Source organism: Balaenoptera ricei, chromosome 10, assembly GCF_028023285.1.
Source record: "Balaenoptera ricei isolate mBalRic1 chromosome 10, mBalRic1.hap2, whole genome shotgun sequence".
Lineage (NCBI taxonomy): Eukaryota > Metazoa > Chordata > Mammalia > Artiodactyla > Balaenopteridae > Balaenoptera > Balaenoptera ricei.
In genome coordinates this window covers 106,354,189-106,490,532 of record NC_082648.1, presented here as the reverse complement: position 1 = coordinate 106,490,532, position 136,344 = coordinate 106,354,189, and the positions used below count along the sequence as shown (strand labels likewise).

General features: G+C 55.9%; 4 protein-coding genes across 15 annotated transcripts in view; 2 read left to right on the top strand and 2 right to left on the bottom strand.

The window, feature by feature from the left end:
- Positions 1–29,356: 29,356 nt before the first annotated feature.
- CRELD2 (cysteine rich with EGF like domains 2) lies at positions 29,357–37,623 on the bottom strand. 3 transcript variants are annotated; one of them, XM_059937210.1, is made up of 10 exons: positions 37,358–37,623; positions 36,955–37,037; positions 36,303–36,413; positions 35,904–35,995; positions 35,089–35,265; positions 33,649–33,744; positions 32,602–32,685; positions 31,474–31,569; positions 30,898–31,044; positions 29,357–29,636 (listed from the first exon to the last, which is right to left on the bottom strand). In XM_059937210.1, the coding sequence occupies exons 1-10, from the start codon at positions 37,478–37,480 to the stop codon at positions 29,587–29,589; spliced, it is 1,059 nt and encodes a 352-aa protein (XP_059793193.1). In that variant the 5' UTR covers positions 37,481–37,623; the 3' UTR covers positions 29,357–29,586. The 3 variants fall into 3 exon arrangements, 2 of the variants coding, with proteins under 2 accessions (XP_059793193.1, XP_059793194.1); XM_059937211.1 differs by having other exon boundaries at positions 29,357–29,633; XR_009505478.1 differs by lacking the exons at positions 29,357–29,636; positions 30,898–31,044 and having other exon boundaries at positions 31,492–31,569; positions 31,915–32,685.
- Positions 37,624–37,914: 291 nt separating this feature from the next.
- Positions 37,915–46,743, top strand: ALG12 (ALG12 alpha-1,6-mannosyltransferase). Of its 2 annotated transcripts, none has more exons than XM_059937208.1 (12): positions 37,915–38,004; positions 38,544–38,618; positions 39,357–39,532; positions 40,550–40,881; positions 40,955–41,087; positions 42,783–42,956; positions 43,588–43,782; positions 44,264–44,367; positions 44,936–45,159; positions 45,657–45,826; positions 45,915–45,990; positions 46,067–46,743. In XM_059937208.1, the coding sequence occupies exons 4-12, from the start codon at positions 40,714–40,716 to the stop codon at positions 46,296–46,298; spliced, it is 1,476 nt and encodes a 491-aa protein (XP_059793191.1). In that variant the 5' UTR covers positions 37,915–38,004; positions 38,544–38,618; positions 39,357–39,532; positions 40,550–40,713; the 3' UTR covers positions 46,299–46,743. The 2 variants fall into 2 exon arrangements, with proteins under 2 accessions (XP_059793191.1, XP_059793192.1); XM_059937209.1 differs by having other exon boundaries at positions 45,915–45,953; positions 46,067–46,308.
- Positions 46,744–61,470: 14,727 nt separating this feature from the next.
- ZBED4 (zinc finger BED-type containing 4) lies at positions 61,471–89,949 on the bottom strand. Of its 4 annotated transcripts, XM_059937204.1 has the most exons (5): positions 89,860–89,949; positions 87,822–87,900; positions 79,316–79,447; positions 78,807–78,950; positions 61,471–66,621 (listed from the first exon to the last, which is right to left on the bottom strand). In XM_059937204.1, the coding sequence occupies exon 5, from the start codon at positions 66,279–66,281 to the stop codon at positions 62,757–62,759; it is 3,525 nt and encodes a 1,174-aa protein (XP_059793187.1). In that variant the 5' UTR covers positions 66,282–66,621; positions 78,807–78,950; positions 79,316–79,447; positions 87,822–87,900; positions 89,860–89,949; the 3' UTR covers positions 61,471–62,756. The 4 variants fall into 4 exon arrangements, with proteins under 4 accessions (XP_059793187.1, XP_059793186.1, XP_059793188.1 ...); XM_059937203.1 differs by lacking the exon at positions 79,316–79,447; XM_059937205.1 differs by lacking the exons at positions 78,807–78,950; positions 79,316–79,447.
- Positions 89,950–113,919: 23,970 nt separating this feature from the next.
- BRD1 (bromodomain containing 1) overlaps positions 113,920–136,344 on the top strand; it is a 35,017-nt gene continuing 12,592 nt past the window's right edge. For 4 of the 6 annotated variants that reach the window (XR_009505477.1, XM_059937202.1, XM_059937201.1 and 1 more), the window contains exons 1-7: positions 113,920–113,966; positions 116,972–118,349; positions 126,086–126,242; positions 131,034–131,165; positions 131,522–131,650; positions 131,997–132,309; positions 133,746–134,006. Coding sequence is in view for 5 of the 6 variants with exons in the window: in XM_059937202.1 (XP_059793185.1) it covers positions 116,986–118,349; positions 126,086–126,242; positions 131,034–131,165; positions 131,522–131,650; positions 131,997–132,309; positions 133,746–134,006 (2,356 nt within the window). In the remaining variant the exon portion in view is untranslated. Of the gene's footprint in view, positions 113,967–114,882; positions 115,582–116,797; positions 116,810–116,971; positions 118,350–126,085; positions 126,243–131,033; positions 131,166–131,521; positions 131,651–131,996; positions 132,310–133,745; positions 134,007–136,344 lie in introns of those variants that run through there. The other 2 variants (XM_059937199.1, XM_059937200.1) reach the window with 2 other exon arrangements.

The window sequence follows — 136,344 nt, the reverse complement described above, 5'->3', positions numbered from 1 at the left end:
ACGGCGCGGCGTGGCACGTCACCTCTCCGCGTTCACACAAGCCCCCGCGCACGCGCAGCTCCCGCGCGGGCGGAGGCCCAGGAGTGCGGGGCGGGGCCGCGGGAGCCAATGGGAGCCGGTGTTTGCAAAGGGCACAGGGCCTAGCCAATGGCGTCGCGCGTGCGGGGCGGGGCCAAGGCCCCGCCCCAGGCCGCGCCGGGAAGGTCACCGGCTACACCGGCCCGGCGCGGGGGGCTGAGCCAGGAATGCGGCGGCTGGGTCCCGAGGAGCGGCGGGGTCCGGGAGGCGACCCCGATACCCCAGGCTGTGCTCGTATCTCCCCGGCAGTCCGCGCACCCCGGCGCGCCCGTGGCCTGGCGCGGCTGGCACCTCCGCCCCCTGGGGGACCCCGCCGGGCGACAGCGCCCCGGGACTCGCAGCCCCCCGGGTGGGCTGAGGCTCCACTCTTCGTTCTTACCCGGGCTTGACCTCAAAGCCCGCAGCCCGAGGTCCCTCCCTAACTCCACCTCCCTCTCAGGAACTTTGCCCTGCTGACCCCGTGCCTGGAGAGCCCTCCCCGGCTCTCCACCCACCTGGTTGCCCTCCAGGCCCAGCTGCTGTCCACCTCTACCAGGGAGGCCACCTTGACTGCCTCTGTCAGGGCCGGAGCCAGCCTGGGTCTTCAGGGCCCTCTTCTGGACCGGAGCCTGTCCTCTGCCTTTTGTATAGCACAGACCCATCCAACCCCACGGGTTGCCAACCTCAGCCCAAGTCACCGGCCTGAGCAGCTCAGGTATGAGCAGCCGTCTGCCAGCCCCAGTGGCTGAGCCCAGGACGTCCACTGCTTCCCACAGCCATCCCAGAGAGGGTTGAGGGTTGGGGGAGCCAAGAGGTCAAGGTACTGGTCCTTCTGGCATCGCAGGTACTCCCCGTGGCCCCTGGGGACCAGGCTGGGATCTAATCATGGCATCCACATCCCTGGGCCCATCAGAGGTTGCCTTCAGGTGTGACCTCCAAGCATGTGCACTCACCTGCCTCAGGGGCCCTGGCCAGCCTGCTGGCTCCCTCAGCACACCCAGCCTACCCCAAGTGACATCCCTTAGCTGCCACGGTCACTCTCCCAGTGTAGAGAGTGGACCCTCCACTGGTACAGCTCTTAGGTTTTTATCTTTCTGGCGCTCTGTCCACCGCCCTCCTGCGATGTGGACCCATAAAGGCAGGGCCAGGGCCGGCCGGTCAACCACAGTCCCCAGGCCGGTACAGGGGTCCTCATGGGGTCAGATCCAAGGCAGGATGCCTGCCCCTGAAGTGGAATCCAGGGACTCTTGTCTTCTTGTGGGTTTTTCCAGAGGACCGCTGGATGGTCCGCAGAGCCTTCCTCCTCAGGTCAGGCTGCTACAGGTTCCTGGACCCACAGCCTGGCCTGGGCTAGGGAGGGTGGCAGTGCTGGAGAGCATCCGGGGTCTAGGTGTCAGGATGTGGCTCTGAGGGCAGTTCCAACGCAGCCGACAGGGGCCGAGGTTCCCTGTGGCCTCCCCTGTGGGCCTCCAGACCCCCATGTGAACCTGCAGTCCAGTCCTCCTTGGGTGTCCTGGCCCGTGCGCCCAGCTGGTCCCTGGCCTTGAGACTCAGCCTTGGGAGGCCAGCATCCTGGGGCTGAGGGCCACCCCCTGCACCCCACCAGCTGCAGAGTCTTGATCTGAAGACCCTGAGTCTCCCCAAACTCAGAGCAGGATTCACTCTCCTTCAGAAAGGGGCAGTGTGTGTCCCCCCTCCCCCAGCCCTGAAGCTGGGCTGAGCCACCTGTGGAAGCCGCTGGGGACTCTGGGAGTGGCGAGGGGTCCCCTGCTTAGTCTGGGAGTGGAGGACAGAGCAGGAGGCAGCCTCTTTCCTGAGATGGAGGTTTACTCAGAGCCTTCATCTCGTCCAGACTCCCGTGCGTTCTGGACATGCTATTGTGTGTGTGTGTGTGTGTGTGTGTGTGTGTCCTGCACGGATTGTGAATCGCTGAGGGTCAGAATGGACTTGGACACCCCTCCCTACCAAGGGCTGTCCTGCAGGGGGGCGTCTTTCAGGCCCAGTGTGGCCCAAGGAATAGGCTGGGCAGGGGGCTGGCACCTCTGCCTGTGCAGCCACCCAGGGCCCATTTTTCCTCAGGCACTGGGGGCCCCCAGTACCAAAAATGACCCTGCCTAATGGGCAGGACTCAGGCAAGGTGCTGCCCACCTCCCCCTGCCCTTACCCTGCAGGCAGGCATGACCCACCCGTTTCTCAGCTTGGCACATCGAGGCTCTGAGGTGTTCCCCCAGGTGTTCCTCCTTGTACAGGGAGGCAAGGCCAAATCTGAGCCCCAAGGGCCTCTTGCCCTTCTGCCCTGGCCTGGGCATGGCCCTTGGTCAGTAACCCCAGGCCACCCCTTCCCTGCAGGTCTGATCCACACTCCACTTCCAGCTACACCCCCAGCAGTGCAGGATGTCAAGCCCTGCCTGTTTTTTCCTGGTTCCTGGAAGGCCCATCCGGTGAGCCTTAAAAATAGCTCTGGGCCCCACAAGCAGGCCTGGTCCAGGTCAGCAACTTCATGGGCCGCAGAGCTGGGGCCACTCCTGCAGACGGCGGGGAGAGGCCCTCAGGAGGAGGGCTCAGCTGAGGTTGAGGCTCCAGGCCACCTCACTGACCGCAGAGGTCAGGCCCCGTCCCTTGGCCTCCCACCATCCCTTGGCGTGCCCGAGGCTCAGGCCAGCATGGTGTGAGCGCCTCCCTCCATGGGGCCATCCTGCTGAGAGGGGCAGCGTCACAGCGGGGCCAGGTGCCTCTTCAAGTTCCCAGTGGCCTCTCAAGGGAGGTGTTTCCTTAGTGGGGGGAGCAGCTTGGATCTTCCCAGGGGGCTGCACCCCGCCCCACCCTGGAAGCAGCCTACCCCAACCCTGCACTGCCAGCCCCACAAGGTAACCCTGTCCTGCTGGCGGGAGGGGCGGCTGTTGCCATGGTGACTGGAGCCGGGCTATCCTCCCCAGACTGGGAAGGAAGAGGAGGCTGGGGAGCAGATAGCCTTGGCCACCACCCTGCCTTCCATCCTCACACATCCACACTCATGGACACAGCAGACCTTCACACGCTTACAGACACGCCCACAGAGCTGGGCGTCACAGCAGGGAGCACGGGGGGGGGGGGCGGCCCTCACCCCCCTTGTCCCCCCATGTCAACAACCAAGGCCTCCTCAACTGGCCCCTTTCCAGCTGCCCCTGGACATCCCACAGGTTTGCTCGGCCCAGCCCTGGGCCTCTCCATGCCCCTCAACCCAGGCCATGCCTGAAGGACGCCCCCTTGCTTCTCAACCCTGTCTGTGCTCCCGTAGTCCCCAGGTCTCCCCAGCGCCCGCCATCAGCACGCCATCATCCTGCCTCCAAACCTCCAGGGCCGCTCCAGCCGTCAGGGTCCGTCCCGGTGACTTGGCCCAGAGTCACAGCTATCCCCCTGAGCCCCGTCCAGCCTCCACTCCCACTGCAGGAACCCCTGGCCCGCCGGGCCTGACCCCTCCCCAGCCCACGGGGCCTGGCTCGACAGCACCCAGCTTCACACCAGCTCCACCCCTGCCCCGACCCCAGACTGGGCTCTGGGAGCCCTGGGGCCTGGCCCTGCCTGCGTGCCGCATGGAAAACCCCCCGCACAGGGCCACAGCCTGGCTGAGGCGGGAGGGGCCTTCCCTCTGGCCTGCTCTTGCCTCCATCCTGGCCTCTCACCCACCGGGGAGGGAAGCCAGCAGAGCCAAGCCAGGGTTTTGCAATGTTCCCCAAAGGCAACTGGGGTAGGGCCTGGGCTGGGGCTGGGGTGTCCATCAGTGGGAGCTGGTGGGTGGTGGCCTGTGGGAACTCTGGTCACCCCGCCCAGGAGACCCCAGCCTGGCCTGACTCAAGGCCAAGGCTGGCCCAAGTTCAAGAGCTGCCATTCCCTCTGGGCACACCCCCTGCTGCCACCATAGAGCATTCACCCCTTGAGAGCCGCCCACGGCCTGGCAATGGTCACCTGGACTCTTGGCCAAGGGGACCCCGAAAAACCAACGAGGGAGCACCCAGGCCCAACCCAGGGAAAGGCTGGGGTCCCAGGGGACCTGACCCCAAATGCAGCTGGACTGGAGCGCCCAACACCGGCCTTGGGGGTGGTGGCGATGGGAGCAGTGACAGCCCAGCAGGGACCTGCGTGGGCTGCAGGGGGCCTCTCCTCACCCGGCTTCCGGCTCGGCACCGGGGCCAGGCCCCCCCAGGCCGTGAGCACAGCCTTGGCGCTGGGCCAGATCCCTGGCCACTTTGCTGGGGCTTCACACCTCTCACCACCCCCCTGCCTGGGGCTCTGACCACCCCCGTGCAGGGCTGGGAGCAGGAGCCAGTGAGATGTCTGTGACGTGCTTCTGGGGCGCACAGTAAACGCGTGATACACGTGGCTGTGCCGGCTCTAGCTGTTGTCCTGTGCAGAGGCCCCAGATCTCAACGGGAGAGCCTAGGGGCTCCCTGGGATGGGGATGCCTGGGGCGGGGCCCAGCCGACTCTGGCAGCTCCACCATCTCTGTGCTGAGACCCCAAGGTCAAGGAGCCCAGCCTGGATGGGACTGGGGGAGGGCCGTCCCATCTCACGCCCCCTGCTCACCCCAGAGGCCCAGTGCACGGGGGGCTGGGGCCGGCAGGGCTGCCCTCTGCAGGAGCCCCGTGCCCCGGCCCCAGAAGCAGGTGCAGCCTCTGAGACCCGGGCGGCCTCTGTAGATGGTGCCCAGGCGGCCTGGGCTCCTCAGTCCCTTCTGCTCCGGCCCCGGCATGGAGATGAGGATGAGACACAGAAGGGGCCTCGGAGGGGCATCTCCAAGGAGCCGGAAGCTGGGCCGACCTGCCTGTGTCTGCGTCTGATTTGCACGCGGCTGTCCTGCTCTGGGCCCCAGGAGCCATGCAGGCAGTGGGTCCCACGTCGGGGCTTCCTGGAGGAGGCCCAGTTCAGCTGAGTCTCCAAGGCTGAACCAGAATGGGGAGGGTGTGGGGGGCATTCAGCCAGGTGGGAGCCACAGAGGGTCAAGGGTTGGGGGTCAGAGCGGTGCAGCTTGCCTTGGAGACCTTGGGGCCCAGGGCCTGCGGCAGGAATGACCTTGTCTTGGGAGAGTTTCACTCAGTCCCAGGGCTGGCCTGGGCCACGCTCAGACCACGCTCAGGCCATGGAGAAACTGCCTCCTACAAATGGACCCGGGGTCTCCAGAGCACGGACCCGGGAGGGCCTGGTCACAGTAAACATGGGATCAGGACGAATAAGAGCCTTGGAGACACGCATTTAGTGAATATTTGTCTGCATAACTGCCCACGCTCAGCACACTCACGTACCCCCAGTTCAGCTCTCGGTGGGCCTTGCTTTCACAGAGAGAGAGAGCAGTGGCCTGTGGGGCTGTTGTGGTAGGGAGACAGGGGCCTCAGGGCAAGGATGAGCCCGTGGGTGGTAACTGGCCCCGAGAGGAAGGTAGGAGAGTGTCACTGCCAGGGCATGAACCTTGCCCAAGAATGGATCAGGCTTGGAAAGAAGCAGAGCAAGACGGATGACGGTTTCAGACCAGGCTTGATCTGGCCCCTCCCTGCCAGCCCCAGGCAGCACCCACACAGCTCAGAGCCCAAAAGCCTGGGCGCCCCCTTTAATGTACCCCTCTGGGTCCCCTCCTTTAATGGTTCAGAAATAGAGAGCTAGGGGGACTTCCCTGGTGGCACAGTGGTTAAGGATCCGCCTGCCAATGCAGGGGACACGGGTTCGAGCCCTGGTCTGGGAAGATCCCACATGCCGTGGAGCAACGAAGCCCGCGAGTCACAACTACTGAGCCCGCGAGCCACAACTACTGAAGTCCACGCACCTAGAGCCCGTGCTCCACAACAAGAGAAGCCACCGCAATGAGAAGCCTGCGCACCGCAACGAAGAGTAGCCCCCGCTCCCTGAGACTAGGGAAAGCCCGCGCGCAGCAGCGAAGACCCAACGCAGCCAAAAATAAATAAATTTATTAAAAAAAAAAAAAGAAATAGAGAGCTAGGGAAGAGCCCCCCACACCTGGGCCTCGGTGGCGGGGGTCGGGGGGGCGGTTAGTGGTTCCAAGGAAGATACAGGGCGGCTCAGCTGCTGGCGGGGAGGGGTAGGAACTGCGCTGGCGACGGCTGTCTTCATGGCGCTCAGCATCCTGCCAGCACACATCGGCGCACGTGGCTCCCGGGACCCAAGCCTCAGGCGACCCTCTCCTTCCATGCCTGCTGAGGGCAGACCCCGGCCTGTGGGCAGCGGCCAGACCCCGGTGGCCATAGCCTGGATGTGGAGCCAGGCCAGGGCAGGGGGCAAGACCGCCAGACAGGCCCCAGGAGACCTGTGTGGTCTTCCAGACTCTCCCTACTGCAGCACTGGCTGTAGGGACCCAGGTTGGCACCCCCAGCGCCAGCCCGTGCAGGGAAGCAAGAGGCCCCGGGGCATTAGGATCCAGGACGCAGCAGGGGCAGAGTGTTGCCCACTGGGGAATGTCAATGTTCAGGAGTTGCTGCCCAGGCCCGTGGGGGATGATGGGGAGAGTCTGGTGACCCTGAACCCTGAACCCTGAACCCAGGCTGGAGGCCCTTCCTGGCTCATCGTGAAGTCCTGGGGTGGGGGGGGATTAAGAGCAGCTAAAGGAGGGGGGTTCAGGGCTGCTGGAGCTCGGGAGCAGCCCCCTGAGTTTAGGCTCCAACACGGACTGGGGAAGTCCGAGGGCCCACTGAAGCCCTGGGGGTGGCCTGTCCCCGTCTCTGTTCAGGGTTCCCTGGCATCCTGATCCCAGGGCCCCGAGGTGGCCTGGGCACAGCATCCCGTTCAGAAGAAGTGGCCAGGCTGGTTTCCAACCTCAGGCCGCTTGCCGATTCCCAGGAAGTGACAGCTGGTGGGGGAGCTCGAAAGCTGCATGGGCCTCTGGACGCCCCCAACTCTTGCCCGGCTCAGCCCTAAATGCCCCATATTCACTCCCACCAGCTTCCTGGGGGAGGTGGTGGTGCCATGGGTGCTCCAGAGCCCAGGAGCCAGGAGGAGCTCCCCGTGGCTGATCAGCGGGGTCAGGGCCCAGGTAGCAGCCCACCCGTGCGGACACGCAGCGGGCCCCTCAGTGCATGTGTCCCTCTGGTATCTCCTTCCGTCTTCCCGAGCCCCGTCCCAGCCCGGTCGGGCAACAGGGCCCTGCGGCCTCTTGGCTTGCAGCACTGGCCCCCTCCTCCCCCCCGGGGCCACCCCCTCCGGAGGAAGGAGACCAGCGGGCTGCGGCAGGGTGTGGCCAAGGGCTGGGGACTCCGGACCCACTGTCCGGACAGGAGCCCAAAACCCAGGAGAGGCCTCAAAGACCCCTGCAGACCTGCCCATTGCAGGCACGGGTGCTCCACCCCAGGGCCCAGGGCCATCTCCCCTGGGGCAGCGGGCGCCCAGCTCCCTAGAAGACCTGGCGGAGGAGGCGGGGTGGGGCAGGAGACAGCAGTGGGAGCGCCCTGCGGGTGACAGGTGGGGCCGGGACACTCACTCCCCCGCCCCGGGGTGGGCACGTTCCTGGGCCGCCAGTGGGCCTCGCCTGCCGCAGGGCTGTGCAGCCAGTGGGCAGAGCTGCTGAGTCATCACAGAGAAACGGGAAGAATGGAAAGAATTCTGCACTTTTACTCTCTGGCTAGACTCCCCACCCCCACGAAATTCCCCATCCCAGGCCACCAGCCCCTCCCGCTTCCCGCTGCCCTGGGCGGGCCTGGCTCCCGCCTGACCCTGACCTCGGGCGGTGTTGGCGTCCTGCCAGCTGGGGCCCTGCTGGGCTGGGGTATTTGGTGGACAGGACGCCCACCTGGCCCAGAGAGGACCCCATACCAGCACCCTCCGCCTCCTTTTGGGGGCCTGGCCTCCCACGGTCTGACTGGGCTCAGGACGGGGGTCCTGGGTCAGGCGGCCCCCTGGGGAGGGTGCTGGGACCCGGGGCGGGGGTTCCAGGCAGAGCCCAGCTTAGTATCTGCAAAATGGGGCCTTTGGTCACTCCCCAGCACTGCTGGAGGGGGATGTGATGGGGGGGCTGCAGGTGCCTCCACCCGAGCTGGGCCGGGGAGCCTCCGCCCTTGCCCTTCCTGAAGCTGTGCCAGACTGGCTCCCTCTTACCTCCCAGCTGGGGCCCTGTGGGGACCCAAGCGACGCCCCATTCTAGCCCTCTGCCCCTCACCACCGTCTCTGTCTCCGCCACCCCCATCTTGGCGGTCCCGCGTGGCTCTCTGGCAGCCTGGCAACCAGGGCGCCGCTGACTCGCGGTTTCGGGGACACGCCTGTGCGGGGTTTCGACCCCGCCCTGGGGCCACACCCAGGTGGGCAGTCAGCTGCTCCGGCGCCCTGGGGTGAGGCCGCCCCACGGGCAGCAGGAGAGCGAGCGGACCCAGGGCCCCGCCGCTGCCCTGACCCTGGTATCCATCCTGCCCCACCTGGCCCCCACCCCAGCCCCCAGGCCCGGCCACTTTTCCAGTCCCTCCGAAGCAGCATCTGGAGGCTGCTTCTGCGAACACACCACTCCCCACTCAAAACCCTTCCAGGGCTCCCTCTTGCCTGTGGAGGGGAGGCAGAGCCGCTGGGCCTCAGTTCTCTCAGCTGCAGGATGGGTATTCGGGGAGCAGGTAGGACTGCGGGGGCGAGGTGCGGGGAGGCACCTGTGCCATGGGCAGGTGGTGGCACCTCGAAGTCCCGTGCGACCTGCTCCTGCCTCTCCCACCTTTGGTGGCATGGAACCCCTCTGCCAGCCGCCCTTCACTTCCGGGCGTGGACGCGCACTGGTCCCGTGCTGCCCTGAGCCCCCTGGCCGGGTCAGGCTGGGCAAGCAACAAAGTGCCCGCCGTACTGACCGCAACTCAGGCCTGGGGGGCTTCGGTCCAGCTCCTGGATCCCAGGTACTGGCATCCCTCCTAAAGCAGAGGCCTGTCATGCGGGGCAGCAGGGGCCGGACAGGGAGGGGGTGGCGGGGGGAGCCTGTCCCCCCCAGGACTTGCCCACACGGGCTCTGGGGGCAGAGCCGGGGCATGTGGTCGTCCTCTTGGTCCTCATTTACAGGTGGGGAAACCGAGGTTCGGGGACGCAAATGGCTGGCCGGGCCCCAAGTGCCAGCTGAGGCTGGGCAATGCTGCCCTGCTCACAGGCTAGAAAACCGAGGCTAGGGTTCACCAGGACAGGGGCTGGGGGACAGGCAGGGGAGCGGGGTGGGTGAGCCAGAGCCTACGGCCGGGCCTGGGCTCACCTGGGGCCAGAGGCCAGGCAGGAGGGGCTGGGGCATCCTCATAGGCTGGCCCCGTGCCAGTCCTTGTGTAAGAACTTGGGGTCAAGGAGGCAGGGAGGGGTGGCCAGGGCAGAGAGATGGCACCGGCCAGGGCAAGAGTGTCTGGAGTTGTCGAGTCTTGGAGTCGGCGAGGACTGCTGGGCACAGTGCCCGCGGGAAGGAACCCACGGTGGGGGCAGGAGAGCAGGCTGGGCTGAGCAGTGGCCAGGGGGCCTCAGTGGAGGGTCAGCCCTCCTGAAGTCCCACCTGCCAGGACACTGGGGACCCCAGCAGAGGTGACCCTCCTGCCTGCCTGGGCCCAGAGCCCCTCGGTGAGGCAGCGTTGGGGCCAGCACCAGCTGGCCTGGCCGCTGGGGCCCTGGCATGTGGAGCAGGGCCGCCCATCTGAGCAGCACATGGAGACCGGCCCTGCCCTCAGTGTGAGTTCAAGGGCTCTGGAGGGCACTGGCCAGACTGCCCTTGGGCTGAGGGGCGGTGGGCAGAGCTGGGGCGGGGCCCTAGAGCTGGGTCTGGGCCCCGCCCGGTAGCCAGGCCCCAGGCCAAATCTGGCCTCCCTGCATCTCTGAGTAGTGAACAGGAGAGGAGTGGACGCTGCCTGCCCATCCCCCCCGCTGGCCTGGTGCCCTGAGGTGCCCATGACGCAGGCTGTGGCCTCTGTTCCACCTGCCTCCTGGCTGGGCTCCAGTCCACACACACACGTGTACACACACACACACACACCTGGAAAGACCAGTTCCACAGGGCCGGCTCTTGGCCTGTGTAGGCCAGGCCTGCCCAGACACTGCCCTCCCCCGCCCGCCCCAGCCTCGGTTTCCCCACCTGTGAGCTGGGCAGTCCTGCCCACCTGAGGTCCTTGCTAGGCTGGGCGCACAGAGGGGCCTCACGGCCGGGGGTGGGTGTGGGGAGCGGGAAGAGGCCCGCCCCACCTTCCTCCGCCCCCCAGGGCCCTTCCAGCCGGTGGTACGCACCAGCTGTGCCCTGGAGCAGGTGCCCTGGAGCTCTCCACTGCCTGAGCACTCAGCCAGCGGGGCCGGGATGGGGCTTCTGCAGGGCCGGGATGGGGCTTCTGCAGGGCTGGGGCGCCTGAAGGTGATTCCTCAGTTCCTCGGCGGAGGACTCATCAACAACACAACTCAGACCGGCCCGCACCCCACTCTGTGCCCCATGCTCCCCTGCGGTTGATGGCGACACCCACCCCTCCCTGTCGCTGGAGCCATCTGGGTCATCCCCGCCCGTGGGTGCCCCTCTCGACCTCTTACGACTTCCTGCGCTGCGGCTTGGGCTTGTCCGAGGGGCGCCCAGGAGAGCGCTCTGCGTGAGCCCCTAAGCCAGTCTGTGGGGCTGGAGAGGTGCGGTGGGGCGCGTGGCCAAGCGGGGTGGGGGGAGAGGGGGCGCCAGAAGTGTGCGCAAGCGCCGCTGAGATATCGGTGAGCCCGTGTGCCCGCGAGCAGGATGGCAAGGGCAAAAATGCCTGTGGTCCCCTGTGTCCTGACCTGGGTGGGCCCACGTGGGTGCTGAGTCAGGATCTGGAAGGGCCCACGTGGACCAGTGTGGACCCTTGTGCCCTGACCAGTGGTCATGTCCTTCATGACCTGCAGCCCCGAGGGCCCTCTCCACTGGAAAGTCCAGCAGCCCGGCCGCCCAGGAAGTCAGGACCGTCACCCACAGGCTTCATGTCCAGGCCACACCATGGCACCGGGCAGAAGTGTGGCCCATGGAACAGAGGGCCCCGGCGCCAGCCCTGGCAGCCAGCGCCCAGGGCCTGCACCCGCCCCCAAGATGCAGACCCAACCCAAAGCATCCTTCGACCCATCCTGCCTCCAGGCCATCCTCCTGGCCCCTCTCAGCAGGAAGCCAACCCCCTGCAGCCCGAGGGGCTCTGCTCTCCGTACCTTCTCCCAGGCCTGGGGTGGTTGGTGGGGAGGGTCTCCTGCCCCGGGGAACGTCCGGTCCGGGTGGGGGGAGGGGAGGAGGGGGGAGCAGGGCCAGGAATCCTGATCTGTGAGGCCCAGGAGTCCCAGGCCTGGAGGACTCCAGGGAGACCTGCAGGGCGGTGCGGTGGAAGGGCAGTTGGGGGGCGCGCGTCAAGGGGTATAAAGGTCGGTGGGCAGTGCGGGCGTTAGGGGGCGGCTGGGGCCCGGGTCCAGCAGGGGACAGGGCTGGAGGCGGGGCGGGATGCACGGGGCGGAGCAAGGGGGGCTGGGGCGGGGTCGAGGGGGGCCGGGGTGGGGGGGAAAGGCCAGAGGGAGGCGAGGGGGCCCTGGGGGGCGGGGGGAGTTGGGTTGCGGGGTGGGGCCGGAGCAGCGGGAAGTGGGGGTCGCGGCGGGGGCGCCCGGGAACACAATGGGCGCTTGTGTGCCGATGCGGCAGCCGGCGCCCTGAGCAGACACCGCCCTGTTCCGGCCGCACACCGTGTCCTGGGCCGGGCGGCCGCGGCGCCGGGCCAGCGGGGAGGGCGCAGCAGGGCTGGGCACGCGCGGAGGCTGGAGCGTCCCGCCCGCCGGGCTCCCCGCGGCTCCACTGTGGCCGCCCCACCAGGCCCCCCGGCTCCTCTCTCAGGGGGTGGCCGTGGCCTGTGTCCCTCAGCCCGTGTCCCAGGGCCTGGCCATCCTGGCTCCGTGTGGCAACTGGACTCAGAGGCCAGCCGACCCCGGCACAGGGCCCAGCCCAGGTCCGGCGGGCTCGCCCGGGCGCTGGGGTCTGCACCCCGGACTGGCGGGCGGGAGTGGGGGGCGGGGCTTACATGCCCTGCGGGGAGACGGCCCTGCAGGCTCGGCCGGGAGGGCAGGCGGGCTGCATCCTGGCCCTGCAGGGGGGCGGGGGTAGGCACAGAGCTGAGCGCCCTCGCTCTTGCTTCACAGCCCCAGAGGCAGCTGAGAAAAGTGAAGAGGCCTGGCCCCCCCAGGCCTCCAGCCATGTTCCAGGAAGCCAGGAGGGAGCGTGTTTGCGCTAGGGTGGAGCCGGCATTGGGTAGAGGGGGTCAGATCTCAGGCCAGTCTGGGTCTGCAGCTGAGGCCCCTCTGCCACGCCCCAACTCCCACCCACTGCAGGGGAGGGGCTGCAGGACCCAGCAGGGCCCAGCGGGGGTCCTGTCGTGATCTCAGGCCCCACCCTAGACGGGCAACAGCTCTCTGGCTCCCCTGGGGAGGCCCCAGGAGAGGGCATTTGCATGACAAATGGGTTCCCTGGAAGGCTGCTGGGCCCTGGAAGCTGGCGCTCCTGTGCGTGTGTGTCTGCGTGTGTGTCTGCAGACGGCAGGCCTGACCGCGCTCGGCGTGGGCTCACAGCGTCCTCCTGCATCAGGCTGCACGGCTCGGCCGTCCTCGCAGGCCTCCTGCTCACAGAGGCAGCCCCATCTGGGCCACAGAGCCGGGGCCGAGCCCCAGTGGGCTCAGAAGTTTCCTCATCAGTTAGGAAGACCTCACCCAGGCCCCGTGTCCCTATACCCTGGTGGTGGTCCTGCAGCTTGGCAGGACAGGCCACGTCTGCTGTCGGGCCTGCAGGGCTGTGAGGCCGGTGAGGGGGATTCTGAGCAGATGCCCAGGGCTTCCTCCCAGATTCTTGGTCCCCAGCTTCTGGGATGGGCTCGAGGTGGCCAGACCTGGCCAGGTTGGGTAAGGGGAGGTTGGAATGTGGGGGGAGCATGGGCAGGGGGCTGGCAGGGCTTGCGGAGACCAAGGTGGGGATGAACTGAGGAACCGGTGATGGTGCCAAGGAGCAGGCGAAGGTCAGCCTGGGTCAGACTGGACTGGGGGGTGTCTGGCTGCGGGGGGCGTGGTTAAATGGGGCTCCCCAGGACCCTCGGGGAGGGGAGGCCTGGCTGCGTTCTGGGGAGGGTGGGCTTGCACTTAGGGTCCAGTCTCCTGCTCTCTAAACTCTGCTATTCTGCAGGCCGTTCAAAAAAGGAAAAGAAGGACTTCCCTTGTGGCGCAGTGGTTAAGAATCCGCCTGCCAATGCAGGGCACACGGGTTCGAGCCCTAGTCCAGGAAGATCCCACATGCCGTGGAGCAACTAAGCCCGTGTGCCACAACTACAGAGCCTGCGCTCTAGAGCCCGTGAGCCACAACTACCGAGCCCACGAGCCACAACTACTGAGCCCGCGTGCCTAGAGCCCGTGCTCCACAACAAGAGAAGCCACCGCAATGAGAAGCCCACGCACCACAACAAAGAGTAGCCCCCGCTCGCCCCAACTAGAGAAAAGCCCATGCGCAGCAACGAAGACCCAATGCAGCCAAAAATAAATAAATAAAATAAATAAATTTAAAAAAAAAAAAAAAAAAAGGAAAAGAAGGACTTCCCTGGCTGTCCAGTGGTTAAGAGTCTGCGCTGCTTCCACTGCAGGGGGCGTGGGTTCGATCCCTGGTTGGGGAAATTCCGCGTGCTGCGAAGTGAGGCCAAAAAAAAAAAAAAAAAAAGGGGAAAAGAAGATCTGGTCTTGATTCAGAGGAGAGGAGCCCTCAAGACCAGCTCCACCCAATAAAAAGTGAATTCACATGGGTAAGTGAGAGTAGCAAGAAACAGGTGAAGTTAAGTTTAATGTTGATCTTATTTAGCCCTGTATCTCCGAAATATTATCATTTCAACATGCAGTTAGTATAAACAGGCATTAATGAGACAGTTTACATCTTTTCTCCTATTGAAGCCTAAACCGCCTGTGCCTCCCATATTGCAGTGGCTCAGTTCTCACCAGCGAGGAGGGGCCCCACGGATGGTGCCGCTCTGGACCCTCGCTGGGGTTCGGGAGCCTGTTAGAAACGCAGAACGCCAACCAAAGACTCACTGGCCGCCCTGGTGATCCCAGGGCACCTTTGAGTTCCCAAGCCTGGGGCTGGGGGTCTCGAGATGGTGGGGAGATATGCCCAGGAAATGTCTTTTTTTAAAAAAAAAATACATATTTTAATATTTTAATTGTTAAATGTAACATACATGCAGAAAGAGCACAGACTTGTCATGGTCTTTTTTTTATTCGTTTATTTAATGTTCTAAATAAAGAAAGATTAAATTTAAAAATCACTGAAAAGAAATCACTATCATGAACGTTACCCTTTATTATAATATTGTGCAGGGCAAGTTTTAAAGCAGATATAAGGGCGGTGACCTCACTGCAGACGCTGAAGTCACACAGTATTTCGTAGCTCGTGGGGGTGTATTTTGTTCCTACCTGAGTGGTGAAACGCTGCACCAAACTAACTCAGTTGTTTTTATTTTTCGTTGTGGTAAAATATACGTAACATAAAATTTGCCGTTTAACCACTGAGTATACAGCTCAGGGGCATTAAGCACACCCACCTTGGGGCTTCCCTGGTGGCACAGTGGTTAAGAATCCGCCTGCCAATGCAGGGGATATGGGTTTGAACCCTGGTCCGGGAAGATCCCACATACTGCAGAGCAACTAAGCCTGTGCACCACAACTACTGAGCCTGTGCTCTAGAGCCCGCGAGCCACAACTACTGAGCCCGCGAGCCACAACTACTGAAGCCTGTGCACCTAGAGCCCGTGTTCCGCAGCAAGAGAAGCCACCGCAATGAGAAGCCTGCGCACCGCAACAAAGAGTAGCCCCTGCTTGCCGCAACTAGTGAAAGCCCTCGCAAAGCAACAGAGACCCAACGCAGCCAAATAAATAAATAAATAAGCTAGGAAATATTACTAAAAAAAAAAAATTCCTTTCCTTTTAAAGGCTGAGTAATATTCCACTGTATGTAGAGACCACATTTTTTTTTATCCCTCCATCCATTGATGGACACATGGGCTGCTCCCATCTTTGTCTGCTGTGAAAGATGCTGCCATGAACACGGATGTGCACGGGCTTGTCAGACACCCTGCTTTCAGATCTCTTAGTCACACACCCGAGAACGGAATCCTGGGTCGTGTGGGACTCAAGCCCATCCTGAGGAACGTCCGTCGCTTTTCCACGTGGCTGCACCATTCTACGTTCCCGTCAGCAGTGTGCACGAGGGTACAATTTTACTACAAGCTGCCAACACTTGGTATTTTCCGTTTCTTTGGTGACAGCCATCCTGGTGGGCGTGATGTGGCATCTCAGGGGGGTCTTGATCTGCGGTCGCCCCAGGTTGTCACTGCCCGACACCCTCTCCCTGTCCTCCTCGCCCAGCTCAGATCCCTGGCCCCCCCTGACCGCCCCCTTTCCCCCTCGGCCCCTCTCATGGCCACTCCCCCCCACTCGGGGCAGCTGGATGTGGCTGGAGAAACACCCTCCCCGCTGCCCACCCCTTCTGCTCCATCTCCCTCCCTCCCAAACCCTGACCCCTCTTGTCCATTGCACCCCTCCCGCCCGCCCTTCGAGCCCCTCACAGGCCCCTCCCTCCCCCACCATCAGTCCCCCCCACAGTGTCTGACAGAGACGTGTGTGGCTTCCGCCTCATCCGACAGCCTCTCTGGACCTCCCTCCTGCTGCGTGGGGTGGGCACTGCCCCCTCGCCTGGACGCCCTGGTGTCTCCTCTCACCCCCGCAGTTGGCTCCACCTTCAACATCATCTTTTGTTGTGTCTCGAGTTACCCCAAACCCTACTGGCCTACAACAACACAGGTTTATTGTCTTATGGCTCCTGTGGGTCTGGAATCCAGGCGTGGCCGTTTCCTCATGCTGAGCAGGGCTGCGGTCTCATGGGGAGGCTCGACCATGAAGGCATTGGTGTGGCCGGACCAGGTCCTCGCTGGCGGGGCCTCCCTCAGCTCCACACATGTGGGCCTCTCCACAGAGCGACTACCACAGCCTTAGGAGCCAGCCGCCGGGTCCACGCTGGATGGGAGGGGACGGCACAGGGCAGGAGACCGGGAGGCTGGGATCCAGAATCTGCCTGGCGCTCACCACCCACCCCTGGTCCTTGTCACCATCCCGTGTCGCCTGGATGAGCCCAGTGGACCTCCTCGCTGGCCTCCCCCTCTCCACCCCAGCAGGACAGCCAGGGTGCCTGCGGTGACCTGAGTCACTGCCCTGCCACTGCTCTGCCCCCGGTCCCCCCAGGGGCCTCTCGCCACCCCAGCTCCACCTCCGGCTGAAGCCCCTGGCAGCTCCGAAGAAGTGGCCGGTGCTGGGGGGAGGACGGTGCAGCCCCGCGGGATTCCAGCGGGTATCTTGCGGGGAGGACACAGGGTGTGCATTGACGGTGGTGCCTGGAAACCTGAAGAGCGTCGCGGCCCATTAGAGCAGGGGCGCATGGGGTCCTAGTTAGGGCAGGAGACCCACGGACCACAGTGGCCGTTACTCCAGCCCCTGAACGTATAACCGGGTGGACATCCGTCCAGCTGGGGCGACCCCTGAACTAGATTCTCAGCCTGTGAGGGAAGAGCTCTCGTGGCGGGGACAGCCAGGTGGAAACTTCACCCCAGCCAAGACGGTAAACAGTGCCACATTCCGGGGAGGTGATGTGGCAGAGCCCAGTGCCACCCTGCAGCCCTGAGGTGCAGGTGGTCCCCACCCCAGCCCCATCCGGTCACCACGCTGGCCCTAACCCTAACTCCCGGCAGACACTGGACGGCTGCAGACTGCCAAGGAGCTGCTGAGCAGTGCGGCGGGGAGGCCGGGGCAGCCAGTAGCCTCTGCTGGAGGTGCATCGCCCCTGATTTGGTGAACGCGTTCTTTCCCGTCCCCATGCAGAAGGAGGGCCAGGCACAGCTGCCACGCAGGACAGGCCGTGTGTACGCCCCAGGCCTGTTCCAGGGCTGCGTCAAGCCTCCTGCGTTGGTATAATAAGGTCCTGGGACGGGGAACCCTCAGAAAGTCACACTGTCCCCACGGTGGGAGAGTCCAGCACGGCCCTAGGTTCTGGAGCACAGCCTGCCACCCACAATGGGACCTGGGCGGTGCTGTGCCAGGGTCCAGGAGCGGGGGCAGGAGTGGCCACTCCCGGTGTCGTCCCCCCCCCTCCCCCGGCGTCTATGCTCCTGTCCCCGCAGCTCTGGGCTCTGCAGGTCAGAGATCCTGGTGCCCAAGGAGGCCCAGTCTCTCCAGGGCGCTCAGCGAGGGACACAGCCAAGCTGCCCAAGAGCAGCAGGTGAGCGGGGCGGCCACCTTGCTGGAGGTGGCAGGCCCTGACCGGCAGGAGGTGGGGCTGCTTTCACCCCCGCCCCAGTGTGACCACCAAGGCCAGACCCCTCAGGGACGGAGGCTTGGGTCAGGGAGGAGTCACCGGCCGGAGTGTCCCAAAGGAGGGATCCTCGTTAATGGAGAAAACCTTCCGTCCCTGACACGCCTGTGGGCGCTTCCCCGAAGACCTGGGGCAGGAAGGGGGCAGGGGCTGAGGGCTGCAGGCGGGGAGGCCCTGGAAGGTCAGGGTGGCCGTGGGCTCTGTGCCCCTCCAGCCACACTGCCCCTACCCACTCACCAGCCCCCAGGTGGCTGCCGCTCCAGGGGCTCTGCTCTGGGTGTGGGGCTTCGGGGCAGGTACCTGAGGGTGATGTTTAGGGAAAGTGATTTTCTGGGAAAGCATTCAAAACTGCCAAGGTTGCTCACAGGGGTCGCTGCATCCACGTCTCCCTGGGCCCCCAGGGCCTGAGCCTGGTGCCCGCGGATGCCCGGGTCCCACGCAGGGCCAGCCCCCTCCCCGCCTCCCCTCCCACTGCGACAGCCGGCCAGACTCTGGTGAGGCCGACTCCAGGTCTGGGGGCTCTGGTGGGTGATGATGGGCCCTCCCATCACCCATCCCTCGGCCCAGGGCGGAGGAGCCTCCAGGGGGCTGCCCCATGCCCCTCGGAGCCCAGCCTGGGTCCAGCTGCCCCGGGCAGGACTCAAGCCTGATGGCCGCCCAGCACAAGGCCCGCTGCGTCCTCAGAAGCTCCAGGAGCGGCAATGGGGCCGCGTCTCCTCTGCCGCTTGGGAGTGTGACCTGGGGCTCGGACAGGGGTCAGCAGCGAGCAGCTTCGGGGGCTGGATGGCCAACCCATCACTCTCACTCACTCAGTCATTCAATAAGTAGCTCTTTCCCGAGAGCCCAGTTCAGGACCACGGTCAGGTCGCGGACGGGTCGGGGCAGTGGCTGGACAGACAGGTGGGTTTATTCATTTATTCACCATTAAACGAAAGTTTCTGGAGCACCTATGGGTCTGCAGAACTGCAGATGGCTGGACGGATGGAGAGATGGGCATATGGACATGTGGATATAACGGACGCACGGACATATAAGTGGACGGACAGACAGACACACGGACACATAAATTCCCTGGCTTGGGGTTCCAGCCGAGGCATCCCTGAAGCAGTCACCTGAAGCCAGTCCCCTGGTGCCCGCTTTTCCCCACGTGGCATCAGCTGGCTAAGGCGTCACCTCCGGGGGGCCTCAGCACGCCCACGGAGGACATGGCCACGGCAGCATGCAGAGGTCTGGGCGCAGGGACCACGACGCTGGACCCAGGCCACGGGCAACAGGTCCAAACTGAAGCCTCCACCTTGAACCTGGCCCTCTGACCCAAACCGTGGAGCCCTCATTCCAGGCGGGGTTTTCGCAGTAGCGCCCCCGCCCAGCCCCGCACTATGCAGCGGAAGGACCCCCTGAACCTCGGTCAGATCACGGCCCCTCTGCGCTCCCACCCCACAGGGGAGAAGCCAAGTCCTCCCAGATCCGCCCCCATCGGACCCTCCTCCCGCCAGCTCCTCCCAATGCTCTGCTCTCGCCATCCTGGCCTCTAACGCACAGGCCACGTTGCAGGGGTCTATTTCGTCCCCTCCTCCCACCCAGTGTCCCATATTCGTGTGCCCCCCACCTCTGCCAGGTCTCCTGGCACCCAGCACCCCCCGGAGACCAAGGTGGGCAGCAGAGGGATGGTGAGTGAGGGGCAGGAGTCTCCAGGAGGGACCCTCGGCCCCTGGACGCCCAGCTGTCTTCTGTGCCCAAACTGTCCCTCAGCCCTGACCGTGCCAAGGCCAGAGCTGAGCCGAGGGCCACATGGACAGTGGTGTCGGGGGAGCTCTTACCCGTCTGCTTACCCCTGCGAGCTTTCGGGCCGCCCCTCCGAGCCCCTGCAGGCGCTGTTCCCGAGGGGGCAGACCCAGGCATCGGGACCAGGGATGTCGCTGGTGTCCAGCTGCCTGTGAGCCTGGGTCACTCTCCAGGCCTCAGTCCCCACCCCGCCGGTACAGGGCCTGGCATGAACTGGCTCAGCACCCTTCTTTCAATGGTTGAACAAAAGGAAGAACGATGGAAAACGCCAGAACGGCTTGGGTGGGGGTCCAAACACCGTCCCACCAGCAGCCTGAGGCCGCGGCGGCATCAGGACGAGGGCGGGGCAGGGGCTGACCGCCAGGCCCGGACAGATCCCGGCTTGGGGCTGCCCCCTGGTCCAGGACCCGCCCCCTCTGGACAGCATCGCCTCTTGCCCACCCTCAGGGACACAGGTGGGCATGTGGACGGCGGGAGGGACAGACGGGCAGGGGATGGCACGAGGGCTGTCAGGCACCTGCGTGAAGGCCAGGATCCCGGGGCCCGCCCAGCCTCCCACGGACTCGGCGTCCCTTCTCCCTGACTCCCCTGGCACCCACCCCACAGGACTGCGGTCACAGACAGGGCACGAAGCAGGCAGACGAGCCCTGGGCCAGGGAGGCCTGGTGCCATGCTGGGTCGGGCGTGGGGAACGCTCACCCTGCGGCGGTGCTGGCCCAGCTCCCGCCCTGCGCCAGGCACCCTGTGGCACTTCACAGCTGCGCCGGGCTGGGACTCACCCAGGCCAGCTCGGGCCAGTGCCCGAGGGGTGGGCTGCGGGGTGAGCCAGCTGCACCTCCCCCGCCCCTCCAGCAGATGTGCATCAGAGGTGGGGGGAGGGGGTGGGTGCAGCTGCGGTGTCCTGCTCATGGGGACGCGGTGACTATGCTGATGATTGGTGCCGGTGTGTCTACGCCTGTGCGTGTGTATGTGAGAACGTGTGGATGCATGTGACCGCATGTGCGTGGGTGTGCTTGTGTGAGTGCACACTTGCCCGTGCTATGGGGGGGTCCAGCTAGTGAGCAGTGTGTGAAGCATGGGCTGGACGTTGGCCTGGGTAGCAGCGACATGGTGACCTTTGACCCCAAGACCCACAGGGCCCCTGGGCAGGGAGGGGCAGTGCGTGGGGACAGGAGGAGACCTTAGGCTGACTCGTCCTCCCCCTCAGCCCCCTCCTCCCCGACCCTCCTTCCCCACGTCCTGCTGGCACTGTCCTTCTCTGTGCCCCTTGGGTCTGAGGTCCAAGGATGCCCTCGGGGGCGCCCCTGGTGGCTGTGACCTAACAGAGGCCCCACTCCCACGTGTCTTTCCTGGCTTGTGGCGGCTTGCAGCGTGGGGCTGACCTCTCTGAGGGTTTCCGCATGGGTCTCTGGCTCCAGGGTGGCAGCACTCAGAGGGCCTGGCTGGGCCTGCTGTGCTCCCAGCTCTGCTGGAAGCCGGGCACCCAGGGGTGTTTCTTGGGTGTCCGTCCCTGTGTGACCAGGGTGCACCGTGCAGGAGACAGGTGACCTCCCCGACTACGGGCTGAGATGACAGCAGATTTGCCCCAAAGCTGGAAGCCTGGGCCTCCAGCTCAGAGGGACATATAGACAAGTAGATGGACAGACAGGCAGCTGGTGACGGGCAGAAGCTGCTGAGAATTGGCGGAAGCCGGGCGGGTGGCCGGCGGGTGGCCCGACGGGTCCTGGAAATCCTTGCTTCCTGTTTTTCCAACAAAGGGCCTCTGTCCCGCGGGGAGGCTGCTGGCCGGCAGCAGCGGACGTGCCTTTTCCGTAAACAGGGTTGTTTCCTTTCTCCTCGTGGCACAAGAACGGCGGTCTCCAAGCCCCCCATGCCAGCCATGGCCACGACCAGCCACAGGATCCTGTAGGGGAGACGGTCCTGGGACAGGGGCCACCCTGCCACCGTGCGAATGCGGGTCGTGGCTTGACCGGCTTCGATGAGGCCCCCAGAACAAGCAGGGGACAGGAATTCAGTGGTGCCTGTTCCCTGGGACAGGTGGGAGGCCAGAGCAGCCTGGGATCCATGAGAGCCAGAGTCAGGGTGGGCAGGGGCTGTGCTGAGCCTAGGCCCCCTTGGGGTTTGGCAGGGCCCTGTGACCCCCAGGGCCTGACCCAGCAGCCCTGGGAGCAGAAAGGCAGGGCTAAGTCCCCACGGGAGCTGGGTCTCCCGAGAGGGAGCAGCAGAGGCCCGGACTGGCCTGCAGGTGGCTCTCCCTCCAGGCTGGCTGGGAGAGCTGCCCCTGGGTGCCCAGCCCGGTGGACACCACCACGGTGCCCGCTCCCCAAATGAGAAAGCTCGAGGGTCAGAGAGGGCCTCTGACATGCCCAAGCCCCTGCGTATGGCTCTCGGGAGCAGACCGGGTGTGCTTGCCTCCCCGAGAAGGAAGGCCAGGCCAGGCCCTGCAGGGGAAGGGCCAGAACACCAGCTGCAGGCCCCTCGGCCGGGTGGCGTCAGGGGGTCACCGACATGGGGACAGAAACAACACCCCCTGGCTGGCCCTGGCTTGGGGAGGACCCCTGAGGGGTGCAGGGCAGCCTCAGCCAGGCGGCGTGAGCGGCCTCCGTGTCCTGGCCGTGCAGCCGGCCAGGAGGCAGCGCCCGGGCATGCGGCTGAGGGGGCCCGTGTGCAGGCGTGTGTGGGTGATTGTGTGCACCCAGGCGGCAGGCGCCTGGACTGGCTTGTGTGAGGGGCTGGTGGGGGCTATTTATAGTGGCTCCGCTGACGAGAGGCGCTATTAATAGTGAGGGTGGAGGGTGAATGGACAATATGCCTCCGGGTGGGGTGCGGGGCGGGTGCCATTCTCTGCCCGAGACACCCGGGGCTGGTACCCCGGCGGCTGGACAAGGGCCACTGTTATCCAGTCAGCAGCTGAGCCGGGGCCTGCGATTCACCTGGGGCAGCAGGCTGGGGGGCGCCCAGGCTGGTGCCCCCCGCCCTGCTCTCCCACGGGGCCATTGGCCAGCCACCCTTCACCCCAAGGAGAGACATGCCGATGCTGGGGTGTGTGAGATGGGAGGGGCAGGGCTAGGAGGGACCCCAGACGGAGCAGGGGTGCTCAGATGGGCCCCCGCACCTGGCGTCAGGTGGCAACACGGGAGGGGGTGGAGGAGGGGTCGCAGGGGGCTGGAGCCCTCAGCCCCAGCCCTGTGCTGTCATCTCATTTCTAGTCCACGACCGGAAGTAGCTTTGACACAGGGTCCCCGCCGACCTCGCAGGTCGACCCCGCCTCCAGCAGGGAGCAGTACATGGGGCCGGGGCAGCAGACCACACCAAGGGATGGGGGGCCGCTGGTCACCCCGGGGTCTGCCCGACTGAGCTTCATTCTCTTTGACTGTTTTCTGAAACCACAAAGGGATACTCAGCTCCTGGTAAAAAGGTCAGACCTGACCCCAGAGAGGGTGCAGCATGGAGTGGGGCTGCCCGCGGGCCTTCACTTGGATCCCCACTCTCCAGCCTCACGGGGCGGGGGCTGCTCCCCTCCTCTCCCGGAGCCCAGTCGGAGGTCCCCCGAGGCGCTCATCGGGAGGGTAGGCTGTGGTCCAGGGGCCCAGGGGCCCAGGGGCCGGCCGTAGCTCCCCGGGGAGGGAAAGCTGTGCGGGCGCAGGCCCTGCTGAGACCAGCCCTGGCGCGGCCCCCTCCCTCCCCGAGGCAGGGCCTGACCTGAGGTCCTGCAGGACACGGGGGACGGCAGGGGAATAGACCCTCAGTGTCTGGGACGGGATCTCTACGCCCCGAGAGCCAGTGCGGGTCCGCGGCGCTCATCAGGCCCGAGCCCCTGGGCCCCGCCGGATCTTTCAGGGGCTGAGACCCCGCGCCGCCGCCCCCACCGGCGGACGCGGGGACGGATCTGCCGGGCCGCTCACCCGCGACCTCACATCTCATTCACCCGCCTGCTTCCGCCCGGCCTGTTTCTTTCGGGAACCCCCCACCCGCGATGACGTCAAGAGGGGCACGAGCATCCCGCCCGCGGCCACCTGGCGCCAAGCGCTTTCCAAGAAGGTCGCGGCCCACCGCGCACGCGCCGTGCCTATGTCCCCGAAACCTCGGGCTTTACCGTCGGCGTCATCACCCCCGCATCACTACAGATCCGGGAAGGGGGAAGGGGGCTCCCAGGGCCCGGACGCGCGGGCGGGGCGCGGGCGGATCCCCCCCTTTCCGGCCGCCCCATCCCGGACGCGACGCGCGGGACGACCGCGCCCCTCCCCCGACCTCTCCGGCCCCGCCACCCCTCCCCCCGCCCCGCGGCCCCTCCCGCGGCCGAAGCCTGGCGGACGCTTCCGGCGCCGCCCCCTTCCCGGCACGGCCGCGCCCCGCTTCCCGCCCGCGGGCCGAGCCCTTCCCCGCCCCGCCGCTGCTCCTGCTCTGCGAGGGCGGACACAGGGGCGGCCGCCAGCCCTCCCCTTCTCCGGGGGGTTAGGGGGACAAGGCATCGACGGGTCGGGCCTGGAGGGAGGCGGGGAGGGGTCTGGGGGAGGGGTGCCCCTGTCCGCGCCCTCTTAGGTGCGGGGTCTCCCGAAGGGCTGAGCTGCCCAGAGGGTCCCCTGCCCCCTCGCGCCCAGGTCCGGAGCCGGGACACTGAAGCCCACGGGCCGCCCCTCTCTAAGAAGGTGGGCGCCCCGCACTGCACACGCCCCGTCAGGCCAGTGGTGTGGAGCCAGCCAGCCTGGCGTCTGGGATGATCCCAGCCACAATGAGGGCTTTGAGGACCCTGAACTGGGAGGGGGCGTGTGGCCTGAACAGCAGCCTGTCCCCAAAGAGGCCCAAGGCTGGTCCCACCCAGCCCCGGAACGGAGCCGTCTGCCCCCATGGCTGCCCCCAGGACCAAGGCCTTCTGTGCTACCCGCCCTCCACCCCTGCCCAGGATTCCAGTGCCCCCTCCGCATAGTCCCTGATGTGCCCCCATCCCAGGGCCCATCGGGCTGGCTGTGGATCTACCGAGAGTGACAGCGCCACCAGGCCCTGACCCCGGTCATCCCACTTCACAGCCGTCCTATCCCAAGTGGTGGGCTGGAGCCCCTCCCCACCCCTAGGCCTGCCTGTCTGCGAGACCCTGGCACCGCCGGGAGGGGATGAAGGGCAGAGGCAGGAGGGCCCAGCAGTACCTGGGGGGCTGGAGGGCAGAGCCAGCGGGGTCTGGGAAGGCAGCTGGGGTGAACATCTGTGAGCCGGAGCCGTGGCTGACGAGGCCCCAGGAGCCAGCCCTATTCCGGGCCCCCGACAGGTGGGCAGTGAGCAGCCCAGGAAGGGTCACCCACAGAGGCTGGCCCTGGGCCGGGGCACCTCAGGGAGCCGGTGTAGTGGAGTTGGGGAGGGGCAGCCCCCCATTTCCACTGTGAGCCGCACACAGGGGCACAGGCGGGAGAAGGGGAGCAGGCTCTAGGCTGGTGCCAGGGTTCGGGGCCTGGCGATGGGGCGGGGGAAAGGTAAGGCCTGTGCCCAGCTGCTGGGACCTCGCCCTCGGGCGCAGGACGGGTGTGAGGCCCGGCGGACGCAGCCATCCGGAGCGGGGAGAGGCAGCCTGCCCGGGCTCCCGCGGGCCCTGCTGCCAGCGGGAGAGGCTGTCACAGGATGGAGGGTGACGGGGGTGGTGGCGCCTGGTCGTTGGGGGCAGGTGCGTGCAGCTCCCGTGAGCAGCAGGGCTGGAGCTGGGCCAAGGGCCCGAGGCGCCTGAGGTTGTGGTTGACAGAACACTGTGTTCCCGGGGCCTGGACGGGCGGCCGAGGAGGAGAAGCCACGGAGGCGTGACCGGGAGGCCCCCGTGAAAGGTCGTGACCCCTTGCCCCGTTTCCAGGCCCGAGGCAGGCCTCAGACCCAGAACCCCCACCGAAAGGCAGGCTGGGTCCCCAGTAGGCGGAGTCTGCCACAGCGTGACACCTACCCCAGCCCTTCCCTGGACCCCATAACTGAGCACAGGGAGGAGAGATGCCGAGCATTTGAGGACTGCTAGACACGGGTGATGCTGGTACCGGGAGGCCCAAAGCGTCCTCATGGCCCCCCAGGCTACGGGGACCCTCCAGCCCACAGTCACCTGGACCGGCTGCCCATCCTCCCTATCAACAGACCCGTGCTAATCAGGCCAGGTGACCAGGAAGTGGCGAACACACTGGGGCCTTTGTAGGACACGTGCGCTCTAGGGAGAGGTGGGCCCTGCGCAGGTGCAGAGGCCTGGGGCCCCCCAAAGCAAGGTGCGTGCCACCGTGAAGGAGGACGTACAGGTCTGGAGGCTTCGGGTTCTGGGGCAGTACTTCCGGGCTCGGGCTCTGCTCCGATACCCGGCCCCTAACGGCCCCCAGCTGGACGGGGCACAGAGCAGGAGGGCTGCAGCACAGTGTCCCTGCCGCTGCATTTAATCCCACCCCGGGGCAGAGGTGTGGGTGGGTGAAGGGGAGGCCCGCCATGCGACCCCGGGGGCCAGAGCGGCAGGCAGTCTGCGGGCCGTGGCTCCCCCCGGGGAGAGGGGGCGCCTGGCCACGGGCTGCGGCCGTCGTCTCCCCTGAGGCCGACACTGGGCGCTGGGCGTCCTGGGCTCTGGAGGGTCTTGAGCAGCGTCCCTGGTCTCCACCCACTTGAGCCAGAAACCCCCTCACGCCCTTGAGACAAGTGTCCCCAAACATTGCCTGTGTCCCTGGCGCCACCCATTGAGAACCGCTGGCTTCCAAAGCGTTTGATCCTGTGACACAGGATCCCACGTCAGACCAAGGGACCCACTTTACAGCAAAGCCAGGACAGGGCTGGGCTGGGACCACGGGCACTCAGGCACCACACTTCCAGAAGCTTCTAACCCACGGGGTGCACAGCAGCCTGCTGAAGGCCAGGTGGCCGGCCATCCTCTGTGGGGAGGGAAGCCACCCCAGGCCCTGCGTATGGTGCACACCTGGGCCCAGGTGCCGAGGGCGAGTGGGAGCAGCCCCAGGAGTCTGGGCCTCCGGGGCCCGCAGAGCCGAGGTCCTGGCTCCCCCAAGGGATGTGGCCGAGTGCCCCCGCTGGGCTGCCAGCAACCTTGTGCAGGGCCCAGTGGGCGAGCAGAGGTGCCACCGGGGCAGGGTCCTTGACCCTGACTGCAGGAGGGCAGGCCGTCCGGCTTGGAGGACGGCACTGCGCGCCGCGACCCTGAGGAGGTGTGCGGAGGGGTCCCTGCGGTGTGGGACCGTGGAGGGCGCTGTGACTCACGGCCCCGGCAGCCCTGTTCCTTCCCGTCCCGGGGCAGCACCCGAGGTGGGATGAGGGAGCAGAGGCGCGGCCCTTGCTGGAACCGGGTCACTCCAGGGGTCCGGGCTCCCGGGGCGGGGAGGGGGGGTGCCTCTGAGGCCCCAGTGTGATGTTCCGGCCCTGTCCCAGCCCCGCCCCAGCCCCGCCCCAGCCCCGCTTCCTTCTACTCCCAGGACCTCCTGGCCCAGGGCTAGCACCCCACCCCACGGCGGTCCAGGCCGAGGGGCCCGGCGTGGTCCCACAGCGCCACCTGCTGGCCGCACCCGCCCCTCCGGCCCTGGGCCCACTGGCTGATCCACCGAGGGGGCCGGACCTGTCCATCTCCTTGGCCAGAGGGGAGGCCGCAGGGCTCGGGCAGGGGTCACCGTCAAGTCACCCCTCCCTGCCCCAGGCGGAGCCAGAGCCTCTGAAAGGACAGCATCATTCAAGCCCCCAGCGCCCACATCCCCACACCCTTGCACGTGGACCCCCAGCCACGGTAGTCCCAGGGACCCTGCCTGCATCCTGAGCCCCTAGCCCGGCCTGGTGCGGTCCTGCTGGGGCGAGTCCCCCTCCCTGCCCGATCCGCACCACCCACCTCCACTTTGTCTGGCCCAGCTTCCTGGGCTGGGAATATCCTCCCGTTTACAGATGAGAAAGCTGAGACTGGGGGTGTTCCACCATTGACTCCAGACCTCAGGCTCAGAGGGGGCCAGGATCCCGTGCTGGGTGCAGAGACACGGCCCTGGGGAGGGGTGGGGGCTCACAGAGGGGTGCAACGTGGGCAAGGGGCTAGGGCCGACCTCTGAGGGTGACCGCTGAGCAGAGACCCCCATGGAGGAAGGGAGCAAGAGGAGAGGGCCTTCCCACGTGTTCCCAGCAGGAGGGACAGCGGTGCAGAGGCCCTGGGGGGGGACCGTGCACGGCACTTTCAAGGACCCAGGTCACCCTGACTTGCGCTGCCCTAGTGGGGCAGGTGCAGCGAAGGGGCAGGGTGGGGGGCCTGAGCGGGGGTCCCAGAGCAGAACGACGTGAGGGCCAAGGGATCCCCCTGGGCTGTGGCCGCAGCTGCCGTCAGCACAGAGGTGCCCAGTGGCCTCATCCCTCTCCAGGCCACCCAGGGCCAATAGTGCCCAGGAAGGTGGTCTACCAGCAGGAAGGCAGCGTAGGGGCCGGGTAGGGGACCCCTCGGGCCCCATGGGCCAGCGTAGTGGTCACAGGGGAGCCAGCTGCAGGGCTCAGGCCGGGGTCCAGCTTTCGAGCATCCAAAGCAGCGGGGCCCACCCCCTCCCCACTGCCAAGTGACTGTCTGGCCCCCTCAGGACACCTACTGATGCCACCTGTAGGGGAGAGGGGGCAATGGCACCCACAGAGCTCCGGTGGGGGGAGGGCAGCCACCCAGGTGACCCCACCGTGTGTGGGGAGACAGTGCCACCCAGGGAGCGTGAGCTCGGTCCCAGGGCCCGCAGTGAGGACGGGGGCCATCTGGTTCCAGCTGGAAAGGGGGCCAGTTCCCCAGTGCAGTCACGAGGCCCCACCGCGGGATGGCTTTGGCACCTGAGCCTGGGCCCCGCGCCCACGTGCAGGACCTGAGCTGGGCAGGGACCACCCACCCTGGCCTGGAGCTGCCCCTGCCCCACAGCCCCGCAGCTGACAGGGAAGGCTTCCCCTCCCCCCCTCTCCTGGGAGCCTTCTAGCCGCGCCTCCCCGAGGCACCCCAGGCCAGGGGCCTCCCTCTCCTCGTCCACCCACGGGTCAGCTCCTCCCCCGGCACCCGGCCACACCCACCCGACATCCATCCGCAGGGCCCCAGCCCACACGGCTTCCTGGAAGCCCCCAAACTGCAGGCTCCCTCCTCCTCCTCCTCCTCCAGGCTCCCCAGGGACCCCCATCCCCTCACCTCCGCCTGGCCCCGCGCTGCCCTCCACACGCAGCCGTCTCCCCCATCACCCCCTGCTGGTGGCCGCGCCCTCCCATGGGCCCTGCCCCTCGGCCTGCTCCGCTGTGTCCGTCTCCGAGAGGACTGTGTGTCAGCTTGACGACTGGCCATCCCCCAGTGTGGACGCCCCCCAGGCCTGGACCAGACGAGAGCAGCCCCCAACCTGTGCTGCTCATTGGCCTTGCTGAACCCACTGGACCCCACGCCCCTCTAGGGATTCGGGGCCCCCCGCAGGCCTGGGACTGGACGCTCCACCTCCCCCGCGGCAGAGACGAGAGGTCGGGGAGAGCCCGAGGTGCGCTGGGGCGTGGCCAGCGCCTGCGGCCCTTGGGTGCTGTGGTCGTCCCTTCCCCACAGGCACCCCCGCGGCAGAGTCCCACCTGCAGGTGCCCTGTCCCAGTGCCCAGGTGAGAGGGCCCAGCTCGGGCTCCGAGAGCACAGGTGCAGCAAGGGGACAGGTGGATGGTTATGTGCGCCAGGACAGCGGGAGACGTTTACAGGGATGGCGTGAGGCCTGGGGGGTCGGGAGGGGGAAACAGGAGGCCAGAGGGGCTGGGGGAGCGTGAGCGAGGGGAGTGGGTGGGGTGGTGGACACCGGGCACTCACCGGGGGCAGCCCTGGGGGGCTGGAGCGGAAGCCGTGGTCTGACCGCCACACGGACCGGTGGGAACGGGCTGGGCTGGGCTGCGGGGTGGTGCGGGGGCTCCATGCCGCCTTCTTCCCACGGGACCACCCGGCCCTGGGGTTCACGACTGACGTTTTCTCCAGCTTAGCCCCCAGGGTCCCTGGCGACACTCACTCTAGGGGCCCACAGGTGGGGCCCTGAAACTCACCCGGTTAAGGTTCTGATGGTGCTTGCAAGCCGGGGGTGGTGGGGGGGCGGGAGCCCCTCGGGGCAGCCCAGCTGTGCTGCCTTGAAAACCCCCGCAGGCCCGGGGGCTCCAGCAGGACGGGGCCGACTCCGTTCTACGGGTCCACACGCTTCCAACGAGACAAACCCACACCTGTTCTCTGCCCACTACAGTCAGTGGCCAATTTTATTATAAAGAACGGTATCAAAATATACAAATCTGTTTAAGAACAACCGAGAAATGCAGCTTTTTTAAGGGTCAAATAAGCATCAGCCGTTTCAACAAAAGCAGCTTCCCCTGGAGCGACGGCGTGACATGAAGGGCCACGTCCAGGACGACGGTCTGAATAATTTAAAGGGCGGGTGTGACTTCTGACGGGCTGCACATCATAAATCTTCATGGGGCGGCGGCTGTGTCGGGCTTGCTTCTGCGACTTCTGTCAGAAAACAAACAGATCGGTCCGTAAAATCCTAGCACGAAAGGTCCTGAGGCCGCGGCCATGAGGCCGGCGCTGGGGCCGCGGTAACGCGAGGACAGGCTGCCCATGGCCGTGGGGCGGCGCCAGGCGCCCTCTGGATGCAGCAGCCCCAAGCACCCCACGGCCGGGGTGTCCCGACAGCACCCCAGAGCCGCCATACGGCTGTGGGAGAGACGGGCGATGGGAGCCGGTGAGGTGCCCCCAGAACCAGCCGGGACGAGACGAGAGCCTGCGTGACGTGTGGGGACAGAGGGTGCGTGGCCGCGGCCCCTCCGCGGCCCTCGCTGACCGTCAGGCCCCTCGGTTCCTACAGGGCGTCTACATGTGGATTAGCCTCTCTTTATCCCGCCGGGACCCGGGGAGCTTCTGGAGCCTGAGCCAAGTCTTACTCCTTCGGGAAAACTCTCAGCCATTGTCTTTTTTAACGTGGCTTCTTTCACGTTCTCCGTGTTCTAGAACTTGTACGAGATGACTGTGGGAAGAACCGTGTCCCCCCCAAAAGATAGGTTGGCATTCTAATCCCCAGTGCCTGTGAACGTGACCTTACTTGGAAATAGGGTCCCTGCAGGGGAGTAGGTTAAGAGGAGCTCACTGGGGTGGGCCCTGACCCAATGGCTGGTGTCCCTATAAGTAGAGGGAACTTCGGACACAGGCTCCAGGGAGAAGGCCATGTGACAAACAGAGGCAGAGGCTGGAGGGACGCAGCTGCCAGCCCAGGAACGCCAAGAGCGACAGCCACCAGAGCCCGAAGAGGCAGGAAGGCTGCTCCCCGACAGGCTTCAGGGGGAGGCAGCCCTGCCGACACCTTGATCTCAGACATCCAGCCCCCAGGACTGGGAGACAAGGGGCCTCTGGGGTTGACGCCGCCGGGCCTGTGGCGCTTTGTCGCGGCTCCCAGGAGCCCCCGTGGAGCCGCTGCCCCTCCCGCCGCCTCCCTGCACGTCTGTCTCGGCCGGACCCGGGGGCTGCTCGGCTGGCGGCCCGTCTGCTGACCTTCCTTTGCATCTCCCTCCCTCCATGCGAGAGGGAGCCCCCAGGGGCTTCGTCCCCGCAGAGGACTTTACGCTCTTGTCTTCCAGGAACCCCGGCTCCCATCATCCCAGGGCCACCTTTTGTGTAAATTTCTTAACTTGGGAACAGGTGGCAGCGCACCCAGGCCCCGCGGCCGAGGGCAGAGGGCAGAGGGCAGAGGGCGGCCGTGGGGCGAGCGGTCACTCACCGGCCCCCGCCGGCCCCGTCTGCACACAGACGCCCTCGGCCTCCTCGAAGCCCTCAGGGCACACGCAGACGAAGCTCCCGGGCGTGTTGTAGCAGTTTTCGTTCCTCCTCAGACACGGCTTTTCCGCCAGCGAGCACTCGTCAATGTCTAAATGAAAACATTCCGCTGACCAGGTGACCTCGTTCGGCAAACGTGCACATGGGGATCGAAGGATCGAGGCATTCACGCGTCATGATTCACTCCCACGCAGAAAGCGCAGAGATGGAACCAGCCCATTAGAGAAAGGAGACAGAGGGGAGCATTTAACAGGAGCCCCAGAGCCAGGCCGTCGGGGGCGGGAAGAAGAGACGGTCCACGCAAACGTGAGGGCGGAGCCCGGTGGTTCTCCAGCCGGGTTCCAGCCAGGCTTGACTGTCGAGGGGGACGTCCAGCCGGAGCCCGCAGGCCCTCGCTCGGCCCCCACGCCCCTGGGCACATGAGAATCGGCGTCTGCAGCCTAGGGTCCCGTCCCCACCAGCGCACGTGGTCTCTGGGAAGGTTCCCGCCCCCGAGTTGAACGCAGATGCGCCCGCTGACCTGCGCACTGGCCGCTCTCTTTCGAGTAGCCGGGGATGCACTCTTTACACTGTCCAGGACCCTTCCCTGTGCATCCCACGCAGGTAGAATCACATTCTGGAAACGAGAGGGGAGGGAGATGACGACACGAGACCCCCGTCCTGTGAGCAAAGCGCGACCTGAAACCACACACGAGATGGCGGAGGCCCTGCAGCCGGGAGAGGCCAGTGTCCCCATCCTGGGGGCGGTGGGGAGCAGACAGAGTGCGCTCGAGGCAAAGTGCGGACTTGCTGCGATTGACCGATCGACCGTTGGCACTGTGTTGCTAAGGGACCTCGGTGCAGGCCGGGCTGCGGAAGCAGTGCTGACGGGGCCCCTCCACGACCTCTGCCACGTGAAGGATGGGGGGCAGCATCTTTTCTCAAACAAAACCCGCCTCCAGCTGTGACACTGCTGACTCACCAGCTAGGAGCTTGGTGCCAACGACAGCAGAGAACGTGTGATGCTTTGGGGGCGTCTCATTGAAGCTGTGTGTCCACAAACATGGAGACAGGACGGCATGGTCGCGGACACGGTGGGGGGGGGCGGGGGGGGGGGAAGGCGAGGAATCGGCACCACCTTTCAACCTTTCGGGGGGGGTGGGTGGCCCTAAAATCCACATTCCCTTGAACTGAGCAACTCGGAAACTCATCCAAAGAAAATAATGAAGAATGTAAGAAGCTTTACCTACGGGGGTCTTCAAAGTTTGTAACTGTGGGAAACGGTGTATGACAAATATTCAATGATACAGATTGTTGAAGAAAACCGTGAAATAACAACATGCTCCAAAGTAATTAACACGATGTACAAAAATGTGACATGCAAAGGCGGTCACGATACTGTTGAATGAAAAACAAACAGGTAACAAGGGGCCGCTCAGATCAGCACTGCCTCGACCGGCCTGCCAGGGGCCCCTCCCCAGGGAGTGGATGGTTGCCCCCTTTTTTCAACTTATCTGAATTCCTGATTCTTCTTTAGGAAACATCTATCACTTGTGTTGCCACCGTAAACGTTTTAAGGTGGCAGAGCACACAGGGGTCACGCTGACAAGCCGCAAGCCTCTGGAGGGGAAGGAGGGGCTGGAGCCGGAGGGCCGGGAGGCACGCTCACCCTGGCACACGAAGGAGCCGTTGACGTTCTCGCAGTACTGCTGGTCCTCGCAGGGGGGCGGCTCCACCGCGCATTCGTCCACATCTGCAGAGGACGGCACAGCTGTGGCGGCAGCCGCGCCCCGACCGCCGGCCAGAGGGACCGCCGTGGGGAGACACACAGTCAGTCATCCTCGGGGGCCTCCGTGTGCAGGTGGGACCAGCGGCTGACCCGTGAGCGCTCCCACGGGGCTGCGGTGAAGCTCCTAGGCGGGGCTGGGGGGGGGCACCACCCTCCCCACTCAGTTTGGGACGTGAGGCCCCCGACTTGCCTGCGGCTGAGCAGCTGTGAGGATGAGACCAAAACCGAGGCCCTGGCGGGAGGACGGCAGCCCGGTGGCCGCCTGCCCCCCGCCCCGCCGCCCCCGCCAGCACCTGGGCCTGCGCGGACTCGGGCAGGGCCGAGATGCTGGCGGCCGGGCTGTAAGGCAGCGCTCGCGGGCTGCGGCTCGAGGACAAGACACCCCAGGAGCAGGCGGGGCCCCAGCTGGCCGGGCACGGCGGACGGGGAGAGCCGCGCGCCACGGCTAGGGCCTCCAGACCGAGGGGCCGGGCGGAGTCCACCACAGTCAGAGGCCGCCCGTGGCCTGCAGTGTCCACCTGCCGGCCACAGCCCCCCACCCCACGTCTGTCTCTCTTATGAAACCAGGGCCCGAGGACACACGATTGGGCCCGAGTCCCAGGCTTCCCTCCCGGGCCCTGAGCCAACAGGACCACCGGGGCCACCTGATGGCAAGGACGGGGGGCAGGGGCCACCTTCCCAGCCCAGAGTCCAGGCCACAGAGGGTTCACGTGCAGCAACCGGCCCACAGGCAAGATCGCACGCGGGCAAACCCAGCCTCCACGCTGTGAGCCGTTAAAACACGGCCTGGAACGTCAGAGGCTGCTTCCCCGCGAGTCAGAAGGGGGCGGAGAGCGGGAGTGGGGTGTCCTGCGGGTAGCTGGGGCTGCGCAGACGCCACGAGAGAGTGGGGGGAAGGGGCGGGGGAGGGCAGCCCACCAGCCTCACCCACGCAGGCGTCGCCCTCCCGTGCCCAGCCCGCTTCGCACTGGCCGCAGTCTCTGTTGGTGGGGCCCGTGCACGTCTTGCAGGACTCGTCACAGGCTGGAAGGCAGAGGTGGCACGGCCGTCAGTACGTGGGGATCCCGTCTCAGGAGTGAACTCGACGCAAAGGGCGTTTCGGAAATTAGGAGCTGACGTTCATAGGGTGAAAACAAAAACCGCAAACCAGCAAAAAATCCCAGAGGAACAAGATACGCTCAACAGCAGAGAAACCTACTCGTGGGACTCACAACGTCCCCGGATGGAACGAGAGAAGAGAGCACACGGGGGTTCCCACGCCCGGTGAGACAGAATGCTCAGCGAACGCGGACTCCAGAGGAACTGCCCGTCACCTGCCAGAGGCAGCCTCCCGCATGCTGGAGCCCACACCCAGCTGCGTGTGCGCACGCCGCCCGCCAACACGCGCGGACGTCTGGGCCTGGGAAAGGCCTGGGGTAGGAATCGGAGGGGCCGGCCTCCCAGACACCCAGCACACTCTCCACGGGGATGCCCAGGGGGGTGCAGCCTCACCGCCAGCCCTGACGGGAGAATTCAGCATGACTGCTGACGCCCAAAAGGTCTTCCTGTACACAGTGACCACCAACGAGAAAACACATCGAGACAGGGTGCCACTCGTGGCTTCCTCCCTGGATTTACACATCTACGCCCCGTCAGAGGACGCCATCCCGGGCTGACGCAGCCTCACGAGCAGGGCATGGGCCTCCCCAACCAGAAGGCAGAAGCGTGCCCATCACAGCTGAGGAGGCTCTACCTGTGCAACCCCACAGGCCCATCTCAGAACTCACGGGGGGGCCCAGAACCCAGGTGGGAGAGCCCACCTTACCTGACACCAGGGTGACCAAGACGGCGTGTCCTCTACACGGGGACCTGGGGCCAGGAGGTCACACTGCGTGGCCTCCGCTGTCCCGGTTCTCACCTGGGCCACCTCCCCACCCTGCTGGTGCCCTGACGTGGCCAGACTCAGCCCTGCCTCTGCTCACTCCGAGACCCTAAGCCTGAGTGACAGCGGGGACACCAGCCTCTGATCCCCGAGTTGCACCCAAGGACACCCGAGCCTCCTGCTGGGACAGCCGCGGGGAGAGCAAGCTCGGGCCAGACACTCCGGGTGCAGGTCCGGGGCCCCGGGACCAGCGTGGACGTCACGGAGCTGGAGGTGCCACACTGTCCAGCCTCCGAGCCCTTCTCCAGAAGGATGTCGGGGGTAAGCAACTCACACTTCCCTCCTGGGGCTTCTTTGGGGACAGGAAGCGAGACCATTCCGGCTGCTGGTCCTGTCATGTCCCTTCTTACATCGTACAAGGGCCCGCGTCTTCGCCCTCAGCTCCCAGAAGCCTGGGTCGGTGGTCACCGGGTCCCCCTCCCGTCTACACAGCCAGCTCCGGGTACCTGAGCAGGTGCTGTGCGTCTCGTTCCTCAGCGAGCTGAAGTAGCCGTCCATGCAGTCGGCGCACAGCGGTCCCCGGTACCCCGGGTGGCACTGGCACGACCCGTCGCCCTGTCTGCTGCCGTCTCCGCTGCAGTGGCCGTTCCCGCTGCAGGGCCGCTCGGACCCGCCCTGGCACGCTGCGGGGACGCCGAGCCGCTCAGAGCACACCCCGCGACACTTCATAAACCCAGCTCTCTGTGTCTTGCTGAAACCCCAGCCCTGCTTCACCCCTTCTGTCTGGGGACATAGGAGCCCCACACTGGCGAGGTGTCTGGAGGACGCGTTGGCTTGCGTCACCCGGGACACGGGGCCGAGGACGGGACAGTGAGGACCCCCGCTGTGGCGCCACACCAGCGGGACAAGCAAGGCAGGGGCAGCCTCGGCCGGGGTGGGGCCTGAGCGCCAGGATCGTGCCCTTTGCCCAGTTGATCCACGTGAACGTTTCGGTGACGCCTGGGCGGCAGCCATGGCTTCACTCAGTCTCTTCACCCCCGGAGGCTGGATGCCCCTGGCCCTGGCCTCTCACACGGGCTTCGCTGCGTATGGGCCACCTCCCCGCACCCAGAGGGCAGCACCCAGGTGGGCGACCAGGGGGTCTGTGGAGCCCTGAACTAGGAGCATACTTGGGACCAGATACCCAGAGGCGAAGATCCTGACAGCTAGCAGGAGGCTGCACAGGGCCCACGTTCCCACCCGAGCTCCCGCCCAGCCGGGAATCACGACAGGGTTAACCGGAACCACACAGGACGCTCGCGAGTCCCCGCAGGAAACTCACCCAGGCAGTCTGGCCCGTAAGTTCCTGGAGCACAGCAAACTTTCAGTGTTTTCACACAAAACCATTCAAATAAGTCAGGATACTTCTTCTTCCTGAGAATTTTAAAAAGTGTTCAATAAATCTCACGCGGCAGACTTCCTCAAAACAAAAACACAGCTGAACGTGTAACGTGCTTCTGAGTATCATGGGATCTGGGAGACGAGGGTCTGGGTGCCAAAAGACTCTTCCAGCTGATACCCTCGTCTGGATTGTCGCACTTTGGTAATAAAGGATGGGAACACGGGTAAGGAAGAAAACAGGTGTGTGGAAACCCCTACTATTTTTGTAGCTTTTTAAACCTGACATCATTTCAAAAGCCAGGAGTCGCTGGCGCTGGTCCCCGGGGACGCGGGCACTCACAGCCGCAGCCACCAGGTCTCCAGGAGCCCCTCGTGCTCCTCCAGCAGCTGGTTGCACTCGAAGTCGCTGGTCCCACACAGGCCCTCCATGATCTCCAGCAGGCGGACCTCACTGAAACACAAGGCCGTCAGCTCGGCGAGGCCGGGGCAAAGGGCACCTCAGTGGTCAGCGTCCATTCCCCAGGGATGTCCCGAGGCCCCACCTGCTGCCAGGCCACAACTACAGTGGCACTTCAGTGAAAAAAGACCCTCAGCAAACACCCAAGTGGGGCCGGGGGTAGTCAGTGCCAGGCAGAGAACTGAACACGGAGGGTGGGGCTGGGCAGGGAGGCCTGTCCGTCCTCATGGTGGGACATCGGGTGTGGGGTGTGCCAGGGGAAGCCCTGCAATGGGGCCAGAGGAGGCCGGAGGCTCGGGGTGGGGGGCAGGAGGGATTTAGCCCCACCTATGTTTTTAAGAAACCACCGTGTCTGCCGAGTGGAGGGCGAGTGGGACAAGTGTGCAAGCCAACAGGCCAGCCAGGAGCCAGTGCGCCAGCCCCAGGCGAGGACAGGTGACAAGCCCCAAGAGACGCTGTGTCTGTCAGTCAGCGCTCCCAGGAACACGTCAGGCACCAAAGGCAGGCGCTGGGCCAGTAAGAGCAGGGCGCCCACCTGAATTCATACTTGGACAGCGTCTTTTCCTCCCAAGCCGTGTTTCCACCACCAAAGTTCTTCTTTGCTGTGTCCACCATTCCCTGCGGGGAGACGGCCGCACAGGGCTCAGCACTGCTGCCTCACCCCGTTCACGGTGAGGTGAGCGGTCTATGGTGGGGTGACCACAGTTCATGGTGGGGTGACCACAGTTCATGGTGGAATGACCCCAGATCCATGGTGGGATGACCCAGTCCATGGTGGGGCAACCCTGGGTCCCTGGTGTGGTGACCACAGTTCACGGAGGGGGTAACCCCAGTAGACGGCGGGACAACCCTAGTCCATGGTGGGGTGACCCTGGTCCACGGCGAGGCGACCCCGGCCAGACCCCTGGCTTCGTGTCCCCGCGGGGTGACCGGCCCACCTGGTTGAACTTGTCCACCAGCTCCCGGCATCGCTTGCAGGGCGTCGGCTTCTTGGTGGCCTCGCCGGGCGACAGCAGCATCAGAAGCAGCAGCCCCAGCACGGCCGGGGCCGGCGGGCGCATGGCGGGCCGACGTGGACAGCGCTGCGGGAACGCGGCCGCGCGGGCACTGGCCGAGGTCCAGCGGGAACCGGCCGAGCGCCCCAGCCTCCAGCCGCCCACCGGCTCCGAAACGCCGGCCGTTCCCGGGGCTACTTGACGGCGCCGGCCGGGGCCCCGCCCCGCGCCAGCCCTCGCATCGCTATTGGTCGGCTGGGCCCGCCCCGTCCCCATGTGGCCCAATCCGAGCTCGCCACGAGAGGCGACCAATAGGAAGGCCCCGGGTCAGCGTCCCGCCGGGAAGGTTGGGCACAGGGGGCGTGGAGATCCGAGCCCGCCCCTCGCGCCGGCCTCTCGCCTGCACCGCCCGCTGCGGCCATCTTTACTCCGGGCAGAGAGGGCGCCCGCCGCGACGGCAGCCGGGGTTTAGTGGCCATGTTAGGTTCGGGCAAGGGCGTCGCCTCTATTCTCGGTTTCCGCCGCTCGACTTCCGGCTGAGGGTAGCCCAGGCGGACGCGCTTCGAGGGACTGCGCCGTGGGCTGGAGAGGTCAGCGCGCGCGGCTGGGGCTCTCGGGACGGGCTGCGGGGACCCCGGGCCGGCGCTGTCGCGGTGCTCCTTGGGCCTCACCGTGCGTGTCCACGCAGGACGACCGCTGGGCTCCTCACCTGAGGGCCAAGCTCCTCACCCGGCGGTGGGCTCCTCACCTGGGGGCAGTCTCCTAACCTAGGGTTGGGGCTCCTCACCTGGGGCCTGATGAGTGTTTATGGGCTTCCAGACATCTGCATTTCCCCACGTGCCCGAGGCCATTGGCACTGGAACCCGTGGCTTAAGTTAGGAAGAACGAAGGTGGGCATTACCTGGCTTCTAGTAGGACAGAACTGCCAGAAGGAAGCAGTACAAATGATACAGAGTTTTCTCTGGCCGAATTAGTACCAGTTCCTTTGTGTTTCCAGCCAGGGATTAATAACATGAACATCTGACTTGACCAGTTTCAGTAGAGACCTTAGAATCCGAATAGGCGGGGACAAGAAGGCCTTTGCACCTAATCTGAGGGGTCACCATCCTATAAACGACATGTTTTACAGTCGTGGCCTGTTTTAGCCTGTGGGTGCGTCAGATTAACAACCCGAACAGCTGCAAGGAGGTGTGGACCAGTGCAGGTGCGTCTGCTCACCGTCTCGGGCCCGGTGGGGGGTTGACCGTGGTTTCTGTACTTGCTTATGTCCTGTTTGTCTCCTCGTGGTCCGGCTGGGCATGCAGGGTGCCGCCAGCGCCTCCGAAATAAGCTGCTTGGCCAGTTGGTTTCTGCCCTTGGTCGTCAGCACAGAGCACACTCTTATCTGGATGAGAAGCTCCTGGGGCCCGGAGCGGGGTTTGGCAGGTGCCTTTTCACCCCACAGCTTGTGAAATAACAGAGTCTAGATCTTCCCGCAGGGGAACCTTCTCTGGGCAGAGGTGTGGAGTGGGGTGTGCAGGGACTGGCCTGGGACAGCTGTGAGCCCGAGTCAGGTTCCTGCCACGGAGCACCTGCGCAGCTGCTCCGACCGCCTGGCCTTAGAGATGCTTCCTAGTTCTGTAGACCCTTTTTCCCCTCGAACAGTAAGAGGAACAGAGAGTAGTATATGAACGTTCCGTGGTCTCTTCGGCTTCACTGGAAATTAAAGCGTTAACGTTTCTTTAATGAAAATGTAAACTGGTGTGATGAGATCCACGCTTAGTTTTGTTTTGTTTTTTTTTAATTTTTTTTTTTTTTTTTGGCTGCGTTGGGTCTTTGCAGCATGTGGGATCTTCCCGGACCAGGGCTCAAACCCATGTCTCCTGCATTGGCAGGCAGATTCTTAACCACTGAGCTACCAGGGAAGCCCCCCACGCTTAGTTTTTATGAATTTCTTCTTCAGGTAGTTTGTTGAGCACCTGCTATGCACCAGGCTGTGCTGATACAGCAGTGAGTCAGCCCTGCCCTCAGGCTGTGAGCCCAGCAGGGGAGACAGATGCCCCCTGTGATGACCGGAGTCCATCCTTGCTGAGGTTACAGTGGGGAGCGGGGGACAGAAGGATCCCGCCCTTACATTTGGTAAGGGAAAAGTTCTGTTACTTTCCTGGGAACTGCATGTTATTTTGGTAATTCTTAATTATTAGAGCCCTTTTGACCCCCTTACTTCCCTCACGTCACCACCACCACCATATCAAACAGGATTCCTGTTCCCCCTCAGTTGTTGATTCCCCACTTGCTATCCTAGGAGAGTACAGACTTCATACCTCTCCCTCGAACCAAAAAGTAGTTTTAACAAACAGTAAGCACCGTCGTTCTCTTCTTTCACTTCTTGCTCTTCTGGTTTTGATCAAATAAAAGCAAACCTGTTTTCAGACAAGCCAGAAACAGGAAGAACTTGCCATCTTCCTTCCCTCGCCAGATTGAAAGATAGAGGTCTTCCACGAGTAGGAACTGCCTCCGACACTTCCATGGTTTTCCCAGGAAGCTTCGTGCCATGGGGTGCCCCCCAAAGTCCTGTTGGTGTTTGGGTGGTCCGTTGCAGGCACATCTGTTTGCATCCCACCCCCCAGGAACACACTCTTGCTTTCTGCCGCCCACGTGTTTGTGCTCACGACCAGCGTGGTGCTCCCCGGGGCTCCAAGAGGCTCAGACACAGCGGGTGGGTGTCTGCGGCCCTGTCTCACCATCCTTGGGGTGCAGGGCTTCGCTGGCGCCCCGAGCCCTGCGCCTCACCTCCTGTCCTCTCGTGGCTGTCCCTCTGCAGTTCTCCAGGCGCACCCCTCCCGCCCTCCTACTTCACAGCCTCCCGGCCCATCTCCCTCGGCCAGTACCGTGGGGGCCGAGCCCAGCTTGTTCCTAACTCTCCAGCCAGACTTCAGCTTCTCGAGCACGGGGGTCGTCCTGCTGCCCTCCAGTGCCGGGCTGGCCCAGGTCCCGGCTGCACAGTGGACTAAACTCGGGTTCTGCAACTCAGGTCTTTCTTCCTGGAAAAGTATTCGCACAGCTTAAAGTGTAAGAAGGCTGGTTAAAGTACGAAAGCTTCTCTAGCATGATTTTTCTTTCAACGTTCTATTTTGATGTGTTTTCGGATTACAGAAGCTGCAGCAGTTCAGAGGATTCCCATTACCCTTCAAACACATTTCCCAGGTGTTAACGCGAGCGTGAGTTTTGAAGCTCAGGGACCTGCATCTCCATTCTCTCAAAACGATTCGAGTGGCGGTGCCGGCGGTGGATGAAGGTCCGTGAGGCTGACGTGCAGAATGGCCGGGAAGAGGCCGTCGGGCCTGGGCAAGCAGCGCCGGCTCCTGGGGCTGCTGGTGGTGGTAGCCGCCGTCCACCTGGTCGCCTGCCCCTACACCAAAGTGGAGGAGAGCTTCAACCTGCAGGCCGTGCACGACCTGCTCTACCACCGGCTGGATGTGGAGAAGGTGAGCTCCTGCCCGAGCCGTGCATCGACCCCCGCTTCCTGGGGCCTCTGCTGACCTGCCCTTCTCCCTACAGTTTGACCATCTCGAGTTCCCTGGCGTGGTCCCCAGGACGTTCCTCGGGCCGCTGGTGATCGCGGCGCTCTCCAGCCCCGCCGTTTATGTGCTTTCGCTCTTGGAAGCGTCCAAGTTCTATTCTCAGCTAGTAGGTAAGGGGGTCTTCAAACGGGGACGGGGTGGAGAACTGCAGTGTGGTCAGAGGGTCTCAGTCACCCAGGTGGAGGGTCCCTCGTGCAGGAGGGTCCACCTGTTGGAATCTCGGCCACTCAGCAGAGGGACTCAGAGCGGGGACAGCGTCAGCCCCGCCGGGCTGTGCCCTCGTGACTGCAGTGGGGGCCGAGCCCCATCCCCCGGGCAGAAGCAGTACGTTTCCCAGCTCAGCCAAACCCATCTCACGGCTGGTTGCTCCGGCCTGTATGGAGAGCTTTAAAAATCGCACACTCCTGGGGAAGAAGCAGTTCCGCTTCTTGAAAGGGCAGATGAGGAAACGGAAATCCACCCTCGCTCCAGGCTGTTGTGGTCACGTGGGGGGGCCAGGAAGCCTTGGACGGGAGAGTTGGGGGCCACGTCTGCGCATCAGGTCCTTGGTAAACGCGGCCCTGGAGGTATCGGCCAGGTGGCGGGGCCGCTGGGGTCAGTGCCGGGCTGCCGTCCTGATGCTCCTGCCCTGCCCAGCGGCTGCGTGCCGCAGGCCCCTGCCTCGGGGCCACCAGGCACGGTGCAGCTTCAGGGTGGGGCGGCCAGGGTCTAGGCTGTCCGTCTTCCATGGCCCGCCCATTTTTTTGACAGTTTCAAAAGTATTTAATAAGCGATGTGACAGGACACGAAATGTGGCCCACCACACTCAAAATTAAAAGAATTCAGTTAATAGCGAGTGAAGCACAAAATGAACAAATTCACCTAACGCTAGTTTCAGTAAAAAATATACTGTCATTTTAAATTAATGTATTTTAGTTCCATTTGTTTTACGTGTCTATTTTTTTTTAAAATAAATTTATTTATTTATTTTTGGCTGTGTTGGGTCTTCGTTTCTGTGCGAGGGCTTTCTCTAGTTGTGGCAAGCGGGGACCGCTCTTCATCGCGGTGCGCGGGCCTCTCACTGTCGCGGCCTCTCTTGTTGCGGAGCACAGGCTCCAGACGCGCAGGGTCAGTAGTTGTGGCTCACGGGCCCAGTTGCTCCGCGGCATGTGGGATCTTCCCAGACCAGGGCTCGAACCCGTGTCCCCTGCATTGGCAGGCGGATTCTCAACCACTGCACCACCAGGGAAGCCCCCTATTTTTTTTAATTGAAGTATAGTTGGTTCACAATATGGCATTGTATCAGATGTACAGCAAAGTGATTCAGTTATATGTATATTTTTCAGATTCTTTTTGTTATAGGTTATTATAAGATACTGAAGATAGTTCCCTGTGTTATACAGTGTATCTTTGTTAATTATCTATCTTATATACAGTAGCGTGTATCTGTCGATCCCAAACTCCTAATTTATCCCTCTCCTCCTTCCCCTTTGGTAACCATAAGTTTATTCTCTGTGTCTGTGGGTCTGTTTCTGTTTTGTATGTAGGTTCATTTGTGTCATATTTTGGATTCCACACATAAGTGATAACATATGACACTTGTCCTCCTCTGTCTGACTTCACTTAGTGTGATCACCCCTGGGTTCCTGCATGTTGCTGCCGTGGCGTGGCTTCCTCCGCTGTGGCCGAGTACTGTTCTGCCGTGTACACCCAGCCCGTTCTTAGCACCGAAGGCAGCTCCCCTCCCTCAGGGCCCTTTCGAGACCCCGTGGTCGCTAAGGGCCCCGCCCCGCCACTGTCGCACACATGGCACCCTCTCTGTTCAGTCAGGGCCGTCCTTGGACTCAGCGTGATCTTTGGACTCTGGACTTTACAAAAAGAAGTGAGGCGGCAGTTTGGGGCCACGGTGGCCACTCTGTTCTGCTGCGTGACGGCCTCGCAGTTCCACCTGATGTTCTACTGCACGCGGACGCTCCCCAACGTGCTGGCCCTGCCTGTGGGTATGTATCTGCCCGGCCGGCCTGCCTGGGGGGTTCCCTCCGACGTGTCTGCCCGTCGAAGGCTGCTCCCCACCGGGCGTCTCAGAAACCCTGCGAGGGGAGCAGGGCCCTGTCCTCGGTGCTGGACTGAGGCCCGGCTTCCAGGGCTCGGCTTCTCTTGAGCAGGACCGGAGCTGGAGCTGGTCCGCGGAGCTGGGAGGAGAGGAAGCCGCGTGCGGGGCCGGTGGGGACGCTCCGGGAGCCTCGGGGGGCCGAGTGCGGGGAGCAGGGACCTCGGAGGGACCGGGCGGGAGAGGCGGCCGGCGGGAGAGGGGGAGGGGGCGGCCGAGGTTGGCGCTGGACGTGCGAGTGCGAAGCTGCGGAGGAGGCGGGAAGCCGCGCGGGCGCCGGCGTCCAGCACCGTCCAGCACCGTCCAGCGCCGTCCGGGGCCGTCCGGGGCCGCCTGGCCTGCGGAAGTGGCTCGGGCTGCGCCATGGCGCAGGACGCGGGCCGGGCGGGGGGCTGTCGCGGTGCGGCCCCGGGCCGCGTTGGCGGGTCTGGCTCTGAGAGGCGCCGGCTGGCTGCTGGAGGGCTCTGGGCGGCTCCCCGAGCAGCGCGCAAGCGGCCCGCCTCCCGGCCTGTGCCTTGCAGTCTTGGCAGCCCTCGCGGCCTGGCTGCGGCGGAGGTGGGCGCGCTTCATCCGGCTCTCGGCCTTCGCCGTCCTGGTCTTCAGAGCCGAGCTGAGCCTGCTCCTGGGCCTGGCGCTGCTGCCGCCGCTCTGCCTGCGGAAGGTCTCGGCGGCCAGGGCCCTGCGCTGCGCCGCGCCGGCCGGGATCCTCTGCTTAGGTGAGTCGGCTCAGCGCGGCCGCGCGGTCTGGGGTCTGTGCTTTCCTTGTCTTGTTTCTGCAGACGAAACTCGGGAGGTTTCTTGTTTTTGTTTTTCGTTAAATGGAATTACCTTCACCTTCAGCGGTGGTAAAACGTCTCGGTGCAGGTCCCTGGCTGCTCTGCCCAAGGGTCCCCCACGAGGGCCCCCACCCCCCGCTGCCCGGGGCCTCCATCAGGGGCTCTTCTCCTCGTGTGTCTCAGCCAGGCCGGGCGGCCACGAGGGAGGGACCTGCGTGAAGAGGCTCGTTCGGGGGGTAGGTCCCGACGCCTCAGCTCCTTTATGTGAAGCTGCTGGTGGCTCCTGGTTTCTGTGCTGACGGGGCTGCGTCTCGGGAACATCCACCTGTGACCAGGACTCCGCAGCTGCCGTTCAGCCAGCTGCGTCGAGATCCGAGCTTCCCAGGTGGCCGTGTTCTTTCCTGAGGTCTTCTTTTCTTAGGACTGACGGTGGCCGTGGACTCCTATTTTTGGCGCTACCTCGTGTGGCCAGAAGGAAAGGTGCTCTGGTACAACACCGTCCTGAACAAAAGTTCCAACTGGGGCGTATCCTTCCAGTGTCTGCACAGTGGCCCACGGGGCGGGGCTGTGCGATGAGCCACTCTCCTCCTGTGTCCGCACCTGATGGAGCATGGCGGCTGCTGCAGCGCCAGCACTGGCGCCTTCTTCCCCGCAGTCTGGGCCTCCCCTGGTCCAGTGGCCGCCACCCGGTGTCTGTAGCCGAAGCGTCTCCTTTGTCCTCGTGATGATCTGCTTTCCTTTCACATTTTATCCTGGAGTAGTTAAACACACGCAAATAGATTACTGAGTCCCCAGTGGGCCCATCACCCTGGGACAGTCTGTTTTTACAGTGAAAAACGGAGGGAAAAGTTAAAGAACTCGGCGCAGCCCCACTTGCCATCCGCGGCCTGGCTCTGGCACCGGCACCCGAGTCCCAGCCTCTGTCCGCGTGTGAACGGGTCACGCCGTGGCCCGAGGCGCGGGGGTCCCGGGTGCTGCAGGCAGGGGCGCCGTCAGCGCTGTGTCTCCCGCACGCTCCTGGATCCCGCCTGAGCCCGGCCCGGGGACGGGCAGCTGTGGCTGGCGCGTGGCCTCCTTAACCCCCCTGCCACAGACCTCGCCGCTGCTCTGGTACTTCTACTCGGCCCTGCCTCGCGGCCTGGGCTGCAGCCTGCTCTTTGTGCCTCTGGGCGCCGCGGACAGAAGGGCCCTGGCGCTGCTCCTGCCGGCGCTGGGCTTCGTGGCTCTGTACTCGCTTCTCCCGCACAAGGAGCTGCGCTTCATCATCTACGCCTTCCCCCTGCTCAACGTCGTGGCCGCCAGGGGCTGTGCCCGTGTGTGAGTGCCGCCGCCGAGACGCTGCTGCCTGGGCTCTCCGGGGCGGCTTAGCGGTTCACAAGGGGACGGCGCTTCGGGGAAACCGACGCGTTTAGCTGGGCGCCTGGCCAGGCTTTGGTCACGGGTCCAGCCTGAGTGTACAGGGCCAGCAACTGGCCTGTAAAGGACAGACGGTGCGGGCCTCGCTCCGTGGGCTTCGCGGTCCTGCCCGCGCACTGCGACAGCGGCCTTATCCCGTCCGCTTCACTTACACACAGGCGGCGCGGTATTTGGCCCGGAGGCCACGCTCTGACCCAAGTAATGACGCGGGATGCTTGAAAATGTAATACAAGTTTTAAATTGGCATCTGGGTGGAATTTCAGAGAGACAGTGTCACGTCTGCCTGCTTGGTGCTAACTCTCGCTCAGCGACAGCGGGCAGTGGGTTTCTGCTCCCAACGATAGGTTCTGCTCTGCTGCTGCCGTTGCCTTTCCGCAAGGTGCACTGCTCTTTTACAGGCTGAATAATTATAAGAAGTCCTGGCTGTATAAAGTGGGGTCCCTCCTCGTGATAGGACACCTCGTGGTGAACGCCGCATACTCGGCCACAGGCTCGTACGTGTCCCACTTCAACTACCCTGGCGGCGTGGCGATGCAGAGGCTGCACGAGCTGGTGCCCCCCCGCACAGGTAGGCGCTCAGCCCCCCGCTGCCGGCTGCGGCTCTGGCCAGGGGTGCCGGGTTCGTGGCGCTAACCGAGCAGACGCGGTTTCCGCAGATGTCGTGGTGCACATCGACGTGGCCGCTGCCCAGACAGGTGCGTCCCGGTTTTTGGAAGTCAACAGCGCCTGGAGGTACGTCCTCGTCTCGTGCACGGGCTCCCGGGGCCGCCACGGACCCCGGGGCACACAGCCTTGCTCTCGTTCGCAGGTACGAGAAGAGGGAGGACGTGCGGCCCGGCTCCGAGCGCATGCTGGCCTACACGCACCTCCTGGTGGAGGCTGTCCCCGGGCAGCTGGCCCCCTACCGGGACACGCACCGGGTGCTGGCCAGCGTCCCCGGCACCGCCGGCCTGAGCCTGAACCTCACCAGGCTGCCCCCCTTTGACGTGAACCTGCAGACCAAGCTGGTGCTTCTGGAGAGGCTTCTCGGGCCTTCCTGAGGAGGAGCCAGAGGCCCTCCGGGAACGTCGGCGTTCCGACCGACAGGACGAGACGGGAAACGCGCAGAGGACCAGGGGTGCGCCCTCACGGGGGCGCGTCCGCAGCCGGGACAGCCACGTCCACGCCGCCCACCGCTTGTGAGGACGAGGGGCCCGGCACCCCTGCCGGGGTGACGGTGGGTGGGATGCTGTTTGCCGTCCAGACCGAGTGCTGTCCACGGCAGCAGGACGTGGGTCTTGCCCGCGGAGCTGCTTTTGGGCAGCAGGCTGTGGCCTCTCGGCCCCTGAAAGGGCGTCCCCCTGGGGCAGCGTAGCCGCAGAAACTCGGCACGTGCTGGACTCGTCCCCACCAGCACCCGGCCCTCGGGGCGGGGCCTTCTTTGTGGTCACAGGCGGCCGTTTCCATTTCAGATGAGGCTTTAGGAGATAAACGCATTCAAAAAGAGTGAGAATCAAATTGTAAATGTCTTCGTACTGTCGATCTCGGGTGATGCTGCCAGAGACTGCCTCCACCTGGGTTTTGTTTAAGTGATTTGGGCACTTTCCCACTTTGCTGAACAGTGTTTACTGAGTTCCTGACATGTGTCTGACTTCACCAGGCACTGAAGACGATGCAGGGAACTGAGTGTGCTTTGCCCGCGTGCACACACACCGTGCACGTGCACACGTGCACACACGCTACACACGTGTGCGTAGAGACAGGCAGTCTTTCCTGAGCCATTCCAGAGGCAGTTGCCTACGCCTGGCCTCCAGCCCGAGTGCCTCGGTGCCTCGGAAGGAGGTGGCGCTTCCTGACCTGTAGTTACTGTTTTTTCCACCGAAGCAGACAAGCAGTCTGTGCGGGCCCCTCCCCAAACCTCGCCGACACGGTGCCCCCTGGTGATTCCTGCTGCGGCCGCCCGCCGCTCAGCGGGCGCCCAGCTTCCCCCGTTGCCTGTTTCTCGTGAGCGTTTGTTACTTACCTGTCATCGGCAGTTCTCAGTGTTTAGATGTGGCCCCCGGTCGTCAGCCTGCACGCGTGGACTGCTGCTGGACCTCTGTGGGCCGTGAGCTGCCCTGTCGGTTGCCTTGGTGTTCAAACTGCAGATTCCCCCGGGGGGCCTGTCAAGCCGTGTGGTCCCGGCTGTGTGCCCCGTCGTTAAGGCTTTGAGCACTTCCCTGCGTGCTGGCCCAAGGAGTCCCACCCAGGCTCCTCGGGCCTCTCTGTCTCCACCCTGGAGTCGGCCGTTTGGAGGGCCAGGCTCCTTTGGGCAGGGACTGGTTTCAGAGACCGAGGTCTGGGTGCAAAGCATGCTCGTTGCTATCAGGATGCCCGTGTTTCCAGGCCCTTTCTGCGGAGAGAGGCAGGACAGGCGCGCGTGCACGTGGGCACACGCTTGTGCGCGTGCACAGGTGTGGGAGGTCACAGCAGCATGCCGACACCTCCAGCTCCGCCCCACCTCTGTGGCGTCCGTTTGCCTCCCTCGTTCCACGTCTGCATGTCCTGTCCCCGCAGTGAGAATCCGACCCCGACAACATCAACGTACGTTTGACCTGTGTCAAGGGACACCGACCCCCACGCAGTCGGAAATCTGCACATAACCTTTGACCCCCCCCCAAGGCTTAATTACTAATAGCTCCTGTTGAGTGGAAGACTTACCCATAACATGAACGGTCCATGACACATGTATGTTACATGTCAGATACTGTATTCTTTCAATTATGTAAGCTACAGAAAAGAAAATGTTAATTAAGAAAATCATAGTGGGGCTTCCCTGGGGGTCCAGTGGTTAAGACTTTGCCTTCCAATGCAGGGGGTGCGGGTTCGATCCCTGGTCGGGGAGCTGAGATCCCACATGCCTCGCAGCCAAAAAACCAAAAACAAAACAATCGACATTGTAACAAATTCAGTAAAAAACTTAAAAAAATCATAGGGAATTCCCTGGCGGTCCAGTGGTTAGGACTCTGTGCTTCCACTGCTGGGGGCCCGGGTTTGATCCCTGATCGGGTAGCTAAGATCCTGCAAGCTGCACAGTGGGCCAAAAAAAAAAAAAAAGTCATAAAAAAAATACTTATAGTACTGTATTTATCAACATCATGAGTTTTCGTCATCTGTTTCCAAGATGAATAGTCTGTCAGTACCTACATCATTATTGTCTTAGACCATACAAAAGGCTGTAGATGTTACACATATAACTAATACTAGACATCAATAATGAAAAGATAATGTGAAAAAGAAATTCACATTTATTTACAGGTACAATGATATATGCACTGATAATGAAGCAGCAGCAACATGATTGCTTTATGGTTGCCTAGTGTGATCGATACGATCACGTCCAGGTAGCCCAGCCTATACACTAATGGGTGGGTCGTCATACAATTTTTATGGCATATAGTATTGCAGTCATATTCATCATACAGTATTGGGAACATTGTTACATTAAAAACAAAAAACCTATGATGATAGACTGTTACACGGTTTCTCCAATTACAAGTCAGGGAGGGAGGGAGACTGTACCTGATTCTTTGAAAGCAAAGTTATAAAACAAAACCACATTGTTAATTTTATACTTAGTATCACTCAGCTTATGCCTATGTGAGGATGGACTGTCCAATATAAGTCTTTTACAGGGTGTACAACTGTTAGTTTTTCACATCGAGACACACAGCAGAGAGGTCTCTTAACCGCAGCATGATGATTGTTTACTGTTCGTTAGGTGGACGTGGGTCGTCACAAAGGTCTCCATCCTCCTCATCCTCACGCTGAGGAGACTGAGGAGGAGGAGGAAGAGGAGGGGTAGGTCTTGCTGTCTCAGGCGGCAGAGGTGGGGCGGGGGTGGAAGCAGGGGAGGCCGGTGCACTCAGTGAACTTGGCAGAAATACATCATAATCTCTGCCCGGCTTTTTTGCTTTCTCATTTCTCTGAAGTGTTTCTATATACAACCAATCCTTCCACCGTTTGCTTTAGCTTCAGTGCCCGTATCATGGAAGGATCCATATTGTAAAACAAGTCAAAAGTCGTGTTGACTCACTGGAACCATTCTGCCAGGCTGTCTGATGTCAGTTTGTTTCCCGGCGCTGCTTCTTCTGCGCCTGTCTCGTCGTCTGCCTCTGGCTCAGGAGCCCTCATCTATCTCCATCAGGTCGTCGTCTGTGGGTTCCTCTGGTGTGCTGTCTAGTAGCCCTGGAATTTTTTTTTTTTTCAGACTGCGCTGCGTGGCTTGTGGAATCTTAGCTCCCCAACCAGGCATCGAACCCAGGCCCCTTGTAGTGGAAGCTCGGAGTCCTAACCACTGGACCACCAGGGAAGTCCCAGTCCTTGAGTTTCTTGAAGACCCATATCTCAGAACTGTTCACCACCACCCCCCACTTTATTTGCCAAACCCACAGTCTCTTTCATGATTTCCTTGATTTATTTTTATTTATTTATTTATTTTTGGCTGCGTTGGGTCTTTGTTGCTGTGCGCGGGGTTTCTCTAGTTGCGGTGCGTGGGCTTCTCATTGCAGCGGCTTCTCGTTGCTGAGCACGGGCTCTAGGCGTGTGGGCTTCAGTAGTTGTGGCACGTGGGCTCAGTAGTTGTGGCTTGCGGGCTCTAGAGCACAGGCTCAGTAGTTGTGGCACACAGGCTTAGGTGCTCCGCGGCATGTGGGATCTTCCCGGACCAGGGCTCGAACCCATGTCCCCTGCATTGGCAGGCGGATTCTTAACCACTGTGCCACCAGGGAAGTCCCCCATGATTTCCTTGACTGAGTCTCTCGTAAATCCTGTGAAGTCATGCACAGCATCTGGACAGTTTTCTCCAGCAGGAATGTATTGTTTTGGACTTGACGGCTCTCACGGCTTTTTTTTTTTTTTTTAATAACAACGATGGCATCCTTAATGGTATGATCCTCCCAGACTCTCAGACTTTCACGATGTTCTCCGTATCAGGGTTCTCTTCCATAGCGTTGATGATCCTTTCCATATAGTGTCGTGTGTAATGAACCTTAAAGGTCCTGTGGCCCCCTGGCCTAGAGACTGAATAGAGACATTGTGTCTGGGGGCAGGCAGGCCACTTCAGCACCTCAGCACCTTCGGTGTTGAACTCTTGGGGTTCTTGGCAGGCAGGCGCATTGCCCAGTATCAAAAGAACTGTAAAAGGCAGTCCGTTCCTGACAAGGTGCTTCCTGAATTCAGGGACAAGGCATCGATGGAACCAATCCAGAAAAAGTGTTCTGGTTGCTCAGGCCCTTTTGATGTCCAGTCAAAAGACTGGCAGCTGCTGCTGTTCATCTTCTCCCTGCAAGGCTGGGGGTCAGCAGCTTTACAGATGAGGGCAGTCCTGGCCAGAAACCCGACTGCATTTGTACAGGATAATAGAGACGGCCCGTTCCTTCCTGCCTGAAATGCTGCTGCTCGCTTCTCCTTACTGAGGAATGTCCTTTGTGGCATTTTCCCCCAGAACAGGGCAGTTTCATCTGTATTAAAAACTTGTTCAGGCAGATGTCCTTTCTCCCCAGTGATTTTCTTAACAGCGTCTGAGAACTTGTCTGCGCTGCCTCTCCCGTTATCCTGACATTTTAAAAGCAAAACCTCTTTCTAAAATCATCAAACTATCCTTTGCTGGCATTCAATTCTCCAGCTTTACAACCTTCCCCTCCCTTTCGCTTTAAGTTGTCGTGTGATGACTTTGCTTTTTCTCGAATCATTATTAGAGTCTATATAGGTGCACCTTTCTTACGGCAATCCTGCGCCCGCATAAAAGCTGCTTTTTCAAATAAAAATAAAAAGGTATTTCACAAGAAGTGCAAGGTTTTCTGCCTGCTGGTGTAGCTGCAGTGCCAGCTTCATGGATTTCCTTTTCTTTTTTACATTCATCTTGAAGTGGCGGCAGCCGCAGCTGCAGACCTCACTCCGCGAGGCACAAAAAGCCATTCAGCTTTTTCTCTTCACGTCTTGCCTTTTCTCTGCGTCTTGGGAGCACTTGCAGCACTGCCAGGGCACTTCGTGGGTCCTGTGGTGGTGGTCAAGGTTCATGGTGTTGCACTAAATACAATGAAAAAATCCGCAAGAACCACAAGAGATTGCGGTTTACTGGAGAGACCACCTGCTCTGGAGGGGGTGAGCGCACACGGCGTTGTACGCGGATGCGGGGAACACGCGCTCCAGAAGCAGCAGCAGGGGTGGCTGCAGCATTATTACTGTAGGTGCTACAGTTAATTCATGCAGTGAGGACTTCATACGGCATCTTTACGTTTGCTTCCTTTCTCTGCACTTCAGATGGAGCCGTGTGTTGTGTGCCTCAGGTTTTTTTTTTTTTTAAATAAATTTATTTATTTTTGGCTGCATTGGGTCTTCATTGCTGCACACGGGCTTTCTCTAGTTGCAGCGAGCAGGGGCTACTCTTCGTTGCAGTGCGTGGGCTTCTCATTGCAGTGGCTTGTCTTGTTGCAGAGCACAGGCTCTAGGCGCACGGGCTTCAGTAGTTGTGGCACAAGGGCTCAGTAGTTGTGGTGCATGGGCTTAGTTGCTCTGCGGCATATGGGATCTTCCTCGACCAGGGATCGAACCCGTGTCCCCTGCATTGGCAGGCGGATTCTTAATCACTGCACCACCAGGGAAGTCCTGTGCCTCAGGTTTGATACATTTTAGCTTTATATCATAAATTCATGTATGTTTTATGGTAGTAAATGATAAAATAGACTAACATGTACATATGTTTTATGCATTCATGACACACCTAACTTTTTAATTTTTTCAATATTTGTAGGCTACATGGTTCATCTGTGAGTTTTTTGAAGCTGTCGAAAGTCTCCAAAAACTTTTCCAGTATATTGAAAAAAATCCACGTATGAGTGGACCATGCAGTTCGAACCTGTGTTGTTCAAGGGTCAACTGTGATTGCTCAAGATGATAAATAGTTTTGGGATCCCTTTGCCATACAAACAAGACGTCTGGATTCATGCACTTTGCTCCCTTGCCCACGACTGTCAATACTGCATTTATAAATTCCTTGGATTACCCACCTCAGTGTGTTACGTTTTTCTTTTGATTCACTTTTCATTTGCTTTAAGTCCTAGGATCCGATTCCCCCTCCTGTTTAATTGGTAGAACGTGACCACGCACTCTTCTAGACGTCCGAACTCTTCCTGAAGGCATGCTCAGGGAAGTTGCTCCCTCCCTCCTATAACTCCTCCCTGTTTTTTGTAGCGAATGTCATTGTTTTCTGGTTTATCCTTCATGTGTTTCTTTTTGTAAAGACCAGCAAATACACATATTCTTTATTCCCCTTCGTTCTTCCCCAAAGGCAGTGGCATTCCATACGCTCTTTGTTTTTTTCACATCTGGAGATCTAGAAATCACTCCATCTATTCACAGGAATTTCTCTCATCTTTTGGAACCACAGTACTTCATTATATGGATGTGCACTAATGTATTCAGTCAATCTCCTGCATGTGGGCATTTAGGTGGTTGCCCATATTTTGCAACTTCAAATAATGCTACAAAGAATAACCTTATGCATTTGTATTTTCAAATTGTTTGAGGTATATCTTTAGGGCAAATTCCTGGAAGTGGGAATGCTAGGCCAAGGGTAAATGCGTGTTAGTTTTGCTAGGTATTGCCCAATTCCCCTCCACAAGGGTGGTACCATTTCCCATTTCCACAGGGCCCACAGAATATGTTAACCTTTTTCAATCTGCCAGTCTGATGGGTAAGCAGTAGCATCTCAGTATGGTTTTAATCTTCATTTCCTATGAGTGGAGCTGAATGTCTTCATAGGTTTAAGGGCCATCTGTCTTTGTAAATTGTTTGTAGCTTTTGTCCATTTTCCATTGTATTTTTGGTCATCTCCCCCTCACTTTATAAAAATTCAATTAATAGGGGTACTTGCCCTTTATATCCAATATATATTGCAAATAATTTCTCCCCGTTTGTCATTTGTCTTTTGAATCTGCTTCTGAAGTCCTTTTCCCATGCAGAATTTTTGTCAATTGTATGTTTTCATGTTTATCAGTCTTTTCTTTACCTGCTCCTAGTTGGGAAGCTTCCCCACACTCAGGAGCTCAGCTCTGCCTCCTTTCAGTACTTGTATATTTTCATTTTTGCATGTAGACCTGCTGATCCAGTTGGAGTTTACTTTAAAAAAAGAAAAAAGAATATTTATTTATTTGTTTATTTGGCTGCGTCCGGTCTTAGTTATGGCACACGGGATCTTTAGTTGCGGCATGCGGGATCTTTAGCTGTGGCATGCAGGATCTTTAGTTGTGGCATGTGAACTGTTAGTTGCGGCATGTGGGATCTAGCTCCCTGACCAGGGATTGAACCTGGGCCCCCTGCATTGGGAGCCTGGAGTCTTAGCCACTGGACCACCAGGGAAGTCCCTGGAGTTTACTTTTGCGTGCAGTGTAAGGGGTAGGCCTAATTGTGTCTTTTTCCAAACGTACCTTATTAAAGGTACATCTTGGCCTCTGAGATTTGAAGTCACAAACTGAACTTCCACATTTTAAGTTTTGGCAATTATGAATAAAGCTGCTGTAAACATGTGTGCAGGTTTTTGTGTGAATGTAAGTTTCCAACTCCTTTGGGTAAATACTGAGGAGCATGATTGCTGGATCGTATGGTAAGAGTATGCCTAGTTTTGTAAGAATCCACCAAAGTGTCGTCCCAAGTGGCTGCACCGTGTTGCATTCTCAGCAGCAACGGTGAGAGTTCCTGTTGCTCCACATCCTTGTCAGCATTTGGTGTTGTCAGTATTCCGGATTTTGGCCATTCTCATAGGTGTGTAGTGGAGTCTTGCTTTAATTTGCATTTTGCTGATGACGTATGATGAGGAGCATCTTTTCATATTATTACTTGGCATCTATATGTCTTCTTTGGTGAAGAGTCTTCTTTGGTGAAGCAGTCTCCCTGCTTTTTTAAGCCCTTTGTTTAGTCAGGTTGCTTGTTTTCTTATTGTTGAGTTTTAAGAGTTCTTCGTATATTTTGAATGATAGTCCTTTATCAGATGTGTCTTTTGCAAATGTTTTCTCCCAGTCTGTGGCTTGTCTTCTCATCCTCTTGACATTGTCAACAGAAGTTTCTAATTTTAACGAAGTCTAGCTATTGATTCTTTCATGGATCGTGCCTTTGATGTTGTATCTAAAAAGTCATCACCACACCCAAGGTCATCTAAGTTTTCTCCTATGTTATCTTCAAGGAGTTTTATAGTTTCTTTAAGGGATATGGGCCTGCGGTTTTCTTTTCTTGTAATGTTTTTGTCTGGTTTTGATATTAGGGTAATACTGGCCTCATAGAAAGAGTTAGGAAGTATTCCCTTTGCTTCTATCCTCTGAAAGAGGTTGTGGAGAATTCGTATAATTTCTCCTTAAATGTTTGATAGAATTCACCAGTGAACTCATCTGGCCCTGGTGCTTTCTGTTTTTAATTAATTATTAATTAATTATTAATTCTTGATTCAGTTTCTTTAATTGATATAGACCTATTCAGATAGTCTACTTCTTGTGTGACTTTTGGCTGTGTCTTTCAGGAAATTGGCCCATTTTATCAAGGTTATCAAATTTGTGTTCACAGAGTTGTTCACAGTATTCTTTTATTATATTTTTAATGTCCATGGGATGTCATGATGACTCCTTTCATTTCTGTTATTAGTAATTAGCATAATTTCTTTTTTTCTTAGTCTGACTATAAGCTTATCAATTTTATTAATCTTTTCAAAGAACCAGCTTTTGGTTTCATTGATAGTCTCTATTCATTTCCTGTTTTCAAATTAATTGATTTCCACTCCGATTCTTATTATTTCTTTTCTTCTGCTTATGTTGGACTTCTTCTAGTTCCTTAAGGTGGAAACTTAGATTACTGATTTTACATCTTTCTTCTTTTGTAATATATGCATTGAACGCTGTAATGTAATATACGCATTAAATTCTCCTCTAAGCATGGCTTTCACTGCCTCCCACAAGTTTTGGTAAGTTGTGTTTTTCGTTTAGTTATAATTATTTTAAAATTTCTCTTGAAATCTCTTCTTTGACCCATGTGTTATTTAGAAGTGTGATGTTTTTAATCTCCATGTATTTTCCAGTTATCTTTCTGTTACTGATTTCTAGTTTAATTCCATTGTGGTCTGAGAGCTGACATTGTATGAATTTTATTCTTTTAGATCTGTTAAGGTATGCTTTATGGCAAGAATGTGATGTATCTTGGTGAATGTTCCGTATAAGCTGGAGATTATGTGTATTCTATTGCTGTTGGACAAAGTAGTCTGTAGATGTCCAATTGACTGATGGTGTTGTTGAGTTCAACTATGTCCTTACTGATTTTCTGTCTGTTGGATCTGACCATTTCTGAGAGAGGGTTGTTGAAGTCTCCAATTATGATAGTGATTCATCTATTTCTCTTTGTAACTCTATTAGTTTTTGCCTCATATAGTTTGACACACTGTTAAGGCACATACACATTAAGGATCATTATGTCTTCTTGGAGAACTGACCCCTTTATAATTATATAATACCCTTATTTATCTCTGATAACTTTCCTTGTTTGGAAGTCTGCTGTCTGAAATATGGCTACTCCTGCTTTCTTTTGACTAGTGTTGTCATGGTATACTTTCCTCCATCCGTTTACTTTTAATCTCTATGGGTCTTTGTATTTGAAGTGGATTTCTTGTAGACAACATATAGTTGGGTAATGCTTTTTTAGTCTACTCTGACAATCTTTTAATTGAGCATTTTATATGATTCCATTTTCTCTTCTTTTTAGCATATGGGTTATACTTCTTCTGTACTTTTTTTTCTTAGTGGTTGCCCTAGAGTTTGCAATGTATTATATATTTACAGCTAATCCAAGTCAATTTTCAAATTATTGGGTTGGCCAAAAATATGTACGGAAAAACCTGAATGAACTTTTTGGCCAGGCCAATACTATGCCACTTCCTGTGTAATGTGCAGACTTACATTTCCTCCCTCTGATCACTTGTATCACTGTTGGCAGTCATTTCACTTATATAGAAGCTACACACACACACACACACACACACACACACACATATATATATACATATATATATAATATACACTCATATATATTCATACATGTATAAGCATACAGAATTGAATACATTGTTGGTATTATTATTTTGAACAAACTGTTAATTCCTAGATCAATTAAGAATTTTAAAATTAATGTATTGCTTCTTTGAGCTCTTCCTTATTTTATGTAGATCCAAGTTTCTGACCTGTATCATTTTCCTTCTCTCTAAAGAACTTCCTTTAACATTTCCTGCCAGGCAGTCTACTGGCCACAAATTCCCTCGACTTTTGTTTTTCTGAGAAGGTCTTTATTTCTCTTTCATTTTAAAGAATAATTTCAAAGGGTATAGAATTCTAAGTTGGTGGGGTTTTTCTCTCAACACTTTAAATATTTCAGTCCACCTTCTTCTTGCTTGCACGATTTCTGAGAAGTCAGTTGTAATTCTTATCTTTGTTATTTTGTAGGTAAGGTATTCCCCCCCTCAACCCTGCCGGTTTCTTTGAGGTTTTTGATTTGTCTTTGATCTTCTTTAGTTTAAAAATGATATGTAAAGGTGTAGATTTTTTGTTTTATTTATTTATTGGCATTTATCCTGCTTGATGTTCTCTGAGCTTCCTGTTTTGGCGTCTGACATTTCAGGTGGGGAACTTGTCAGTCATTATTTTAAATCTTCTGTTTCTTCCTCTTTCGTTCCAATATTCCTATCATACGAGTTCAACCTTATGTAATTGTCCCATAGATCTTGGACATTGTTTTTTCCAGTCTTTGTCCTCCCTGCTTTTTGCCTTTCGAGGATTCTATTTAGACATCCTCTAGCTCAGAGGTTCTTTCCTCAGCCATGTGCAGTCTACTAATAAGCCCATCAAAGGCTTCATTTCTGTAACAGTGTTTTTTTTTATCTCAAGCTTTTCTTTTCAGCTCTTTCCTGGGAGTTCCAACCCTCTGCTTGCATTGCCCATCTGTTCTTACCTGTCATCTACTTTATCCATGAGAGCCCTTAGCATATTAATCATAGTTGCTTAAACTCCCAGTCTGACAATTCCAACATCTCTGCCATATCTGGTTCTGAACCTTGCTCTATCTCTTCAAATTGTGTTTTTTTTTTGCCTTTTAATTGTGTAATTTGCCTTGTAATTTTTTCCTGATAGCCAGACATGATGTACTGGGTGAAGGGAACTGCTATAAGTAGGCCTTAATAACGTGGAGGTGAGGTGTGGGAGAGGGGAAGCCTTCTATGGCCCTGTGATCGGGCCTCAGTTCTTTTACTGAGCCTGTGCCTCTGGACTGTGACCTTCACGAGTGTTTCTCAGTCCTTTCTCTCCCCTTGGTCGGGGCAGGCTGCCCACAGGAGGCTGGAGCTGGGCACCTCCCTTCCCCTGGGCAGTCGGGCTCTGATGACAGCCCAGCAGGTCCGGCTCTGGTTAACGAGTCTGCCTCGAGAGCAGCCTTGTTAAGGAGACCAGGGTGCTCTGTCACATTAGGAAATGGCTCCTTCCCTCCCCCTGCAGAAAGCTTGAGGGGACGTGGCTCTGATATTTACTTGGGAAGCCGCTCATGCTCCAGGGGTAACTCGCACAGTATGGTGTGGGCTCCCTTATGACTGGGTCCCCCAGAGTTTTTGACTCTCACAGTTGCTGATGACTTTGAGTCTCCAGAAATCCATCAACTGCAGTTTAAGTTTTTCTGCCCCAGAACTGGTTTCCCAGGCCAGGTTGCACTCCTGACTCTCTACTCTGGTAAACCATGATTCACTGTATTTGCCTGTCTCCCCAGTCTTGGGGGCAACAGTTTGACTTGTGTCCGCCAAGAAGAGTTTTTGATTTTTCAGATTGTTCTGCTTTTTACTTGTTAGGCTGGAGTTGCAATTTCCAAGCTCCTTACATGCAGAACTCAAAACTGGAAGTATATATATATGTGTGTGTGTGTGAATGTATATATATATATTTTTTTTTTTTCTTTTTTAATGTATTAGTCTCTTAAACATGGGGAAAAAAAAACCAAAAGTGGAGTTACAACGCATCTTCACAATAATACTAGGTTTTGTAGCTGCGTATATATTTACCTCTCTGAACACTTTATTTCTTCACATGGCTTTGAGTCACTGTCTGATGTCCCTTCATCTCCCCTGCAGGGCTCCCTTGAGCATTTCTTGCAGGGCAGGTCTAGTGGTCACTAACTCCCTCAGGTTTTGTGTATCTGGGATTGTCTTAATTTCTCCCTCGTTTTTTTTTTTGGCTGCGTCACGTGGAATACAGGATCTTAGTTCCCAGACCAGGGGTCAAACCCATGCCCCCTGCAGTGGAAGTGTGGAGTCTTAACCACTGGACTGCCAGGGAAATCCCTCTCCCTCATTTTTGAAGGATAGTTTAGCCAGATATAAAATTCCTGATCTACAATTTTTTTTCATTTAGCACTTTGAATATATCAGCCCATTGTCTTCTGGGCTCCAAGGTTTCTGGTGAGAAATCTGCTAATATCTTATTGATGATCCTTGTGTGTGGTGAGTCACTTCTCTTGATGGTTTCAAGATTCTCTGCCTTCAACAGTTTGATTATATAACGTGTCTCAGTGTGGGTCTCTTTTGAGTTCATCTTACTTGAAGTTCATGAGCTTCTTGGATGTTTATATTTGTGTCTTTCATCAAATTTGGGAAGTTATCGGCCATTATATCTTCACATATTATGCCCCCACCCATAACTTCTTCCTCTGGGACTCCCACAGTATGTATGTTGGCTTGCTTAGTGGTGCCCACATATCCCTTAGCTCTGTTCACTTTTCTTCAATCTTTTTTCTGTTTCTCAAACTTGATGATTTCCATTGCACTATATTCATAGTTGCTGATTCTTTATTCATTCTGCTTAAATCTGCCTTTGAATCTTCCTAGTGAAATTTCCATCTCAGTTGTACTTTTCAGCTCCAAATTTCATTTTGGTTTTTTAGGTTTTCTATGCCTTTATTGATATTTCCACTTTTCTCATACATTATTTTCTTGACTTTCTCCATGTCCTATTTAGTTCTTTGAGCATCTTTAAGACTGCTGTTTTAAAGTCTCTGTCCAGTATATCCACCATCAGGTCTTTTTTCAGGGAGAGACTGTTGAATTATTTTTTTTCCTTTGGGTAAAAGGTATTTTGACCATACCTTCCTGTTTCTTTGTATGCCTTGTGATTTTTTTGTTGTGCATTGGACGTTTTCATCTAACAATTTGGTGACTCTGGAAATCAGATTCTTCCTCTTCCCTAGGCTTTGTGCTCTCCCTAGGTTTTGTTTTTGATTGTCTTTGTGCCAAGGGTCAGCCTGAGGTGTAAAGTTAATGTCTTCTTAAGTGTTTTCTGAGCTGTTCCCTGGGTACAAGTAGTCACATTCTAATTCTCCCCATATATGCAGTTATTTTTATATGTCCTTAGTCTTTAATGTCTGGCTCCTGAAAGGGGAAAAGCAAAAAATACAGGGGATTAAAAAAGGGCTCTGGGGACTTCCCTGGTGGTGCAGTGGTTGGGAATCCACCTGCCAATGCAGGGGACACGGGTTCGATCCCTGGTCCGGGAAGATCCCACATGCCACAGAACAATTAAACCCGTGCACCGCAACTACTGAGCCTGTGCTCTAGAGCCCGTGAGCCACAACTACTGAGCCCATGTGCCATAACTACTGAATCCTGTGTGCCTAGAGCCCGTGCTCCACAAAAAGAGAAGCCACCGCGATAAGAAGCCCACGCACTGCAACGAAGGGTAGCCCCCACTTGCTGCAACTAGAGAAAGCCTGTGCGCAACAATGAAGACCCAACGCAGCCAAAAGTAAATAAATAAAAAAATAATTTTTAAAAAAAAGGGCTCTGGCCCTTTAAATCCCCTGGAAGACACTAGAGGCAGAGGGTCTTGCAACAATGCGGGGGGGCGGGGGGGGGGGAGGTACAACAACAATGGCGCCTGCCTCTTTCTCTGCACCTGTGAGATCAGAAGCAGTGATGAGCTATCAGAGCACAGATCCCCAATATCTGGAGGACAGGGTCCTTCCTTTCTTTCCCTGCTCTGGCTCCTGCAAGCTGTGTGCAAGCTGCTCCAGGACCCACGCACAGCTGCCTGCCAGGTGGCTGGGGCTGGGGGGTGGGGCACTGCTACCCTGCAAGTCTCCCCTGGGGCTTACAAGCCGTCTGTATTCTCCAGAGTTCCCGACAGTTAGGGCAGACCGATTCCGGCAGGGGACGGGGACTTGCGGTGCTCCTACTCTGCCATCTTCCCGGACCCTTTCTCATTCTGACACTGATTTTCTTAATTGAACTATAACTGACCTATGATGTAGGTATACCACAGTGATTCGATATTTTTATACATTATAAAAATGATCACAATACGTCTAGTTACCATCTGTCACCACACAAAGCTTTTACAATATTACTGATTATATGCCCTATGCTGTACGTTACAACCTGGTGACTCGTTTTGTCAGTGGAAGTTTGTGCCTCTTCCTCTCCCTCACCTGTTTCACTCATCCCTCATCCTCTCCCTTCTGGAAACTACAAGTTTATTCTCTGTATCTATGAGTGTGTCCCTGTTTCATTTTGTTTTTAGATTCCACATTTGCGTGAAATCATGTGGTATTTGTCTTTCTCTGTCCGACTTATTTCACTTAGCGTAACACTCTCCAGATCTATCCATTTTGTTGCAAATGGCAAGATTTTTTTTTATGGCTAAGTAATATTCCATTGTATATATATACACCGTATCTTCTCTATCCATTCATCTGTTGATGGACACTTTGGTTGCTTCCATATCTTGCTATCATAAATAATGTTGCTATGAACATGGGGGTACATATATCTTTTCAAATTAGTGTTTTTGCCTTCTTCGGAAAAATATCCAGGAGTGGGATTGCTGGGTCATATGGTAGCATATGATTTTTTGAGGAGCCTCCATACGATTTTCCACAGTGGCTGCTCTTCCCCTCCAGCACCACAGGCCGCACAGCACGCGCTCTGAACACAAGACCTGGAAAGTTCTCATACGTTACTGCCACTATCAGAAATGCTGTTGCAAGAATTACTCCTCCACTTCCCCTGGGTCCCACCTGGGGCTAAGGTGAAAATCCAAAGGCTGCATGAATGTGGTTTCTGTGTATGTTGGCCCCCAAGAGTAGCACTGTTTTATTATCCTAAGAATAAAAAGCCAGTGTCCTCCAGCAGTAGAAAATTGCAAATAAAAAGTTTAATTTCAGAAACTGAGTTCACCATTTATAAATACACTAAAACATAGTCAATGCAAATTCAGATTAATAATAGGTACAGTATTTTAACAAAACGACAACTTTTCTAAAAGGTCACAGGCAAATCAGTGACTTGTTTCACCCAGAATATTTACCTGGTTTGAAATAAGAAAATGAACCCTTTTCTAGACACTGAGGCAAAAACTTTGAAGACGTTATTATTGTTAAAAAAACCTGATGACTGATACTCCATTTTGATGTCATTGGGATTCTAAAACACCCCATTGATGGCTGCATCTTCCCTATTATCAAAAAGAAAATCTAAACACCTAAGGCTATTCTTACAACTGTATTATAGCAATCTTCTTCCCTGTAAATAAGCCACCTCTTCTAAAAAGAACTGTACACATAATTTGATCAAATTGGGGGGTCAGTGCACAAATTTCAAGATAGCTTCATGGTGTAGAGCCACTGAGTCAGAGGCTCGGAGATTCCACCAACAGGATGCTGTAAACGTGTCACGCTGTGCACCAGCTACGCAGCAGGCACCACCGGCGCTCACTGTGAACGGCGGGGATGTGTCCGAGCTAACAGCCCACGTGGCGCTGAGGGCCAACCCCTGAAGCGGTAGTGCTCTCTCCCCTGAACCCCACACGACCGACATTCCGTGATACATGTGAGTGCAGGCTTGTCTTCGAACGCCACGTCTCTGTTGTGTAAACAGTCACCTCCCAGAATACTCGCCGTCCCCTGAACGTGCTTTAGAGCCCGCAACCAGGAACTGCTCAGTCAGGATGGCTTGAACTCCACCTCCTATATACAGATTTTATCTGACAGCCACAAAAGCTATTTTGTTGCAATTAAAGCAATTTTAAACTAAAATACAGTACCTGATTTGTGGTTTTTACATAATCGAATAAAAAGCCTACAGAATAAAACTGCTTATATCTCCTCTGCCATTCTAGTAAAACAAACTCCTAACCCCCAACTTTTAAAAAATTTTACAGTTACGAATGAAAACCTAATCACTGTTATTTCGTAATTGACAAGACAGGCTGTTTCTACTGGACTTCTTGAAAAACACACCGTGGTACCTGGCCTGAAGGACTGGGTAAGGCACATGTGGACATGACGGCGAGGGCCGGGCCGGGAACCTCCCGTGGCTGCGGACCTGAGCGCCCGGCCTGCTGCCCCGCGGGGCCCCGACTGCGGCGAGCCGCCAGCCGGGGACAGATGCTGTTTCTCGTCTGGCGGCTCCACCGTGAGCTTCAATACTGGAAGCATATTAAGGGAAGATTCACTTTCAGAAAAATAAGTTTCTCGAAATGTTCCATCATGAGCCTGGACTGGCCAAAGCTGCCGTTCTCAGTGGGTGTGCTGAACAGCCTCTCGGAGGGCACGATGCTCGGGGGGCAGCCCAGAAACCGCACGGCCAAGGCGGAGAGGCCCGGCCAGGCCGCCCTCTTCAGGTTCCAGTAGGCGAGCGGGTCGCAGCCGTGCTCCAGCACCTCCTCCTCCAGGTAGGCGAGCACCATGTCCTCCGGGACCTTCGTCCTCCCTCGGGGCTCGGTCTTCATCTTGGCCATGAGTGACCACAGGCTCTCCTCCCCGGCACAGTCTCTCGGTGGGGAGCCCGGGGCGCATCCGTTGGGGACGGGCGTAGGCTCTGAGGTAGAATTCAGCGTTTCTAGTTCCCTGATCAAGTCCTGCTTGTACTGCGCGGCCTCCTCCTCGGAGAAGAGGGAGGCTTTGTAGCGCGGGTCCAGCAGGGTGGCCAGCACGTACCTGGGGTCGTGGAGGGTGGCGGACAGGCGGCTCACCATGGCCTCCCTGAGGGACTTGAGCATGGTGTCGATGCCCATGGTCTCCTCGAACAGCATCTCCACCCTCCTGTTGAGGATGTGGATCATGGGGATGACCTGGCTGAGCGTGGACACGTGGGCGCTCATCTCCCGCCGGGCGGCGTCGAAGGGCTTCAGGGCGTGGCACACGGACTGCATCACCTCCCACTGGTCGCAGCTGATGAGCTCCCGGAAGTTACACTCGACAGACAGCTCGTTCACCGCCCTCTTCTGCTCGATAAGCCGCTCCAGCATGTGAAACGACGTGTTCCACTTGGACGGGACGTCCTGGAGGAGGTGGTGGGGCGGCAGCTCGTACTCCTTCTGCAGCTCTGCCAGCTTTGCTTTCGCCCTGGGCGACCGGTGGACCCGTTCGCATATTTTCCGCGCGGTGCTGAGCAGGTTCTGGACCATCCTCTGGCTCTTGATGGCCTCACTGACGATGAGGTTGACCGTGTGACTGAAGCACTGCACGCTCGAGCGTGCCCCCTCGTTCAGCGCCTTCCCTATGCCGGGGTTGTCGGTGACCGTGATCCCCACCTGCAGGCCGGTCGACGTCACCCAGGCCTCCCACCAGCACTCCAGCTGCTTCTGGACACTGCTGCCGCTGTAGTCGCAGTCTACCTGCGACACGTCCAGCAGTGCCGAGCAGTGGTGGTCCTCGCAGTGCGGCCGGGCCGACGACTCAAAGGTGACCCAGTGGGCGGTGAGGGTCAGGTACTCCCGGGTCTGGCTGCTCATCCATATTCCCGACGTGAAGTGGACCACACCGCTCTCGGCTTCCTGGAGATGTGACATGATGATGTGTTTCACATTGTCGTACATACCTGGGATGGCCGTCCTGGAGAAGTAGGACGGAGGGGGCAGAGAGTACTGAGGTTTCAAGTATCCGAGCAGCCTGTTGAAGCCAACGTTGTCCACAAACGAGTACGGCTGGAGGTCAAGTGCGATCATTTCAGCAATGAGACTTGTTATTTTTTTGGCAACTGGATGCGAATCATAAAACTTCTCGTTGACGTCATCGCAGGAGGAGGCGCCTGCCGACTCTGAGCTCGGGGGCCCACGGGCACCAGGAGGGGAGGGCGGCGCCGTCCTGGGGGCGTCGGGCTTCAGCACGCCGCCGTGGAACCTCTGCAGGTGCCTCAGGAGACAGCTGGTGCCCAGGTTTGTCGGCTTCTTGCCCCTGCTGATCGTCCGGCCACAGTGCAAGCACACGACCTTCGTGGGATCCGCGGAGCAGATAGAAAAATGATTCCACAACTTCGAGGTCTTTTTGCTGTTGACGGGAAACGTAACTTGATTGTTTTTTGTGACCATGGTCGGCAGGTCAGTTAATCTGGAGGAGGAAGTTTCTGCAGAAGCCAAGGTGGCGTACGGCGAATTCGCCAAGCTGGCCCCCAGAAAGCCCTTCTGGTTCCCAACGACCTCCGGGTGGCGCCTGTAGAGATGCCGCATCAAACAGCTCGTGCCCACGTCACCCTTCTTCCCCCGGCTGATGACGCAGCCACAGTGCCTGCACACAGCCTTGAGGCTGTCCGTGGGGGCCAGCGAGAAGTGGTGCCAGACTTCTGACTTCAGCCTCCTCATGACCTTCTTGTTCTGCTGGAACACGGCGCCGGACTCCAGTGGGCGAGGGCTGGGCGCGTCGCCCGGCTGCTTCTCGGGAGACGATGCCCACGAGGCCTCGCCCACGTCAGAGGAGGAGGACAGCGCCCACGCGTCTTCCACCGGCGCGTCTCCAGGGTTCCAGTGCGCCGGCGGGTCCTCCGCCAGCTGCTCGGGGGAGGAGGGCGCGGAGGCGGCGTCCTGGACCGGCTTCCCCGGAGACGAGGACGCAGGGCTGGGCTCTCCGTCAGGCAGCGGCGGGGTGGGCAGCAGGGTTGGGGGCGCGGAGTAGGGGGGCGGCACGCCAGCGCCCCCGCCGTTTTCCCGCAGCACGATGGAGCGGTGCGCCCGCCACATGTGCCTGATGAGGCAGCTGGTGCCCAGGTCCTTCCCGTTCTTCCCCCGGCTGAACTCGTTCATGCAGTGGACGCACACGGCCTTGGAGCTGTCCAGGGGCGACAGGTAGAAGTGCTTCCAGACGGCGGACCTCCTCCTGGACCCGGATGCGCTCCTGGGCAGGGGGAGGTTTTTCTCAGCCCCGTTCTCTGCAGGCTCGTCGCAGTGGAGGCTGGGGGGCTGGGGAGGCGGCCCCGCCAGGGCTTCATCCCTGCTGTGCCCCTCAGAGACTGACACGTCCGAGGGGGCCTCTTCGCAAGAAACCACAGAGCCAGGTTCCTCCGTTACCTGATGGGGAGACGGGCTCTTGGAGGGCGTTCTGGCAGCGAGTCTGCCAGGTGACAGGACGGTGCCCGGGTCTCCGGCGTCAGCGGGTGGTGGCGGGAGCCGCGGCAGAGGGGCAGGGCGGGGGGCCGGGGCTGGCGCGCTGCCGTTCTCCTCCACGAGGACGGTGGGGTGCGCCCGCCTCACGTGCCGCATCAGACAGCTGGTGCTCAGGTCCTTCTCGTTCTTGCCCCTGCTGAACTCCTTCATACAGTATGTACAGATGGCCTTCGTGCTATCCCGGGGTGAGATGAAAAAATGCTTCCAAGCCGGGGACTTCTTCCTGGAGCTGATGCCGCGGCCGGAGAGCAGGCTCTGCGTCACGGCCTCCATGGCCACGCTGTACAGGGTGCTGCTGTACTGTGACAACAGGGCCCCGTAGTCGTCCTCGGGGTCAGGAGAGACGCGCCCCCCGGGGGGCCGGCAGCCGTGGCTCGCCTGTCTGCCCTCCGCCCGCTCGTTGCCACTGTCAGCCCCTTTCCTGTCCTCCTGCTCATTTTTAAAGTCCATTCTTTCCAAACTGTGATTAGGGATTGGATCATCATCTTCCTCTTCTATTTTAAAATTTATTTTATCAGAAACAAAATCACCATCCCCTTTGGGACGAGTCTCCTGGTGATTCTCCATGACTGACCATAACTATTCTGGCTGCTTCATGATGCTGACCTCCGAGGTTGGTAGAAAACTGATCCAAATGCTCATTTGTGCCCCCAAATGTACATTATCTTCAGTTCTTTCAAAAGAATCCTATCTTTCGGGATGTTTATGAATATGGCTAATCATAAATCTTACTGAGGAGTAGACTAGGGAACTCGTGAGCATGTCATTAGGGTGCGGACCGCTGCTTTCCAGGAGTTCTACTCTTAAACACTTCACGGTGTAGACACGCATTCACGTGGCGGGGACCTGCTTGTCTCAGACACAGGATCGCCGTCATCTTGATGGCACAGTGATCCTTCTGCATTATCTACAGAAGATGAAATCAAGTCAGACACTGGACTCAGTCATATTTCAAATCTACACTGTCATGGATATATGAGCCTCAATGTATGCACAGAAAGGAATTCCATAATGGGAAATTAAAACAGAAAAGTTTGTTCCTTGACTTTTTTACAAACCAGTTACACAATGAAGATACCCTCTAAATAGACATATCCCCAAAAAAGACAAACAGATGGCCAAAAGGCACATGAAAAGATGCTCAACGTCACCAATTGTTAGAGAAATGCAAATAAAAACTACAATGAGGTACCACCTCCCACCTGTCAGAATGGTTACCATCAGAAAGTCTACAAATGCTGGAGAGGGTGTGGAGAAAAGGGAACCCTCCTACACTGTGGGTGGGAATGTAAATTGGTGCAGCCACTATGGAGAACAGTATGGAAGTTCCTTAAAAAGCTAAAAACAGAGTTACCATATGATCCAGCAATCCCACTCCTGGGCATATATCCAAAGAAAACCATAGGTGAAGATACATGCATCCCAATGTTCATAACTGCACTATTTACAGTAGCCAAGACATGGAAACAATCTAAATGTCCATTGACAGACAAATGGATAAAGAAGATGTGGTACATATACACAATGGAATATTACTCAGCCATAAAAAAGAATAAAATAATGCCATTGTAGCAACATGGATGGATCTAGAGATTATACTAAGTGAAGTAAGTCAGAAAGAAAAAGACAAATAACATATGATATCACTTATACGTGGAATCTAAAAAAATGATACAAATGAACTTATTTACAAAACAGAAATAGACTCTCAGACATAGAAAAAAAACTTATGGTTACTAAAGGGGAAAGGTAGGGGGGAGGGATAAATCAGGAATTTGGGAGTAACATATACACATTACTATATATCCAAAAAAGTGAGAAAAAGATGGTAAAGAGAAAATACCAAGACTTGGTAAGGTCCATCATTGTAATTTTAGCCCTTCTAATTAACAGGTATGTAAAGGTATCTTATTACGGCCTTAACTGGCAATTTCCTAAATGACTGATGATGTTGAGCATTTTATGTGCATATTTGCCATTTGTTTCTCTCCGTTGGTGAAGCATCTGTTCACATGTTTTGCCCATGTTTTCAGAGATTGTGTATTTTCTTAGAGTTCTTTACATGCCTGGAGAGAAGCCCTTTATCAGGTATATGATTCCAGTCTGTAGCTTGTCTTTTCATTCTGTTAACAGTGTTTTCGGAAAAGAAATGCCCTTAATTTTAGTGAAGTCCAATTTACCAATCTGTTCTTTCATGGATTGTACTTTTGGGGTTGTATTTAAGAAAGATTTTCTCTTGTGTTTTCTGGAAGTTTTATATTTTATACTTAGATCTTTGAAAGATTCAAATTCATTTTTTTGCATATGAATATCTAACTGTTCAAACATCGTTTGTTGAAAAGACCATCCTTCTCAACAAAAGGATGCCTTTGTAACTTTGCTGAAAATTAGTTGCATGTGAGTGCCTATGCCCATACGATTTGTCCACAAACGTTGGCAGCAAACTGTTTATGTATATAAACATGATATAAGTGTGTGTGTATATTGAGGAAATTGTACCCTTTAAATAAGTGCAGTTTATTGTATGTCAATTACACCTAATGTGAAAAAGTATGAAATATATATGTACACTGGTCTGTGCCCCCAGTTCCTGACACAGAGCTCCTAAAACCCTTGGGAGTTCCTGAGTGACAGGAACATCTCTTGTTCTAACGCGGTGACTCCTGGATGGGGGCCTGTGACCATAAAGAGCCGCGGCCAGAAACTTGGAACTCTCAGCCACACCCCCACCCCCCAGGATGGGCTGGAGATTGAGTTAATACTGATCACGCCCACGTGATGAAACCGCTGTAGAATCCCAATGGTCCGGGGGTTAGGGGAACTGCTGGGCTAGTGAACAAAACCACGTGTCGGGCGGGTGACGCACCCCAACTCCAGGAGGACAGAAGCCCCTGCACTCAGGACCCTCCCAGACCTCACCCTGTGCATCTTCATGTGGCTGTTCGTCTGTGTCCCTTATCGTATCTTTTTCCTACAATAAACCAATAAATGTCAGTAAGGGTTCCCTGAGTTCTGTAAGCCGCCCTAGCGCTTTATTGTGGGAACCCAGACTTAAGCCGGTTGGTCAGAAATACAGGGGACAACTGGGGTCGGTGTCTGAATGGGAGCGGTCTTGTGGGACTGGGCCCTGAGGCGGGGATCTGACGATGACTTCAGGCGGTGGTGTCAGAAGTGAACTGGGGGACAGCCAGCTGGTGCTGGAGAACGGTCAGTGTGGGACACAAGAGCACATATCGGTGGCCAGACGTGAAGCATTCTGGGAGCAGAGCATCAGAGGCAAGAAGACACAGGACACAGCCTACACAACCAATAAAGTTGTATTTTAAGAAAGGCAGAGATTGTCAGGTTGGGTAAAAAAGTAAGACTAACTATATGCTGCCTACAAAAAACACGTTAAAACATCAAGACACAAATAGGTTCAAAGCAAAAGGACAGAAAAGGTGCAGCACACTAACACCAGCCAGGAGCAAGCGGGCGTGCCTAAGCTAGCACGCGATGAAGATGTGAGAACGACACAGCAGGATGACAGGGACATCACATAAAAGGACAAAGGGGTCAGTTCATCAGACATGCACACATCTACCAACAGATTTTCCAAATGCATGAAGCAAACCTGACAGACCTAAAGGGAGACTTGACCAACCAAAATTAGATGGGATTTCACACCCCCATTCAGTAGTTAACTGAACAAGTAGACAGAACAGCAGTAAAGATAACATAAGACTTTAAATCACTATCATCAACTTGACCTAAATGGCATTTATGGAACAGTTCAAACAACAACGGAATATCACTTAAAGGTGGACACAAAACATTCATCAAGATAGACTGTTCTCCGGACAGTAAAGCAAATCTCAATAAATTTAAAAGAACTGAAATCAAACAAAGAATGGTCTCTGACAATAAGGGAACTGAATGAGAAATCAACATCAGAATGATATCTGGAAAAATCCTAAATATCTTCAAATAAATAACACTTCTATATTAAGCCGAGGGTTAAAGAAAAAAAAATCACAAGGAAAAGTGAAGCAAATTTAATCCCAAAGCAAACAAAGGGAAGGAAACAATAAAAGATTTGAAATCACTGAAATTGGGGGTGTGGGAGAAGAGGCAGGGCAGAAAAAAAAAAATCAATGAAACCTAACACTGGTTCTTTGGACAGATCAACAAAATTGGCAAACTTCTACAGACTGATTAAAGAAAAAAATGGTAAAGACATAAAATTACCAATAGCAGGAATGAAAGAGGGGATTTTCACCAAAGATCTTACAGATGCAAAAAGATAGTAAGGAAATAGATGAGTGACTTTATGATGGTAAATTCAGCAGCTTAGATGAAACGGGTAAATCCTGGAAAGCCACACATTACAAAAACTCACCAAAGAGATAACCTGAACAGCCCTCTATCTATTTTAAGAGCTGAACTTGTAGTTAAAAACCTTCCCTTAAAGAAACTTCCAAGCCAAGATGGCTTCACTGGTGAATTTCAACAAACATTAAAGAAAAAGAAACTGGTGAAACACAAACTCTTCCAGAAAATAGAAGAAACACTTCCCAACTCTTTTTTTTTATGAGGTAGTATTACCCTGACTCCAAAACCAGCAAAGACATAAGAAAAGAATCAGATTCATATCCCTATGATCATAGAAAAACCTTAAGAAAATGTAGCAAGTTCTTAAAAATTTAACATATCAAATTCAGCACTACATTAAAGATAATACACCGTGAGTAAGAGGGGTTCATCACAAGCATGTCTGGTTTAACATTAAAAGATCAACCAATAGAATTCACCACATTGATGGAAAAAAAGGAGGAAAACCATAGAGTCATGTCATTAGATGCAGAAAAACATTTAACATCATTTCTATTCCTATTCACGACAGAAACTCTCAGCAAGGCGGGAAGAGAGGAAAACTTCCTCAACCTTACAAGGACTTTTAGAAACACTCTACAGTTACCATCACACTGGGCAGGGAAAGCTCAGGAACAAGGCAAGGACCCCCCACCCCCGCCTCACACTTGTACCCAGTGTCGCACTGGGGGTCCAGGCAAGAGGCAGGTCAGGAAGGAAAGGTCACACTGCTTTAGTCACATAAGACACAGTCATCTATGTAATAAAGGTTCTAAGGCCTCTATGAAGAAGTACTGGATCTCAGTACATTTAGGAAGGTCACAGGCTCAAGGTCACTCTGCCTTGCTGCTCCTTCCCTTACGACCTCGGTGCCCGGATGTCTTCTCAGTCCTGGACAGCCTTGTCCCCATTCCTCTCTCTGGGTCTGGGAGAAACCCGCTCTTCTCCCTTCAAGGCAAACATTACATTCCCAGGTGACTTTGACTCTCTCTGGAGATGTTCCTGGGGCAAGAGCGTGGGGTGACGAGAATGGGAGAGCCAACAGTGACTGTTCACCGTGGGTTCAACCTGTGTTGTCTCATTTAAACCACATGAAAATCTTTCGAGGAAGATTCAGTTTGGTATTTCTCCTTTTACACACGAGGACACTGAGGCTTTCTCAGTGTTTCTCACACTGAGGGTGAGAAACGCGTCCAGGGCACACGGGTGGAAACAGGCCGCTGCTCGCATCCAGAGGTGAGCACTGGAAGCCCTGGGGGGCCAGAGCGGTGGACGGGAGACAAGAGAGCAGGAAGAAGAAGAGACGTGGCTGTGAGGGCAGCGACGCGGATGGACCCGGAGACGGTCACACTAAGTGAGTGAGACAGATACCACGTGACATCACTTATATGTGGAATCTAAAATATGACACAAGTGAACTTATCTACAAAACAGACTCAGACTTGTGGTTGCCAAGGAGGAGGGCGGGTGGGGGAGGGAAGGATTGGGAGTTTGGGATTAGCAGGTGCAAACTAGTGTCTATAGGATGGATGAACAACAAGGTCCTACTGTATAGCACAGGGAACTATATTCAATATGCTGTGATAAACCACAACAGAAAAAAAACAAGAAAAAAAAAAAGCAGTTCGGATCAAAGACTTCAGACCACAGACTTGAGAATCCCTACAAACCCCAAGCAAGATTTAAAGAAAAAGAAAAAAAAAAGTGTTAAAAAACAAGAGATAAAGCAGACAGATAAAAATTACAAGGGATGGAGGAACATATTTAAATACCACCAGTGGGATGAAATCAGCAAAATCCAGACTATGGGAAATTCTATAGGACAAACAACCCAGTTTCTTTAACACACAAATTATACTTGAATCCTGATCTGAATTAGCAAACTGTATAAGAACATTTTTTAGACTATGTGGGAAACTTGGATACTGAATTAACATTCGCTATTAAGTAATTCTTAGTTTATTAAAGCATAAAGATATTGTAGATAAAACGTTTCAAAGAATCCCATCTTTTCAAGATACTTACTGAAAAATATCCAGATGAAATATGATTTCTGGTATCTGCTTTAACATAACTAGGTGGGGTGAGGGATACAGATAAAACAAGAGCAGCCTTGAGTTGGTAATTGTTAAAAGCCAGGCGATGAGTGCACAGGTCATTACACTAGTATATATTACAACACTTCCATAGGAATTATTTTAAGAAAAGATATAACTAGACAGACTGCTGACTTTTCAAGAGAAGCAATGTAAACCAGGAGACAAAGGAATGGTATCTTCATAGTTTTGAAAAAAATAAAAGCCAAACCAGAATTTAATACTCAGCAAAAATATTCCTGCAGGAATTAATACGAAATAAAAACACTGTCAGACAAATCAAACACAGAATATGTCACCAGGTGACCTGTACTGAAGGAAATGCAAAAGTGTTCTTCAGGCAGAAATAATCCCACATGGAAATTCAGTGATGGACAGAAAACGACAAGAGTTAACAAAAACAATAATGGTGTGGGTAAAGAGTGAGGTGCTTGGTGTGCCCACTGTCACTGGGGTGCCTTTGTTTCTAGGCCCTTTCAATGGGATTAAGTAAAAACCATTAATACACACATACGCCTACATGCACATGCACAGGTGGATAAAAACCACATGTTCACGCTGACGCCTCCAACTTCAATCCAACATCCCAGGATCATCCGAGCCTCCCTGTCTCCATTCTGTAACTTCTTTCTCCAATTGCGAGAAGTCTGGCTCCCACTAGCCTTAAAGGATTTGCTCATTTGCTCAGTCCTACAATATTCAGAAAGCAGTTTCAGAATGCTAGCCCATACCACCAAGGAAAAACAAGCTTTTGAACAGAAATGTTAGTTTATACATTTTTGCCTTTGGGCTTGAGGGTATATAAACAAGCACTGTGTCCGAGAGTTTCTTGGGTCAGTTTTTTCTCTTAAGTGTAGTTATTTTATTCACGTGAACTACAGTTAAGTTCATTGTTTCAGTTGGTAATACAGCACAGAACTAAAAGAGCAAAGCCACAGTCTCATGGACGAGACCGACAAGAAGACAAGCCTGACAAGGTATTTCCTTAACTCCAAAATATAAGCCACCAGGAGAAACCAAGAACATATACAAGGCCCATGTGGTATTAGATCTGTACAGGCAGAAAAAGAAAGCAGCCCTGGGCATGTGATTACTGATAATCCCAAAGTAGCCAACAGGTATTCACCGGAAGCCCCGAGAACCAAGCTGCTGAAACTGGGAGGAGCTTTCTGCACTCATCAGAGCGGATGTATGTCAGGGGTCCAGGGTAAGGTCCAAAGAGGCTGGAGAAAAACCACCCAGCCCATGCTTCCTCCAGGGCAAAGACCCATTTCAAAGAGGAACTGCTGGGAATAGACTATAAATTGAGCAGTTCAGGGACAAAAGAAACAGCAAAAGAAGGGTAGAGAAGGGAGGAGAAATCTCCTGACGCAAGCACTGCTCAGAGTGGTAGGTGAGGACCTCCATAACCCAGTGGCTGCAGGAAAGCAAACGCAGTGCTGGGCAGCTGTCAGTATCAAATTGTTCACAACTCTGGGGGTTAAGCAAAGGCCTGCAACAATCTGAGGAGCATTTATTTAAGAAAAACTGTGGGAGCTCGTAAGAACATTTCACTCCCATCCTTCCTTCCCCATAGGAACCACAGGACCACGGCAGCTGTGAAAAGCAGCGGCCTTGCAGCCACCAGAGGGGCAGACCGGGACTGCGGCCTCCTCAGAAAGTCCCACTGTGCAGCAATGCCACCACTTGACCTTTGTCACAGGTCCCTGGAAAAGACCTGCTCACAGGGCACGGTAGTTATTTGACCTGATTCAGAGCCTGCAGTGGGAAAAGCCCTCTCCCTGGGCTTCTGCTGAAAACAGTTGCACTTCTGTAACATCACAGTTGCCTAACCCTGCAACGCCAGTGGGGCAAACAAGAGCCTGGCCAAAGGCTGAGAAGGAAGATGGGGGGACGAGATGTCTGCAGGGAGCTATGAAAGGCTCTGACAGATTCCTGCAGCTGTAGAAGGACAAGCCCAGGAGAGACCTGAGGGGCCACCCCATCTCTCACATCTGGCTGACCTTGAAGCCCTGTGCAAGGAGAAGGTTAATGCTTGTCCCAACACACACACACACATGCACAGGCACAGGCACACGCACAGCTCTTGGCAAAGATGGCGGGCGCATGTGTTGGCAGCATTTAAGGAAATCATTCAGCTCAGTGGATTTCAGGAAATCACTGACACCAAGCTAACCAGGCAGAGACTGAAGTGTCCAAACACTACAAGGAGTACAGACTTTTCAGAATTAGTCCAGGAAGGTCACTAAAGGAACAAACAGGCAAAAACAAAACAACCCCCCAGCAATAACAACAAATGATGTGTGGTTTTCCACAAAAACAAAAAAATTATAAGACGTGCAAAAAAAAAAAGCAGGTAAGTATGGCCCATACATGGGGGAAAAATAAACCAAGAAACTGTTCCTGAGGGTGTCTAGAGGTTGGACTTACTAGACAAAGACTTTAAATCAGCTACTCTAATAAGTTGCAAGAACTAAAGGGAACCACATATAAAGAAACTACAGGAAAGCAGGACAATGTCTCACCAAGTAAGTATCAGTATAGAGAGAAAAATTATGAAAAAGAACCAATTATGAAATTAGAAATTATGGAGCTGAAATGCATAACTGTAATGAAAAATTCACTAGAGGGGCTTGGTAGCCAGAAGAAAGAATCAGCAAACTTGAAGGGAGGTCAACTAGATCAGCAAGACAGAAAATCAGTGAGGATAAAGACGACGTGAACAATGCTATTAACCAGCTTGAACTGGCAGATCTACACAGGGCTCCATCCAACAGCAGCACAATACTTCCCCTTCTCAACCGCACACAACACATTCCACAGTACAGACCAGAGGCTGGGCCATAAAACAAGTATGAATAAATTTAAAAGAACTGAAATGATACAAATATATCCTTCAACCAGAATGAAGTTAAATTGCAAGACAGTAACAGAGGAAAATTTGAAAAATCAATAAATATTTGGAAATAACAACACATTTCTAAATAATAGGTCAAAAAGAAACTACAAGGGAAATTAGAAAGTATTTTCATCTGAATGAAAATAAAAACACAACAAACCAAAATACATGAGATGCAGCTAAATTGGTGCTCAGAGAGAAATTTATAGCTTTAAATACCTATATTAGAAAAGAAAAAGGTCTCAAATCAATAATGTAAACATTCACCTCCAGATAAAAAGAAAACAAAAGCAAACTAGAAAAAGAACAGACCAAACCAAGGCAGAAGAAAGGAAATAATAAAGATTAGAGTGGATGCTAATGAAACAGAAAACAGAAAAGTGATATAGAACTTCAATGAAACTGAAAGTTGGTTCTTTGAAAACATTGACAAAATTGACAAATCCCTAGCTAGATTAACCAAGAAAAAAAGGAGACATAGATTGCAAAAACCTGGGAGCATTACCACTGCCCCCTCAGAAACTAAATGAGGGACTTCCCTGGCGGTCCAGTGGTTAAGACTCTGCCTTCCAATGCAGGGGGTGTGGGTTTGATCCCTGGTCAGGGAGATAAGATCCCACATGGCTTACGGCCAAAAAACCAAAACATAAAACAGAAGCAATATTGTAACAAATTCAATAAAGACTTTAAAAACGGTCCACATCAAAAAACCTTAAAAAAAAAAAAAAAAAGGAACTAAATGAAATATAAGAGAGGACTATGAACAACTGTCTACCAACAAATTCAACAACTCACATGAAATGGGAAAATTCCTAGAAAGTAACAAATTAACTAAAGTGACTCAAGAAGTAACAGAAAATCAGAATAGACATATAACAAGTAAAGACATTGAATTAGTAACTTAAAATTTTCCCATGAAGAAAAATGTAGGCCCAGATGGCCTCACTGGTGAATTTTATCAAACATTTACAGAAGAAATGATATCAATACTCCATAAACTCTTTGAAAGAGGAGGATAGAATACTTTCCAGTTTATTCTAAGAGATCAGTATCACCTGGGTACCAAAGCCAAAGACATAACAAGAAAACTACAGATATTCCTAGATACACAACGTAAAACATAAAAATGGAAGCCGCCACATTTTCAGTAGTAGATAAAGACTGCAGAACAGGAAGCACCATGAGTTAGGACAAGTTATCCTCAGCCATCTCTCCTCGAATGTTAAAAACTAGTATCAGGACTTCCCTGATGGTGCAGGGGTTAAGTATCCGCCTGCCAGTGCAGGGGACATGGGTTCAAGCCCTGGTCTGGGAAGATACCACATATCACGGAGCAACTAAGCCCCACGAGCCACAACTACTGAGCCCGCGAGCCACAACTACCGAGCCTGTGAGCCACAACTACTGAGCCTGCACTCTAGGGCCCGCAAGCCACAACTACTGAGCCTGTGAGCCACAACTACTGAATCCCGTGCACCTAGAGCCCGTGCTCCGCAACAAGAGAAGCCACCGTGATGAGAAGTACGTGCACCACAATGAAGAGTAGCCCCTGCTTGCCGCAACAAAGACCCAACGCAGCCAAAAATAAAATATAAATAAATAAATAAATTTATTTAAAAAACAAAACAAAACTGGTATCAGATAAAAATGAGTGTGGCAGACAGAGTAATCGGTCCTCAAAGAAGTTCACGTCCTAATCCTCAGATCTGTGACTGTGTTAGGTTACATAGCAAAGTAGGATTATTAATAAGGATGGTTACATAGCAAAGTAGGATTATTAATAAGGATGCAGATGGAATTAAGGTTACTGATTCAGGATAATAAGAAGATTATCCTGGATTACCTGGGTGGATCCAGTGTTATCACAAGGATCTTTAAAAGTGGAAAGAAGAGGCAGAAGAGAGACAGAGGAAAATATGACTTCACAAGGTCAGAGAGATGCAGTGTTGCTGGCTTTGAAGACAGAGGGAGGGGGCCCACATCCAAGCACACAGGCGGCCTCTAGAAAGTGTAAAAGGCAAGGAAACATTCACTGCTAGAGCCTCCAGAAAGAAAGGCAGCCTGCCAACATCTTGATTTAAGCTTAGTGAGACCCATCTCAGATTTCTGACCTCCAAATTTATGCTGTTTTCAACCACTAAGTTTGTGATAATTTGTTAAAGCAGCACTAGAAAACTAAAACAATAAGCAACAGAAAAGGATTAAGGTCAAATCCTACAAAAGGATAAGAGAAAAAAAAATAAAGACCAGAAAAACATCTCTATAGATAATGAAAGCACACCAGAAAAATATAAGCACAAGTTAAATAAAAACTATAATTTATTTCAAAAGAATCTAAAGAAATTAAGAAAACAATACAAAAGAACAAAATAAATCAGGATAGAAAAACACTGAAATGAGGTTATGGATCCTAAGAAAATATTACAAATAAAAGTAAAATGTCATTTTATAAATTGCAAAGCATGAGGCTAGGAGAGAAAAAGGGGAAAGTTGGAGGGGGAAGAAAGAGAAAAGAGCTCTCTCCTTTCAAACAAGAGAATGAAGCCAGCAAAAAGGGGTGGTGGGTGGTGGCCGTGGGCTGTGTATACGGCCTCCCTGTAACCTGAAATCTTCAGCAAAATAAACACACATGCTCAAAACAATAACAAAAAGTAAAATGCCATTTTAAGAATAAAGACTAAGTTAGAAGCAACATAAGAACAAATAAACCCCACAGATGATTTCTTAAGATAAGAGTTTAGAAAATAAAGGTCTTTAATGAAGAAGAAATAAGAGCTAAAAAAGACTCAGGAGAAACTGGCCAATTGAAAACACAGGCAAAGAAGATCCAACACATGTATAACCAGAGCACCCCCCACAGAAAAGGGAGGGGGACAAAGCAAAAGAAGAGAATCCTAAACACTTTGAAATATAAGTTGTGAAACTACGTATATTGAAAGAGCATACCATAAAGCTGAGAAAATCCATCCTTAACAATGAACACTGAGGTATATTCTAGGAAAATCACTAGACTTAAAAAAAAAGAAATGCCACTGAGGGGAAAACCAAGGTCACGTACAAGGGAAAGAAAATAAAATTGTCATGAGTTTGACAGCAATGTTTTATGCTATAAAACAACAGAATAACATATTTAAGATATCTGAGGAAAAAATACATGAGCCAAGCATTTTATATCCAGTCAACCTGGCTTTCAAGTATAAGGGACACAGAAAAACTATTATCAACATGCAAGAATTCAGGAAATATTTTTCCTTGAGTCCTTCTGGAGAAATCTACCAGAGAAAGAACCTCAACCAAAAAGTCTAGAGAAACACTGACGAAAGGACGGTGTGAGTGCTCAGTATATACTTCCTCGCAGGACTAAGACTGAGTGAGGGTCTCCGGGAGAGAGCACAGTAGGCAATGGCTACCGCGCTTGCACGTAGAGCCCGAATCACTGCAAAGAGGGATGGGAAGACAATGGGAAGTCTTAGGCAAAAAGCACCAACCTGTTTTCAGTAACGACACAGCCACTGTTACTCGGAGACTGAGGTGTGTACAGTGAGAGTGAAGCAGAGGAGTGACCAGCGATAGCACAAGACTCTCACCTCCCATGTCCTTGAGAACCAGCATCCTCAGACAGAGACAGAGACCCAGGACAAGAAAGGTCAAATGCACATGCTACAGTTGGTGAGCAGGACACCTACCCCAGCTCTGCTCACTGCAAAGACCTAAAAACAGTGACCAACCCAATGGGAATGAGCTTACCTGACATCCAGACTATGGTTGTGAAACATCATTTCCCGTTAAAGAAGACCAGGGCTTTTGAAGGAATGGCTGATTGCAGGTCTTGGGCAGGAAGAATACAAAATGAGCCTAGAACATTCTGGCATACCAGAGAGCAAGGAACCTCTGAGAGAAAAGGAGAATTGTGTCAGAAGGATCTAGGCGCCAACTTGTAAGGGATCCCACTGTCCAAAAAAATGAGATAATTTGAACGTAAATAAGGATCATCATAATAATGCATTAAAACACATCAAATATGTTAAATCTATGAGTGCATAACACCGAAATAAAATGCTCCGTTGGTCACCTTTGGAGGATGATAGGAAACTGATAAAGAGAAAGAAGCAAGCATTTTTCTTCAGTTTCCTACATAAACTACAGCACCAGATAACCGTGGAGGAGCTAAGGACAGGGTCCTCTTACTCCAAGCCCAGCTCATGAACAAAGACGCAGTAACTGAGCCGGAACGTCCCTGTCCCATAACTTCTTACCGATTAAAGCCTGCAGGTCTGTGTATCGCTGGCTGCCAACAGCAAAGAGAGCGAGAGCCTCACACACAAGGTCCTTCCTAAGGGAGCAACACAGCAGCCAGGAAGGAGGCTGGACCTCATCAGGCCTTAGATCTACCGCCAATTTAAAGGAACCAAGAGCAGGGAAACACATTAAACCACACCTGAGGGCCATGGCCGGCAAAATCCAGACTGAGAAACATGAGTCCAGCCACCTGGCTTCTTCCACACCAAACTCCCATGGGAGGCAGGGGTGCCCTGTAGGTAAGGGACTGAAACGTCACGTGAAAAACAGGCAACACTTAACTACTGCTTAAAGACGTGCAATCCCATCATAAAACTACGAAGAAAGGGAAGTATTTGCCATCAAAGGGAGGGATGTGGCTGGGATAGGGCACGTGGAAGGATTCCAGGGAGGGCAAAATTTTCTCTCTTGACCCAAGGGATGGTTACAAAAGTGTCCACCTTATCATAACCCATCAAGCTATTAATTTATGCAGTTTGTCTCTGTGCTATACTTTATTTATTTTTATTTTAGGCTGTGTCGGGTCTTAGTTGCGGCACGCGTGATCTTTGTTGAGGTATGCAGGATCTTTTTCGTTGCAGCGCACGGGCTTCTCTCTAGTTGTGGCGTGCAGGCTCCAGGGCGCGTGGGCTCTGTAGTTTGCGGCACGCAGGCTCTCTAGTTGAGGCGCACGAGCTCAGCAGTTGCCCCGCGGCATGTCAGATCTTAGTTCCCTGACCAGGGATCGAACCTGAGTCCCCTGCATTGTAAGGCGGATTCTTTACCACTGGACCATCAGGAAAGTCCCTCTGTGCTATATACTTTAAGGTAAAAAGGTTTTTAAAAACCTCATGAGGGGCACCCCTGGTGGCACAGTGGTTAAGAATCCACCTGCCAATGCAGGAGACACGGGTTCGAGCCCTGGTCCGGGAAGACCCCACATGCTGCGGAGCAACTACGCCCACGCACCACAACTACCGAGCCTGCGCTCTAGAGCCTGCGAGCCACAACTACTGAAGCCCGCGCGCCTAGAGCCCGTGCTCTGCCACGAGAGAAGCCACCGCAATGAGAAGCCCATGCACCGCAACGAAGAGTAGCAGCCAAAAATAAATAAATAAATAAATTTATTAAAAAAAAAAAAAAAAGATAGAAAGGATTTTAAAAACCTCATGAGGGGCTTCCCTGGTGGCGCAGTGGTTAAGAATCCGCCTGCCAATGCAGGGGACACGGGTTCAAGCCCTAGTCCGGGAAGATCCCACATGCCACGGAGCAACTAAGCCCGCGTGCCACAACTACTGAAGCCCGTGTGCCTAGAGCCCGTGCTCTGCTACAAGAGAAGCCACTGCAATGAGAAGCCAGCGCACCGCAACGAAGAGTAGCTCCCGCTCGCCACAACTAGAGAAAGCCCACACACAGCAACGAAGACCCAACACAGCCTATTTTCTCCAACTTTAAAAAAACACACACACAAAAAAACACCTCATGAAACTATCGTGCCACGGGCAAGGACCACCCCAGCAAGAGGGAGGCCCTGCCCCACTGCCCTCGGCACAGACGGGAGGGTCAGGCAGGCCCTGGGTGTAAACGCACCCACACATGTGAACGTGCATCTGGAACGTGGTCATCAGGAGAGACTTTCACCTTCTATTTTATATATTTCTCTACTACTGGACTAGTTTTGTACATATTATTTCAAAATCATAGATAACAAAGATGTTTCTTTTTCTTTTCTTATTTTTTTTGGCCACACCGTGCAGCATGGGGTATCTTAATTCCCCGACCAGGGATGGAACCAGGGCCCGCTGCATTGGAAGCATGCAGTCTTAACCACTGGACTGCCAGGGAAGTCTCTGTTGTTTCTATTTTAGGAAAAATGCTGTCATTTGCTCTAGCAGCTTACTACTAAAGAAAATAATTTTTCTACTATTTTAGCACCAAATTTTTAAAAAGACAAAAAAGCACGTTAGCTTTAGTTTTCAAACCACAAAAGGATTATGTTGCTGAGGCATTTTTGATAATTTTCTATGTGTGTGAATAAAAATTTGGTTTTTGCCACCTATCCTAAAACTTTGGAGGCTACTCTGGCCTTGAAAGGCGAGGGCTACCTATTCACCGTGCATCTGGATGGCATCTGGAACCAGCCGTTCCGTGGTTCTGCTTCTATTCTCCAGCAAATCAGATTTAGTCTAAAATAAAATCAATCAGCATGAATATTAAATAGGGCGATCAATGACAATAAGGGAAACGGTCCTTCTAGAACAAATCCAGTCAGTTTCCTTGTTGTGGACGCTGCCCGCAGCCCCTGGTCCCCCCAGGGCAGAGGGTGCCCTGTCTCACTCGGCCCCGCCCATCTCTTGACAGCTAGAGGACCGCTCTGAAGCACCGAGGAGATTAAGAAAATACAGGTACACACTCGAACAGTGAGCACGGCGATCCTAAATTATAAGCAGAGACTAGAGGGAGAGGAGGATGAGGGGTAGAAAGGAGGCATCCAAAACGCACATTTTCTGAAACTCACTTTACATTTTTTAGTTTCAAAGCCGAAAACACCTAAAAGTAAAGGTAGCTAATCAGAGGATCCTTTCCATGGGCTAGAAAAAAACAAAATGTATGGAAAATTCTCAATTTCAGGCATGTGTTCAGACTTAGGAGAGAATATACGGTTATTTTTTATTTTAAGAATTAAAGAAACTGTGTTCCAAACTACTGTATTGCAGAAGTAAGTGTCAGCATGAATTCCCATGGGCAGCGTTTCCCAGTTCTCACCCTGCAGAGGCCGGCCGGGCTCTGTGACTTACAACTTTCACTCAATGCCCTCATCTGCTTTGATGCCAGACAGATCCAACTTAGTAAAGTATATTTTTCCATTTTTCACGTTGAAGTTGAAGCACATTAAAGGAAACTACTTCAAGTCTCACCGGATCAGACTGGAAAGACCCCAAACCTTGGTAGCACCTCTCGGTGAGGCTGAGAAGAGTGCTGATGGAGAGCAAGCCGGGACGGCACCTTTGCAGGGGAATCTGGAAACACCTTCCAAATTACATTCACCCAGGGACCCAGAAATCCCACTGCCAGGCACAGACCCCAGAGACGGCCTCATCAAATACAAAACAACACCTGCCCAAGGTCAGTCATTGCAGTTCACAGCCAGACTGGAAAACCACTCGAACACCCACCAGTAAGGACTGATACATACACAGGCTGTTGAATAAAAAGCAAGATACTTGGCATAAATAGTATTTGTTATGTTTTATGAAAGACAGGAGGGAAAACAAGGGAAGTTACAAATATATGTGTGTGTGCTTATTTTTGCAGGATAAAGTAGAAATAGAAATAAAAATGGTTGCCTATAGGGGCTTCCCTGGTGGCGCAGTGGTTAAGAATCCGTCTGCCAATGCCTGGGACATGGGTTCGAGCCCTGGCCCGGGAAGATCCCACATGCCGCGGAGCAACTAAGCCCGTGTGCCACAACTACTGAGCCTGCGCTCTAGAGCCCGCGAGCCACAGCTACTGAGCCCACGTGCCACAACTACTGAAGCCCGCGCGCCTAGAGCCCGTGCTCCGTAACAAGAGAAGCCACCACAATGAGAAGCCTGCGCACCACAACGAAGAGTACCCCCGCTCGCCACAACTAGAGAAAGCCTGTGCGCAGCAACTAAGACCCAACACAGCCAAAAAAAATTAAAAAAAAAAAAGGTTGCCTATAAAGAGTGGAGGAGATAGGAATGCAAGTGAGATTTCTGATCGTATCTTTTATATAATGTTGACTTTTGAGCCATGTGATTATCTGTACATTAAAATTTAGAATATTCCAAATCTGAAACAAATAGACCTAATTGTGTATCAAATGAGCAACCATAATGCAGACAAAGAATGTTCACCAAGGGGCTTTAACACACAGGACTTTATTCATCTAAAGCACAATATGTACTAAAGACAAAAAGAACTTAAAAACAAAAAAAAACTTAAATTTTGCTAAGTGGTTTCATTAGCAGTAGTAACATAATATTGTCATTTTACCCATTTTTTTGTGTACTTTAGCATAAAACAAATAAGTAATTATGCCAATGGCATTAAGGAATCATAATTTTCTACTCAATGCCTTGTGGTGACCTAAATGGGAAGGAAATCCAAAAGAGGGGATATATGTATACCTATAGCTGATTCACTTTGCTGTACAGTAGAAACTAACACAGTATTGTAAAGCAACTGTACTCCAATAAAAATTAATAAAAAAGAAAAAGAATCAAAATTTTCAGGATAAGAAAAAGACAGAGGGACCTTCCTTGGTGGCGCAGCGGTTAAGAATCCGCCTGCCAACGCAGGGCACATGGGTTTGATCCCTGGTCTGGGAAGATCCCACATGCCGTGGAGCAACGAAGCCCGTGAGCCACAACTACTGAAGCCCGCGCACCTAGAGCCCGTGCTCCACATCAAAAGAAGCCACGGCAATGAATAACCCGCAAACTGCAACGAAGAGTAGCCCGTTTGCCACAACTAGAGAAAGCCCGCGTGCAGCAGCAAAGACCCAATGCAGTCAAAAATAAATTAATTAATAAAAAAAAAGAAAAAGACATTTTTTAAAAATCAAAGAAATTAAGTAAAACTATGTAATTTTAAATCTGCATTGAAAATATCAGTATAACTCTTGATGTTTTAAAAATACACCTCCTAGCTCTGTGCACCAGACCAACACTTAAAGCTGCAATAATACACAAACACAACAAACAGATCTAACACCTAGATCTTGGTTTCTGAATACCTTCTGCACTGAAGGGAACCAAAGCGCTCTGCAGAAAGAGCTGACTGCAGCTCTGGCAAAGGACCGGAAGGTGGCAGAAGGGAAGTGCTGCCAGGGTGACGCCAAAGCAGCACCCGGAGCTTCGCCGGGGCCCCCGACGGGTCAGTCACAGCCACCCGAACACCAAAAAAGCAGAACCAGAGGACTTTAATAGATTACAATGTAACGAATAAATGAAAACCCGTTAGTCAGCACTGATACTCAAGGAAGAAAAAGGACAAATAAAAACATTTGCCACAATGCAGGTGAATATTACAGCCACTGCTCCCCAGAAAGAGGTAATACAGGGAGAGAATTCAGCATTTTTCCTGTCTTCCTTGAATGTAATGGACGAGGGAAACACAGATGAAATACAGAAAGAAAGAACAACAGCCCTAGAAAGTGGGTCAGTCCCAAAAGGACAGCCTCTGAGGGCGGCAAACAGGAAGCCCAGCAGCACCCGCGTGAAGATGCGCAGGTCCCAGGCTGGTGGCATCCGAGGATGGGAGGCAGCTGTGGACACCGAGGGCCAACTATGACTTATCCTCGGGTTTCCGACCATGCGGAGGGTGGCGCCCCTAACCGCCTGCTGTGTTGTTCAAGGGGCAACTGTAAACGACCAAGAAGGAAAATGGCAAACAAACCCAGAACATGGGACATTCGCAAGACAACTGGCCTAGTCTCCTCAAAAAGTCAGTGTCATGGAAAAAAATGGGGGCAGGTTATTGTTCCAGAATAAAAAAGGCTAAAGAGACAGACTCAGTGCAATGACCTGGACTAGATTCTGGTTTGGAACAAACAAGCTAATTAAACACAAGTAGGGAAATCTGACTGCGGCTTGGCCACTGAATGTTATGAGGGATTATCGTTCATTTCCTTCACAGTTGTACTGCTGGTGAGAGAGAACATCCCTTTGCCTTTTTCTTTTTCTTTTTTTGGGGGACCACGCTCTGCAGCATGCGGGATCTTAGTTCCCTGACCAGGGACTGAACCCAGGCCACGGCAATGGAAGTGCTGAAGTGCCAAGACCTAACCACTGGACCACCAGGGAATTCCTCCCTTTACCTTTCCTTAGAAGAAAAGGACACTGCGAGGTGAAGTGCTGTGATATCTGCAATCTCCTTAGAGAAAGTCTGGAAGCACCAGACAGGCGAAGGTGGCAGCCATGGCCACGTCGTGACAAGTGCTCCATCTTGGGGCAGGTCGGAGAGCGCCACGGACTGTTCTTCCAACTCTCCACAACACAGCCTTTAGAGCACAGAAGCACATCTGCTTTCAACTCAAAGTCCACGTGCTCCCCAAGAGCTGCCAAGTACACCGAGGGCATCAGGGCTGCCGCCGGCACCCCTGCCTCGCTCACCCTTGGACGTGGCAGTCTTTCCACCAAGGCTATAAATTAAGATCTGGTCCACGTCTGAGAGTAACTGTAGCACTTTCTGAGGGTGGAGAACCATGACTCACATATTCCAGCGGTGGCAGCAGCGTCAACTGCCTCCCATGCGGAAGCGCCAGCACCCACTCACACGGAGACACCACCACCCAGGCCTGGCCAAGCTGAGGCGGAGGACCCAGACTAAGAGCCAGAGCCCACTGCAAAGGGGTGAACTCAGAAACCCAGAACCGGAGCCACTTCCACGAGATATGGTCAGAAAACCTGATAACGCCACCCTGGAAACAAAGCACATCCCAGAGCAGGCAAACAGACTCCGTTCGGGTCGGCTGGTCCCTGTTCTACCCCTGAAACGTTCTGGGTCACAGACCAGGGCTATCTGGGTTGTTCCGCTCTGTCTTTCTGAGGGTCCCTTTACCCAACACCAGCACCTTCTCTCCCGGGGTACAGGGCAGTCCCACCAGTGACAGGTTTGAAATTGCTGCCGTGGCTGGAAGCTGCTGGAGGAGTGTTTAAAGTCCTTTTACTTCCGGGATGTGGCACAGGGCCTGCGGCAGAGTAACCGGAGCTCTCACCAAACAGCACACAGCTCCCTCCGCTGCTGCCTCTGTGGCATGAGGGCCACAACGTAAGGCTCAGTTAGCCGTGGCCTTGGATGAAAACGCAGCCCCTTGGTTTACATCTGTGGGGGGGATGAGGCAAGACAGAGCAGGTGCAGGCCGCCCAGATCAAAGAGCCATCGCACAGAGCAGCCGGGCGGGTCAGCGGGGGACACCCCAGCCCAGCCCAGCCCAGCATCGGTGGTTTCTATGACACAGACTTTGCGGGGGGAACGGGCGGGGCCCGGCTGCTGGAAGGCCTTCACCTGAATGCGAGCGGAAACCAAGCAGAGCGGGCACCTGATCACGGCTGGGAAGGGGGCTTTACGACAGGACATGGGCTCAGGCGGAGGGGCCAGCCTCTCCCCCACACCGCTGCTTCTGACTCAGGGCCTCCACTCCGTCACCCGCAGACCCTGCAGGGCGGGGCTCAAAGGTCCTCTCCGCCTGAGAGAGGTCTGCCTGGAGCGCGCTTCTCCCACGGCCGTCACCCCGCCCTCGCCTGCCTGTGCTCCTCCTGGAGTAGCCCTCTCTGGGTTGAGTCCATCCCACCAGCACTATGTTAAGTTCTCCTACGGCAGGGCCTTCTTCTAAAAACCACCGTTGCCCCCAGCAGGCAGAACAGCGCCAGGTGCAGAGTAGAGAGGCGAGAAAACCTCATGCAGGGTCAGGCACCTCTGTCTCTCCTGGTCCCCTCTACCTCAGAAATAGGGGGTATGAGAAGAAAAGACTTTATTTTATTCCTAACAATGCCTTCCAGAATTTGAACTACCAAAAGCACACATCAAACAATTAGCTAGGAAGTGATCTGAACCATTCCAGAATGATGCAAAGTCAGGCAATGACAAGTAGGGTAAGGGAGAGGGCAGGAAAGCCAGGGGTGTGGAAAGGGCCGAACACCTGGAAGCTGACTGACAAGAACTCTGCTGTCATCCAGACACGGAAGGGAGGCCTGACCGAGAGGCTGCAGGATGGTCAGGGCTAGAGGCAAACTGTGCCTTTTATGCTAAACTCACTCAAACACAAAACGTAAATACGAATGATGGTTCCTACAGCTTATGTCAAGTCCTGAGATTTAAATAGCACCTTAAGGGCTTCCCTGGTGGCGCAGTGGTGGAGAGTCTGCCTGCCGGTGCAGGGGACACGGGTTCGAACCCTGGTCTGGGAGGATCCCACATGCCGTAGCATAGCGGCTGGGCCCGTGAGCCACAACTACTGAGCCTGCGCGTCTGGAGCCTGTGCTCCGCAACAAGAGAGGCCGCAATAGTGAGAGGCCCGCGCATCGCGATGAAGAGTGGCCCCCGCTCGCCGCAACTAGAGAAAGCCCTCGCACAGAAATGAAGACCCAACACAGCCATAAATAATAAAATAAATAAATAAATAAATAAATAAATAGCATTCCCTTTAAAAAAATAATAATAAATAAATAGCACCTTAAATATCCAACAGTAACTAGAAGAATGACAGTCGCTGTCTCTCAGTCACAGGCCTTGTGCAGAGAAGCTCAGAAGGAAACAGAATGCTGGTGAGGGAGAGGCGGGGGGCCCCCAACCAACCATCAGAGGCTCCTCACTGTGCCCCAGAGTCGCTCACCTGCCCCCCTCCCCTCGCCAGGCAGTCCTCACACTGAAGGAGGAGATCAGACCAGAGTTCAGATGAAGGAGTTGAAGCCAGGCAGAGAGAAACACAAACACAGAGTGAAGGACAGCACTGACCACCATCACTGCTCTTCATGCTGCAACAGCTCCACTGCCCAGTTCTGGTCACTCTCCAAATTCTACGCCGGACAGGGATCTGAAATACAGGTACACACGTTTCCTTCACTACGTAAATACCGCATCGTCTCCTTTGCGCAGGCACAGAATTCAGTCAGTGACCCTAATAATTCACTTAAAACCTTTCCCAGTGCGTTAGGAACATTCTTTGCACAGCTTGAGCCACTCACAAGCCTCCTCCTCTGTGTGGTGACACTGAAAAACAGGGCAGAGTTTTCAGGTACAAAGACATCAGGAATTAACCAGAACAGCGGAGGGGGAAGGGGTGTCAAGTAAACACCTGTGAAGTGGACTCAAGTCTGAGCTTTTTTCCAAGATAGGAGATTACCTTCTTGAAGAGTCATAGACTCTCTCTTAAGTTTTCTAGATCTTTTCCCGAGAAAATGTAAATCATGATGAGCAGATATAATCTGTTTAAGGATTACAGGAAGTGTGCATCCCTGCATGGACAGCCCATTGGAAAACCCTGAGTACGGTTTCCTCCCACAAGATAACTTTGTATGGAAATTAATTCATAATTGAAATTTGGCTTATTCAGAGCACTTTCTAAAAACTCCAACTAAATCCTTCATCGTCTCCTAATTTTATCACCATGATATAGAGAAAACATCAAAAATTAATATAAAAAGTCACAAGGATGCGCCATTATCATACTGGTGCGTTATCATACTGGTCTCATGAAAATCTAAAGTGGATTTTTCAAAATTATGGACTTGATCTTAAAGCTGGAAGAAAAAAAAAAAAACCTATGGACTGATCTGATCAGAGTTAACTTCAAAGCAAATAACTTCCCTTTTTTATGAACATGAGAATGCCAACAGAAGTTTCTCCTGATGGCTCGGCTTGGCAGGGACTTGCTTCCAGAGAGGTGCATGTATTTGTCTACTGAAAGTCACCCAAAATACAAGGAGAGTCTAGAGGGCTGGCAATTCTCTTAAGCAACAGGGATGGTGTGGGTCACAGAAAAAACACAAAAGAAGATACACAAATGACTCCACCTTCACTTCGGTCTAGAAAAACAACCGCAATTGGAAAAAACACCTGAAATTATGCTTTGCAATTTGATTCATATTTTCACTACTTAAACTTGAATGGTCCTACCCAGAAACACGTACAATAACTAAAAAGCATCAGAAGCATGTAGTAATAAGAAAAGTCTCATCTGCTTCCTAAGACATACGTAAATAAGGCCCCTGGTTGCCTCTTCCTGGAAGTACACTGAAAATAAAATACTGTATCTAGAGGAAAATCCTAAACACGTAACTTGTAAGGCGATTCGCTGTGGTGGCGGAGGGCAAAGGACTTCAGGAAAGACGCCCAAAGAGCACCTGTCTGCTGCTGCGCGGAGCTGCCCGGCCGCCGGCCGGCGCCCCCCACCCCAGCACCGGGCTTCCCCGACGACTGCGGCGCCCGGTCCCGCCCCGCACGCACAGGCGCCCGCGTGGTCAGCCCGTAAACTTCACACCGGCCGGGCACTTCTGCCCTCGCGCTCTCCCGAGCCCCTGGGCCCGCGCCCCGCCTATCCCATCCCCGCGGCTGCGGCCGGGCCGGGTGTCCGCACCAACTTTCCACCACTTCAGGTGTTTCCTCCACCAAACCCTGCAGCCCGGAACACGCGCCCCGGGTGCGACCGTCCGCGGGCCCACCGCGCGCCAGCTGTCAGCCGGGCCGGGGGCCGGGGGCCGGGGCGCGGGCCCGGCGTTCGGGCACCGTGGTCGAGTCGAGCGGCCCGGGCGGGGTCCCGGCGACAGGAGGCCGCGCCCCCGCCCCCCAACCCCCGGCCCCGCGCAGACGACATCGCGGCGACCCCGGCCGCGGCCCCGGCCCGGCTCCCCGACCCCTGCGACCTCCGGCCCCCAGCCGGACCCCCGGACCCGACCCCCGCGACCCCGGCCCCGGCCCGACGGCGCGCCAAGACGGCCGGGCCCGGGTCGCGAGCTCGCGGATGAGGCAGAGTCGGCGCCGGCCGCACACTCACCGCGGACGCCGGGCGTGGGGCGGCTCCCGCCCGGCAGCGGACGACGGCCGCGCAGGCGGACTCACTCCCATTCATTAGCCGCGGCTTTGTCTGCCCCCGCGCCCCTCCCGCCGCCGCCACCGCCACCGCCCGCCCGCCCGCGACGCCGCCGGACGCTGCACCCCTCCCAGGGCCCCGCGCGGCGCGGGGCGGGGAAGGTGGGGCGGGGCCAGCGCGCGCAGGCGCAGTGCCCATATGCCCGTCCCTCCCTGGGGCCCGGCCGGTCCGGCCGCTCGAGGGGCCGAGGCGCTGCTGACGGGGCAGGCGCAGTCCCGCCGCTCGAGGGGCCGAGGCGCTGCTGACTGCGCAGGCGCAGTCCCGCCCCCTGGCCGGTGCGGGTCGGTCACGCAGGCGCAATCCCATCCCCGGGCCCGTGCGGGCCGACCGCGCAGGCGCAGTTCCAGCGCGCCGGCCCCCGCCCCCGGTTCGGGCCACCCGGGCTGGTGCGGGGTCGAGTCGTCGGCGGGGTGGGTTGCCGCGGTGTTGCTGGTGGATCGGCCGTTGGCGGCCGACCGGACGCATACGTGCCGGGGCGCCGAGGGCTGCGGCGTGACGGGCGCCCGGTTCTGCCTGTAGGTGCGCGCAGGTGCCGGCAGGTGCGCGGGGCGCGGCCCCCAGAGCGGCCGGCCGCGGAGCCTCGGGAGGTGAGAGGGTGGGGAGCCCACCTGTGCGGGAGCCCTGAGCTCGGCTTACCCCAGAACAGCGCCGAGCGTCCTTCCCGTAGAGGGGCTCCGAAGGGCTCTGCGCGACGTGCTGGGTGCACTTAAGCCCTTAAGTCTAAGGCGATAAGGTGCTGCCATGCGCGGCCTCGTTCGCCGGAGAACAGGGATTAAAACTTAACCCCTGTGGGGGCCGGGGGAACAGAGCCCCTTCCTCTGAAGTGGCGGCTCCGGAGAGGCCTCGGGCCGGCGGGCTGGGGCTTCCGAGCAGCCGCTCGGGAGAAGCCCAGCGCAGCAGGTGCTGAACACACGGAACTTGGGCTCGCTTTCGGTATTTGTAAGATCCGGACATTTCACGTATAGTTTCCTAATACAAATTTATGCGCAGACCAAATAAATTCTGCAGAGTGATTTTGGCCCAGAGGCCCCTCCTTTGTCACCCTGTTTTAGACTACAGCTTATTTTGTATGAAAACGAGACAAATATGTTCATTTCCTAAGTCTTAATGTAATGATTAGGAAGTCTTTCTTTCAGCAATTATTGGCCTAGTTCAGAGGGGTGAGTCGGGCGTGTAAGGGGCCCTTCTCCCCAGAGCCCTTCTCCCCTCGCCACCCTCCCGTGGCCTCCATGACGCCCCCCCCGTGGCTCCCCTCCCCACCATCCCGCGGCCTCCGCGACCACCACCCGCTCCCACCTCTGGCTGCCTCCTTGGCCACTGGTCGCACTCCAGCCTCAGGGACCTGACTTCTGTGCCTGAGCCAGGCAGGGGAGAACTTAGGACCTCTCACACCCTCTCTAATTTACTTATTTATTACCAAATCTCAGTGGCAGCAGGGTTTTGCTCTTTTGTTCTCACCGCTGGCGCTGCCTGCTGGGTGCTGCTTGGCCCAGGGCAGTGGTGGATGTTTGTTGTAAAGCTCAGGGGGCAGCTAACTATGGCCACAGTCCAAATCCTGCCGCCACCTGTTTTGGTTCGGACTCCGAGCTAAGAATGTTTTCTCAGTTTTTAATGGCTGGGGAAAAAAAAAATAATATTTCATGACATGAAAATTCTGTGAAATGCAAATGTCGGTGTCCTCACTGGAGGTTTCCTGGAACACAGGCGTGCCCACCCATTCATGGACCACCTACAGCTGCTTTTGCCATGCAGGCCACGTTGAGGAGCTGCAGTAGAGACCCTATGACTGGCAAAGCTAGCAATATTTGCTTTCCAGCCCTTTACAGAAAAAGTTGCCAACTCCTGCTCTAGTTGAACGAGCAGCCTCTTACCCGGTTTCCCCACTGGTCACTCCTCCACTGACTCTATCAAGGGGGTCCCTGTCTTAGGGTCAAAGCCAGAGTTCTTACCGCCATGGTGGCCAGGCCCACACTGCCTGACTCCTGCTGCCCTGGCCCTGCCCGGTCCTCGTTGACTGCTCCAGCCACACGGTCCTCTTCTGGGTCCCACGTCAGGGACTTTGCACTGGCTGTTTCCCCGGCTGGAAGGCTCCTCCCCAGATGTCTGCCCATCTCACCCCTTACCTCTTCAGATCTTTGCCCACACGTCACTGTCCTGGGGCGGGGGGCTCCCCCTGGTCTTTCCCTATAAAGCAGTGCCCCACCCGGCCTCATTCTTCTCTGACATTGACTTGTTCATGGTCAGCCTCCCTGAGTAGAATGAACGCTCCAGGAGAGCAGGGCCTTCTCTTCCCTTGCGATGTACGATGCCCAGTACTGAGAGGAGGGAGCACGTCCTGAGTCTTGGTGGGATGGGTTGGTTGAGACCCCGCCATTGCCCGGCACTGCTCTGATGTGGACATAAAAGATTCTCCTGGCAGAATGGCTACAGCTCGTCCCCGAGGGACTCACCAGGTCCACCCTCTGTCCTTCATCCACGTGTACCTTTCACATCCTGCAGGTCGGTCAGGTGTGGCCTGCTCTGACCTCACCTAGGAAGGATTTTTGTTCTATACCCAGGGTGGCCATATAACTTAATGCCCAGATGGGGCACCGTGGGCATGAACCGGGGCGCTACACTCATGAGACTGGCACCAGCATAAACTGGACTGTTCCAGTGAGTCAGGACGCCGTGTGGCCTTGTCAACAGCTGTGGGGCATTCATGTACCAAATCCTGGATGAGCACTTTCTGTGTGCCCAAGATGCTGGATCTTAACTTTTAATTTAAACTGAACAAAAGTGTGACCTCCTGGGTTTTATCCAAGTTCTGAGCACAGACTTGGAGCCCCAGGCAAGAGGGAGGGGTTTGTGCCCTGCCTGGTACCGGGCGCTATGTGTACTCCACGCTCAGGCAACATGGGGAATGAAGAGTGACCGACCACCTGCTCTGAGGTCACTGAGGCCACCGAGGCAGAGGGCTGACCTGCAGCACCCTCGGTGGCCCGGGTGGCTCTCTGTCCATGCGGGCCGCACTGTGGTCCTTGGAGGGGGTTCACCCCATGCGCAGCTTCCCAGTCACGTGACCTTGGGCAAGTTTCTCAAATGTGAACTGAGATTGCAAGCCCAGCTCGGGGGCCGTGAGGTTGATGGTGTCACGTGTGGAAGCAGCTGGGCCCCCTGGCCCTGGTGACCGCATCCAGGGTCCTGAGGGCCAGGCCTGAAGTGAGGGCGGCGGCACCATGGAGCGCCGTGGTTTGGGGGTGGACACCCTGTCTCCTGCTGCAGGTGCCGTGGGCAGCCCTGCAGCTGAGAACTCGGAGTCCGTGGTTACCTCCTCCTGGAGTGCGGGGCTTTGTGGTTCCGGGACCGGGAAAGGGGTCCGCCTCTGTTGTCCTCAGCACACGTCCCTGCCTTTCCTTCAGGGCAGCAAGAATGTGTGCATGTGTGTGTGCGTGTGTGTGTGCGCGCATGCGTGTGCGCGTACGTGTGCGTGCGTGTTTGTGTGCGTGCGCGTGCGTGTGTGTGCGCGCGCGCAGGAGGGGGACCGCTCTGCCAGCAGGCCACGTGGGGAAGACCACAGGTGGGTCCAGGTGGAAGGGAAGCCGTCAGGCTGCAGGCGGGGGCTCCAGGGCGCCGAGCACCTACCAGGCCCTCACCACGTTGTCCCCATTGTCCGTGGGACCCCCCACCCCACACAGAAGGCAGTGTCGTTGCTCATGGCAGGGAAGAGGCCCCCGAGCTGGAGGGGGTGAGGGCTTCCCCGAGGTCACAGCGCCGGCAGGGGCAGAGCTGGTTCACACGAGGTCTGGGGCGCCATCATGGGGCCCCAGCAGGAGGTTCCGAGGCGTCTCCCTGAAGTTGGTGTGGAATCGGGGCGGCGGGAACGGAACAGCCCCGGCCACGGGCGAGCTCGCGAGTTTGTCCGCGGCCTCGGGTGTGACTCTGGGTCCAGGCGGGCAGGGGCTTGGGAACCCCTGCAAGGACCACCCGCGCCACGCAGGCATCAGCGGGGTCCCCTGGGGGGCCCTCCACAAGGCTCTTCTGAACTGGACCCCTGAGTCATTCTGCAGCACTGACCCCAGCTCCTCACCTGGGGGCGGGCCCTTCAAGGCCAGGCTTGGCCCTCCCCGCCCTGCGCCCACCCTAGGCCTCCCAGGAGCTGGGGCATTTGCGGGTTGGAAGGAAGGGTGCGGGGGTGTCGGAGCACAAGGGGGCCTTGGGCAGCCTGGGTTGGGGAGGAGAGGATTTCCCTGGGTGCTCTGTGGCCGCCCAATCCAGTTGGGATGATGCCCTCAGGGTGTGGGGGGCTGCAAGGTTGGAGTGGGGGGGGTGGAAGAGGGACGGGGGGAGAGTGAGCCCCCCCAGGCTTGGGTCCGGGCTACGGGAGGGACTGAGGGGATGGGAGGGAGGACCCCAAGGCCACAGACTCACTCCTGCCCGCCCACCGGCCCGCCTGCCTTCCCGTGGCCTCGCTCCCACCCTGCTCCAGGCTCCACACCCCAGTAAGCCAGCCGGAGGAGCCAGGGAGGGGGCAAGGCTCCGTACCATCCCCACGCAGGTACCCCTGCGTCCAGCCTCCTGGGGTGGGCGGGGCCTAGAGTGGGGCTCCAGGCCCCCAGGCCCAGCAGAGAGGAAGTGCCTCTGCGGCTTCCACTGTTGAGCCGGTTTCATCGTCACTTCGTGCTGTGCTGTGGGAGGCAGGAGAGCTCCAGCCCTTGCGGTAGATGTGTGACGTGTCCCGGTGGCTTTTCTCTGGGGTGGAGGGGGCGCAGGGCCGGGCGTGGCCTTCCTCCCTTGGGGCTAAGGAGCTGCAGGGCCTGCACTTAACTCCTCCGGCCCTGGGACCTCTCGGCGGCACCAGATGGTCCTTGTCTCCACGCAGGGGGTGCTGTTGATGTCACGGTGCTGCCAGCTTGGGGAGTGAAGACCGGAAACCGGCGATCCAGGGCCCCCCGGCGCAGGGTAGGTGTGCAAGGAACAGTGACCCCGAGCCCTTACTGGCGGCGTGACGGGCCACCCACTAGGCCCCCGGTCGACCCTGCAGCTAGGATCTCTGGGGGCCCCGCTTCCCCACCTGAGAAGTGGGAATGATGGTAGTGCCACCACCTCTGGATGGGGCAGAGGAGGACAGTGAGAGGTGGGGGGGGAGAGCTGCATCTGCCAGGTGTCGCGCTCCTCCAGACCGGTGCCCCCTCTCAGAGGATGGGGAGAGCCCGCCCAGGTCGGGGCCCAAGGGTGGAACCAGCCAGCTGGCTGAGAAGGTGAGGACGCGGGAGTGGCGGTGGGACAGATCCCGGGGTGCTCAGCTGGAGTTTGGCCCCTTCCTGGGGTGCAGAGGAGGGGACTTGAAGGACTGGGGTGGCAGTGAGGTGCGGACCATGGTCCCTGCAGGAGGCACTCCAGAGGGCCTTGGAGAGAAAGTGGCAGGGTTCGGTAAGGCACTGACCTGGAGAGAAGTTGCAGGTGGGGTGCCTAGCAAGTGGTGATGGCCCCCGGTGGGGCAGGAGTGCGTGGGGACGGAGCTTCACTTACCTTTTTGAGGGGAGGCGGCAGGGAAACATAACAGCAGGAAGTGCCGCCAGTCAGGGGAAAGAGGGGCAGTGTGGCTGGGATGGGGTGCTGGAGGGCGCATGCGGAGTACTCAGGTGCAAAGGCCCTGGGGCAGGGGAGACGTCCATGTGAATGGTGGGACGGTGAGCCGGGTAGGAAGGGGCCAGATCAAGGAGGGGCTTGAGGGGCTTGAGGACCAAGGGCCCTGGGGTCCAGGGAGGACAAGAGATGGAGACAGGGTGACCTCGTGGGAGAGAGGCTGCTGGAGAGAGCCGAGGAAATCCCAGGAGGTGTCCTTGGGGAGAGCACATGGGACTCAGGGCTTGGGGAGGGGATGCCCAGGTGGGAGCAGGCCCTGACTGGGGCAGAGGGTTCAGGCAGGCTCACACACTGGCCCCCAGACGTCAGGCATGGAGGCCACCAGTCCGCGATGGCTAGTTCTGTTTTATTTTCCAAGGTGGAAATGACTCGGAGTTTATGATCATAACTAGGATAGCCAGAATTAGCAGAGAAAAGTGCAAATATTGCCTGGGACATCCTCATACTAAAAAACTGTTGGTTGTCTTGGTTTAAAAATGTAACCAGGGGACTTCCCTGGTGGCGCAGTGGTTAAGAATCTGCCTGCCAATGCAGGGGACACGGGTTCAAGCCCTGGCCCGGGAAGATCCCACATGCCGCGGAGCAACTAAGCCCGTGTGCCACAACTACTGAGCCTGAGCTCTAGAGCCTGTGAGTCACAACTATTGAGCTCACGTGCCACAACTACTGAAGCCCGCGCACCTAGAGCCCGTGCTCTGCAACTAAGAGAAGCCACCGCAATGAGAAGCCCGCACACGGCAACAGAGAGTAGCCCCCGCTCGCTGCAACTAGAGAAAGCCTGCGTGCAGCAACAAAGACCCAACGCAGCCAAAAAAAAAAAAAAAAAGTAAGCAGGTATACTGTATTTCATCTAGCAAGCCCAATCATAACAGGAATGCTGTCCCCTGTTAACAGTCCAGCCAACACCAAAATAAAGAAAACTGGAGAACTATCTATGATCATACCCCCAAAAAGATAACTTTGAAAACAACTAGACTATATCTTGCCCAGGTTTTATATACAAGGCTGTCGATTAAAAAAAAAAAAAAGATTTTACTATATGTACTCCTTATGAGGCTACTGTTTCCGCTTAACAAAATAGCTCCTCACACGTAGACACACTGATTATGGCCGCGCGCGCGGGGTCGTTTTTAACAGCGAGCACACGCCCCTGGGGGAGGGTGCCAGCTGTGCCCTGTCCCCCGGCATCAGCAGTTCTCAGCGGAGTGCGATGCTCTTATGCTCTTTGCCTTTTGGTTATTTCTTCAGAAAACATTACTGGCAATAGGATTCTTTTTTTCTTTTTTTTATAATGTTATCTGTCATAATTTCAGCTCTTGTGTTTTTTTCTTTTTTTAATTTTAATTTAATTTTATTTATATTTATTTTTGGCTGTGTTGGGTCTTCGTTTCTGCACGAGGGCTTTCTCTAGTTGTGGCAAGCGGGGGCCACTCTTCATCGTGGTGCACGGGCCTCTCACTGTCGCGGTCTCTCTTGTTGTGGAGCACAGGCTCCAGACGCGCAGGCTCAGTAGTTGTGGCGCACGGGCCTAGTCGCTCCGCGGCATGTGGGATCTTCCCAGACCAGGGCTCGAACCCGTGTTCCCTGCATTGGCAGGCAGATTCTCAACCACTGCGCCACCAGGGAAGCCCAGGATTTTTTTTTATAATTGAAAATTTTACAGAGGTAATTAGAGGTTCACATGCAATTCTAACACATAATACAAAGGAGCCGTTGGACACCTTAGCCAGGTTTCCCCAGTGGTAACTAACATTTTATAAAATGAAAGTAGAAGATCACAACCAGGAGAGTGATGCTGATACAATCCACTGATCTTGTTCCAATTTACCTAGTTTTACTTGTATGTGTGTGTATGTGTGTGTGTGTGTGTGTGTATTACATTCTGTACAATTTTATCAGCCAGGTTGATTTGTGAAATCTCAATCGGGATACTGAAGAGTTCCAACAGGGATTGTTATTTTGTCCTTTTATAACCACACCCACCTCCCTCCTGCCTGGCCTTGTCACTAATCCCTGGCAACCACTAATGTGTCCTCCCTTCCTAAAACTGTGTCATTTTAGTGTCCCACAGATGGAATCAAATAGTAAGTAACCTTTTGGGATTGGCTATTTTGCTCAGCATAATTCCCCGGAGACTCGTCCGCGTCGTGTGAGTGTCAATACCCGTCCCTTTGTGACGCTCAGTAGTGTTCTCTGATGTGGATGGATCACCCTGTGTTTAAGCGTCACCGTTGAGTAGTGTTCCGTGGTGTGGGTTGACCGCCGTTGGTCCAACCATCACCTGCTGGAGGACATCTGGGTTGATTCCAGTTTTGGTCTAGTACAAATACAGATTCTATGAACATTTGTGTACAGGCTTTGGTGAGAACAGAAGTCTTCATTTCTCTGGGATAGATGCCCAAAGGGCAACTACTGGGTCATATGGTAGTTGCATGTTTACTTCCTGAGGAAACTGCCAGGCTCTACCTTTTCACATCCCTTCTAGCGTGTATCAGTGATCTAGTTTCTCTACATCCTTGCCAGCATCAGTTGTGGTCATAACTTTTTACTTTGTCATTGTAATAGGTGTGATATCTCATCGTGTTTTAGAGGCTAATGCGACATGCGGGATCTTAGTTCCCCGACCAGGGACTGAACCCGTGCCCCATGCAGTGGAAGCGTGGCGTCCTAACCACTGGACAGCCAGGGAATTCCCTGCATATGCTTAATTGACATCTGTATATGTTCTTCCTTGAAATGTCTCTTAATATCTCTTGCTGATTTTTAAAGTTGGATTACTTATTTTTTTACTGCTGAGTTTTTAGAGTTTTTATACATTCTATATCCTAGTCCTTTGTCAGATAGGCAGCTTGCAAACATTTTTTTCTCAGTCTGCAGATTGTCTTTTCCTCCTAACAGGGTTTTCACAGAGCAAGTTTTAAATTTCTGTGAGATCTACTTTACCAATATTTTCATTTATGTCTTTTGCCTTTGGTGTCAAGTTAAGAACTTTTTGCCTGGCCCGAGATCCCAAAGATTTTCTCCTACATTTTTCCCTAAAAGTTTTATAACTTTACATTAAAGTTCATGATCCATTTTGAGTTTTGTATAAGTTGTGAAACCCTTGGGTTTCCTTCCCCTCTTCCTCCCCCTCCTCCCCTTCCCACCCCTGCTCCTCTTCCTCCCTGCCTATGCATGTCTAATTGCTCCAGCACAATTTGTTGAAAAGGCTATCCTTCCTTCATTGACATGCTTTTACCCGTTTGTCAGAAATCATTTGGACACATTTATGTGGGTCTATTTCTGGGTTTTCTATTTTGTCCTATTGATCTCTGTGTCTATCCCTCTGCCAATACCACCGTCTAGATTACCATAGCGATAATAAGTCTTGAAATTGGGTAGACTGAGTCCCCCCACTCTTTTCTTCTTTTCAAAAAATTTTTGGCTATTATAGCTCCTTTGCCAGTCCATATACATCTGAGGATAATCTTGTCTGTATCTACAAAACACGTTGCTGGGATTTTGATAGGAATTGTGTTAACTTGTATATCAGTTTGGAGAAAACTGGCATTTTCACTAGTGTTAGTCTTCTAACCATGAAAGTGGCATGTCTCTCCATTTATTTAGATCTGTGATTTTTTAAATCAGGATTTTATCATTTTCAGCATTTTCATTTCATTTTGAAACACTGTAAATGGCCTTGTATTTTTAATTCCAGTGTCCTTGTGTTCATTGCTAGTATGTAAAAATAAATAGATTTTTTGAAAAAATTTATTTATTTATTTATTTTGGGCTGTGTTGGGTCTTCGTTGCTGCACATGGGCTTTTCTCTAGTTGCGGCGAGCGGGGGCTACTCTTCGTTGTGGTGCGCGGGCTTCTCGTTGCGGTGGCTTCTCTTGTGGCAGAGCACGGGCTCTAGGCACGCGGGCTTCAGTAGTTGTGGCACGCGGGCTCAGCAGTTGTGAGACACGGGCTTTAGAGTGCAGGCTTAGTAGTTGTGGTGCACGGACCTAGTTGCTCTGAAGCATGTGGGATCTTCTGGGATCAGGGCTCAAACCTGTGTCCCCTGCACTGACAGACAGACTCCCAACCGCTGTGCCACCACGGAAGTCCCCAAATGATTTTTTAAAAATGTTTATATTGTCTTCTGAGACCTGTCTGAACTCAGTTATTATTTCTAGGAGTTTTATTGGTAGATTCCTTGGGATATTCTATGTAGATAATCATGTCATCTGCAAATAAAATAGAGGTGGTTTTATTTCTTCATTTCAGAGATGAATGCATTTTTTTCCTTTTCTTGTCATGTTGCACTGGATGATACTTCCAGCATGATTGTGATTGATTAAAAGTAGTGAGAGCAACATACATACCTTATTCCTGATCTTAGGAGAAAACCATTCAGTCTTTCACCATGAAATGTGTTAGCTATAGTTCATTTATAGATGATCTTCATCATGTTGGGATCATTCCCCTCTATTGCTACTTTCGTGAGAGTTTTTATCATGTATGGGTGTTGAATTTTATTGAATTGCCTTTTCTTATCAATCAAATATATTTGATTGATATTGTGTAATTTTTCTACTTTAGACTGTTAACATGATGGATCACGTTAATTTATTTTTGAATAGTGAACCATCCTTGCAGCCTTGGAATAAACCCCACTTGGTCATGGTGTATAATTTTTTTTTGCACATTGCTGAATTATGTTTACTAGTATTTTGTTGAGGATTTTTGTGTCTATATTCATGAGGGACTTTGGTCTGTAGTTTTTGTTTTTGATACTGTCTTTATTTGGTTTTGGTATCAGGATAATACTAGCTTCATAAAATGAATTTGGAAGTGTTCCCTTTTTTTCTATTTTCTGGAAGAGATTGTGTAGAATTGGTGTTAATTCTTGTTTAAACATTTGGGAAAAGTCTCCACTGAAACCATCTGGGCCTGGAGATTTCTTTTCTTTTTTGAGTTTTAAATTATGAATTCAACTTCATTAATAGTTAAATGGCTCTTTAAATTATCTTTTATTTTGGGTGAATAGTGGTAGTTTGTGTTTTTTAAGAGATTAGTTCATTTCATCTCAGTTGTCAAATTTATGTCTGTAGAGTTGCTCATAGTATTTGCTTATTATCTTTTAAATGTATGTAGGGCTCATAGTGACATCCCCTATTTTCTTCCTAATATTGTTAATTTGTGTTTCTTCTTCTCTTCTTCTTTGTATGAGGGTTCTCCAGAGAAACAGAACCAATAGGATGTGTGTGTGTGTGTGTGTGTGTATGTGTGTGTTTATTTATTTTAAGCAACTGGCTCATGAGATTGCAGAGGCTTGGTGAGCCCAAGATCTGATGAGGGAGGCTGGAGACTCAAGAAAGAGTTAAAGTTCAAGTCCAAAGGTAGTCTACCATAGAACCAGGAAAAGCTGATGTTGCAGATGAAATCAGAAGGCAGTCAGTCTCCTGAAGAAGTCCCTCTTGCATGGGGCAGCCTTTTGTTCTATTCATGTCTCTACTGATTGGATGAGGCCCACCTACATTATGGGGGCCGTCTGCTTTACTCGGAATCTACTGATTTGGTTTTAAATCTCATCCAAAAACACCCTCACAGTAACCTCCAGAACAATGTTTGATCAAATATCTGGGCACTGTGGCCCAGCCAAGTTGACACATAAAATTAACCATCACATCTCTCTTGTTACTGTACATCTGTAGGGTCTGGAGTGATATCTCCTGTTTCATCCCTTCTTTTTTTTTTTTTTTTGGCCACGCTGTGTGGCACGCGGGATCTTAGTTCCCCAACCAGGGATCGAACCCGTGCCCCCTGTGTTGGGAGCATGGAGTCTTAAACACTGGACCACCAGGGAAGTCCTTCCTATTTCATTCTTGATATTGGTAATTTGTCTTCCCGTTTTTTTACTTCTTTGTCAGTCTTGATTGAGATTTGACAATTTTATTGATATTTTCAAAGAACCAGCTTTTTTAAAAAAATATTTTTCTCTCGTTTTTCTGTTTTCAATTCCATTGATTTCTACTTTTATTTAAAAAATAATTAATTAATTAATTAGGTTGCGCCAGGTCTCGGTTGCAGCATGTGGGCTCCTTAGTTGTGGCATGTGAACTCTTAGTTGCGGCATGCATGTGGTATCTAGTTCCCAGACCAGGGATCAAACCCGGGCCCCCTGCATTGGGAGCGTGGAGTCCTATCCACTGCACCACCAGGAAAGTCCTGATTTCTACTCTTATTTAGTTATTTTCTTCCTTCTGCTTGCTTTACGCTTCTTTTGCTCTTTTTGGTGTGTGCAACTGTAGGTTCTTAAGGCGAGAGCTCAGATTATTGATTTGAGACTTTCCCTCATTCCTCAAATATGTATTTAGTGCTACAGATTTCCCTCTCAGCACTGTTTTACTTGTGTCCCAGAAATTTTTATATAGTGTATTTCTGTTTTATTCAGTTCAATATTTTTAAAATCTCCTTGAACACTGCTCTTTGACCTATAGATTATTTAGAAGTTTATTTAGTTTTGTTTCTAAGTATTTGGATATTTTCCTGTGGTGTTCTGCTATTGACTTCTAGTTTGATTCTGTTATGATCAGAGAACATGTTCTATATGATTTCAGTCCTTTTAAATTTGTTGAAGTTTGTTCTGTGACCCAGGATATGGTCTATCTTGGTTAGTGTTCCATGCGTGCTTGAAAAGGATGTTCATTCTGCTGTTGTTTGGTGGAATGTTCTGTAAATGTCATTTAGATCCTGTTGCTTGATGATGGTGTCATGTTCTTCTATATCTTTGTTGACCTTCTGTCTAGAAGTTCTATCAGTTGCTGAGAGTGGGATGTGGAAGTCCCTAACTATAATTTTAGATTTGTCTATTTCTTCTTTCACCTCTATCATTTTTTGCTTTATATATTTTTAACTCTGTTGTTTGGTGCACAAATACTTAAGATCATTATGTCTTCCAACTGGATTGATCCTTTTATCATTATGTAATGTTCCTCTTTGTTCCTAGTAATTTTCTTTGCTTTGTAATCTACTTTATCTGATTTTAATATATAATAAATAATACATAATGTATATAATAATATGTAAAAAATAATATACTATGGCTGCTCCTACATTTTTGGCTAATATTTGAATTATAAATATTTTTTCGTTCTTTTATTTTTACCCTACGTATGTCATTATGTTTGCCATCTGTAGATAGCATATAGTTGGGTTGTGTTTTTTTATTAATTCATTCTAACAATCTGTGTGTTTTGTTCAGTGTATTTAAAGCATTTACATTTACAATTTTGATATATTAGGGCTCGTCTGCCATTTTATTATTTGTTTTCTGTTTGTTTCCTCTCTTAATCATTCCTTTCTTTCTCTTTTCTTGCCTTCTTGTGGGATACTGAACATTGTTTAGAATTCCATTTTGATTTTTTATCGTGTTTTTGAGTATAACATTTTGTATAGTTTTCCCAGTGACTCTCTGGGTATTACACTACACATACCTAAGTTATCACAGTCTATTGATACAATTTTAGCACTTTGAGTGACGTGTAGAAACCTTACTTCCATTTAACTCCCTTTACCATCCCCATTTAAAAAATATAACTGTCTAAAATATTTCTTACACATACATTTAACACCATATCAGACAGTGTTACAAGTTTTGCTTCAATCACCCAACATGACATAAGAAACTGATGATGAGAAGGGTAATTATTATATTTACCTCTATCTTACCCATTCCATTGTTTTTCTTTCCTTTCTGAAGCTCTAAGCCTTCTGTTATCATTTCTTTTCTGTTTGAAGAACTTCCTTTAGCCATTCTTTAAGGGTAGTTCTGCTAGTGACAAATTCTTTTAGTTTTCTTTGTCTGTGGATGTTTTTATTTCCCCTTCATTTTTTTTTTTTTTTTTTTTTTTGGCCATGCCGTGTGGCTTGTGGGATCCCAGTTCCCTGACCAGGGATTGAACCTGTGCCCTCAGCAGTGAAAGCACAGAGCCCTAACCACTTGACCACCAGGGAATTCCCTCCCCTTCATACTTGAAGCATATTTTCACTAGATATACAATTCATGGTTGACAGTCCTTTCCTTTCAGCATTTGAAAAATGTGCCACTTCCTTCTGGCCTCTGTGGTTTCTGATAAAAAATCCAATGTTATTCCAATTGTTTTTCCCTCATAGGCAATGTGTTATTTCTCTCTGTCTGCTTGCAAGGGTGTTTTTTTTTTTTTTTTGGTCACTAGTTTTTAGAAGTTTAATCATGTGTGTGGTATAGATTTCTTTGGATTTATCTAATTTGGGGTTCACTCAATTTCTTGAATGTGTAGGTTTATGTCTTTTTGCTAAATTTGGAAAGTTTCTTTTTTTAAATTGAAGTATAGTTGATTTTCAATGTTGTGTTAGCAAAGTGATTCAGTTTTACATACATGTATATATTTTTCAGATTCTTTTCCCTTATAGGTTATTACAGAATATTGAGTACAGCTCCCTGTGCTCTACAGTAGGTCCTTGTTGGTTATCTATTCTATAAATTTGGGAAGTTTCTGCCATAAGTTCTTCAAATATTTTTTTCAGCCTGTTACTCTTACTCCTCTCCTTCTGGGATCCAATTCCACAAATGTTAGATTTATTTTATTTTATTTTTTATACTCCCACAGGTCCCTGAAGCTTTGTTTGTTTGTTTGTTTGTTTATTTGTTTCCTTCAGTCTACTTTCTTTTGGTTGTTCGGATTGAGTAATTTCTACTCTTCTGTCCTCTAGTTCATGGACTCTTTCTTCTGTCATATTCATTGTGTTATTGAGCCCATTCATTGAGTTTTAAATGTTGGTGTATTTTTCAGCTCTATAATTTCCATTTGGTTTTTTAATAACTTGTTTCTATGCACTAAGATTTTCTATTTTTCTGCTTGTTTCAAGATAATTTGTAACTGGTTGTTGAGACATTTTTGTGGTGGCTGCTTTACAATCTCTGTTAGATAATTCCAACATCTGATTCATCTCACTGTTGGTATCTGTTGATTGTTTTTCTTTCATTTAAATTCTTGGTTTGACACGTGGTTTTCAAAATTGTAATCTAAACAGTTTGGAAATTATGTTGGGAGCCTCTGGATCCTATTGGAACATTCTATTTTAGCAGGCAGTCATCCTGCTCCTGTTCAGGTGCAGCACATCCTGGCCTACTTTTGTGGGTTGTGGTTCCAATGATAATTTAGTTTTCAGAGCCCTTGCATTTCTATTCTGGTATGTTCTGTTCATCTGTGCCACTGCAGCTTCCACTTAATTCGGCTGGTGCTGCCTGTGGGAACAGAGGAGATTCTCCAGGCTGCCTAGAACCAGTGGGTGGGGAGTGGGAGAGGTTGCACCCATGGGATGGAGGATGCTTCTGAGACCTGGTACCTCCAGGGTTCCTGCTCAATCTCCGTTGACTTCCCCATGGGAGGATAGATGGACTTCCCCTAGCTGCTGGGTGGGAGGGTGGGGAGAGACTGGGCCTGGGCTGCTTTCTGCCACTGGTTGGCCAGGAGTTGCTGGACCTGGGCAGCCTTATACTACGGGGGTGGGGGGTGGGTGGGAGACTCCAGGCTGCAGTGTTTTTCCTCAATCCGAGGCCTTCAGCCAGCCTACCTTTCTTTTCCTACCAGAGGTCTATAATTTGTCTCTTGTATTATTTCCCAGTTTTTAAAGTTATATTTAGTTGGAGGAGCAGGAAGAGATGAGTCTACATTATCTACTCTCTGGTGTTATTTTTAATTTTTTAATTTATGTAATTATTTATTCAACGTGTTTTAAAAACAGATTTAATGAGATATAATTCACATACCCTACAGTACACTCATTTAAAAGGTACAATTCAAGGGATCCTGGTGGTCCAGTTTCTAGGACTCAGCACTTTCCCCACTGTGGCCTGGGTTCAATCCCTGGTCAAGGAACTAAGATCCCAGAAGCCATGTGGTGTGGCCAAAAAAAAAAAAAAAAAAGTAAAATTCAATAGTTTTTAGTATATGCACAGGGTTGTGCAACTCTTACCACAGTCAATTTTAGAACATTTTCATCATCCCCCAAGAAACCCCACACCCATTTGCAGTCACTCCCCATTCCCTCCCACTGCCCCAGGCCCTGGCAACCACTAATCTGCTTTCTGTCTCTGGATTTTCCTATTATGGACATTTCATATAAATGGCATCATATGATATGTGACCTTTGTCTCCTTCACTTTGCAGGACGTTTTTCAAGATTCATCCCTTTTGTAGCACATTTCAATACTTCATTCCTTTTTATTGCCAAAAAATATTCCATTTATGAATGGACCACATTTTATTTATCCATTGATCAGTCGATGGACATTTGGTTTGTTTTCACCTCTTGGCTATTATGAGCAATACTGCTATGAATGTTCATGTACAAGTTCTGTGTGGACGTGTGTTTTCCTTTCTCTTGGGCACATATCTAGGAGTGGAATTGCTGGGTCACATGGTTTGCATTTTGAGGTACTGTTCAACTGTTTTCTGAAGCAGCTATACCATTTTTCATTCTCACCAGCAATGCAAGAAAGTTCCAATTTCTCTACATCCTCACCAATACTTGTTATTATCTGACTTTTTTTTTTTTTTTTTTGGCTGCACCACTTGCCTTGCAAGATCCTAGTTCCCTGACCAGGGATTGAACCCACACCCCAGCACTGGAAGCTTGGAGTCCTAACCACTGGACCGCCAGGGAATTCCCCTGACTTTTTGATTCTAGGCATCCTAGAGGGTGTGAGGTGATATCTCACTGTGGTTTTGATTTGCATTTCCACGATGACTAATGATGTCGGGCATCTTTTCCCGTGCTTATTGGCCATCTGTATGTCTTCTTTGGAGAAGTGTTTATTCAAGTCCTTTGCCCATTCTTTAATTTGGTTATTTTTTGGTTATCGAGTTGAGGACTTTGGCTTTTATTCTGAGAGAGATGGGGAGCCACTGGGAGATTCCAAGCACAGGAGTGATAGTACCACGTGGGTTGCTGTGCAGAGAAAAGCTACAGAGATGCTAGGGGGAAGCAGACAGACCAGTCCGGACACCTAGATAATCTAGGTGAGGGATGACAGTGATTGGCCCTGGGGTAGTAACAGGAGGTGGTGACAGAGGGCTGGTTCTGGACATGTTTTGAAGGGGGAGCTAACAGGATTTGCTGGTGGATCAGATGTGAGCAGTAGGGCTGCCTCTCACTCAGGAAGCACGGCGTCACCATTAGCTGAGAAGGTGGATTAGTACCCTGGGAGCCGCGACAAAGCACCACAGGCCCGGCGGCGTCAACCCCAGAGGCCCCTTGTCTCCCAGTCCTGGGGGCTGGATGTCTGAGATCAAGGTGTCGGCAGGGCTGCCTCCCCCTGAAGCCTGTCGGGGAGCAGCCTTCCTGCCTCTTCGGGCTCTGGTGGCTGTCACTCTTGGCGTTCCTGGGCTGGCAGCTGCGTCCCTCCAGCCTCTGCCTCTGTTTGTCACATGGCCTTCTCCCTGGAGCCTGTGTCCGAAGTTCCCTCTACTTACAGGGACACCAGCCATTGGGTCAGGGCCCACCCCAGTGAGCTCCTCTTAACCTGCTCCCCTGCAGGGACCCTATTTCCAAGTAAGGTCACGTTCACAGGCACCGGGGATTAAGATGCCAACCTATCTTTTTTCGGGGGGACACAATTCAACCCATAACAGATGGGGAAGACAACAGGGGGGCCGTTTGGGGATGGAGGCCAAGAGCTGAGCATCAGGCATGTTGAGTTTGGGATGTCCATTAGGCATCATAGCGGAGGTGCTGAGGAGGCAGCGAGGTGCAGGAGCTGCCAAAGCATGATTTTTCAAAAGTTAAAAATATGACTCTACAGCTCCAAAGTGAGGATGTGTCCAAGATTTATTTAAATCATTAACGAGGAAACCAGCATAATGGTGAGGCTGGTTGAAAACATTGGAGAGAGGGAAGGATTTGTAGTGGCTGAAAAAAAGCTTGCTTGAGTAAGTTCACTAATTTAGATTAAAGACTGGTTAATGTTCTACAGGGCCATAAAACTGCAACCTCTTCCAACTAATCTTTTCTACAGAGATAATTTTTGTCACTTACCACTGGGCAAAGTTCATTTGCATTGCTGTCAGACAAGAATCACATTACCTAGCCATCCATTTTCTACAAGTTAAAATCTACCCTTACCGTGTTATTAAAAATCATAATCAATAGTAAGTAGGCAGTAAAACAGATGCACACCCTAGAGGATCAAAAAGTACCCTTGGTGGTTCTGCTGGACCGCACTCAGCCTCCCACCGAAAGGACCCACCACCATCCTCTTACCCATCCATGTTTTGGAAAATTTTTATTAGTCCCCCCCTTGAGACGAAGGTTATTCTTCACAGAAAGCTGGTCTTATTGTGTCTGGACCTGATTCATCTACACAGGTGCTGAAAGAAGTGGCAATTAGCACGTCTGAGCCTCCTTGTTGCGCCGGTACAACTAAGCCACGTGGGGTTTCCCAAGGACCAAGGCCGCAAAATTCACTTCTGTCTGGAGATGTCGTCATGAGGAATGTACGGCTGAGCCTCTGGCATGCCTGAGGTTCACATTGCTCTTGCCTGCAGCACCTGTGCCTGTAGGTGAGTTTCTCTTTTCACAAGGACCTAGGTGTCTGCCACAGTTCCTGTCTACCTGACTACTTGTGAACCTGAGACCTGGTGCACCGTCGTCCGTGCGCTGCTGTGGGTCTGTGGGCACCGGCTCAACGCAGAGGTTACGATCCTTGTTCCGAAGGTGGGTGTGTCATCCTGAATCACAGGAGACGTGCTCTCAAATATGACACCCGCTTAAGGCCGCAGCGGCACAATCATTTTGTCTAATTATATACTGGTAAAAAAGAGGACTGATTTCTATTGAACCTATGCAAATAACTAGATTTCTATTAAAATTGAATAGTCAGTAAAAACGATTTTTCCTGAATTCCGAAGTAAGAAAATACCATTTAAAAAATGTTTCATTTGTTTGCAAAAGCACAGTCTACTAAATGTAAGGTTAGAGATAGAAGAAAGAAGAAGGATTTTATCTTACTTCTGCCAGAAAATAGAAACTTACAAAAAAGCAACAATACCCGTCTCCTTGCCTTTGTCGGGCCCAAGCTTTCAGCTGCAGTTACAGTGGGGTGCGGGTGGGAGGGCTACGGAGCCAGAGGAAGCAGGGACGTCCCCAGAGCTGAACTTTGGGCTGATGCATCTACCTGGGCGGGGGGGAGGTGGGCGGTGGTTGATGCATCTGGGGCCAAGTGTCTGGCTGGTATAGCCCGACAGACAATGGGGCTGGAGCTACCAGGTGAAAGCATAGAGGCTTCTCACTGTTGAGTTATAAACATAGAAAGGGGGAAGGACAGAATGAGATCTGTCATGTTAGAACTGAAGCTATCAGTATGAGCTCAAGACTTGTTTATAGATATCGGAAAAGATACAGGTGTGTGTTTGCGTGTGCACATACTTACCCACTCCGAGCTCTCTCTGCTGAGTGCAAATGGAATCACACTTTGTATTATCATTATGACATTATATTTCTCCTGTTCAGCGTCACGTGTCTGAGATTCAGCCACGTGGATCCAAGTGGTGCAATTCATTCATTTCAATCGCCGCATGCTAGTCCATTGTGTAGACGTATCTCACTTTATTCATTTTATTGTCCACATACATTTAAGGGTTCCCCCCCAGTATTTTTGCTATTAAAAACAGTGCTGCTTTGAAAGTTGACAGGTCTCCTGATGGGTCAGTGCAGGTTTCTCTGGCATGCAGCTAGGCAGAGGATGTACCTAGGAATGTATGTTGGCTTAACCCTAGAGCTGGGAACAGGTGTGCACATCGAGGCAGCTCGCATTTTCCCAGACGGCCACAGCCACTTCTCCCTGCCACGTGCTCCTCTTAAAATGCGACTCTGACACTTCCTTCCACAGGAACTAGGGGTTGTTGTCCCCCTATCTCCTGAATCTGGGCAGGTTTGTGCACAAGTCATGCTACATGATGTCTGAGGCTATGATATGAAAAGTGATACTGGGTCCGCCTGGTTCTCTCGGGACTCTTGCTCTTGGAACCTGGCCACCCTCCCTCGAGGACGTCCCCCAGGCCCTTAGCCCACAGCCTGCACCAGCTTGCCAGCCACATGGGTGCACCATCTTGGATGTGGCCTGTCCAGCCCCCAGTGGAGATGCCCCAGCGGTTGCAGCGTGGAGTAGACCACTGTGCTGCTGAATCTTCCCCAGATAGCAGATCCATGAGTGAAAGAAGCGATTCTTGTGGTTTCGAGCTACAAAGTTTGGGGGGTGGTTTGTTATGCAGCAACAGCTAACTGATGCACACACCCGATTTCTTTGGAGAATGCCATATTGTTTACAAGGTAACCGTACGACCTGATGCTCTGGGCCAGCAGGGTATGCGTCCAACTTTAACGGTTGTACTCATTCAGTGTGGTTTTAGTTTGCATTTCCAAAACTGCTAGTGAGGTTATTGGCCCTTTCCATGTTCTTCTCTGCAAGGAGACTGATTACAGGATTGGTCCATCATTCTTTTGGCTTGTTTGTCTTTTTCTAATGGATTTGGAAGGGTTCTTTATACATTCTGGATACTAATCATTTGCAAGGTGTATGTGTTGCAAATACTTTCTAGCTTTTAGTCCTTCATTCTCTTTATGGTCTTCTGAGGAACATAAGTTGTATGACACATACTTTCCATCCACATTTTTAGGTGTGTTTCTCGTAAACAGTATTTAACAGTATTTACATTCTAATTAGAGAGTCTCTGTCTTTTTTTAATTTTTATTTATTATTTATTTATTTATTTATTTATGGCTGTGTTGGGTCTTCGTTTCTGTGCGAGGGCTTTCTCTAGTTGTGGCAAGTGGGGGCCACTCTTCATCACGGTGCACGGGCCTCTCATTATCGTGGCCTCTCTTGTTGCGGAGCACAGGCTCCAGACGCTCAGGGTCAGTAATTGTGGCTCACGGGCCTAGTTGCTCCACAGCATGTGGGATCTTCCCAGACCAGGGCTCGAACCCGAGTCCTCTACATTGGCAGGTGGATTCTTAACCACTGCGCCACCAGGGAAGCCCGTCTCTGTCTTTTAATAGATGAATTTTTAATTCCATCATGTCTCTGATTACTCAAACGTTTGAATTTACTCCTGTCACCTCATGCTGTGTTCTTCATTTATCATGTATTTATCTTTCTCTCTTTTCTGCTTTTTGTTGGCACTGTCAATTTTTCTTCATTTCAGTTTTCTCCCAGCTGTTTTGAAATCTGTAAATTCTGTTTCCATTTTTCTCATGGAAACTTGGGTATTTCAGACTTTTTTTCTATCGATTCTCAAATCCTCTAGCTATACAAGAACTTCTGTGTGCTTTTCCTTCCTGCTCCTCCCTCCCCTTGCCATATGTCATGTTGAGCTCATGCGGGATTTTCTCTCAAGTTGTTATTTGACTTTCTTTGAGCAGTCTAAGCTAGTTTCTTTGTTGGCGTCCAGGTCTTTCTCTTGGGTTCACTTCTCATTTGGCTTGGGGCATGTCTTTCAGTCCTTTTTGACACTTAGTGTGTAGACGTTTTCAGGTTGTGAAGACACCTTTATTTTGCTGTCTCACTTGAATGCTAGTTTCACTGTGTATGGAATTGTAAGTTCAATTCCTTTAGGATGGGCTTCCCTGGTGGCCCAGTGGTTAAGAATCCACCTGCCAATGCAGGGGACACGGGTTCGAGCCCTGGTCTGGGAAGATCCCACATGCTGCAGAGCAACTAAGCCCGTGTGCCACAACTACTGAGCCTGCACTCTAGAGCCCGCAAGCCACAACTACTGAGTCCATGTGCCACAACTACTGAAGCCCGCGCGCCTAGAGCCCGTGCTCCGCAACAAGAGAAGTCACTGCAATGAGAAGCCCGCGCACCGCAACGAAGAGTAGCCCCCGCTCACCGCAACTAGAGAAAGCCAGCGCAGCAATGAAGACCCAACACAGCCAAAAAAAAAAATTCTCTTAGAATTTTGACAGTTTCACCCCTTTGCCAACTGACAATCAGGTTCAGTCTGATTAAAGAAGATCCTTCCTCTCTGAAGGGTTTTTTTAAAAATAACTTTATTCTTCTTTCCAATTTAATTTTTTTTAATTAAAAAAAATTTATTCATTTATTTGGCTGCACCAGGTCTTAGTTGCAGTGTGTAGGATCTTTTTTTTTTTTCCAGTTGCTGCATGCACGTGGGATTAAAACCTGGCCCCCTGCATGGCAGTGCAGAGTCTTACCCACTGGACCACCAGAGAAGTCCCTCTCTGACGGTTTTTAAGCTAGTCTCTTCATCGTTGGAATTCCAGAAGGCCACTATGACATGCCTTCACTCCTCCTGGGCGTCACTTCGTTTGGTGGAGAAGCCACCCTCTCTGCCTCTCTCCTGTTTCCTGTCTCTCTTCTTTCACAAGACGGCCTCCAGCTTCCTGGTTTGCATCTGCCTTGCCCGGGGTGGAGAAGGGTGCAGGCCCTGTGTGCTTGCTCTCCACTGACTCAGATAGCAGACATCTGGAAGAGCAGAGACATACTTGCGGCTCCTGCATCTGGTGCAGACGTGGTCGGGGCCCACTGCTGGGCCTGCCTCACCTTGGCCCAAGGATGTGTCTGGAGGTGGGACCTTGCTCAGGAACTTGACCACTGGGTGACCTTGGCTGGGTGACTCTTCAAGCCTTCACTTTTCAACTCGTACACTGGATGCACTGGGGCACAAGTTCTGGCCAGCAAAGGGCCCCCAGCTAGGACACTTGGGTGGACATGGCCAGCCTGCTCTCGATAGGGCGTTTGCTGGAAGAGCCTAAGCAGCGGAGCCCGCCCTGCCTGCCCACGCGGGGTAAGGTCTCACCAGCCCAGAAGGACCCAGCCCCTGCCTGGGGGGCATGTTCCTTCTCCTACCGAGGGGCCTCCCCTGGCTGTCGGGAAGGGGGGCACCTGCTGCTCCTTTTCCCCAGGGCTGGGCTCCTTCACGGCCACGGCACTAACCTCAAATCCTCACGGAAACCAAGGAAACATCTAGGCTTCTCCCTCCTCCCAAAGCACTTTGGGACTAATCTCGGGATGAAAACTGTCATGAAACCTCTGAATTTTGGCGTTGAAGCAGAGGCCACAGTGGAAGCAGCCAGTGGCAGCGACCAAGACTCAGGTCTCTGAACTACTGCTGCGCAGGGGCCCTTTCTGTTTTACCTGCAGCCCAAGAGGGTGGTCCGGACCTAACGGCCCCACCCTAGGCCTGTAACTCCTGAAGGAGGAGTGCCAGCTGGGCCGCCCTGCAGCCCCCATTCCCCAGTGCTCCCCGCTGCTTCCCCCACCCCTACCAGCACCCGCTTCCTCTCCACCAGCGCCCGATCCTGCCCAGCACGGGCCCCTCAGGCTCCCCCTGACCCCATGGGGCGCCCACTCGGGTCTCCACCACGCTGTGGTCTGGGCTCCCTTTGCCCCACGCCCGGCACTCCCCCAGGTCCCCCCAACACTCAGCCGGGCCTGCCCCATCCAGTGCCCCCCTTTTCCCGCTCTGGCCCCCACCTCTTCATCCCCTCCCCACGGGCCTCCCCTCCGGCCCCTCCCCCGCCCGGCACCCCTTCAGATGCCTCCAGACCCGGTGTGCGGCACCCCTCCCCCAAATCCCGCCCCCCCTCAGGCGCGCCCCAGCCCCTCTGCCCAGCGCCCGCTGCCCTCTCCCTTGAACGCCGCGCCCCCTCAGGCCTCCAAGCCCCCGTGTCCGGCGCCCCCTTAGATGACCCCCCAGCCCCGGTGCCGGCGACCCCATCGCCCGCCCGGTGCCCCCCTCCCTTGAACCCCGCGCCCCCTCCGATGATCTCCCAGACCCGGGGTCCGGCGCCCCATCGCCCGGCCGGTGGCCCCTCTGCCCGACCGCCCCTCCCCCCAGGCCCTCCCCCCTCCCCTCCCCTCCCCTCCCCTCCCCTCCCCTCCGCTCGCCTCCCCTCCCCTCCGCTCCCCTCCCCCCCCCTCCGCTCCCCTCCCCCCCGTCGGCGGCCGCGCGTCATGGCGGCGGCGGGCGGGGCGCGTCTCGCACGCAGCGCGCCGGGCGGAGCGCTCGCCGCATTGTTTGCTTCGCTGGGGAGCAAGCGAGCCGGCCCGGGTGTCCGAGCAGCCCCGCGCCAGCGCCCCGTCCCCCTCGCCGTCGCCGCCGCCCGCCGGCCGGGCCCCCGCGCCGGGCCTCCGTCCGGTCCCGCCACCCGCGCGAGCCGCCGCCCGAGAGCCTGCGGCCGCCGAGCCGAGCCGGGCCGGGCCGCCGCCGCCAGGAGCCCGCGCCCAGAGCGGCGGCGGGCCGGGCCTGCGCGGCCGTTGGCGGAGGAGCCGCGGGCGCCATTAGCGCCGCCTCGGCCGCGCCGGCCCCCGCGCCCGCCGCCCGGCTCCCGCGGCCGCGGCCCCGAAGGTGAGTGCGTCGGACGGGCCGGGGCCGGGGCCGCCGCCTCGCCCGCCGCCTCGCCCGCCTCTCCCGCGGGCCGCCGCCGCCGGCCTCTCGGTGCTGGTGCCGCCGCCATGTTTGGCGGCCGCCGCGGCGGCGCATTGTCCGCGGGCGGCGGGCGGCAGGGCCGAGGGAGGCCGCGGTGTCAGGGCGGCGGCGGGGAGGCCGGGGGGCCGGAAAGGAGAGAGGCCGGCCGACGGGGAGGCCGGGCTGTCGAGGCGGGGAGGCCGGGCCGGGAGGCTGGAAGGCCGGGCCGGGCGGCCGGGTCGGGTGGGGAGGCTGGGCGGCCGGGAAGGAGGGAGGCCGGCCGGTGGGGAGGCCTGGAGGCCGGGTCGGGAGGCTGGAAGGCCGGGGAGGGAGGCCAGACCGGGAGGCTGGGCGGCCGGGGAGGCCGACAGGGTGGGAGGCTAGGCTGGCGGGCGGGAAGCCGGACGGGGAGGGAGGCCGGGCTGTCTGGGCGCTGGGGCCCGTCCCGCCCGCCGCGCCTTCCGCCCTGCCGCCCGGCGAGACGGGAGCGGGCCGGGGTCTCGGGTCCGCCGGCCGAGCGTTTGCCCGAGGGTCGCGTTATGTAACGGACGCGCTGGGCACGTTGAGCCCGGACGGGAAACTCCCGGTTCCCGGGCCGCGCTGGAAAGACTCGAGGGGCGCGCGGACCCGGGCCGCCGCCCCCTCCGCTCCCCTCCCGCGCTGAGAGCCGGTGGTGGACCTAGCGGCCTCCGGGGCCCTTTGGAAGAAGTAACTTGATTGAGGTGTAATTTACGGAGGACGCGCGCGCTGCGGGTGCGCAGTGGAGTTTTGACGAAAGGCCGCGCCCCCGTGGAGAAGGCGCCCACCGCCCGGGAAGGGTCGTGGGTGGAGGGCGCTGCGTGCACTCACCTGCGGGCCGGGAGCTGCCTGCCGTCCCGTTCCTGCACGAGGGTGTAAGTGGCTTGTCCAAAGCCAGGCGGGAAAGGCACTGATTGAGAAGGTGAGCCGGCCCTGGGTGCCGACTGCCTCTCTCGTGGCCACATGGCTTTTCAAGGTGCATTTATCAGAAGGATCAGGAGAGGCTGCTGATGGCCTCCTCGTGGGAACGCTTGGGCCAAGTGTGGATGGAGCCCGAGGGCCAGAGATCGGGAAATGATGGGCGGGTGAGGTGGTCTGCAGAGTGACCAGCGCTTTCTTTCCTTGTCACCATCTAGCTTTCAAATTGCAGAGCTGCCATGGCCCTTTAAGTGCTGTGCTTCGGGTACTAAGTGTCCAGAGCTTCAGTGCCCTTCGGGAGAGTGTGGGTTTTGAAGGGCCAATTTTGGTTAGCGCTGTTGGTTCTCTGCTTTCGAGGAGAAAATTACACGTTCGCTTTGCATCTGCTGAGTAACCAACTGTCGCTTCTGCCCCACCCCAGTAAGGACCCCTGAAGCTGTGCGCTGTGCCCTGGCGCACCGGCGTCCCCTCCGTGCAGGCTGTGGTGCTGACCGTGGGGGGGCCGTGCCCCTCTCCCCCAGAAGGGATGGCGGGGCCAGGGCTAGCTGGGCAGCGGCTTGGCTGACCGCACAACAGGAGTCCAGGGCTGCGTGGGCCCCTGGAGACCCCTGAGATGCAGGTGAGCGACGGGTTGGCTGCTTATGCTGTTTTCCGTGCTCCTCTTTGTAGGGGATTCCTGTCAAATTTCACATAAAACGTGGATTTCTGTTTGGCAAAAGAGAAAACCACAATCTGAAGGGTCTGTCTTAAAAAGTGCATTTAGGGTCTGCTGGGATTTCCGCTCAGGTTTGAAAAAGCGAAGTCTGGAGACCAGGTGGGTCGCTGTGGGGGGCGCCCCGTGCCGGCTCCTCGGGGTCACGTCCAGCGGTGGGCCTTGGGCTCCACCTTGGGATGTTGTCAGCCAGTCTCTTAAATATCACTCTGCCTCCTGTCAGTAAAATGTGGTCGTTTGGAGGGAGGAGGGGTCCTTGTCACAGTTCCTAAGGTGCCACCCTGCTTGGCAGGCAGTGGTCCAGGCTCAGGAGTCATCACGCCAGTGAGACCGGTAGTGGACTCGGTCGGTGACAGACGGCAGACGTCTGAAAAGAGCAAATCCTCATAAGTCTCTGTGGCCCAAATTTTGGGCGCCTGAGCCTGTGCTGGCACCTGAGAACGGGGGGGCTGGGGGGGGCCTCTGCAGGTGGCGTGGGGGTCTTAGGGTGGTCCTTGCTGTGGCAGGAGCCGGGCCCGGCACCGTGGTCAAGCCAGCAGCTGAGAAGTGCTCCGAGGGGCAGGGCAGGTGGCTGGCCCGTGGGGGGTTTCGTGGTGGCCACTCCTGAGGCCCTGCAGAGGCTGGGTGGAGGCCTCCCAGGGGTGAAGCCTGCCCCCAGGCCACTACGGGGCTTGCCCCTTGAGCCCTGGTGTGGTTGGTGTCCCCGTGCCTCAACACGGTTGTGGAGGACGCGTTCGTGGAGAGGATGGACGGGGCTGTGGTCAGGCTGCTGAGGCTTCCCGGCTCCCTAGGGGTGCTGATGGGACTGCCACTTTGGGGCTCAGGGCTCTCTCCTGGGCAGCAGTAGGAGGGGAAGCCAGGGGCCAGAGCCTGCCGGGGTCCAGCCCTGTGTGTGCGCTGTCCTGGGCTCAGGGCTGCGACCCCTACTTGTGAGAGATGTGGCAGTCGGCTTGGTGACCTGTGGATCCAAGAAGGTGACCGGCAAACAGTGGGCGTCAGCATCCTGGAAGGACTTGTCATCGCGTGTGCCTCTGGGAGCCCCTCTTCACCGCCTGCCCTCTCCTCTGGTCCCGGGAGTCTCTGGGGAGGGGCAGCCTGGTGGCAACGGGCTGTTGAAGGTTGTTGAGATACCACTGTGAGTCTGGGGACGAGTGATTTTGGAAACCTCAGAGATAGGTTTGCCGGGAGTTTTGTTTCGATTTAGCACGAGGTGGTCAGGTCTGCCCAAGCGTACCTGGTGGCTTTCGCCTCTCGTGTTCTCTGTGTGGAGTTAACGTGTCCTCTGCGTCCGTTTCAGGGAGTCAGTACCAAATGAGGAGGAAAGGCCGAGGTCATCGCGCTGCAGCGAGGCACCCTTCCTCCCCCGGCAGCACTAAGCACTCCCCCACGCGAGAGACGCTGACCTACGCGCAAGCGCAGAGGATGGTGGAGATCGAGATCGAGGGCCGCCTGCACAGGATCAGTATCTTCGACCCTCTGGAGATCATATTAGAAGATGACCTCACTGCTCAGGAGATGAGCGAGTGCAACAGCAACAAAGAGAACAGCGAGAGGCCGCCCGTGTGCTTAAGAACTAAGCGGCACAAGAACAACAGGGTCAAGAAGAAAAACGAAGCCCCGCCCGGCGCCCACGGCGCCCCCGCCTCGGCCGGCACGCTTCCCGAGCCCACGGTGCGCGTGGTGGAGTACAGCCCGCCGGCGGCGCCCCGGCGGCCGCCCGCGTACTACAAGTTCGTGGAGAAGTCGGCGGCGGAGCTGGACCACGAGGTGGAGTACGACATGGACGAGGAGGACTACGCCTGGCTGGAGATCGTCAACGAGCGGCGCAGGGGCGACTGCGTGGCCGCCGTGTCGCAGAGTGTGTTCGAGTTCCTGATGGACCGCTTCGAGAAGGCGTCGCACTGCGAGAAGCAGAAGCAGGGCGGGCAGCAGTGCCTGATCGACGAGGACGCCGTGTGCTGCGTGTGCATGGACGGCGAGTGCCAGAACAGCAACGCCATCCTCTTCTGCGACATGTGCAACCTGGCGGTGCACCAGGAGTGCTACGGCGTGCCCTACATCCCCGAGGGGCAGTGGCTCTGCCGCCACTGCCTGCAGTCCCGGGCCCGGCCGGCGGACTGCGTGCTCTGCCCCAACAAGGGCGGCGCCTTCAAGAAGACGGACGATGACCGCTGGGGCCACGTGGTGTGCGCCCTGTGGATCCCCGAGGTTGGCTTCGCCAATACCGTGTTCATCGAGCCCATCGACGGCGTGCGGAACATCCCCCCCGCCCGCTGGAAGCTGACGTGCTACCTCTGCAAGCAGAAGGGCGTGGGCGCCTGCATCCAGTGCCACAAGGCCAACTGCTACACCGCCTTCCACGTGACGTGCGCCCAGCGGGCTGGCCTCTACATGAAGATGGAGCCCGTGAAGGAGCTGGCCGGCGGTGCTGCCACCTTCTCTGTCAGGAAGACTGCGTACTGTGACGTCCACACGCCCCCGGGCTGCACCCGGAGGCCCCTGAACATTTACGGGGACGTCGAGGTGAAGAACGGCGTCTGCCGGAAGGAGAGCTCAGCCAAAACGGTCAGGTCCACGTCCAAGGTCAGGAAGAAAGCCAAGAAAGCCAAGAAGACGCTCCGGGAGCCCTGTGCGGCCCTGCCGCCTGTGTGTGCGCCCTACATTCCCCCTCAGAGGTAAGCGTGGCGGGCCCGGGCCTGCTGGGAGGGCGCGCAGGGTCTGACCGCGTGCTGTCTGTGCGGCCCCGACGGTCCTCTCCAAGGTGGCCTCCTTCAGTCTCCGCTTCACGGGAGCATGGATGTTGCAAAAGACTTGAGTCTGTGAGACGGGGAAGTGTGTCTGGTTTCCTCGATGCCCGCGCGGGCCCGCGGCCACACTGACTGCAGGCGCCCCAGTCTGGGGCCCCGCGGCACCCCAGAAGTTGTCATCTTTGACGCAGTAGAACACCGTTCCTCACCCTGCTCCCTCCCCCAGATTCGGGAATCTTGTGGGATATTTAAGTTTGTTGGAAACTTAAGCCGCGTGGCTGGGTAAGGTTGACCCCGGGGCAGAGATCAGAGTGGGCTGACAGGAGCCACGAGGCGGGAGGTGCTGGCCTCCTTCCTGTCGTGGGACAGGCTTTCTGGTTTTCCCGACTGTTTCTCTCGTGGTGTCAGCATTGCCTGGTCAGTGTTGGGTTCTTTGCTTGGGGCCGTCCACGGTGGTGGGGTCAGGACCACGCTGGCCACCCCATCCCTGGACTCGTTTCCTCCTCTGCTTGTTCTTCTTGGTACTGACTTGTTCTTTTTATTTTGTTGTATTTAAGAACGCTCTTGTTTGGAATACGAGGTAAGTGGCTTGATGAATTTCTCACCGGGTGTGGTTTGGGAAAGACTCAAACACTTGCTTGAGCTTTGAGGAAGTAAAGCCCTGTGTGATAGGGCACGGGTCTTTAGAATAGTCTGGTTAAGAAAATAAAGCATCAGGCTGATGAAGGGAAGACGTAAGTGGGTGTCTGCTCCCGAGAGCAGTTCTGGGATGTTGTCAGGTCGTAAGATGTGGTGGGAACTGCTACTAAAGAAGTGTGGCCTTTTTTCCAGAATGAAATTTTTTTGTTTTTACAGAACGGTACCTGTGTTACAGAATCAGTAAATTCAAAGTGAATACAAAGTGCTTATCGTCCCTCTTATCCAGAGAAGGCTTCTGTTAAAATCAAGGTGTCTCTTTGCAAATAAGCCAGTCTCACTTTTAAAAGACAGTTTCACTTGGATTTCTACCTGTAGGTCAAAAAGTATAGGATTTGTATCAAGAGTGTCTATTTAAGAGCCGGAAATTTTCAGCTTTACTGAAATTGAAGTAAATGAAACAAAAAATGTGATCTAATAAATTGAAAACCCAGAAGTCTGAGGTGCTGCCTTGTGTGTCCAGCCCCGCCTGGTTCCCTGCCCCAGGGTCTGCCAGCCCGTCCGCAGGAGAAAGCATTTGCGGTTGGGAAACGTGGGCACCTGGGGTCTGAGATGACCCGGTCTGAATGGAGAGGAGGACTTGCTTTGGAGGAAACACTGCAGCTCAGGTGACGGCGCTGCTGGGCCATGCTCCGTCTTGTCCTTTCCTAATTTAGGAACAAACTGTTACTTCGGTTTGGAGCAGACGTAAACGACGTGCCTGGATGAGTGCTCGCGGCCACAGGCTTTGCTGTCAGTGTTGCCCAGAGTTTCCGGGAGATCCTGACATCACACCACTCTGTGGGGTGTTGGGGCAGGTGCTGGGAGGCCCAGGCTCACAGCCACTGCTGTTGTCCTGAAGCTGTGGCCTGAGCTGCGGCTGGGCTGGTGGTCCCGTTCTTAGGACCCAGGCACAGTGGCGTGTAGATGGGAGTAAAGCCGGGTGCTCTCCACGGCCTTTGGCTCAGGACCCGTCTAGAGCTGCCACCAGGGTGGTGGGCATTCTGAGCGAGCTTGGGAGCCGGCCCGGGGCAGGGGGGCTGGAAGAGGGGCTTTGGAGATCTAAGAAGAGGAGGAGTCCCCTTATTCCCTGCAGAGAGGAAGGAGGGTTGGCTGTGAGAAGGCTGGGGGTGTGTGGCAGGAGCTGTAAGCGCTTTTGTAGTTTGAGTGGTTTACAAGTTTTCAAGTAAGAAAAATAACTCAGATTAACTAATTTTGAGATCATAGTCTGTTCTCAACAAGAGGGAGATGGTTGGTTTAATTCGTTTTATCGTTTAGTGTTTCTGAGCTACAAAGATTGCTTTTCTCGTCTCTCAGCAGTAGACTCCGGAACACAGATGTGGGTGTTCTGAGGCTTCGCCCACCTGTTGGAGGACTCGAGCTTGTGGTCAGGCCGGCTGGCCGGGGCCAGGAGTGGCGCGGGCACGTTGATGGGATGCTGTGCTCTGCCCTGGGTGGGTGGGTTGGGTCTGGCGGGGTCCTCGTGGCCACGCGGTCCCTTTGCCCGTGAGGGTCCAGCCTTTGGCGAGGAAGAGCCGCCCCCAAGCGGCTGTCCCAGTGGCGTGGAGCTGTGCCCGCGTGTCTTTGCCTCCCCTCCTGCACCTGTTCTTCAATCAGAATGATTCTTTTCCCAGCCCAGAAGCAACACGTTTAAAGTTGGGAAGATACGAAAAGTCAGGGCTAAAGAAGAGAGGACAGGCCTGTGTTCTCCCTTTTCTGGCCTGTGCTCGTGCTGCTCTGTTTCTGTCAAGCGTTGCCGTTTCCTCGAGTAGCTGCTCCTCTGATCGGATCCTCTCTGCTTCTTCGTCCATTTCATCTGCTTCGTGGGGGGAAGGGAGGGGCCCGTGGAGGTGGGCACCGGGGAGGGGCCAGGCCAGGTGAAGGGACTCGTGGAGTTGGAGCCTCCTGGGTCCCTTGGGGTAACTAACCTGGTCACTCCGCGCTCTGGTTGCACTCTGGGTGTCCCGGAGTATCTGGGGCCTCGCGGGAGGAGCGTCCGGCCTGGCCCGGCGGGTCCTCGTTGACGTGCGGGTTCCTGCCTGTTGAGCTGTTACCGGAGTGCGTGGTGAGGGTGGGGCATCTGCGTCACGGCTCTGTCCCCGTGAGGGCGCCGCTGGGGCGCCAGGTGAGGACGGCTGGAGAGCGGGTGCTTGGGAGCCATTGGGCAGACAAGTTGAATGCCTGTTGAGCGGAACAGCAAGAAGTTTGCACTTGAGTTTTGTATGTCTCTTTTCATGTTTCTGGCAGTTAAGTTTATTACGTTTTATGGAAGTTCTCACGGGTCATGGCCTGGGGAAATGGGGGAAGCCTTTCAGCCCCTGCAGGTGGGAGCCTGGCTCTGGGCGCCCTGTGCACGTGGGCGCCACCTCTGCTCCGTGGGCGCCGCCGGGCGGCCCTCCCGCCCACCTGCCCGGGTCCTCGGGGGGGGGGGGCTGTTTAAGGAGCGACTCCTGGAGAGAAGCCTGACAGACCTAGCCAGAAGTCAGAAGTGCGGGTCGTGAAACGCACGCGGTGTGGAGAAGCCGGGCCGCGTGTCCTGCTCCTCCAGGTGTCCTTCCAGGTGTCCCTTCCGGTCACGTCGGGCGAGCCCAGTGGAGGTGGCCTTGGCGGCTCTTGCCACCTGACGGGGGGCCGTGCAGCGTGTTTCCCCAGAGCTACTCTGAGTGTTCTAGTTCTGACCCTCCTGTGGCCTCGTTGCTTTCCTTGGTTTTGAGCTGGCGAGTGGGGGACTGGCGTCTCGCCGGGCAGGTCCCCCCGTCCGGGCTGCCGACTCCGGGCTCTGCACCTGCGAGGGCCTTCCTGGGGCGAGGCGGGGAGCATGGGAGCGCAGGGATGGCGCGTCCCAGAGCGGATATGTTTTGACCAGAGAGCTGACGTGGATAAAAGTAAAGAAGAGCGCAGGGGAGGAACCTGGATGCTTCACGACGTGTCTCCGCTGCGTTGTGGGCTCTTCCGACGCGTTTCAGTCTCAGGGATTCCTGTGTGTGTAGGACTGAAGTGAGCGCTGAGCGTGGTGCCGTGGGCCGCGCCCCGTGCCCCTCGGGCGTGTGGACGCCTGGCCCGTGTCCTGCTCGCTTTCCCCCCGCCCCCGGCTCCCTCCCCTGCCTGGTGGTCTCTGCTGGGATCAGCCCCGGCGCGCGCCCCCCCCCCCCACCCCCCGCAGGCCTGCTGTGCTCACACCTCCCGCAGCCGCAGCCAGGCGTCCCGGGCGCACAGAGCAGGCCCGGCCCACGGGGAGGGTCTGCCGAGGTCATGGGATCTGGCAGTTTCTGGTCACGTTCACTGTATCTGCTTCCGCAGAGATGGGGCGGACATGCATTGAAGTTTTCTTTCATCCTAGCACTTGGAGTCGCTGCCTGGAGTGGATGGTGGGACGGACCTTGGTGCTTTGGGCACCCTTCTCCTCCACGGCACAGAGACCGGCATTGCATCTCGTCTTGTCTTCATTTCAGTTTCAGTTTTTTGTTCAGAAATAACTTCAAATCTATAATATGTTGCAAAAGTCGAAAAAACCCCCCACCCAAACGCTCTTTACCCAGAGTCCCTTCTTGCTAATAACCCGATTACCCTCTTGGGGGTGGTTTCCACGCGCCCCTGCGTGTCTCCCAGGGTGGGGCCGGCCTCCCCTGGAGCCTTCCTGCCTCCAGTCGGGACCAGTCCCGCTCAGCCTCCTTTGATTTGGGCATTCCCAGATCTCTGTGTCTCCTGCGACAGGCCTTCGTGGCTCACAGAGGTGTGCCTGGGACTGCGGGGCCCCTGCGTCCCCACCTGAAGGCAGCGAACGTCCCCTGCTCCTTGGTGACCGAGGTGTCACCAGTGCTTCTACCAGGTGATTTCTGCTCTTGATTTTTCTGGCGTCGGATCCGGGGCCCGGGGGTCCATGGAGGCGACGGCTCCTCTCCACGTGGCCTGTCCCTCTTCTCTTCCTGGCCTTCCTCCCCGCAAGGGCTGGAAGGGAGCCTCCACCTCAGCGGGGTCCTTCTCTCCCCGCCGTCGTGGACCGGGCGGTGTGGTTGTCAGAGGGGTCTGCCCGGTGGGCCTGGGCACTGAGGCGGGCAGCTCGAGAGGGGTTTCTCAGGAAAGGAGGCTCTGCCCAGCTGGCTGTCACTGTCAACCTGCTTAGTAGCCGAGGGGAGGCCCCTGGGGCAGTCGGCCGCCTGGCCTTGGCTGTGGCTGTGGCCGTGGCCATGGGTGCTGGTGAGGTCTGGCTGTGAGGTGTGGATGCGGTCCTGGGGCTCCTGCCTATGGTCCATGCGGTCGGGCAGGGGGCACCCCTGGAGCCAGTGTGGCCCAGAACCACTTCACTCCAGAGGCAGACTCCGGGCTCTTCAGGTCTGGCGGGTGGACTTCACTCCTGTGCCCCGACCTCCGTCCAAGCTGTTTTGAAAGTGTGCGGTGCCCGTTGTGGAGACCCAGCTGGCTAAGAAGGTGTTGAGAAGGGAGGGTGGACCCTGCTCCCCGCAGACGCTGGCGGGGCGGCCCAGGCACTCCTCCAGGGTCTGTGCATGTCAGGTGGGGATGGCTTTTAATGCCATTTTCCCCTGTTTTTCATGACTTTTATATAAAAACTTTAAAAACAAAAAACTAGATAGTAACATTGATTTATCAAATGTAGCAAGGAAAAAAAACATTAAGTGACCACTTGCTTTTGGGACCCTTCCTGTCCCATTAGCCCACCACTGGTCAGTCACAGCAACCACTCGTTGTAAATGGGGGTGGGTTCCTCTGGGGCCTGGTTTTCTGGTTTTCCTGTCCTGGGGGGCTCGCAGTCTGGTGTGGGCTTGGGCGATGCCCTTGAATGCAGTGCCAGCACACCAGAGTCAGTCCCAGCGCCCCCGGAGGTGGGTCTCTCTCTTCACGGGCTCAGCCTGTGGGTGGCACGGGGTTTGGTTGTGCTCATCACGTGTCTTTTCCTCAGCTTATCTTCTCATTCTTTTTTTTGTGGCTGTGTTGGGTCTTCGTTGCTGCGCGAGGGCTTTCTCTAGTTGCGGCGAGCGGGGGCTACTCTTCGTTGCGGTGCACGGGCTTCTCATTGTGGTGGCTTCTCTTGTTGCGAATCACGGGCTCTAGGTGCACAGGCTTCAGTAGCTGTGGCTCGTGGCCTCAGTAGTTGTGGCTCGCGGGCTCTAGAGCGCAGGCTCAGTAGTTGTGGTGCACAGGCTTAGTTGCTCTGCAGCATGTGGGATCTTCCCGGACCGGGGCTCGAACCCGTGTCCCCTGCATTGACAGGCGGATTCTTAACCACTGCGCCACCAGGGAAGTCCCATTTGTTTCTTTACTAGTCTTTTCAGAGAATAAGGTTCTGGTATTGTTGAGATTTTCTTGTGTGTTCTTGTTTCCTGTTTCATGATTTTTTGCTCTTTGTCTTTTTTCCCCTGGCTTTATTGAGATTTAATTGACACGTGACATTGTAAGTTTAAGGTATACAGTGCGATGATTCGAGTCGCTTATACGTTGTGAGTGTTTGCAGGGTAAAGTCAGTTCGCTCATCCTTCATCTGCCATAGTCACTGTTGCTATGGTGGGGAGAACATGAAAGCTCCCCTCAGCAGCTTTCCAGGGTGCTACGCGGCCTTGGGGGCAGTTGCCGCCACCTGCGTGCGGTCCTGGGACCTTCCTCTCTTGTCTTTTCCTGACTTCTTCAGTTGGGTTGCTCAGCACATTACGAGTCAGCCTTTTATCTGTGCTGCCCCATTTGACCGTTGCAATAACTGAGCGCGTGTTAGAACACACGTCTGCGTGTGTAGAGACCCCTGAGCTCTGTGCATTAAGATGCATGCACTTTGCTGCTCCTCTGTTAAGCCGCTGTCAAAAAGGTGAAAACAGCCCCCAACAGAAGGGCGCCTCCGAGGTGCCCAAGGTGACCACAGCCCCGTCCGCAGACGAGGAGCCCTGGGGTCCCCGGTGCCTTCTGCTGGAGCCGTCGTGGGACAGCAGAGGTGCTCTGGCCGCCGCTGGCAGGCGTTCCAGCCTTGCCTCTGGTAGCACTGTGTGACCAGGTGTCCCGGGTGGGTGGGCCTGTGGGCACGCTGGGGCTTGGGCTCTGCGTCTGCCCGGCTGCTCTCGCTGACCCCTGGCCTGTGCTTGGTGTGGAGCTGCCCCCTCGGTGGGTCTCCCCGGGGCACCCCGGGCAGGGCTGCCCTGTGTGGCGCGTGGCCTTTGGCCCCGAGGCTCGAGCCGCAGCTGCTTCCTTAAAGAGAAGGACCGTCGTGGGTCTGGACGCGGCAGAGCCGAGGGTGTCGGCACAGTTCTGTGCACGTCAGGATCGTGCTTTTCAAAAAATGTGCTCTTGAAATTCCTTAACTTCTGACCTGAAACGTTGATGTGTGGTGCACAGCGGGGAGGCCTCGTTGTCCTGTCGAGGTTTAGTTCTCGGCTGCCTCGGTCGTCTTCCTGAGGCGTTTCAGCAGCAGGGGTGATGGCAGGGACCGGGAAGCTGTCCCGCTGACCTCCAAGGGTTTTACGCCGTCTTCGCGTCCCCTCGTGCAAGTTACAAATCCTTCACGCTTTGCAGTCCTTGGAAGGGTGGAGTTTTGCAGGTGGCTTGGGGACGCTCACGGTCCTTTTGGTGAAGGGTAGCCGCCGCCCGCCGCTGCTTCTGCCTCCACTTATGCCATCGCTTTCCCTCTTGAGGGGACCCGGGCGCCACGGCCCCCCACCCCGTGAGAGTGGGCGACTCCGCAGGGTCGGCCACACCTGGTGAAGGTCGGTGCGTGTGGATGCGCGACTCAGAGAAAGCGGAAACACCCAGGGCCCCACCTGTATTTCTTCTTAGATGTGTGCCCCGAGGGCCGCTGGAGTGACCACGGGTGGACGCAGCCTGCGGGTAGGCGGAGAACCAGGGCGGCGGTGGTGGCCGTGAGGGCGCCGCCGCCGAGAGGTGCGGTGGCCGCACGCGGTGTGTTAACAGTGACGCTGCGGTTTCTCGTTTCCATGATGAGAGCGCGCCCGTGTCTTGCTCTACAGCTAATGAGTTTTTCCGTGTTCTAGATTAAACAGGATTGCGAATCAGGTGGCCATTCAGCGGAAGAAGCAGTTTGTTGAGCGCGCCCACAGCTACTGGCTCCTCAAAAGGCTGTCGAGGAACGGGGCCCCCCTGCTGCGCAGACTGCAGTCCAGTCTGCAGTCCCACAGGAGCTCGCAGCAGGTACGTGCCCGCCACCCCCCCCACCGGGGCCCCTCAGCCTCTTTCCCGACCCTGCACGCGGGGCTGCCTGCGGGGGGGGGGGGGGGGCGGCAAGGGACGGGGGCGCCGTGCGTGCGGGAGCAGTGTAACTCGGGGGCACGCCGAGGGCGACGAGGGCCAAGACGAGTAGGGGGGAGCAGAGACCAAAACCAGACTAGCGCTCACGTCTTAGCGGTTGATCTGTGTTCATAGACCCATTTGGTGTTCTAGAGCGTTTCTCTGAAAGGATGGATTTAGAAAGGAAGAGGTCGACTCTGAGATGCCCCAGAACAAACAAGGGTTGGCTGCCTGTTGGTGCTGAGGGGCGCAGCCTCCTAGAGGCGGGCGCACAGCGGGGGCCCCCCTCCCGACCGGTTCCTGTTGGATCGCTGTGGCTCCCGCCGCACCCTGAAGGCTCTGCCGTCTGTCCCTGTGCATCCTCAGTCAGGGGGGCCCGGCGCTGCGTCCGGCGGCTGGCTTCCTGGCGTGACGGGATTCCCTCCGCTGAGTTCTGGTCGGGGCAGGACTACCTGGCAGCTGTGAGGGTCCCCATCCCTGGGGTCCCCACATCGAGGGGACCAGCCGCTGTTTTCTTCCCGGTGTCTCGGGAGTTGCTGCTTCCCGACTCTGCGGTCGCTTCTCCTGGGTCCCGGCGCGAGGCCCGGGCTGAGCGCTGCCCTCTCCACCTCGACACCCCGGCGACGTCCTTCTTAGGGAGCCCCTCCTCTTAATCTTCCCAGTCTTGTGCTGACAGTGTAGGTTGTTTAACGTTACTAACACACTTAGACGCTCAGTTTAACGTCTTCTTAAGGCTTTTTGAAATCCAGAGGAACTGTCAAGATCCCGGGCCTCTACGGGGTGGGCCGTGCCCCCAACCCTCCTCCGTCTCCGGGAAAGGAGGCACCGCAAGGCTACAGGGTGTGCTTCTCAGACCTGCTGCCCCCGAGGGTGTGCTGATGGGGCCGTCTCTCCCCGGGGGGTCCTGGTGCCCGCAGTGCCACCTCAGTCCCCTCCCCCGAGACGTGGCACAGGCCTCTGTGCAGACCCAGCGCTGCCGCCCTTGTTTGCTGGGGTGGACCTTGCACACCGAGCGGCTCCCTTAACTCTGGGCCGCGGCTTCGGTGGACGTGCGCATAGAGGGGCCGGGAGGTGCCGCGTCCTGAGCCCTGCTGGCCTGCCGGGCGCTCAGCTGTCCTGTGCCCGCCTGCCGCTCCATCCAGCTTCGGGACTGCTGACCGCTTGGGCTGGGTCGTGCTGCCGACCCTGGCGGCCGGGGGCGCCCGTGCTCACCGGTGGGGCTCTGGCCCCTGGGGCTCATTCTCACCCTTCCGTCACACCCGGGCCTTTGTTAGTGACGCACGGCGTGCCTCTCCCTCCTCCGCACCGGGCCCAGAGTTGGGGTCTCGGTCAGGGCTGTGTCAGAACACGTGCCTGTGGGCTGGGAGGGCCAGTTGTGGGCTGGGGGACGTTCAGGAGGCCGCAGGGCTGGAACCATGGGGACTGAGGTTGGCTGGCTTGCTTGGGTGCTGTCTCGGGAGCTCCAGGAAAGGGGGGCAGGGGCGGGGGCCCAGAGCCTGCAGGCCTTGGGTGCCAGGAGAGGGTGCTGGGCCTCGGGGTGGCAGGTAAGGCAGCAGGCATCGCAAGATCGGGGCAGTGAGGCAGGACGGAGGCCTTCGTCCTCGCCCGGGTGACGGCAGAGAAATGGGAGACGTGGAGAATGCAGCCCTAGGAGTCTCGTCTCGGGGCCCGGGGGCGAGCAGGGTGAACCGCGCTGGGAGTGGTGGCCTGGGGCCTGTGTGGTTGCCGGTGGGACCTGGGCTGGGTTTGGGGGCAGGAAGCTGGGGGGTTGGGGGGGCGTGTGCATGCGAGGGGCCTGCCTGCACCTCAGGGGAGCGGGGGGGCACTCCTGGGGGAGCATGTGCTCTCAGGAGGCCGGCACGAGGGTTCGAGACCAGTCGTGTTCTATCTCCATCCTGCCCCACACGAGGTAAATTTGTAACGACGGGAGGATTCACCCACAGGAAACGGGAAAGGGAAGCGTCAGCTCTCTTGGTGGAAGGAATTGGGAGGAACCACGGAGATCTGGGTCCTATGACTTACACTGAGCCCTGAGGTGTACCTTGGCTTGTCCAGGAGAGGGCTCTGACTGGGTCGTAGAGAGCCCAGCTGTGTGGCCTGTGTGGGCAGGGACACGGACGCGGGGCGGCCTGCCACCCGCCACCCTGGCGACGTGAGCTCCCGCTTCGTGGGAAGGACCGGAGGCGGACGGGTGGAAGGGCGGCACCCAACTCCTCTTCCCATCGCGTTCTAGCGAAGGTTGACTTGTGGGGACGTCCGAAACATTAATGTTCCACATGGGACATTCAAGGCTTGGTGTGATTTTCGATGTTTTTTGAAACCTTAGAATTGCTTGCTATTAGAGTTTAAGCTGACTCATTTAGCCCTGAGCCGGGCCCTGGAAGAGGGCAGGCGCAGCAGGCCTTCCCTCCCGTGGCAGCCTTCTGGTTGGGGACAGACAGACAGATGGAATGAGCTGGCCTGGGGCAGACGAGGCGCCTCGGGTTGTTGGGTGCTGCCTCCTCCGTGGTCTGTTGAGAGCGGGTCCCCTTGGCGGTGACCCTCCCTGGAGCCTGTCCTCTGCCATCCTGCAGAGCCTGCTGGGCGTGAGGGACTGCGGCGTGTGCTGGGGTGGGCGTGGCTCCTGTCTCTCCTGTCCTGCCGTTGAGCGAGCACGCCCACCCGCTCACCCCGACGCGCCCTCTGGCGGGAGAGCGTCCCCTGTCCGCTCTCTGATGGCTTTAGGACAACACGGTTGTCCTGCTCTGCTGGGGCAGGGCCACTCGCTGTGCGCCTTGCTGCTGCTGGCATCAGCTCCAGGGGCCGAGGTGGCTGTCCCTCAGGGTCTTACGCCCTTGGTCACGTCCGGGGAGTCGGGTGGGTGTGCCAGGGCCTCACCCTGCAGAGCTGGCCTGTCCTGTCCCTCCAGCACAGGGTTTTGATCTGACCTAGGTGGTCCTGACCCTGGGGGGGGTCCTGGCCGTCTCCCTTCCAGGCAGTGGGTGTCCTCCCCTCCTTTGTTGGGTGGACCTCGGCTCGATTGCAAGCCGTCCTCTAAGATCCTCTTTGCTGAGAGTTTTTTGGCACCAGAAATGGCTTCATTACCGCCCCAGTTTGTGGAACTTCCCAGGGCTGGTTTTAGGTGAAGTAAGACCACTTGAGCAGAGTCAGAGACTCAAGCCCTTTTGTGCAGAAGAGGCGTGGGCCTCAGTCAGGTCCTGCCAGCAGGTTCCTGCGTGGTGGGGCCGTCGTGTGCGGGGAGAGCGGCCCTTGGCGGCCCTTGAGTCCTGCAGCCGGGCGGTGAGCGGGCAGTGAGCACAGCAGATGGGCACCAGGGGCTTTTTGGGACTTACCTGCCTTCCTCTCCCTCAAATCAGCTAAACATCCTTTTAGCTGATATTTTCAGAGTGTCTATTTCAACTAAGGACGAGATGATTTTCAGATGCTCTTGGGGAATTTGGTTTTCTAACCCACCTTTCAGCGTAGTTACTGGCTTTGTTTATACAGCTGATGTTACTGTTCACTCCTGGTTGATGCCTGAGAATTTCAGGTAACATAAAAACAAGCGCAGGGGTTGGAATCTGGTGGAGCCTGGAGGACGCCTGGCGGAGGGGAGGCTCAGGCCCAGCCCGCGTCCCCGCACCGGCCTCCTGGGCCTCGCTCTGCTGCGTTTGCCAGCAGAGCGAGAGGAGGGATGCCTTGCGGCTCGTCGTGGGTCCTTTGCCTTCAGACCCCCAGGTCCCAGCGGGCAGTGTCCGCCCGTGTGTGGCGGCCTCAGGGTTGGTCCTCACCGTTTCCGCCCTCAGGGCAGAGTGCTCCCGGCCGCCAGGTTCAGGGGTCGGACTGGGCTAGGACTGGGATAAGCGTTGGGGGCCGGGACCCCGCCTGCTGGCTGTGCTGTTTCCGCTCTGTCTGGATGTGGGTGGAAACTCGAGGGGCAGAAGGGGCTGGGGAGAGAGGAGGGCCTGAGAGTTGTGCCGTATGTTCCGGCAACAGCGCCGGGCGCTACCTCAGCTGAGGCTGGAAGTGCGTGTGTCCACGACGGCAGCAGGGAAGGGGCGCCCCGTGCATAGAGTCGGACTCGGCTTCGGGGCTGCTGTCATCGGGAGGGCCCCAGACACCCGCTGGGAGCCTTAGCGGGGCTGGCGTGGGAAGGAGGTGGGGAGCCCGACTGCCCCTTCTTCCTGGAGCTGTGGACTCGGCACAGGGTGGGCTGAGCCTGGGCACGTGCGCTTCCTGGTGGTGTCAGGCGCAGGCGGTTAGAGGGTGGGCGCCTGGGGCTGGGGACGGGCAGCAGCCCGGACCCTCCGGGAGGGGCGTACTGAAGGCCTCAGCGCCTGCGCAGAAGGCGCCTGGGGCGGGAAGGAAGTGAGGATGTGCGCGTGGGGGGCCGGGCGGCCTGGCTGGGCGAGGGTCTTGGGAGCGCCCTAGCCGAGGCCGCCGGGGGGCGCGCTGCCCGGGCGGCCAGGTCTCTCCACTGGCACGCCTTGGTCCCCAGCCCTCGCTGCTCCGCGCCATCCCTCCCCGCCAGCGCTGGCCTGGAGGTGGGCTGGCAGGGTGCGCACGCGTGTCCCCAGGAAGGACGTGCGCGGGGCTGAGACGCTGGGGAGGTGGCGCCTGGGCCGGGCGTGCTGTGCTCTGCTTTCTCCTGGGCCGTGGAGCCCTTCCTCGGCGGGTCTGTGCGGGGCACGAGGCCGACTCCATTCCTCTCCTCAGAGAGAAAACGACGAGGAGATTCAAGCTGCCAAAGAGAAGCTGAAGTACTGGCAGCGGCTGCGGCACGACCTGGAGCGCGCGCGCCTGCTCATTGAGCTCCTGCGCAAGCGCGAGAAGCTCAAGCGGGAGCAGGTGAGGCCGCGGGGGCGGGGCGTCCGGGGGCGGGGCGTCCGGGGGCGGGGCTGCAGCCCCCGGTCCCCTGGGCCCGCAATCCTTGCCCCCTGCCTCCTCCAAGCCGTCCTCCCTGGTGAGGGGTGCAGGCCGGGTGACCGTCACCCTGGGTGCGGGTGGCTTTGGGGGGTGGCACTGACCTCTGTCTGAAAAGAGGCTGGCTGGCGTAGGGCGGTTGGTGTTCAGTGCGGTCCCGGGAAGCACGGGCAGGAAGGGGCGCCGTCGGCCAGGGGACGGTGGTGAGCCCTTGAGGCAGGAAGCGGCTTCTCGGCGGGAGGGTCCCCTCGGGCCCTGAGACCGCGTGCGCTGGCCCCCAGGTGAAGGTGGAGCAGATGGCCCTGGAGCTGCGGCTGACCCCGCTCACCGTGCTGCTGCGCTCCGTGCTGGACCAGCTGCAGGAGAAGGACCCGGCCCGGATATTTGCCCAGCCAGTGAGCCTGAAGGAGGTGGGTGTCCTCGCCCTCGTGCGTGCTCCCCATCCTTCCTCACGTCTGCCGTGACCAAAGGGACGGAGAAAGAGCCCTTCCCAGTGCGTGTCCGCCCGGCCCGGGGCCGGGTTCCTGCGTTTGTACTTAAGGGGCCTTGGCTGGGAGGGTCCTTGGAAGGACCCAGGCGTCAGTTGGGTGTGTCTCACTGCTGCCACTTGGTACTGTGTGAGCACTGTGCGTATGTGTGGGTGTGTTCACGTGTGTATGTGCACGTGTAGCTGCCTTACGTGGCAGGTGTGCTGGTTGTGTAACATGAATGAATCCTGTTTTGTCTGTAAACGGCTGTTTTCTTGCCTGGAATCAGGTTCCGGATTATCTGGATCACATTAAACACCCTATGGACTTTGCCACAATGCGGAAGCGGTTAGAAGCGCAAGGGTACCGGACCCTCGGGGAACTGGAGGAGGACTTTGACCTCATCGTGGACAACTGCATGAAGTACAACGCCAAGGACACGGTGTTCTACCGGGCGGCCGTGCGGCTGCGCGACCAGGGCGGCGCGGTGCTCCGGCAGGCCAGGCGCCAGGCAGACGGCGTCGGCTTCGAGCAGGCCTCAGGCATGCACCTGCCCGAGCGGCCCCCCGCGGCCCCCCGGCGGCCTTTCTCCTGGGACGACGGTAAGCGTGGCTGTCCGGGGACAGGCGGTGCTCCCCCCGCGGACGCTGCGCGGGTGGGCCCAGGAGAGAGGGGATGGGAGCCACACGCAGATTTGAGGTTTCTTAGTGGCCTCGTGAAAAAGCGGAAAACAGGCGAAACTTATTTTAGTAACGTATTTTTAACCCACTGTGTGTCGGTATGGTGATTTTAACATGTAAACGACATGAAAATTACAGAGGATTGCCTTCACTGGCTTCTCATTTTCTCTTTGCCGTGTGGTGTGTATTTTACATTCAGCGCATCTCTGTTCAGGGCAGCCACGTTTCAGAGGCCCACTTGAGAGAGACGCGTGGCCCGTGGCCCCGAGCAGAACGGCCTAGGTCGGCCTGATACAGACCAGGAAGCAGTGTAGCCGGGGCCTTGGGCCCACATGGGCCCTGACGGACTTGGGAGGGCGTCTGTGGCCAGAGCAAGGCTGTCGCTGTGCTTGGAAGCGAGCGGGGCGCAGGCACGGGGCCCTCTCCCCGGCGGTGCACTCCTTGCGCCGTGGCCTTGGGGGGCCTGCCGTCCGCTGACTCATCCGACCGTTGGAAGCTGCTGCCTCGCTGCATGGCTCTGCCCCCACAGGAGCCCCAGGCGGGCTGGGGCGTGGGGCGCGGGGCTGCGGAGGTCGGGCCTTGCAGGAAACGGCCGGGCGGGCCGCCGCGAGTGCTTGCGTGTGCCTCGGCGCCCAGGTCTCACTGAGGACAGAATGAGGGATGCGGAGTCTAATCCGCTCCTTCCTCAGCACTGGGGTGGCACGAGGGCGGACCCGACGCCGTGGTGAGGCTCCGCGAGTGACGTGCCTTCTGCTTCCGCGAACCTTCTTACCTGCGGGGTTTTGTCGGGATGCTTTCTGCTTTGTTTGCCTATAGTGTCATCTCGTTCCTCTCATAGGCGAGGCGGTGCTTTAGTAAAAGGTTTGCCTGTGGAGGGAGGCGTGTTCCTTTGTCTGGACGGCCGCGCTGCCGTTTTTGTCCCAGTTTTATCTGCAGGGGCTTCTGTAGACTCGTTTTGTTTCTTAGCCGCTTCTCACTGATTTAAGATAATCTGTGCTTTATGAATTTTGGTGTTTGGCTGAAATGGAAATTGCTAGCGATTTTTGTAGTAAATAGGCCCCAAACTCCAAATTATCTGTGAATCTTGCAGCCCAGTTTTAAAAAAGCCACACAACAGCCTGGGCCCGAGACTTGAGCTCAGACACCAGGCGCCATGCACAGCCGCCCCACGCTGGCGCCCGAGGGGAGTCCACACCCCCCTCGGGCCCTTTCGTGGAGTCCTCGCTCGGCGTGGGCGGCTGGTCTCAGCAGGAGGGCTCGGTGTCCCTGGGCGCCGCCCCTGCCCTCGTGGGCGCCGCGCGCAGGTGGGGGCTGGCAGGGTGGTCTGAGGCTTCTGATGGCCGTGCCTCTGCTTCCAGTGGACAGGTTGCTGAACCCGGCCAACAGGGCCCACCTGGTCCTGGAGGAGCAGCTGAGGGAGCTGCTGGACATGCTGGACCTCACGTGCGCCATGAAGTCCAGCGGGTCGCGGAGCAAGCGAGCCAAGCTGCTGAAGAAGGAGATCGCCGTCCTTCGCAACAAGCTGAGCCAGCAGCACAGCCAGCCCCCGGCCGCCGAGTCAGGTACTGCAGGCTTTGAAGAGGACGGTGCTCAGCTGGGGCAGGAGACCGGGGAGGAAGGTAAGCACGCTCGGGGGCGCGGGCCAGGAGCGCTCGGAAACCTCCGGGCAAACGCCAGGCCGTCCGCGCCGTCCGCGCCGCATTTGGGCACTAACAAAGTCTAGGGCGTGGAATGAGATTTTTTTCTCAACTTGGTTCTGGAAAACTATTTCAAGAGCACCGTTTAGGTCGTCCACAGCCTTGCCAGGGTGGTTGGAGAGTGACGGGGGGCACGACTCTGTGTCGGGTCAGGAAAGTGGAGCAGAGTCGTTTCACCGGGTGCCTGGTGACCCGCGCGGCTGCGCTCAGCCCTCTCACCGACACGCTCCTGGGAGGGCGGAGGGCCTGGGGCGTGCGAAGGTCCCTCCCGTGCTCCGTCGTGGGCCAAGCGTGTGGGGCACAGGCCTGGGCTGGACGCGCGCCCAGAGGAGCCCCTCCCCGGCAGGACGGGCCGTGGACGCCAGTTCAGCCCTGGCTCTGGGAGGTGCCCTCCAGGGGCTGGAGCTCTAGGGCGGGCCGAGGGCCCTCCCCTCCTGCCCTCCTTGCCTCAGCTGAGGGTCAGCACGTTTCAGGCGGCGACACAGGCCGTGGAGTCAGACTCCCTGCCAACACAGCAGTTGGCAGCTGTTTTACGGTCTTCCTGATTTTTTTCCCCACCGCGTCCAGATAAGAATAACAAAAACGTTAATAAAACCAGACGCCAAGTTGTTTCACAGCTTATCTTTTTAAAAGAACCGTGGTGTGCTGTGGACGGGTGCCAGCCTTGCGGATCTGCCACGTCCTGGCGGTGACCGCGTGTGCTTCTGCAGGAGCGCCCGTGAGTGGGCGGTGGGCTGGCGCTGGGCGTCCCTCTGGCCGAGCAGAGTCCTGCGTGTCCCCCTCCTTTCGTATCCAGTTGCCTGGGGCGGCGGTGGGGCAGGAAGGACCTGGAGCCCTGGGCTTTCTCCTCCCTCCGGGAGCGGCCCTGAGTCGCTCTGCAGCCTTTTCCTCGCGCTGGCCGCTCTGTGTGCGTGGCTGCGCTGTCAGCTGCGGCTGCTCCTGGGTGACGGGAGTTGCGTTCGGTCCGTAGAGTCTGGGGGAGCCTCCCTGCTGCCACCTGCGCCGGCCCTGCCTGTTGGGGGTCTGGTTCTGAGGAGCTCTTGCTCAAGGGGACCTTCGACAGCCGGGCCTACCTGGGTTCCCAGGCTGTGCCCCCTTCTGTGCCTTCAGGGGTCCTCGGGGTGCAGGGTGGGCCTGGAGCGTGGGTTCTGGCGTGGGCGCCTGCTTGCCTCCCAGCCGGCTCCTTCCTGCTGCCCGAGCTGCCCCTCCGGCTGAGGGCATGTGTTTCTCTTCTTGTGCAAAAGAGTGGGTTGGGGGGAGAACGTGTCGACGGGTCGGTCCGCCATCAGCTTCTGAGCTCTCCCACTGGGCGGGCCTCCCCGGCGGGCCCTCTCGCTGTTCTGTGGGGCTGGCCCACATTGGAGGAAGCAGGTGCAGGCGCGGCAGACGTGAGCAGGGAGGCCTGGAGCCGTGCTGGTTAAGAGTGACACGTGGAAGGAGAGGTGTGGGTGGAGAGGAGAAACAGCCGGGCTTGTCAGGGAAGGTGGGGGGCGCCCCCCGTGAAGTGGCGGCGTGGCCTGCGGACAGTGGGGCTGGGGTCGTGAGGATGACACAGAGGTTGGTGGAGGCGGCGGAAGCAGCCATTTGTGAATGAGTGTAGAAACGCGTACTTGGGATCACGGTCCTGGGGCAAAACTCAAGAATCTTCTGAAAGACTCACGACCACAATATCAATCCATCACGCTTGAAAGAGTAGTGATTTCTCAACATCAAACGCGGTCTTAGTTGTGATTTGATGTTCACGGGGTTTCCGTTGGAAACTCGAGCAGGGAGGAGACGCCGGCGTCAGGTGCCAGGGGCGGCGGGCGTGGGGCTGCGCGCAGCTTGGGGCGGGCGCACGCGCACTCTGCCCGCCGTCTCTGCGGTGCTGGTCTGGGGCCTTCAGCCGGGGAGCCTCGTGCCTGGGTCGTCAGTTTTACACACGGCGAGGTTTCCGTCGAGCAGCGGGGGGCAGGGCAGCGAGGACGGCGTGGCCGAGGCCGTGGGCCTGAGTCGCCAAGGGGCATCTGCCTCTAGCTGTCGGGGTTTTGGTCCAGGCTCGGGTTCGAGCCCTGTCTCCGCTGTTTCAAGACTGCACCCGTCTCCTTCCCTGGAGGCTCCAGAGGGGCTGCCAGGGTCAGCGCAGCTGAGGCTGGATGGCGCGGGCACGCTCGAGTGAGGACGGGGGCCCCTGACTCGGGAGGGTCGGTGGCACGGTGTCCAGACAGGTGCCTCGCTGGGTCCCAGGCCGTTTGTGGCTTTGGTTTGGAAGCGTCTCTTG

Coding starts and splice junctions, on each gene's coding strand:
- CRELD2 (XM_059937210.1), bottom strand. CDS start 37,480: ATGCGCCCGCCGGCCCCGGCCGTGCTGGGGCTGCTGCTTCTGATGCTG. Junction 35,996..36,302: donor GAGACCTGGTGGCTGCGGCT/GTGAGTGCCCGC, acceptor TAAAATTCTCAG/GAAGAAGAAGTATCCTGACT. Junction 32,686..33,648: donor GGAGGGCGACGCCTGCGTGG/GTGAGGCTGGTG, acceptor CGTCCTCTGCAG/ATGTGGACGAATGCGCGGTG.
- ALG12 (XM_059937208.1), top strand. CDS start 40,714: ATGGCCGGGAAGAGGCCGTCGGGCCTGGGCAAGCAGCGCCGGCTCCTG. Junction 42,957..43,587: donor CGTGCTGGCCCTGCCTGTGG/GTATGTATCTGC, acceptor TGTGCCTTGCAG/TCTTGGCAGCCCTCGCGGCC. Junction 45,160..45,656: donor GCCAGGGGCTGTGCCCGTGT/GTGAGTGCCGCC, acceptor GCTCTTTTACAG/GCTGAATAATTATAAGAAGT.
- ZBED4 (XM_059937204.1), bottom strand. CDS start 66,281: ATGGAGAATCACCAGGAGACTCGTCCCAAAGGGGATGGTGATTTTGTT.